Genomic DNA, 144,179 nt, shown 5'->3' on the forward strand with positions numbered 1-144,179 from the left:
GATTGATCTACTCCTAAAATTAAGAACTTATTGATGGTAGATTGCCAATTGTCATTTTAATACACTCTATCATAATCTCTCTAATAACTGATATGTATACATAATAAAATAAGATAAATTTAAACTAGGTGACACTAATAAGGAATTCAATTTTATTAGATTAGACAAAAGATTTGTATATGAACTCCATATTTAGAGCGTGTGATCTCCATTTACAAATGATAGAAGTTAGTATAAAACATGAACGTGAATAACTTAAAAAAGATAGAGCATAGAATTTAGCTACGATGCAATCCTACGTGGCGTCCTCCCAAGCATTCAGCCGCCGGGAGCCGGTCAAAGTCAAACCCACAAGCTTTGACCAAGCCCCCAATTTCCACAGTCAAACCTCTCAGCTCCTTCCCAGAAGAAACCATCTCCTTGCACTTTTCTTCCCTATTTATATATATTTTCTCTCCTTCCAAATTTATTCAAACCAACAACACAAACTTCCTTATCCATCAATTGAATTGATTCAATTCTCTGTATCTCATGGCATCCTTAAACACAGCTTATAACTACAGTCCAACATCCCAATACATGAATTCTTCTTTCACCGACATGCTCACATCAAACAAAGACTATTCATTCCCACCTGCTCTGTCTCCTCCCCCTCTCTCCCCTTCCTTTTTCCTCGACTCTCCTGCCCTTTTCGGATCATCTAATGTAAGTTGTTTATCTATGTAATATCATTTATATATATATGTCGCCCCTCTTAATTTAATTTAATTTAATTTACTTGGATTTAATTGATTTCTGTAGGCTCTCCCATCTCCGACCACCGGAGCCTTCGCCGCCTTATTCGCCAAGGACGAGGCAACCCCGTTTTCCGATTTCTCCTTCCAATCTCATACCCAAGCGCCACTTTCCGATTCCTCCTCAGTCATCCCTTCAAGGGTAAACACAATTATTTACCTACTATTCAATTGCGATTTAATGCTTAATTGACATTACTTTTTTTTCATCATTAATAATTAATTCACCTTTTTACTTTAATTATTTTTGTTACGTCCTCATATTTCACTAACTTTTCAAATCTCATATTTCACTAACTTTTCAAACTCAAGTTTTACTAATAGACTATATATATTATTCATTAATTTTTTCAATTCACTTTTTACTATATTTCTTAAAATACAAACATAGTCAAGTAAATTCAATCAATTATAAATTGAAGATTATTTTTTTGGGACGTATGAAGTAATAGTATTAATTAGAAATTTGAATGTTGAGCAGGATTCATTGAAAAGGCAGAGAGAAGATGAAATTGCAAAAGTTGAAGAAGTTCCAAGGATAGAGCAGGGGAAATCCGATGACGGATACAACTGGAGAAAATACGGACAGAAACAAGTTAAGGGAAGCGAGAATCCTCGTAGCTATTACAAGTGCACATTCGCAAACTGCCCCACCAAGAAGAAAGTGGAGAGGAATTTGGATGGATACATCACTGAGATTGTTTACAAGGGGAGCCACAACCACTCCAAGCCCCAATCAACCAGAAGGTCATCATCTTCCACCCACAACTACAACTACAACTACAACAACGTCGCCACAGAGAGCACCACCACCGACAACGACAACTCTTCCATCTCTGACGACATCGAGCAAGCCTCGTCCATCAATGACGCCAAGAGATGGTCAGCATATACTATTTCATTTATTAGACTTATATACTGATTTCAGTTTTCTCTTACAATTTTTGTTTCATTTACTAACAAAAATGTTTTTTTTTTGTTCAGGAAAGCAGACGATGAGAATGACAGTGGTTGTGGGAATAAAGCCGTTCGAGAGCCCCGAGTAGTAGTGCAGACAACTAGTGAAATCGACATTCTTGATGACGGCTACAGGTGGAGGAAATATGGGCAGAAAGTGGTGAAGGGCAACCCCAATCCTAGGTATGAAAACTAAACAAACATATATATCTATCTATCTATCTAGTTTAAAATTCAAAACTGAAAAAATCTTAAATAAAGCCCTATAATTATATTATTGCAGGAGTTACTACAAGTGCACCTCCAACGGGTGTCCGGTGAGGAAACACGTGGAGCGTGCATTCCACGACAAGAGGGCCGTGATCACCACATACGAAGGGAAGCACAACCACGAGGTCCCTGCAGCACGTGGAAGCAACTGCTATGCAACTAGCAGGCCTCAACCACAAGTAATGAGGCCCCCCGCACCCACAACTTACAACAATCCCATGTCCCTAACTAAAGACGAGCCCTCCTTTTTCGACTTGTTTCTAGATTGAACAAATCACACGCCATTTGCGTTGTAAATGTAACGTGTAAGCCTAGCCCTGTAATAGCTTTAGCTCATATTTTTTCATTTATTTCAACTACTACTTGATCCTTTTTTTTATACTCCAGTTTTCACCAAATAATCCAAATACAACAACAATTCATTCTTAGTCATATTTGGATTGAAAAAGGAAAAGAGAAGAGAGAAATGCAGTATGAAGATATTCATATGTTTGATGAATGCTGACAGAGGTTGTATCCAGAAATGAGAGAGGAAACGACGAAACAGAGAAAGGCGAAAAAGGCCATGCTTATTGCAGCCGCGGAGGCATCGGTGAAAACGTTGTCTGAACCTTGCCTCATTCTGTTAGTCAAAGGTATTGCAGCAGAAGCTGCAGATATCAACAAGTATGCACCAATCTGCAGCAATAACCCTCCTCTAGTTTAAGCTCTCTAAAATAACAAAAAAAGAAAAATAAATTAAGGCGAAACAAACCTGATCGCAGCCATAATCAATGGCAGCTGAATTCGGCCATGGAAATAGAATTTTATTTGTTCCAAGTTTGTGGATTTGGCGCCACGACTGGAGAGATGCATACGAGGTCGACAGAATGGCTACTACCAGCACATACCTGCAGATATATTTTTAGGATAGAGTTTAGAATGGAATGATACAATAGTATAAGGATGATGACCTGTATTCTTCGTAATGGTAAAAATCTTTCCAGTCGCCATGAATGTTGGTGGCCATGATGATGAGGGTCAAGAAAGAGAAGATGAAGCCAAACACACGCGAGGCTAACGAGCATTGTTGGAGAAGATCTTGTGTCTTCCACCTCTCCACGATCACATTCACGGACACTCCGCCACTCTCCAAATCAGTGGCCGGCTGTTTAGTGACATTCTCTAGTGTGGGCTCGTTTCCCATCTTTGATTGTTGTTGTTATTCATTACAACACTCAGTCTAATCATTTTATATTCTTCTCTCTCTCAATCCGATAATTGCTTCGGACAAAATGGGAGTTTGTGGCCATGCGAGATTCATGTTTTAGATCAACGCTTCTTCAGATCTTTTTCATTTATGTTCTGCTTTTTTCTTCTTCGCTTTGCCAAAAATTGGTATTCACTTTTTTTTTTTTTGTAAGGAACTATTTGATCACGATTCACATCCCATATGTACCTAGGGTACTGATAAAATGCAAACTTATATATTATACAAACTTAAAACTCCTCAACAATACTTTAACAATGTTTCAATACAATATCAACACAATGTAAAATTTCAAGATTTTAATGTCAACACAATATCAACACATCATCAATCATTGACTACAGTTGAAATTCTGTTGACATTATCCTGTTGATGATTTTATGTGATCTGTTGACATTTTTCCAATGGTCTAGATCATAGTTTTGAGTTTGTAGAATACTTAAAATTTTCATTAGATCACATTCCTATGTACATATATCTCTATCTACGGATGTTATCAATTATTAAGTATCTTAAATTACTAACTACAATTAATTAAGGGCTAACTACTTTTAAAATCATGAACTTTTTAAGAATTCCGGTTTTTCCCATGAACTTTAAAAAGTTCGTGTAATGTCACGAACTTTATAATCGGTTGTCGTTTTCCCATGTCGGGTTTTCCGGCAGTGTAGGTCACCACGTGGACTATTTTTATGATGTGGCAATGACATGGAAAATTATTATTATTTTTATTTTACTTCCCCAATCTAACTTAACCTAATTTCTAACTTAAATTCATGAGATTACACCTTAAATTCAATTTTGATCCCAAATTGCAAGCCATAGGGTTTAGATTTTAATCCCAATTCCGATTGAATCTTTTATTTTTCCAAGATTGCTTCGAATTTAGTCAATTTTTGGCAATTGCAATTCCCAAATGTTTACATTTTTGTTTCGATTTCAATTTTGATTTGGTGGTAGAGGTGATTCAACTGTGCACGAGCAAAATGATTCGAAGAGGAAGGCGGAGCTGGAGCTTCCTCTCATTTGCTCTGCTGAGCTAAAGATCAGATCCTTCGTTTTTGTTGTTTCCGACCTAACCGACGATTCATCTTCTCCTGTGAAATCTTCCGTAAGCGGCCTCGTTTTCTGCCTGGAAACTGAATCCGTTCAATCTGCTGTGGCCAAGGGTGTGGTCGCCGGTGCTGTTTCCGAAGACGAAGTGATCGAGTGTGAAGGCACTTGCTGCGGCGGGGTCATGTGCAAGGTGAAGGACCCATATTGCAACCTCCGGCTAATCTGCTCACCTGCAAATAAATGCGGCGACATGGCAGCTTAGCCATCTCTTCCAGAACGTGTCAAGCTGGCTCTTAAACTTGTTTACCTTTCTCTATCTGAATTCCCAGTTGACTCGGTTTCACTCGCTTTTGTAATGAGGTTTGAGAGTTTTGTAGAGCAGTGATATCCGACACGATTTGGGAGAAGGAAAGTTGCAATTGAAGAAAAGGAAACTGACGCCGGCGACGACGTGGATGGCAAATTACCGTTGCTGCAGCATTTTAACGTTTTAAAACGACGTCGTTTTACATATTTTCGACAGTTGCCACATAAGATTTCAGGCGTGCCCTGTCAGCAATATATCTGCCGGAAAAACCCCGGGTCAGGTCGAATGGGAAAATCGCAACGCCCAGTAAAGTTCGTGACATTACACGAACTTTTTAAAGTTCATGGGAAAAACCGGAATTCTTGAAAAGATCGTGATTTTAAAAGCAGTTACCCCATTACTTAAAGATCATTGGGTTTTTAATGATATAGTGGTGTATAATTTGCCATGTGTAAATTCATTTTATTAATATTATTTAAATTTAAAAAGATAAGAATATGTACCAAATTTAAGGTTTTTGATCAAAAGGTCAATGATAAGTCGTATTCTAAGATTTGGTTACTGGTCAGTATGTCGTGAAATGCATGTATTATCTGCAAAACAGTTGCTCAAGTGTGCAGGATTAAAGGATCCAAGATTCAGGTGACGCAAGTGAAAAGGGCGCTGGAAGGGTGCAATACTGACCAGGATGCATGCCAGAGAAAAGACTCGAGATGGAGAAGAAGGATAGCTGGGATGATCATTACCAAGGGCAGAAAAGTCAAAATATGAAGGAAGTCTACCCTAAAAGCAAGGGTAAGCCTCCCTATAAAAGAAGCCACTTGGAGAGAGAGAAGGAGTTCGCCTTTAGAGTCCAGCCACCACACTTAGTTAGAATTCTCTCTAGAAGATCAGTTCCTTCAGCATTATCCAATCTCTCGTTCCTCGCCACAGCCATGGTCACTTGACGTCCAAGAGTCTGCCGGAGAAGTCATCTGTCCGCCGTTCCAGCCAGTTATCGTAGTAGTGTAGCAGCATCATCGCCCGGAGTGGCAAAACAATCGTTACTTTGCTTTCTAGTTTAATCTTTACTTGCTTTCATCGTTGGTTTGTTGCAAACACTCATCGTTGTTGCCTTTTGAAGTACTTTGTTATTTTCCAACATTTACGTTATGAAGTTTCTATTTCGCATGTCGCTTTAGTTCGAGTTTGCTTCATTCTGCCTAGGGAAGTTAGATCTAGTTATTGCTTTTAATTTCTGAGCGCTTTCTTATCTGGAGTTGTTGATTTGAAGTTGCAGTTATATTTAGTCAAATTTCTGTGCATGAGTTTCTTTTCTACGCCGTGATTACCACCTTGCATGTCAGTCAGTAGAAGTAAAGTTGCAGTTTCACCGTTTAATTTAAGTTTAAGCATTTTAATCGATGGATCTTGAGTTTGAATTTATGAATCTGAAGTTTAGTTATGGTGTTTGTGTTCATATGATTTTTGTCAATACTTGGTGAAGAAGAAAACGTCAAAATCAACTTTAGTTGGACCACTTTTACTTTTAAGTTACTTTTGCTTTTGTTCCCTACTTTTCAGTTGTACTATCCAGACCTGTCAGAGAGCCCCCAGCCACCAGATATACCCTTGTTGTCTAATTTTCCTCTTTTAGTAACTGTCTACTTTCCATATGTCTCTGAGACACCTTGTCCCTACTTTCACGAACACCACCACATGCCTGTTATTTTCACGCCTACTAGTCAGTAGAGTGCCATCTTTATTTCTTGTCTAGGTAAAATCTCAACCCAAGCGTGGTAGCTAACCAAAAACACCCAGGAAAGTCACCACAGTTATCAAAACGTGTCCATCCTCGTGGGATTCGACCCTTACCTCCATTATACTAATCAGTAGAAGTGGGTTGAGGAAACTTGTTTGAAGCTAGGTCCCGGTTGTCGTACCAACGACTCAGCTGGGTCGGGAATCTCTTCCTGATCAGTTGGATACACTCCAAATTACATACGTAAAACTAGGGAAAGAACCTGGAAACCCTTCAGTCAATATAATGTATTCAAAATATCAATACGATGCCTTGAATATGTCAATCCAATTTCGAATTGACATTTTATATGTATTATGTTGACATATTATAATAGATATATTGACAATTAGTTTTCATGAAAAATACGAAAAATTCAAGATTTTTTTTTCAAATTTTGTTATCGAAACATATGCAAGTGAGACCTCATTAGAATCCTTATAAAATTATTTTTTAATTTGATATATATTGTGTGAAAAAATAATTTAAATTAAGAAAGTTATATGAATTTAAAATTGTTAAATATTTTTAAAAAATTAGTTATAACTAATTTATTGTTAATTGACATATAATATACTCTAATTGACATTTTTTTCACTATATTATACTCGAAATTGAAATTTCGAATGATCATGACTGTTGATTTAAAAATCTAATGTTTATCATTTAGTTGTAATTTTGGTGAGAATCGGCTGAAATCGAGTGCGGGTACTAATTTTGACATCCCTAAGAGGGAATATAACTTAAGGAAGTAGTCCCTTCGTCCCAACTAAATTGAATCGTATTTCTTTTTGCGATGTTCCCAACTAAGTTGAGTCATTTCCTCTTTTGACAAAAAACAAAACATCCAATCACTCTTATTTTATTCTTTTATCTGTCCTATTTTATTCCTTTCTTTCACTTTTCAACACAATTTCTTAATCTTCGTGGTCCAAAGTTGTGACGCAACTTAATTGGGACGGGGGGAATAATAAATTTATAGTGGGCTTATTTACCGACTCGAATATGCAAATTCTTAAAAAGTTAATGATAGTACTTTTATTGTCCATATGAATATTCTTATTTTTATAAAAAAAATTCTTTTAAATTAAGTCGACACTCTATTGTTTATTACCATCGATAGAAGAGAGATTTCATTATTTTAACATAAAATCTTAAATTTTGTGTATATTGAAAAATAGGAAAAGAAAGAGATATACTCCCTCCGTCCCAAGATAAGTGACCACAAACTTTTCGACACGCGATTTAAGGAAATGGAGTTTTGTTAGTAAAGTGCAAAGTGAATAAAGTAAGAGAGTTAATAAAGTAGAGAGAAAAAGTAAGAGAGTAGAATACCAAAAAAGGAAATGAGTCACTTATCTTGGGACATCCCAAAAAGGAATATGAGTCACTTATCTTGGAACGGAGGGAATATAAATGAACCACCCTAATGAAAACGGAAGAATATCACATGAGAAGAAATCATGTGAGGAAGAAGACCATGTTAGTGTTAGGATTGGTATACTGAAAAGCATATTTCGAGCATGTTGCACGGATAGAATTGCTTGTATACAATAATTTTTACAATCCACTTTTAACCCAAAGCGAGAAGAAGTAATTTTATCGCATGATGTTTGCTTGTGCATTTATAAGATGTTTCTCAAACATTTAAATGTATAAGAAGCAAACAAGTCTAATTTTTCTACATAGTAGACTGGTCGTGAACGACGTTCACAGAAGGTGACACAGTCGGTTCTTTGTAGAAGAGAAATAGAATTTCACAACCTAGATAGGCTTTGGCTACCTATCGTGAAAGGTTGCAGTGTCAGTCCACATGTTTCCTTACCTTAGGAAATAAACGACACTGGTGTGGTATAGCACTGGAGGATCTAACAGTTGAGATAAGTCTTTCTTGCTATTTACTGAAAAACGAGGTCTCGGTATTGTTATTTCTTAATCATTGTTGATATAACATTGAGCATACGATATTGATTATGCATTACTTTGATTTATCAAATGGTGCGGGATTTTCGCAATCCAAGTATCCTGATATCTTGGGTAGTGGTGATCAATGTCTCGAGGTGCTAGTATTGTTATTGCAATGAATCGTGTGCTGGGTGAGTCCAGTTTGATAATATCCTCAAGAGGTGTTCGGAAAAGGTTTTATTATTCAGAAACCCGACCGGTTGGAATTTATTCCAGAATAATAAATAAAGATTTTGAACTAGACAACTCTTGGAAAAAGATATTAATTAATTAAAGTCAAATAGCAGACTTAAATTGATTAACGGATATTTATATCTTTAACACAGGAAATAATAAATTAAAGAGGTAAAAGCCCGGATTACTCGTAATTTGGGATTGGACGGACAGTTAATATTAATATACTATAGTGGATGATAATAATATTCTGTTTGGACTTGTATTAAATTGGGGCTCAATTTAATTAGTAAAAGTCCAACAGGTTTGGCCCAAGTCCAACCTCCATGGATCCCTAATCTGCCCCATCATAACTCAATATAAAAGGAGATTAGAAAGGAGAATTAAATTTTTTTTACACATAAATTTTCGTGCTCCCCTCTGGGAGTGGACGAAAAGTCAGTTTTCTCAAAAACTGATATTATGTCTTCTTTCTATTCAAGCCCTTTTCGATTCTGACAAGCTTTGCCCACCCAAAGGTCATTATCTGAGTTCGGGATACAAATTAGAAGATTCGTGGTCGAGTACGAAGATTTTCATGTGGAGAAGGAGCAAACAATCGTCGATTCTTTGGAGAATCAGATCGGTAACCCTAATTTGTAGAATATCATGAATTAGGGTTTTGATTCCTTATTTGTGAATTATATGTGTTCTAGCATGCAATTGATTGTTTAACATGTGGTTAATTGATCCCATAATCTGTCAAATAGATCCATATGTATGATTTATTTGTGAATGCATGACTTCCGCTGTGCAAGGGGGCACCAATCCCCAGCAGTTAGTGAGAAAGAAGAGAATACGAGCGACAAGAGGTGAATATGAGTTCATCCGAATTTTCTTTATAAAACCATTAGGGCCATGTTTGGTTGACGGGAAAGTAAAGTTGGAAAGGAAAATGATTCCCGGAAAAATGAATCCCGGGAATATGATTCCTAATAACTTTACTTTCCAGTGTTTGGAAAATATCAAGATTTAAAATTTTATATTTGATTTAAACACCAAACTAAAAGTAGGGTACTTATTATTTTTTATATTATTTTTTATTTATAAAAAAAATAATAATACAATTTGTTTTGACAAATTATTAATTACAAATGATAATAATTATATTATTATATTTATTATTATGATGATAGTTTAAATATGGATCATCCATCATAATATATAATAATATAATTGTCTTTATAGTTACATGGAGTATTATAATTATAAATTAGGGTTTTGATTCCTTATTTGTGAATTATATGTGTTCTAGCATGCAATTGATTGTTTAACATGTGATTAATTGATCCCATAATCTGTCAAATAGATCCATATGTATGATTTATTTTGTGAATGCATGACTTCAGCAATTGGTATCAGAGCCAAAAAATTGGCTCTGATTATGTGGATTAATTTCATGTTATTGGAATTGCTTGAATGCATGATTTTATTCGCTTTGCGTTGTTGTTGTTTATTTTAAATTGAATGAACATCGAACGACGAAGATCGGCGAATGTATGCGCTGCGAAATTTGGTGAGAATATGCTTTGTTTTCTCTTTCCATTTATTTCCCCAGTTATTAATCATTATTGGGGAATTCGCACCGCATGATGATATTCAATTTGTCGTGTTTGTACGTGAGAATGGAATTGGCATTGGTTGAATCTATTTGCGACGTGGGAGTTGCAATGGTGATTCGCGGTGGTGAGGAGATGCAGCGGCAGTCCGTTGCGGCAGCAGCGGCGACCGGTGAGAAGGCTGCCCAAGCTGGGTTGTCTCGACGGCGCAGCAGTAGCAACGGTGATGACGCTATAGCAGCGCAGACAGCTGCAGAGACAACGACGTCGCAACAGTAACGTCGACGCAGCAGCGACGAAGGCGATCAGACAGCAACACAACAGCTGCGACTGCAGACGTGAACAGCATTGCGGACTGCAACGGGAGCCTCTCGTTGGCTGATCTCACGACTTGGGCTGCGCAAACTGACCCAGGCGGATGAGAAGGTCCGATCAGCTTCCTTCAGCGGAGAATTTCGAGTGGGAGCCCGTTGGTGGCGTTTCCCAGGCTCGTGCAGCGACGCAGCATTCAAAAATTAGTTAGGGTTTCCCAAGCCCTAGGAATTAATTTTGAATATTTTTCAAGATATAATTTAGAATAAGATTTGACATATCTTAAATCTTGGATTAGTTGGAATTCATCCTTATTTTATGGATTTGGATGGATTAAATTCTATCTAGACAAATCCTAGATAAATTCGGATGATAATAATTAATTTTTTTTTATTTTGTCTTATGGATTTATATAGATTAATTCTACGTAAATAAATCCTAGATAGACTAGATAAATAATTAGTTAAGTTTGGATTTTATCCTTATTTTATGGATTTAGATATATTAAATTATATCTAGACAAATCCTAGATAAATTTGTATAATAATTAATTTTATTGTCTTATGGATTTATATAGATTTAATTCTATGTGAATAAATCCTAGATAGACTAAGATAAATATTAATTATGTTTATCCATATCTTATAGATATGGATAGATTTATATCTATCTAGAATATATCTTAGTAGATTTGGATAGTTAAAATCCATATTTATCTTTTTTCTTGTGGATATTTATAGAATTAATTCTATTTAGAAAATATCCTAGTTGAATTAGATAATTAAGTTTATCTCTATCTTATAGATATTGATAGATTTACATCTATCCAGAATATATCTTAGAAGATTTAGATAATTATTAATCAATATCTTATAGTTATCTTTTGGATTTAAGATAGATTTATTTCTATCTAGATAAATCCTAGTTGAATTAATTAATATTAATTCTATATTATCCTATTTTTATGGATATAAATAGATTTATTTCTATTTAGTAAATATCCCAGATAAATATGGATAAATATAATACAAGATAATCCATATCTAATTGGATTTTGATAAAATTAATTTTATCTAGATAAATCCTAATAGATTTGATATATTCTAGGTTCTTATTCTAAATAATTTAAGATTTCTTTAAATCTTGGAAAGATTGGTTTTATCTTCATCTTATGGATTTGGAGAAATTTGTTTTCATCCTGAAATATCCTGGTATGATTTAGATAATGATAATCCAAATTCAGTTTTATCTTGAAATTTAGGATTTGATTTATTCCTATAAAATCTAGAATAATCCTAAGAGGATTTAGATAGATTCTAATCTATCCAGATAAATCCTAATTAATTTGGATAACCATTATCCAAGATCTTATCAAATCTGAAATTCCTATTTTGGATAAGATAAGGGATTACTTATTTAAGTATATCTCCCTAGATTTATTAAATAATTTCAATAATTATCCAGTGTGATAATTACCATGAAGTAAATGGATTTATCTATTTATTTGGTGATTATCTATTATAAGTGGATTAATCTGTCTTATCTGCTTATGTGATAATTATGCAAAAACCATGTTCAAAATAACTAAGCGATAATTACAATAGTGCGTTGTATATGGTCTCCATAAATTGGTCTATATATGAAGCAGTTTCTAATATTATCGCGACCCACCTTAGTGGGAGCAATAATCCTTCGAAATAGCAAGTTCATAAGATTAAACTTCTTAATAGTAAATTGTTTAAACTAGAAGCATGTTTCTAATATTATCGCGACCCACCCTAGTGGGAGCCATAATCCTGTGAAATTGCAAGTTCATATGTTTAAACATATTTATGAGATAGCTATGGAATTTTGTTAGTGGCGTACGACCTTCCCTAGAAGGAGTATCAAAACAGAAATGAAATTCCTAGATGCAAATATTTATGGTAAAAGCTTAGGCAATATTTGGCGGCCATGCCACCTTAGTGGTCTCTGGACTATTCGTCGGTATTGTGACCAAGAAATTGTTGGAATCCGAATTTGTATGACCTCCCTAGAGGCGTACTTATTTTGGTTTTGGCAGTTGCGAGATACATAAATTGTTTTGTGGTTGTTTGCAATTATGTATCAAGCATAGTATGTGATAAATAGTTTTATTTCTTCACAGCCAAATTCTTAATAATGTCTGCGAACCTTAAAGAAATCTAACCCGAAGGCCAATATTATGTAGACTTGGAAATGTAAATGGATAAGATTCTCATTGCTGAAAACTTAAAGTTTGTATTCACCAATTCATGTCCTCCATTTCCTTGACAAAATTCTATAAAGAAAGTTCAAGAATGCATTTTATGCATGTACTTGACAAGTTCTTTGAGATAGAAGGTCAAACTACTTTCTTTTAAGTAGTAAGACACGTCTTGGTTTATATTGATGAAAGAGGAATATCCAATAAGGACGATGTCCAGATTCTATTGGAACATCCACGAGAGATAGAATATTTTGAGGAATCTTCTGATTCAGTTACTCAAATAGTTTCTACACTCAGTTCTTCGTCAAATGTAATAGGAAGTGATAGTATGAAGGTTGTTACTTCAAAGTTGGAAGCCTTCTACATGATATTCACTTTATTACTAATAGAGGAAGATAACATGATAGATGACAAATTCGTTAAAGCTACATTTTTCCTATGTCTTAGTTCAATCGAACAGAAGACTAGCAATGGAAAGAGGGAAGAACTGAATTGTCATCAATGCCTGCTGAAAGCAAGAAAGGCAAGATAAATTAGGTGAAAAGGCAAATTGAAGATGCATTGTAAGTCGGATTGACCTCTTCTAAAGAAGGACAATGACTTAGATAACAATGCAACTTCTAAAGGAAAGATCTTAATCCAGTTGGGCAGTTGTTGTAGTGGGAGCTATTTATTTATACTCACTTAATTGTTTGTTTTGATGTTAGAGTTTTGTTTTATTGGTACAGTTTAGTTTAGAAAGAATTCAGTTTCAGTTTCTAAACTTGTTTATGATTAAGCGATGTTCGATGTCATTTTATAATGCGTGCATTATTAAGAAATGTGATTCGAATATCTATCATAGTACCATAGAAAAACAAATTATACATCATAGTATCTAAACAATATAAATGCAACAAGATTGAGTTTCGAACAACAGTTCAACTTCTTATACAATGAATGATAAAGTATTTATGGCACTTAGACATAAGGCCAAGAAAGTACTTAGTAATTGTTCAAACTGATTTTGTCTAACCCAAGTGACTATCGAGATTTTAACAACTTGCTTGTTAAATAGCTCGAAAGTCAAGTAAGTCTGGTTGATGCACTATAAGTAAGGATCCTTTGGTGGTTCAAGAGACTCGGAATACTTATAGAGATGCAACATAGAAAGAGTAGCAAGTCTCAATGGTCTACACCATGGGAGACGAGCAATGAGTTAAGATCAGTAGTGAGAGTTAAATCCTAGTTGACTACTCCAAGCATTCTTCTAAAGAATGGGATAGTCATATAAGAAGATATCGAAGTCTCTCTAAGACAAGTTCGATATGGGAACAGTTTCACTCAATAACACCTTATCATTGATGGGATATACGTTGGAAACAACGAGTTATATCTTAAAGAAACTACCATAACATCAGTACCTTCTACAACACACGAGTTGTGGACTAGAGGTAAGTCTAGTCCAACACATCTCAAGGTGTGGAGTTATTCCAACACATGTTTTGGAAAAGGTATCCAAGAAATTGGAGTTGTGTACTGAGGTATGTTTTAAGATTGTCCAAACTGATAGAAAAGGTACAGGTTCTATAATCTTCACGGAAAGATAGGTGTTTGTTTACACGAATACTAGATTCTTTGATGAAGATTATGAGAAGAACTACAAGCCTAACAAGCATGATAATTCTCAAGATAATGAGAATATCTATTTTCCATCTTAACCAAGAAGTCATACCATTAGATACTTATGCACTTAGAAAATCAACATTTGTACCTAAGATTATAAGAGTCATGTCGTAGTGGGAGCGTTCCTTGCGAACATAACAAGTTCATGGGTCTAACAGAGTCTTTAGACTCAGTTTTTGATCGACTTGAATCTAATCTCTGTAACTACAAGGACGCATTGACTCATTCATATAATCATTCTTGATAAGTTGATAGATTCTGAATAATAATCTAAGATAGACAAGAATGTTTGCAAGACTTGCGATACTACCCATAGACTTTTTTAGCTAGTGGGAGCTAGTGGATCTGCAAGTGTAAACATGGATCTTAAAAGGCTAGAATAATGGCTAAAGGGTTACACCTAGAGAGAATCATATTCTCGTCTGTCATTCTGCTTAAGTCGATATATATCATATTATCTATTGTAGCTTACATAAATTAGGATGTATGTATTATGATTGTCAAGACAGTTTTCTTTAAGTAGAAGTCTTGAGGAGATCATCTACATGGAACCTCTTAATGGTTATGTGCTACAAGTACAAGAAAGTTGAAAGTGCACTATATTTGGTATTCTTGGTACATGATGACATCTATAAAAGTTGATAAACAACTAAGAGGGTTATCTAGCGTAGGAAATTGGTTGTCTACCCAGTTTAATGATGATGGATTTAAGATAAACTAGTTACATTCTAAGCATCTAAGTGTTAGAGTTTGTATACTAGAAATCACGTTTCGAGTGATTGAATACTGTAAAACTCTTATTTTATTTTCCAATGAATAAAACAGATTATTTTTGTCATAATGTTGTTATGTAATAATGGATGTTAATGCATGTTTAAATGTATAAGTTAACTTAACAAAGTCTAAGTCTTTGTTTTAGTAGACCGGTTGTAGGCGTCGTCCACTTTAAGGTAACACGGTCAGTTCTAAACAAAGAAAAAGAAAAAGATAAATTTCACAACCAAGTTGGAATTTGACTATCCATCGAGAAAGGTTGCAATGTCAGTCCGCATATTTCTAAGCCTTACTGAAATAAGATGACATTGGTCTGGTATACCACTGAACGGATCTAACAGCAACACTTGCCCTTATGCTATCTACTGAAAGGCGAGGTCTTGATAAATATTTGTTTCTTAATCAATGTAGGTTAGCATTGAGCATACGGTATTGATTATGCATTACTTTGACTTATCAAATGGTGCGGGTTTTTCGTAACCCAATGATCCTGATATATTGGGTAGTGGTGATCAATATCTAGCGGTGCTAGGATTGCTATTATATTGAATCGTGCGCGAGCTGAGTCTCATTTGATAATGTCCTCAAGAGGAGCGCGAAACAAGGTTTTATTATTCGGAACCTAGCTAGTTGGAGTTTGATTACTCTATGAATAATAAATAAGCGTTTTATGCTAAGTCCACTCTTGGAATTAATAAGAAGTTAATTAATTAAGTCTATAGCAGATATTAATTAATTAATGGACATTTTATCTTAAGCGCGGGAAATGAAAGATAAACGGAAACCCGGATTACTTGTAATTTCGGATTCGGATGGGGAGAGTTCAATATTACTTCTGTAGTGGCTGCTCGTAATATTCCAATTATAACTTATATTAAATTGTGGGTTCAATTTAATTAGTAAAAAGTAAATTGGATGAGCCCATATCCAAAACCTTCCATAGATCCATGTCTGGGCCCAAAAGGAACTTAATATAAATAGGAGAATAAAGGAGACAGAAAGAACACAATTTTATTTCTCAAAATTTTCAAAAATTTCGAAACTCCCCAGCTGAAGGAGATTTCGAATTCTACTCCTTTTCTCAAAAGGATTTCTTCTGTCTTCTTTATTTAAGTCCTAGTATTCTAGTGAGATCAGCCCACACTGATATTGGAGTACAGTTCGGGAACCAGAGAGAAGATTTGTGGTCTAGTATTCAAAGCATCACGTGGAGAAGAAGCTAACCATCTTCAATTCTTTGGAGAATTAATTAGGTGTTTTTCTGCTCCGTAGAAAAGCATGTTTTAGGTTTCAATATTCTTAAAGCATGATTAATTCAAGTTATGAGCATGATGCATGTGAGAATTACGCGAATAGATTTTGTCTAAATAATCTTCTAAATAGATCCGATTATTATGTGATTTATTGGTGTGATTGATAATTGTTAATTATGATAATCCATGCAAAAACACCCGCTTCCGCTTTCGATTCCATCAATTGGTATCAGAGCCAGTCTTTGGCTCTGATTATTTGGATTTAAATTTCGCGAAATTCATGTATGCATGTCTTATTTGATTTCAAAGCATGTTCTTGTGTGATTATTATTTATCTTATGCATGATGAACTCAAGAACATTTGAATCATGGAACTTGAATTATTCGAACGCACGAGATGTGCGATTCGTCGGCGCTTGCGCCGGGACGAATCACACTACATGCCATCGGAGTAGGGTTGTCGAATTGAGTGGGAGCCGAGGGTGACGGGCATGGGGCGACGCGCCGGCGAGCAAGGACTCGCGCGCGCCGCCTACCAAACCCGACAAAACCCTAGCCGGCGCCCGAATCAAATTCGACCATTGCCGACGTCGAAGTGGGAGCCGAGGGGCGACGATCACGCGGCGTCGCGCTGGCGAGCATGGGCTCGTGCTCGCCGCCGGTCGAGACCGTGACCCCTAGCCGGAATCCGCTGCGTCGCGCGAAGAAGGGCGCGGTGGCTCGTCCGAGAGCTGCCGAGGCGCCGGAAACCCTAACCCTAACCCTAGAACCCTAATCACCCAGCCCTAGCGGCGCATGACCGAGAGCAACCGCCGCTGCTGGTTGGTGCGAGGCCGCCGGAGCAGTGGGAGCTCGACGGAGCTGTGCGGCCTTCGCTGCGTGGCTGGTTGACGCGACGGAGGGAGTCGCGGCGTCTACTCACCGCGGAGGGAGGAGGAAGCAAGGCACCGATCGGCGCGATCTGCCGATGGCGGTCGGGCGGCGAACACGCCGCTCCGGCGAACGTCTCCGGGGATGTCTTCAAATCTTCGTCGTGTTGATTCGGGCAAACCTCGAATCACAAGATATTGACGAAAGATTAGTTTAATGATTATATAATTGATAAATTAAAAGATATCATTAAAAATAATATTATTTAATAAAATAAAATATTTTGGGAAGATTTCCCTAGATTTTAGGAATATTTTGATTATTTTCTATATCTATGAATATTTTATATCCTAGATGATATAGATAAGAATAATTTAATAGTTTCCTAATTATAATATATAGCTAGAATCTATATAAAAGGATAGATATATATAACATTACATTAAATAATATAAAATTATTTTCTTCCTAATCTTGAACTTGGAAATTATATGAATTTAATTTTTCATGTCTAATTAAGATTATAAATAATGTACTTTATTTTAGATATATCTTATAGTATGACATGAATAAGAATTAAATTCTAGATTAATAATTCCTAAACTAAGATACTAAAGTTAATAAAAGATTTAATTATCCAGTCAATTAAATACCAACAGAATTTAATTAGTCTTAATCTGCCTTAAGGCTAGAGGATAATTAATGAAAAACCATAACACAAATATCTAAGCGATAATTATGAACTAAAAGTTTATATATGGTTTCCATCGGTTGGACTGCCAAAATTTTGTGAAGCTGATTTTCTAATATTATCGTCACCTACAGAGTAGGGACAATAATCCTATGAAAACAGTAAGTTCATAAGGGCGAACTTCTCACATAATAAATAGAATGATCTAGAAAGTGGTTCCCAAGGAACTACGAGTTTCAGGGTTCAATCATAATTTATGAGATAGCTTGGTTTTGTTATCAACACATGAACATTGTTATGGGTGTATTGTAGAAACAAAAATTATGTTATGCTAAATCTGATGGTCGTGCTTAGGCAGCATTAGGCGTGTCAACCTCCAGAGGAGGAAGCTATTGATACATCGATGTTGTGACCAGTAAAATTGTCAAAATTTTAATGCGTATTAACCTCCAGAGGAGGATACAATTTTTTAAGCTGTTGTAAGATTTTGAAAAGTTTTGTGGTTAATCTACTCAATTTCCTTACATAAGTTTATGACAAATAGTAAATTCTTCTGTTTGCAGTGCAATAAAATTCGTAAAGATGTCTTTTAATCCTCTTTCGGCCATTCTCAAAGAAAACAAACTCGAAGGCCAAAATTACATAGAATGGAAACAAAACTTGGATATCGTTCTCACAGCCGAAGAGTACAAGTTTGTGCTCACTACTCCACGCCCAGCTTTGCCGGCAGCTAATGCCGCGCAAGCATTGCGAGATGCGCGTAGACGGTGGCATAAGGCGAATGAGATGGCTAAGTGCTATATGTTGGCTTCTATGTCATCAGTACTCAAGCATCAGCATTCTGCCATGGAGACTGCCGCCGAGATTATGACGAATCTCGCAAATCTTTTTGGTACTCAGAATTGAACGGCCAAGTCTCAAGCCTTTCGGAGTATCATGACGAAGTCTATGAAGGAAGGCTCGTCTGTGAGGCAACACGTCCTCGAGATGATGAGCCACCTCAACCAGATTGAGGTTTTGGGAGGGACGATCGATCCCGAGTCCCAGGTTACTATAATCCTTCAAAGTCTTTCCCCTAGCTTCCAACAGTTCAAGCTCAATTTCGAGATGAACAAGCGGAATTACACTTTGGCAGAGCTGCTGACTGAACTTCAGTCGGCGGAGGACCTTATGGTTCAAGCTAAGGTAGCTATGCTGAGTTTGGCGCCTAATTCCTCTGGCTCTAAGCCTAGAAAAGGAAAGAAAAAGGCACCGAACCCAGTGGCAGCTAAGAATGCTAAGGGAAAGAAGAAACAGCGGGGTGACAAGAAGCCTACTGGAAAGTGCTTCAGATGTGGAGAGAAGGGTCATTGAAAGCCAGATTGTCCTAAGAAGGGCAAGGCTACATGTATGCACCATGCTCTAGTAGTCGAGTCATGTTTGGCTTCGACATCTACTCATACTTGGGTTATTGATACTGGAGCAACTGATCATATATGTTTTGATCCTGACTTAATGCAGGTGACAAGACGTTTACATGATCGTGAGATCGAAGTCCAGCTGGGCGACGCTACGAAAGTGGCGGCCGTTGCAGTGGGAGACGTTTATTTGCGTTTTTCTAGTGATAGATTTTTTATTTTGAAGAATGTTTTGTTGATACCTTCCTTTAGAAGAAATTTAATTTCAGTTTCTAAATTGTCTTTTGATGGTTATTCGATTTCTTTTAATGACAATTGCGTTATTAAGAAAGATGGTTCTTATATCTGTCGTGGTATCATGGACAACAATCTGTACACGATCACTTCTACACAATTTAATCAACGTAAATCAGAACTCAATACTACATCGAAAATTTCTAAGAAAAGAATAGAACCTTCAAGTTCAATGAATGAAACGTACTTATGGCACCTTAGACTTGGTCATGCCAACGAAAGAAGAATTCATGCGATGGTTGATCAAGATCTTATCAAAGGTCTTGAGAAGGAACCATTTTCGAAGTGTGAATCCTGTCTCGAAGGCAAGATGACTAAGAGACCATTTAGGTCAAAGGGGAATAGGGCCAAGGAAGTACTTGAGCTCATTCATACTGATGTGTGTGGACCAATGTCAACCGAGGCAAGGGGCGGTTTTCGATATTTCGTCACCTTTATAGATGACTACTCGAAAATCGGATACATCTATTTGATGCGCTACAAGTCTGAAACTTTTGACAAGTTCAAGGAGTTTAAGGCTAAAGTAGAGACGCATCATGGTAAGAGTATCAAATGCCTGCGATCTGATCGCGGAGGCGAATACCTAAGTGCCGAGTTTTTAGACTACTTATCAGTGGCGGGAATTCAATCCCAAACGATTGCGCCGGGCACACCCCAGCAGAATGGCGTAGCTAAAAGAAGGAACAGGACCTTATTAAATATGGTCCGCTCGATGATGAGTTATGCATGGTTACCTATTTCGTTTTGGGGGCATGTTTTGCTTTCAGCAAACTATCTCTTAGACAACTTACCTTCTAAATCAGTTCCTACTACCCCATATGAGTTGTGGAATGGGCGAAAGCCCAATCTAGAACATCTCAGAGTGTGGGGGTGTCCGGCCCATGTATTGGAAAAGGATCCAACTAAGCTGGAATCTAGGACAGAGGTTTGTGTGTTTATAGGATACCCTAGAGGAACGAAAGCTTATGAATTCTATAGTCTCCGAGATCAGAAAGTAATTGTGAGCACTCAAGCCACATTCTTAGAGGAAGACTTTGTAATGAATCATAAGTCCAGCAGTGAGATAGCTCTAGAAGAGCTGACTCAAGTCACAACTTCCATTAACCAAGAACAATTACCTAGTGTAACAACAATTCCAGAAATTTCAACTAATACTCCAGATGTTGTAGTGCCGCGTCGCAGTGGGAGGGTCTCTCACGAGCCCGAAAGATACATTGGTTTGGGAGAGTGTATGGATCACTCCTCGGACAACAATGTACTTGATCCCTGGAATCTTGCAGAGGCGCAGACAGATGTCGATCATTGCGAATGGGTGAAAGCAATGGATTCGGAACTACAATCAATGGTAGACAAAGACGTCTACGATTTGTCTGTCCTACCCGAAGGCTGTACTGCCATTGGGAGCAAGTGGATATACAAACGTAAACGTGGACCCGATGGACGAGTTAAAGTCTTCAAGGCAAGATTAGTGGCTAAGGGGTATACCCAAAAGGAAGGCATCGATTACGATGAGACCTTCTCCCCAGTGGCCATGCTCAAATCAATCCGTATACTTTTGTCTATAGCAGCTTACATGGATTGGGAAGTATGGCAGATGGACGTTAAGACTGCGTTTTTAAACGGGAGTCTTGAGGAGACCATCTACATGGAACAACCCGAAGGCTATGTGGTAAAGGGCAAGGAACACATGGTTTAGAAGCTTAAGAAGGCCATTTATGGCCTCAAGCAAGCATCTAGATCATGGAACCAGTGTTTCGATGAAACCGTTCAAAAGTTTGGATTCGAAAAATGCCCTAATGAAAGCTGCGTGTATAAGAAAGTTGAAAAGGGAAATGTTGTGTTCTTAGTTCTATATGTAGATGACATTCTTCTAATTGGAAACAATAAAAAGATGTTGTCATCAGTGCGAACTTAGTTGTCCAGCCAGTTCGAGATGAAAGATATGGGTGATGCGGGACACATTCTCGGTATCAAGGTTCTAAGGAACCGTGCAAAGAGAATGTTGTGCTTATCCCAAGAATCTTACATCGACACAGTACTTAGACGCTTTAGCATGCAAGATCCCAAGAAAAGTTTCCTACCTTTTAGACATGACATCCATTTATCTCAAGAGATGTGTCCTAAGACAACATCTGAGATAGCAGAGATGAGAAGAATACCATATGCCTCAGCAGTTGGTAGTCTCATGTATGCTATGCTTTGTACTAGACCTGATATTTGCTTTGTTGTTGGCATGGTAGCAAGATATCAATCAAATCCCGGCCAAGGACATTGGACTGCCGTAAAGAACATACTCAAGTACCTTAATCGGACTAAGCACTATGTTCTAGTTTACAATGCAGCCGAGCTCTGTCCTTTAGGATATACAGATTCAGATTTTCAAGCTGATGTAGATTCGAGAAAATCAACTTCCGGATATGCGTTTACCTTAGGAGGTGGAGCTGTAATTTGGAAGAGTGTAAAGTAGAAATGCATTGCAGACTCTACCATGGAAGCCGAGTATGTGACCGCTTCGGAGGCTGCAAAAGAGGTTGTATGGCTTAAGAACTTCCTTCTGGACTTAGGTGTGGTTGCGAATATGCCCAAGAGCATCACCATTTATTGTGATAATTCTGGTGCTGTGGCAAATTCGAGAGAACCACGTGCTCATAAGGCGAGCAAGCACATAGAAAGGAAGTATCATATCATTCGAGATATAGTGCAGAGTGGAGACATAAAAGTGGTCAAGATTGAGTCAGAAAACAACCTGCCAGATCCTTTCATGAAGGCATTAGCGGTAAAGCCGTATGAAAGTCATGTTGAAGGAATGGGAGTTCGACTAATTCAAGACCTCAATCCGCTTTCAGTATAAGTGGGAGAATTATTAGACGTTAGCACATTTTGTATACTCGAAAGTGTTTTGAGTATCAGTGGGAGATTGTTAGAGTTTGTATACTAGAAATCACGTTTCGAGTGATTGAATACTGTAAAACTCTTATTTTATTTTCCAATGAATAAAACAGATTTTACATTTAATGGATGTTAATGCATGTTTAAATGTATAAGTTAACTTAACAAAGTCTAAGTCTTTGTTTTAGTAGACCGGTTGTGGGCGTCGTCCACTTTAAGGTAACACGGTTAGTTCTAAACAAAGAAAAAGCTAAATTTCACAACCAAGTTGGAATTTGACTATCCATCGAGAAAGGTTGCAATGTCAGTCCGTATATTTCTAAGCCTTACTGAAATAAGATGACATTGGTCTGGTATACCACTGAACGGATCTAACAGCAACACTTGCCCTTATGCTATCTACTGAAAGGCGAGGTCTTGATAAATATTTGTTTCTTAATCAATGTAGGTTAGCATTGAGCATACGGTATTGATTATGCATTACTTTGACTTATCAAATGGTGCGGATTTTTCGTAACCCAATGATCCTGATATATTGGGTAGTGGTGATCAATATCTAGCGGTGCTAGGATTGCTATTATATTGAATCGTGCGCGAGCTGAGTCTCGTTTGATAATGTCCTCAAGAGGAGCGCGAAACAAGGTTTTATTATTCGGAACCTATCTAGTTGGAGTTTGATTACTCTATGAATAATAAATAAGCGTTTCATGCTAAGTCCACTCTTGGAATTAATAAGAAGTTAATTAATTAAGTCTATAGCAGATATTAATTAATTAATGGACATTTTATCTTAAGCGCGGGAAATGAAAGATAAACGGAAACCCGGATTACTTGTAATTTCGGATTCGGATGGGGAGAGTTCAATATTACTTCTGTAGTGGCTGCTCGTAATATTCCAATTATAACTTATATTAAATTGTGGGTTCAATTTAATTAGTAAAAAGTAAATTGGATGAGCCCATATCCAAAACCTTCCATAGATCCATGTCTGGGCCCAAAAGGAACTTAATATAAATAGGAGAATAAATGAGACAGAAAGAACACAATTTTATTTCTCAAAATTTTCGAAAATTTCGAAACTCCCCAGCTGAAGGAGATTTCGAATTCTACTCCTTTTCTCAAAAGGATTTCTTCTGTCTTCTTTATTTAAGTCCTAGTATTCTAGTGAGATCAGCCCACACTGATATTGGAGTACAGTTCGGGAACCAGAGAGAACATTTGTGGTCTAGTATTCAAAGCATCACGTGGAGAAGAAGCTAACCATCTTCAATTCTTTGGAGAATTAATTAGGTGTTTTTCTGCTCCGTAGAAAAGCATGTTTTAGGTTTCAATATTCTTAAAGCATGATTAATTCAAGTTATGAGCATGATGAATGTGAGAATTACGCGAATAGATTTTGTGTAAATAATCTTCTAAATAGATCCGATTATTATGTGATTTATTGGTGTGATTGATAATTGTTAATTATGATAATCCATGCAAAAACACCCGCTTCCGCTGCCGGTTCCATCACTAAGTCATTAGATTGCTAGAAAAAGAATGTTAAGTTTTCTTAAAGAATCCTACATCTATATCATACTTAGACACTTTAGCATTGAAAATTCCAAGAAAAAGTTTTACTTCTCTAGACGGAATTATCTTGTCTCTAGCCAAGTGTTTTTCAACACTAAATGAGATCAAGAAGAATGAGACAAGTTCCGTAATTGGAAGTCTCATGTATGCTATGATGTGTATTAAGTTAGATATTAGCTTTGTCGTTGGCAAAGAAGCTTGATATCATATTATCCATGGCAAAGGACATTGGATTAGTAAAGAGTATACTATAGTACTTGAAGAAGACTAAACGGTATGCTCTAGTTTACCAGACATCCATGTTATGTCCTTTAGGTTACATCGACTCGATTTTATTATTGATCGGTGATCGAGTTATCCTCTGACTATGTGTTCACGTTAGGAGTTGAAAACTGAGTCTTGAAGGAGTGTGATTACATCACAAGCTCTATCATGATAATTACAAGTGTGGTTTCATTGGAAACTACTAAGGTAGTTATTTATCTCAGTTACTTCCTAATAGCTTTGACCGTGATTCCGAGTATGCATATGAGTATTATATTTTATTATGGTTACTCTAGGCATGTGTCTAACTCGAGGGAAACACGATCTGATAAAGATAAGCAATCATATAAAGAGGAAGCATGAAATTAATTAAGGAAAAAGTGCGCAGCGAGACATTATGGCTACCAAGATATCATCAGAGAACATCCTGACAGAATTATTCACAAAATGCTTATATGGCAACATGTTTAACACATGAGGTGAAAAGTATGGTAGTTCGATGTATCATGGTCCGCCTGCTTAGAGTATAAGTGGGAGAGTTTTGGCAGTGGGTATACTCGAAAGCATGATTTTGAGTATAAGTGGGAGATTGTTAGGATTGGTATACTGAAAAGCATACTTCGAGCATGTTGCACGGATAGAATTGCTTGTATACAATAAATTTTACAATCCACTTTTAACCCAAAGCGAGAAGAAGTAATTTTATCGCATTGATGTTTGCTTGTGCATTTATAAGATGTTTCTCAAACATTTAAATGTATAAGAAGCAAACAAGTCTAATATTTCTACATAGTAGACTGGTCATGAACGACGTTCACAGAAGGTGACACAGTCGGTTCTTTGTAGAAGAGAAATAGAATTTCACAATCTAGACAGGCTTTGGCTACCTATCGTGAAAGGTTGCAGTGTCAGTCCGCATGTTTCCTTACCTTAGGAAATAAACGACACTGGTGTGGTATAGTACTGGAGGATCTAACAGTTGAGATAAGTCTTTCTTGCTATTTACTGAAAGACGAGGTCTCGGTGATTGTTATTTCTTAATCATTGTTGATATAACATTGAGCATACGATATTGATTATACACTACTTTGATTTATCAAATGGTGCGGGATTTTCGCAATCCAAGTATCCTGATATCTTGGATAGTGGTGATCAATGTCTAGAGGTGCTAGTATTGTTATTGCAATGAATCGTGTGCTGGGTGAGTCCAATTTGATAATATCCTCAAGAGGTGTTCGGAAAAGGTTTTATTATTCAGAAACCCGGCCGGTTGGAATTTATTCCAGAATAATAAATAAAGATTTTGAACTAGACAACTCTTGGAAAAAGATATTAATTAATTAAAGTCAAATAACAGACTTAAATTGATTAACGGATATTTATATCTTTAACACGGGAAATAATAAATTAAAGAGGTAAAAGCCCGGATTACTCGTAATTTGGGATTGGACGGGCAATCAATATTATTATACTATAGTGGATGATAATAATATTCTGTTTGGACTTGTATTAAATTGGGGCTCAATTTAATTAGTAAAAGTCCAACAGGTTTGGCCCAAGTCCAACCTCCATGGATCCCTAATCTGGCCATCATAACTCAATATAAAAGGAGATTAGAAAGGAGATTTAAATTTTTTTTACACATAAATTTTCGTGCTCCCCTCTGGGAGTGGACGAAAAGTCAGTTTTCTCAAAAACTGATATTCTGTCTTCTTTCTGTTCAAGCCCTTTTCGATTCTGACAAGCTTTGCCTACCCAAAGGTCATTATCTGAGTTCAGGATACAGATTAGAAGATTCGTGGTCGAGTACGAAGATTTTCATGTGGAGAAGGAGCAAGCAATCGTCGATTCTTTAGAGAATCAGATCGGTAACCTTAATCCGTAGAATATCATGAATTAGGGTTTTGATTCCTTATTTGTGAATTATATGTGTTCTAGCATGCAATTGATTGTTTAACATGTGGTTAATTGATCTCATAATCTGTCAAATAGATCCATATGTATGATTTATTTGTGAATGCATGACTTTCGCTGTGCAAGGGGGCACCAATCCCCAGCAGTTAGTGAGAAAGAAGAGAATACGAGCGACAAGAGGTGAATATGAGTTCATCCGAATTTTCTTTATAAAACCACTAGGGCCATGTTTGGTTGGCGGGAAAGTAAAGTTGGAAAGAAAAATGATTCCCGGGAATATGATTCCTAATAACTTTACTTTCCAGTGTTTGGAAAATATCAAGATTTAAAATTTTATATTTGATTTAAACACCAAACTAAAAATAGGGTACTTATTATTTTTTATTTATAAAAAAAATAATAATACAATTTTTTTTGACAAATTATTAGTTACAAATGATAATAATTACATTATTATATTTATTATTATGATGATAGTTTAAATATGGATCATCCATCATAATATATAATAATATAATTGTCTTTATAGTTACATGGAATATTATAATTATAATGATTATCATAATAAATATTATTATTATTATTATTATTATAATTAAATAAATTTTATAATTTAAATTTTACTATGATTTTATTGATTAATTATTAATTTATAAGACAATGATAATAATTATTTATTTTTATTTTTATTATTATATCATTTATATTATAATTATTTAATAAATTATTAATTACTATTATGATAATAATATTGTAATATTATAAATATTATAATTATACAGTTATAATTACGATAAATTTAATTATAAATATTTATTATACTGAAATTAAAAATATGATTTATAATTTTAAATTATTTTTAAAATGTTCTATTTAATAATAATAATAATAATAAAATATTGCATTAAATATGTAAGAATCCTAAAACTCGGAAAGAGAATACCTAAGAAAAGCTAGGATTCTAAATCCTGGAATGTTGTACTAACTTTCCTTGTTCTGGGATTTTGATTACTTTCCCAGTCTGATTAAAAACCGAAACAAACACGGGAATTTAAAATATAAGGAACCAGATTACTTTCCCAGACAGAATCCTAGCAACCAAACATGCCCTAAAGTGTATTGTGCTATTTTCCAAACACAACATAATTTATAAATAAAAAAAAATCGTAAATTTGCTCCTAATTTTTTACTAACAAATCATGAGTTAATTTTTTCAAATTAATACATTAGAATATACAGTAATTTATATTTCTAATAATTTATTCTTATTAAAATTTTAAAATATCTAGATTTACATATTTTAGTTTAATTTTTCGTTTATGACTATAGTCAATGTAATGTGTTGGATGACTTGTCAGTTTTTATTAAATAAGTACTATGTTACTACCTCCGTCCTATTACACGTGAAATGTTTCTTTTAAGATATATTCTTAGGAGTGAAGAAAAATAGAGAAAAAAAATAGGAGAAATAAAGTAGGAGAGAGAAAATTTAAAAAGGAATGAAAGAAGAGAAAATATAATATTGCTTTTTTTGCTATCAAATAAAATATCTCACTTACTAAAAAAGCACTATATGCCTTAGAGCATCTCCAATGGCTTTAGGCCAGCCATAGGCTAGCCACTCTCTCTCCCTGCCACGTTATCAGCACTAAAATTCCACCTGCCACATCATCATTTTAAGCAAATAGGCTAGCCTCAGGCTAGCCGCAATAAAAATAATTAAAAAACAACTAAATTTACGGAATTAAATTTACGATAAATTACGGAATTAAATTTACGAGACATATTAATTTCATTTAAAAAAAAGTATATTCATTAAAAAAAATTACATAATAAAGAAAAAAACTATCGCCGTGCAGTTTTCCGTGCCCACAACTCTTCAATTATATCCTTTCGGAGTTGAATATGAGCATTCACTTGGCGCATGTCTGCATGTGCCTGGAGGTGGCCGGCTTCATCGTGAGGTACCCCACGTCGTACGTTAGGGGTGGCCATTCCGTGGCTTGGACCGGCTTCATCGTCATTGGCCCAATTAGTCAGTTGTACGCCTTCGTCTTCGACGATCATGTTGTGCAAGATAATGCAGGCGTACATTATATCAGCAATATAGCCGACATCCCACAAACGCGTTGGACCCTTGTTTGCTGCCCATCGAGACTGGAGCACACCAAATGCGCGCTCCACGTCCTTGCGCACCGACTCCTGCCGTTCCGCAAAGTAGGTCTTCCTGTCATCATTTGCGTGCCTGATCGTCTTCACAAAGACGGGCCACCTAGGGTATATCACATCCGCCAAGTAGTAGCCCATATCATGCCAGTTGTCGTTGGTCACAAATGAGACGGCCGGATCGATGCCATGACACTGCTCGTTGAAGAGGGGCGACGAGTTGAGGACGTAGAGGTTGTTATTCGACCCGGCTACCCAAAATACGCATGTCAGATCCACAGCCGGTAATCAGCTACGACCTCGAGGATCATCGTGGGATTCTTTCCCTTGTAGCCGGTCGTGTAGGCCCCCTTCTAGGCAGTCGGACAGTTCTTCCACTCCCAATGCATACAATCTATGCTGCCTAACATCCCGGGGAACCCATGCTCCTCCCCGTGCATCTGCATTAGATCCTGACAATCTTGGGGGGTAGGGCTTCGAAGGTACTGATCACGGAATATTTCAATCACGTCCTGACAGAAATACATCAGACATTCCAGGGGTGTCGACTCACCGATGTGGAGGTACTCATCCCACATGTCTGCCGCGCCTCCGTAGGCCAACTGCGTGATTGCCGCCGTGCACTTTTGAATAGGGGTGTGGCCGGGTCTGCCAGCCGCATCGTGCCTGAAACGGAAATACAGATATCGACGGTCCAAAGCGTCAACGATACGCATAAACAACTCCATGCGCATTCTAAAACGCCACCTGAACATGTTTGCGGGAAACCGCGGGTCCGGAGCGAAGTAGTCGTCATATAGCCGCTGATGTGCAGCTACGTGATCCCGATCAATCACTGCTCGGCGGTGGACAACGGGTGGAGGGCGAGGTACCGCCTGCTGTTCGACCCTTCGCATATACCGCTCTATCTCGCGGTTCGTGTAGGCCTCCATAGCCTCGTTCATCCGCCGTTCGTACTCCTCAGCATCCCCACCACTACTACCACCCGCGTTACTCATCGCTCGATGTTGCTCTTGTACAGAAATTTAGAGAGAGAAAAAACTCGTTAAAACAAGTGGTGCAAATGAAAATGAAACTAAAATCGCGTATATATAGTTTTTAAAAAAATTTAATTTTTTTTTTTTAAAATAGCGTTGGCCGATTGCTCGCCGATCGACACGCCACAATGGCGGCCAGCGCTTGCAAATCGGCGTGCGCTCGCCTATTCTCTCGCTGAAATTACGCTGGCCGATTCTAATGGTTCAGCTAGCCGATTGGCTAGCGATGCGAATTGGCTAGCCAGTGGGCTACCCGCTATTGGAGATGCTCTTACTTATAATGGATGGAGGAATGGAGGGAGTACTATGTTGTTGCATATTAAATTGTTACTATTATAAACTCCTTCAATATGCAATAGAAGTGAGTATGTATTAGCCCAACTCTGTAATTTCGCATCAGGCCCAACTATATTGAAGGATTTCTTTCAATGCGTTAAACCCTAATTGCAAAACCCTTCTGCATTCTCCTCTGAATCCTCCAAATTCAAAAATGGTTCGGAGCTTGAAGAATCCCAAAAAGGCGAAACGCAAACAAAAGGTAAAAAAAAAAACAAATTTATCCATTTCTGATTAAATACTTTAATTGTCAATTCATTAAGTTATCGTAAAAGGGGTCGAAGAAAGATGAAGGATCATCATCAAATTCGGGGCCACTGGTTCCGGCGAAAGTGTGGCAACCGGGCGTAGACGCTTTGGAGGAAGGGGAGGAGCTTCAGTGCGACCTGTCTGCTTACAATTCTTATCACGGTTTTCACATTGGATGGCCTTGTTTGAGGTAATATATTCATTTACCCCTTTCTTATTCACCTTCATTCCTTCTCTTTTCAGTGGATCTCTCTGTTGTGTATGAGAGAGGTGGGGATTAGGAATTTATCTATTTTTTCTGTTATTCACAGTTACAAATTTGCAATTTTGATAGAGGGATGATGAGCACTTATGATTAGGGGATGCAGTTGATCGAGTGACTGATTGAAATTTGTACATTCATCTATTAGAAAAGCATACTGGGTGATGAATTGAATACTTTATCTACTAGAGTTGTTAAAACGTGAATTATTGAGCCATAATAGCATGCCCTGATGAGGTCTCAGCATCCTTTTTCATTGTTGTTTCCTTTTCATAATCAAGAGCTGATCGTTTTTTTGGTGTGATTTGGGCCAGTTTTGATATTCTGCGCGATTCTTTGGGCCTGGTGCGCACTGAGTTTCCACACACCATCTATTCTATCGCTGGAACACAGGTGATTCTCGAGTCTCTGCCTGTTTATGATGATTCCATACTTAATTAAGGATATGAAATAGAATCTCTCTGGATCTGGATTTTGATATACATAGATGCTGATCATGCAATATATACAATATGCCAAAAAACGTTAATGATGCAGGCTTAATACTTTGTCAATATTTTCTTGATGACTGTTGATGGGAAAATATTGGACGTTTGAAAGTTACAGAGATTCTTCTTTTTTTGTATACAAGGTCTTTGGTTTTTCCGATTGATTTATTACATTAATCAGGTCTACGTTTCCCATTATGGTAGGCAGAGAAGTCCTCCTGGAACTACATTGGGATATTTAAGATTTTAAACATTTCTGGGAAGAGGCGTGACTTAGTGCCTACTAAATCAAATAATGAAGATACGGACATGGAGAGTGATAGTAGTGATAGTGATGAGGATGATGAAGAGGAAGGTGGTGGAACCAAGACCCCAGTTTTGCAGGTATAATTATGTAATTCTGTAATTAATGGTAGTTTTTAGTTCGACGTGTATTCACCCTTCTGAGTCATTTTGTGTCTCTACAGGTGAGTAAGGTTAGTCATGAAGGGGGTGTAAACCGGATTCGTGCTATGGCACAACATCCTCATATATGTGCTTCATGGGCAGACACTGGCCTCGTTCAGGTATACTTTTAGTATTACTTGAAATTGTCTAATAATATCTACAATTAGTTTAAGGACATCGGGCCTTGGCTCTCGTGTGTACAACATAACTTGATGGATGCCTTGCAGGTGTGGGACTTCAGCTCTCATTTACATGCTCTGGGAGAAGCCGACACTGCAACTAATAATGGAGGATCGAATGTGTTCAATCAAGTTCCTCTAGTTAAGTTTGCTGGACACAAGGATGAAGGATATGCCATTGACTGGAGTCCTGTTGTTCCCGGAAGGCTTGTGTCAGGTATTATGAGATGACTTTTGGATATGGCTAGACTCCGCACAGTTTGTTTTACAACTTCCCTGCTGTCTCCACTCCCACAGGGGACTGCAAGAACAATATTCATCTTTGGGAACCAGCATCAGAGTCAACATGGAATGTCGACTCTACTCCCTTTGTCGGTCACACTGCCAGTGTCGAAGATTTACAGGTTTACATCACATTTCTGATTTTTCATCACCCTAGAAATGATTTAAAACTTGCATTCATCGGTAGTGAGGGTTTATTTCTCTGTATGCAGTGGAGTCCCACAGAACCATATGTCTTTGCCTCATGCTCGGTCGATGGAACTGTTGCAATTTGGGACACTCGTGCTGGAAAGTCTCCTGCAATTTCTATCAAAGCACACAAAGCTGATGTGAATGTTATCACGTGGAACAGGTGATTATTACTTTGTTTGTCAAGTTGCATTGGTCTAATATGGTTCTCTGTGTATTTCATTTTTCGTTGCTTCTTTCTTGACTAGCCTGGCGAGCTGTATGCTAGCATCAGGTAGTGATGATGGGACGTTTTCCATCCGAGATCTTAGATTACTCAAGGTATTGAATAGTATTAACCTCTCTCATGTGCTGATGTGCGTGTGTATGTGTTTTGTAACTTCCTTTTTCCGCTGCACAGGAAGGGGACTCTGTAGTTGCACATTTTGAGTACCATAAGCATCCTATTACATCCATTGAATGGAGTCCGCACGAGGCCTCCACCTTGGCTGTGTCTTCAGCAGACAATCAGTTAACGTAAGAAACCTCTAGCTACAGTTCAATTCCCATAAAACTTGAATTTCATGAATTGTCGTATCTATTCTCAGAATATGGGACCTTTCCCTCGAGAGAGATGAAGAAGAGGAGGCTGAGTTCAGAGCCAAGACGAAAGAACAAGTAAATGCCCCTAATGACTTGCCACCACAGCTTCTATTTGTTCACCAGGTGATCAATGCCACTCCTTTATCGATAAAAATATATTCACGGATATGTAACAACATGGCCTCATAGTGTTTGTTTACCTAAACCTGCAGGGTCAGAAGGACTTGAAAGAACTTCATTGGCATCCCCAGATACCAGGAATGCTCATATCCACCGCAGCAGATGGCTTCAACATCTTGATGCCTTCGAACATCGAAACCCCACTTCCTGCTGATAACGCTTGAGATCTCTCAGCAGAGCGTGATTTTGCCAAACATCCGGTAATGGAGTTCCATGTAAAGAATGAATTTTTCAATTTATTGCCTTGTTGTAGTCAATTGGATTTCTCTGTTGTGTTGATTTCTGTATTGAATGTGCAATTATGGGATGGAGGTTGAGATTTGTGTTGAATTTTGTAGGAGTATGAGTTTGTAGTTGAATTAAACTGGAAAATAAATTATGTGGCGAAAAAGTTGGAAAATCATCTTTTAGCAATTTGCGAGTTTGACCCTATTTGAACAATACCTATATTTCTGGTCGGAATTGGAAGGATGTTGTGATTTTTTTTTATTTGCACGTGGACTTAATTTATGATTTCTTCTACCAAGAACAAATGATCTTGTCACATCAATTTTCAGTATTTCTGAAAGAAACTAAGTGTTAAATTTGCTGGAATAGGATCCTCTGTTGTGTTAAAGAGCACATCTGGAAATGCTGTGGTTAAAACGCACAAAATTGTGCTTGAAATGCAGCAGCAGTCAAAGTATGTTTTCATTTAGTTTTTCTCCGTCTTTTCTGTACGTTTTTAAATTTCTGTTATGTTCTGTTCCTATAAAGGTAGCTACTGATTATCATTCTAAAATATTATTTCTGAAATACAATTTGATAAAGTTAGCTCATAAAATTAGTTAAATCAAATGGAAAGAAACAACAATAAAAGGAGAAAAGAAAAGGGAAAGAGAAAAAGAAAATGGAAGAAATGAAAACATGCAGCTGCCTGTGTTTCAAGCACAATTTTTAATTTATTAAAGGAATTTCACATTTGTTTGTGGCCTTAGAGTGTCCACTATAGTTGGCCGGGCCACCAATGCCCATGTTTCCCACTATAGTGGACATGACCAAGCCACCAAAAAATTTATTTTTTCCATTTTGTTTATATTTTAATTATATTATAATAAAAATTGTTAGACTACAATAATTAAATGAAATGCATAATTTAATGAAAACTAAATCGAAAACCAAATCTTCGTTGTATTATAGAACGGGGTAAAATTATACAACGAAAATTGTTTTAGAACACGCAAACAAAAACATAATAAAACACCGCCATCGCCTACTACTCGGTCTCATCATCAGAATCCGCCACTTCATCTTCACCCGTTGCATCGTCACCGCCAACGCCATCACTGTCACCACCACCGCCACCGCTCTGAGGTCCCGTCGCTGCCGCCGCCATGTCCTCCCACCCCAACAACGACCTCAGCCTCACTATAAGGTCGTAGTACATCATCTTGGTAGTCGGGTCGGTCGACTTCTCATACAAGGCCAGAGTGTCCTGGAGTTCCTTTATCATCTGCACCGCTAGGGTGTTTTGCAACGCCGCTCGGGCCGATCCGGGGGCGGGTGCAAACGGGCCCGCAGCAGAGTGTTGGGAGGCAGCGGCGGAGGTGGATCTAGCGGCTCGGATTGCGGACTGTTGACCCAGGGGCCGTGGACGCCGGGATAGTGACGGGGGGGGGGGCTCCTCCATGACCTCGTCGTTGAGGTCGAAGGTCCTTGAACCGCCGCTACTACTGCTGCAGTTGCCGCCCCTGCCCCGTCTTGTACGGCTTGGCCCAGAATCAGACGCGTTCTCGCAGATGGCTCTAAATTTTGGGGAGTCCCGCAGAACGAGGAATTCTGCCCAGTAGGTAAACTTCTTGCCTACTTGCACATTGAACAACTGCATCGACAGAGATTTTATGTCGGCTTCGCTGCGGCCACTCTGAGCAGTTCGCATTTGGTTCTCGTAGATACCAATGAACTTCCAAAGAGCTGTAGTGATCCTGCCGAACTTCTTCCGAATCTGATCGGGTGTACGGTCGACGCTCCCCGGCGGTTTGAATTCATTGTACACCACCAAGACTTTCCGCTAGAAGCATAAGTCGGCCTGATCCGTGCCAACTATGGCATCTGTCGTCACCGCGTCCCATGCCCTAGCAATAGCAATGGACTCGGCGTCTGTGTACAGAAACCCTCGTCGACCACAACCGCCATCGCCATCTCCGTGACCACCGCCGCCATCGCCTTGTCCGCGACCACCGCGGCCGCCTTGCTGCCCGCCGTCGCCGTTGCCGCCACCTCGCGCGGATCCTCCGCCTCGCCCGCCACCGCCGCTTCTTCTACCGCCTCCTCTCCCCGTCTCTACACGACCGGGCATCGTCGTAGGGGTATCAAGCGACCCCATCAATTGTTCCCATGTGAATCTATCAGATTCGTCAAAAGGAGATTGACTGCTCTGGAATGGGGAGGATTGGAATTGGGACGAGAAGTTTATCGCGTCTATGTTGGGTCCGTAGTCGCCCGTCCTCGGTTGGGTACGACCCGCGTATCTCTGCTGATAAGCCGGGGACTGACCCCGGTTTTGGGGTGTTTTTTGCCACACCGCCGGCGATGGCGGACTCCACATCTGGGATGGAGGAGGGGTGGGACTCGATCTCCAGCGTTGGGGGGTGGAAAGCTCCCTTGTCCCGAATCTCCATAACCGGGATCGTCTCCGCCTTGCATTTCACAAAAATTCAAATTGAAGGGAATAGGGTAAATTGTGTGTGAGAGTAGAGTAAAAATAAGATATGAATTTTAGGTATATATAAAAAAAAATTCGAAAATTTAAAAAAAAATCGGAAATAGGGGGAGCCGCGGCTCGTGGCCAATGCGGGCCGCGGCTCGCGCCCAAGCGCAGCGGCCAGGCCACGATCGTGGCGCTCCCGTGTCCACTCCCCCCCCCCTCCCACCGCGGCTGCCCACCCCAGTCACTCGCGGCTCTCCCGTGGCCCGGCCGCGGCTCCCCTATAGTGGATGCTCTAAATCATTCCATTAACGACTTATCAAACTGTCCATCTATTCCATTTATGGCGTCATTCATCCATCTTATCAAGACTTCCACCGTGTTCTTCACAAAATTCGTGTTATTCATCAATCAACCGACGATGATCATATCATCTGGTTTGAACTTGTGGTTTGTATATTTAGAAGCTTCTCTCCAGAAAGTGTCGAGCTTGTGACTAATCATTGTGAACTCATGGTTTGAATATTGTATATTGTGATCGAAAACTACTATGATACCATCTTTGAATGATTGAATACATGTTTAGGGAAAAGAAATCATATAATGTTCTGTATAATTGATCATTCTATATATAATTACAAGATTATATAGAATTACAAATGAGCTAGATATATATATATATGAGATAAATACTCCCTCCATCCATAAAAAATATAACAATTTGTGCATGACATGAGTTTTAATATAGAATTGGTAAAGTAAGAGAGAAGGGTAAAAAGTAAGAGAGAATGTGAAAAAGTAAGTGAAAAGTAGTGTTAGTTGAATGATATGTAAGGTTATTATTTATTGAAAACTTTCCATAAATGAATGTGCTCTACTTTTTGTGGACGACCGAAAATGGTAATTGTGTTCTATTTTTTTTTTGGATGGAAGTACAATTTAAAAGCTAATTAATCAGATTATTCCCAAAAAGCTATCACATTATTCTTAGAGCATCCGCAGCGGTATAAAATCCGCCGTCCGTCCGTCCGTGCCAGGGGCAAGGACGAGCTCGTCCGCCGCAGCGAGCTGTCCATCCGTGCCAGCGGCACGGCGCTGCTCTTAGCTAAGAGCACGTGCGTGCCGCTGAGCAGCCCTACGTGGCACGATTTGATTGGCCAACGGCTTAGCCGTTGGAAAAATTAAATTTTCTTTTTTCTTTTTTAAATTCCGAAATAATTCAAAATAATACCAAAAATTAAAAAAAATATATTTTTGGATTCCCAAAAAATAGAGCCGTTTATGGAACTTTTTTTTGGATTTTTGTGATTTTTTTTTATTCCAAAATCATCTATAAATACACACATTTATCATCCACTTTTCACATCAAATTATCTCCCATTCATACTTTTTCATACTAAATTATCTACATCTTCCTCTCTCACTCAAACCCTCTCTAAAAAATTCAAAAATGGATTTCACCGATCTCATTGCGGAAGCGGAGCGCAAAGAACAAGAATATTATGAACAATATCGTGCCGCATATGAAGCCTATGTCGCCGCCAATACCCCCGCCCCTCCTCCTCAACCAACTAGATCAAAACGTCGCTACATCAATCGTGTGATCGGGAGGGAGCCCAAGAAAGGCTCGTAGCCGACTATTTTTCCGACCAGCCGCGGTATCCAGAAGATTACTTTCGGCCCCGTTTTCGCATGTCAAAATGGTTGTTTATGCGTATTGTCAACACATTGTCCACCCGTGTTGAATACTTCCAATCAGGTGCAGACGCAACCGGTCGGCAAAGTCTCTCGGCGTTGCAAAAGTGTACTTGTGCCATCCGACCTCTTCGACGAGTATTTGCATGTCGGTGAGTCAACTCGAATCCTATGCCTCAAGAATTTTTGCGACAGCGTTCGTTCTGTTTTCGGCGAGGAATTCCTCCGGGCACCCACCACCGACGATTGTCAATGGTTGCTTCATCTTCACGAAACAGTCCACGATTTTCCCGGTATGCTAGGCAGCATTGACTGCATGCATTGGAAGTGGATGAATTGCCCGACTGCTTGGAGGGGGCAATACTTAAGCGGCCAGAAAGGCGGTGGCCCAACGCTTATCCTTGAAGCGGTCGCCGACTACCGCCTATGGATTTGACATGCATATTTCGGTGTTGCCGGATCCAACAACGAATTGAACGTGCTCTATTTTTCACCACTCTTCGATGATGTTTTGAATGGTGTAGCACCGGCGATCGACTTCACCGTCAACGGAAATGCATACCACATGTGTTACTATCTCGCCGATGGTATCTACCCAAGGTGGTCGACTTTCGTGAAGTCGTTCAGCAATCCACAAGAGCCGAGACAGATTCTTTTTGCGCAGCGTCAAGAGTCTGCTCGGAAAGACGTCAAAAGAGCTTTTGGGGTCCTTCAAGGCCAATTCAACATTGTGAAGTCCCCTTCTCGGCTTTGGTACGTTAAGAATATCGCCGACATCATGTACACGTGTATTATCTTGCACAACATGATTATAGCTGACGAAGGACCGATGTCGGCTAACTTTTATGACGAGGATGAAGCCGGGAGATCAACCGCGGGTCTCCCCCACGCCGAGGTGTGCATACGACGGTGAACGAGAGGATCGAAAGAAGACACACAATGCGCGATACAAGAGCCCACACTGAGCTACAAAAAGATCTAATCAATCACATTTTGGCGAAATTCGGCAACGAGTAGTGGGTCTTTTTAATTTTTTGGATTTGAATTATGTAATTTTTAATTTTTAGGATTTGAATTATGTAATTTTTAATTTTTAGGATTTTAATTATGTAATTTTTAATTATTTTGTAATTTGTAATAGTATTCCGGGTATTTTAATGCATTTTAATATTGTGAAAATGTTTTTATTTAAATTGAATAATAGAATGGTGGGACCCTTGAGCTTGTCCTTAGATAAGAGCACGAATGTTGGTGTTGTGCTCTTAACTAAGGACAAGGAGTAAAAGTGGATCCGTGCCCACTTCCGTGCTCTTAGCTAAGAGCACGGATGAGGATGCTCTTATCTTTTAAACAATCCATTGCGGACTTATCACATTGTTACCCCGTTAAGAGCAAGCCAAGGTTTGATATGTATTAAGAATTCTATCCATAAACGATTATGCAAAGTTGATTAGTAGTACTACTCTCTCTGTCCCGCTTAAGATGACACGTTTTTCTTTTTAGTTTGTCCCAACTAAGATGATACATTTCCTTTTTTGGTAACTTTTTCTCTCCAATTAATACACTCAACCACTTTTTTTCTCACTCCTATTAAAATATACATCTTTCTTTGTCTCTCTACTTTAATACTTACACCCACCTTCTCTCTCTCAAATTAAACACTTTAACCAATAACTCCTAAATCCCCGTGCCGGCTAAGCAATGTGTCATCTTAGCCGGGACTGAGGGAGTAGTATTTAAGAGCATCCTCATCCGTGCTCTTAAATAAGAGTACAAAAGTGGGCCCGGACCCACTTTTACTTCTTGTCCTTAAGTAAGAGCACAACACCCATATTCATGCTCTCCGTAATGACAAGCTCAAGGATCTCACCATTCTATTATTCAATTTAAATACTTCAATTACTAAAAACATTTTTACAATGTAAAAATACATTAAAATATAAAAATTATATAATTAAATCCTAAAAAATAAAAATTACATAATTAAAATCCTAAAATAAAAAAATACATAATTAAAATCCTACAAATTAAAAATTACATAATTAAAATCCTACAAATTAAAAATTACATAATTAAAGACTAAAAAATACCCCTGTAGAAGACTTGTCCTCTATCCCCAATGTTCTTCGGAGACCCCGTATCATTGGGAAATTGAAAAATAGATTAAAAGTGTGTAGAAAACGGATACTCCCTCCGTCCGCCATTAGGAGTCTCATTCCTTGGCGGCACGGGTTTTAAGAAATGTTAAAAAAAGTGGGTGGAAAAAAATTAGTGGAATAAGGTTCTCACTTGTATATATTAGTTTTAAATGAAATGTGAGTGGAATGAGTTAGGTGGAGGTGGGTCCTATTACCGTTTATGGTAAAAGTGAACTGGGACTCCTATTCACGGACGAATTAAAATGGAAAAGGGGACTGCTATTCGCGGACGGAGGGAGTATAATTTATTGAGAAGTGGAAAAATATTTTTTTATTCAAAAATGAGTTTTTTAATTAATTTTGATTTTTTTTTTAAAAAAAAGAAAAAAATAAAATCTATGACGTTGACCAATTGCAGTCTGCCACATAAGCCTGCTCAGCGGCACGTACATGCTCTTATTTAAGAGCACCGCCCTACCGCTGGCAAGAACGAACAACGTACATTAGTGAGCAACAACGTCTTTGCCAGCGACAAAAACGACGTCTGTTACCGCTGCGGATGCTCTAAGTATACTTCCCAAAACTCGATTTACATATCGACTCAATCATTCATTCATATTTAAAATAAATCTCACCACAATTACAACAAATGACATCATAGCTAGCTTAATAAATTCATGAAATACAGGTAAGTCCACATTTAATGAAATACAAATTCTCTTAAATGTATTACGAGGCTAAATGATTATTAGCACTTTATAATTTATATAGTATTATCTTCGTTCCATTTAAAATATTATTTTTCAATTTTAAAAATAACCTCCTCTTTTCTCATTAAAATATTTAGCTATTTTTTTTTTTTTATTTTATTTTACTTAACAATAATTTCAAAAATTCTGTGCCACTTAAGAGTATGATCGTCTTCACTTAAGAATGTATTACGAGGCTAAATGATTATAGTTTATATAGTATTATCTCCGTTCCATTTAAAATGACCATTTTCCAATTTTAAAAATAACTTCTCTCCTCATTAAAATAATTAGCTATTTTTATTTTATTTTATTTTACTTAACAATAATTCCAAAAATTCTGTGCCACTTAAGAATATGATCGTCTTCACTAAGCGAAAAGTATGATTTTTGTTTATCATAAATTGGGAATATTTTTTATCTTTATTTTTATTTTTGTTTTTATATTATCTTTATTTTAAGATTTTGTCATATTCCCTCCATTCGCATTAAGAGCATCTCCAATGATAGGCTAGCGACCGGCTAGCCGATTGACGTGGCTAGCCGAACCATTGGAGCAGGCTAGCCGAATTCCGGCGAAAAAACCGGCCAAGGCTAGCCGATTGCGTGTGGCTGGCCGATGCGCTGGCCGCCATTGTGGCGGCCCGATCGGCCAACGCCGATTTTTAATTTTTTTTTTAAAACCTATATAAACGCGATTTTAGTTTCATTTTCATTTGCACTGCTTGTTTTAACGAGTTTTCTCTCTCTCTAACTTTCTGTACAAGAGCATCATCGAGCGATGAGTAACGCTGGTGGTAGTAGTGGTGGGGATGCTGAGGAGTACGAACGACGGATGAACGAGGCTGTGGAGGCCTACACGAACCGGTCCAAGCCACAGAACGACCACCCCTAGCGTACGACGTGGGGTACCTCTCGATGAAGCCGACCGCCTCAAGGAATTTGCCGACATGCGCCAAGTGGATGCTCATATTCAACTCCAAAAGGATATAATTGAAGAGTTGTGGGCACGGAGGACTGCACGGCGATAGTTTTTTTTCTTTATTATGTACCTTTTTAAATGTAATTTTTTTTTATCTATGTACCTTTTTAAATGCAATTAATGAATTTTTCCGTATATGTCTCGTAAATTTAATTCCGTAATTTAATCATAATTTTAATTCTGTAAATGTAGTATATTTTAAATTATTTTTTTATGACTGGCCTGTGGCTGACCTAAATCTGATGTGGCAGGTGAATTTTTAGTGCTACTGACGTGGATAGTGGCTGGCCTAATAGCATATGAGATCTGGCCTAATAGCATATGAGATGTTTTAATTGATATCAACATCATCCAATTGCGAGCGACCCGTTCACACGCATAGTCAAGCGGTTCATCCAGTCACCCACCACCCTCGTCTTCTTCTTCTTCTTTTAACTTCCTTTTCTTCTCTCGCACAAAACACGCACCAAATATTCCATTTTCACACAGCAAAACAATCTCTTCGATAATCCCTGCATTCGCAGTAGAATTATACTACTACTATGCGAATAACTTCAATCACTTCGTCCAACTAAATTTCGCCGCACCATGATTTCCCATTTCGCCCCTCCTCCTTCCAAACTATCATTTCCCTACCCTAGTCTTCGCTTCCTCGTTGGTGCTAACCACACTTCCGCTGGCTTCTGCTGCCGCTAGTTGCACAATTCCATTGATTGATTGATTTTCTGTAAAAATTAATGGAGCCGAATTTGGGGAAGCCGAGCTTCCTAAGGAATATTCTAGTGCGGCTGTTTCTATTCTGCGTGTTTGTGATTGCTCTCCGATCTGCATACGTGGTAACAATCCGCGGCGAATTATGCGACGTCGCCGATTTCTGCTTCTTCGCCTTGCCGTCTAATAATATCGACGTCGGCGAGGTGGTGATCAAATCAGGAGCTATTTCGAAGCAGAAGAAGAAAATTCCCGATCTATGGGCGACGGGCGCTTTCCAGAAATCGGTGCAGTTTTACTCGTCGGTGTTTCAGGATCTGATGTCCGAGGCTGTTCTGAGCCCTAATTTCAAAACACTATGCGTCGACACGCCGACCGGAGCCGATGTGTTCGCACTGAGGGAATTGGGGGTCGAGGATTCAATTGGCATTTCGAAGAAGGGGTTCAAGCCGCTGGTGGTTCCAGGTCAAGGTTTGAAGCAGCCGTTCAGTGGTTCCACTTTTGATTTTGTGTTTTGTGGCGGAGGCGCGGTGGAGAAATCGACGAAGCTGGCCGATTTCGCGGCTGAGAGTCAGCGGACGATGAAGCCCGAAGGGTTTCTGGTCGTCCACACGTTGGCAAATGATACTTACAGCTTTGAATCATTACTCGGTTTGTTTAATTCTTGTAAATTGGTTAGGAGTAGGGACATTGATGGATTGAATTACAAAATGCCATTTATTCGAGAAGTTGTTCTGCAAAAATTTGGTGGACAAGAAGAGTTTATGGAGGAAAAATCTAGCGGTGTTTCGGCTAAGAAATGCAGTGTGCCAAGTTGTAAGAAGGATTTCATCAAGAAAGCGGAGGCATTGATTGAGGAAGAACCATTAAAGCCTTGGATCACTCTCAAGAGGAATGCACAGAAGATCAAGTATTTGGCATCAATGGTTGATATCAGTTTCAAGCCACGATATGTTTATGTTGATGTTGGAGCTCGAAGCTACGGTTCGAGCATTGTGAGCTGGTTCAAGAAGCAATACCCTAAGCAGAACAAGACATTCGAGATATACGCCATTGAAGCAGACAAGACTTTCCATGGCGGTTACAAGCTCAAGAAAGGGGTCACGTTGCTGCCTTATGCAGGTTGGGTGAGGAACGAGTCCTTGTTCTTTGAGATCAACGAGGACCCGGGCAACAAAGAGGTTGAGAAAGGTAGAGGGATGGGCAGGATTCAGCCGGTTCAGACCTCAGGTGGTTCTACATCATCTGGCAATGTTGATCAGATTCAGGGGTTCGATTTTGCTGACTGGTTGAAGCATAGTGTGACGGAGAGTGACTATGTGGTGATGAAGATGGATGTTGAAGGGACTGAATTTGAATTGATTCCTAGGTTGTTTAAAACGGGAGCGATTTGCTTGATTGATGAACTGTTTCTTGAATGCCATTATAACCGGTGGCAAAAATGCTGCCCTGGGGAAAGGTCTGCGAAGTATGAGAGGACGTATCGACAGTGCTTGGATTTGTTCACATCTCTAAGGAAAAGTGGAGTTCTAGTGCATCAATGGTGGTGACTGGTAATCGGTATATCTCCCACTCCCCATTTTGCAAAATTTATGTATCTGCGAATGAATGAGGTTTCTATGGTGTTATTTGGTTCTTTTTTCGTTTCTTTTCTCTCTAGGTTTTAGTTGCATTTCATATCCATATGTGTATTTACTACCACCCTTTCAAAGAAAAATTCCAATAGTTCAAATATCAATAGTTGTGCTTTTTTGTGAACTTGTTTTGAGCTCCTGAGTTTAAGTTGGTTTGCACAATTGGGATTCATCAGATAGAGTTGTATCACTGAGCACGAGAAAAATGAACTTGTACATGATCATGGTTGATTTCCAATTTCCATTACTTTAGTTACATTAAGTTCTTGCTTTGGACCAAATGCATGATGCGAAGTTTGAATCAAGTTGTCTGTTTTCCAAGTAAATATTGATGGCTAGAGGTAATTTGTGCTTGTTGCGTTGCTCTGTTTAGTGGAAAAGATGGAGTAGAAATGGCGTTATTGGTGGTAGAGATTGTAACTTTACCATGTGAATTGTGTGATAAATGCCATCTTTGCTTTCTTTATTGTTCAGTGAAGAAGCTTCCTTAGTTTGGGAGAGGGAAATGGTAGTAGTAGTTGAGTCATTGATTTTGTTCAAGCTGTAAAGACTTGAACAGATCATGCACCATTGATGAAATGCCTTGCATATTCTTGCATGGATTGTCTCACATGTTTCCTTTCAGCATGCAATTTAAAAATAATTATTTTAAGTAAGTTAAGTAGAGAGGGAAAAAAATAAAAAGAGAATAAGATAAGATTATGTTAGAATTTGACTCAGCTACGTAACAGGATTGATGAACTCCCTTTGTTTTGTTTTTATTTGTTTTGCATGTGCACGGATTTAGGTTAGAGAATTCAAAGGGTAATTAGTACTCCCTCCGTTCTCTAGTAATAGAGGTGTTTCTTCTCGGCACGGAGATTAAGAAAAATTGTGTTAGGTGAATTAAGTAAAGGGAGAATAAAGTGGAAAATGATAAAGGTAGAGAGATGAAGAGAGAAAAAGTAAGAGAGAGTAAAGTAAATATGGAAAAATGTGTTGACTTTTACTAAAAAATGAAATGATTCTATTACTATGAAACGTACGAAAATGTTAAAATGACTCTATTACTATGGAACAAAGGGAAAAGGGAGTACTGCATACTGTAGATAGGAATCAATGTCTCGACTCTCGAGTAAAAATATATTCACTGCGTCTTATGGATGATGGTTTAAAACTTTTTAACTTGTTTTCATTCCTGTTTAAAAGGACCAGTTTGGGTTAACTTTTTAACATTTTCATTTTAAAGTTAACTCAATCAAATAATTGCGATTGTCCTGTTAAGTTGCACCCCAAAACTGAAATTCACGACTAAAATTAAGAATTGAATAAATATTTTAAAATGCAATCAAACTACTTTCTGATCGTTAAAATTTCGTTGATACATTCTTGGTCAGCTATTATTATATTCGATTTTATGGACGTACCCTAATTTATATAGTCTATCATTTTGCATGAGAAAGATTATAACTTCTGTTAAATACTCGTTTTTATTAACTTTTAGGAGAGAGCATGGCACAACGTATATATATGCTGGACAAAGATATTAATTGTTTTGTTATTGCATGCCAAGAATTAAGATTATAAAATTCATCGTCATGCGATTCATGCCTCATTTATTAGACCGGAAGGAAAGATTTTTATAGATGTTGCAAAATGTTTTAATAATGAAAATAGTAAATTCATGAAGCCAAAATTTAGATATATATCCAACTTTGAAACACAAAATTGATTGATAGAATTTTGAAAATATATTGTTGAAGTTGTTCTTTAGTACTCCTTCCGATCCCCACTAAATATCTAATAATTTCTTATTTGGACGGTCCCTAATAAATGTCCCTATATTCCACTAACTCATTCTCACACACATTTTATTATAAACTTAATATATAAAAATAGAATCTACATTCCACTAACTTTTTCTACCCACTTTTATTAACAAATTTAAACTATTTTTTAAAACTTGCATCGGTCAAATATGAGACATTTAATAGAAACAGGAGGGAGTATATCAATTTTAGGCTAAATGGAGTATTTAAAATTACATCTTAGATGTTGGAGAAGCTCCAACTCCACCTCCCCAGTTCTCCTTTCGAATTGAAATTATTTCTTCCATTATTAGTACAAAATAACTGTACACCATTTGTTAACTAATTTTCATTTATTGGACCATTTCATTTATTGGGAACTCTATCTCTATACATTTAAAAGTCAGGTACTACGAATTAACTAAATCCACAAATCTATACATATATAAAAGCCCAGTTTTGGGCACATTTTGAAATATTTACAAGTCATGTGATGAATTTGAATGTTTATAAAATATGTCATTATTAATATAAAAAATGAAACGGTTCATATTTATGTTTACGGACATTAATATTGCCATTGATTGGTGGAATAATTATACCTCTTGAGGGTTGTACACGATTTCTATCAAATGCATAAAACTTTCAAATACAAACTTAATTCATAGGTCGTGCATCTCACTAAATAGCGACTACTAACGTGAAACGGCATATTCATGTTTACGCATTAAATCATAAATTAATATTTGTAACCTCCATGTCTTAATTTTATAATTTATAATATTTTAATTCTATGATCACTAATGTTCTACTATTGTGCCTATAAAAGACATTGTATTGTGGATGAATTACACACCAATAAAAACATTCTCTATTCTCTTTTAAGTTCTCAATATTTTATTATACATTTTAGGAACATTGTATTGCTCAATTTTTGGAGCCCCCTCAAATTCATCGTGTCTAGTGGATTTGAGATGCAATATACGTTAGGAAAAAGTCGTTTCATCTTTGGAAATGATATGTCAATCCGAGAGCACTAACCATGATGTAATTTGTTTTGCGGGAAGATGATTTTTCTCGACTAAACTTAATAGTTATGTTTATTTTATAATTTTCACTTTCCATTACATTTATTGTTTTATTTTTTCTTTGATTGCAATAGTTAGAGTACCACATGTATATATGGTTTAAGAATTCTATCACAATATTTCTTACTACAATTCTTGGAGAGGGAGGATTTGTAATATCCTTAAATTGAAACATATATTAATATCTATCTTCATCTTTTCACAATTTATTATTTTTGTATATTTACATTGTCACTGGCGCTATTTTATTAAGTGGTGTCACAAAAAATAATATTTGATCACTTATGATGAATTAATAAATTCATGTATATATACGTATATATGTATATTTGCAATGAGATAATTAAGCCTAGCAAAATCGAGTCGATCAAACTTTTAGTTGTTCAAATAAAATAAAATAGTCTACTACCAAATTTTGATTTACTAATACTTTGAAATTAGGATTATCACTTAATTGTCATGGGATACAACTGATTTTATATGGAGAATCTAATTATCTTATCTATAGGTGAACATGCTCAGTAATTAAATATATTTTTACAAAAAAAAAAGTTGCAGTATTTTGAGAATTGTAAAGTAGCGTAAAATATAGTATAGATGTTTCATGTTTCAACAAGTCACGTTTAATAAAGACAAATGTCCAACATTTAAAAAGTCATAATGTAATAATGTCAATTCAACCCATTAAGGTAATGTTATTTTTGTGTAGTTTATCATTCAGATTTTTTTTATGGTCATAATTTTGACGGTTTGAATATTATGGTTATCGATTCATTATTTTGTTAAAAGTGTGATTTACATTTTTTTAGTAGAAAGATATGAAGGATTGTTTTAAACATATTTTTCAAAAGTGTCAATACTTGATATACTCTCTTCACCGTTGTCCAAATAATTGTGTTTGTCTTGATTCCATTTTGAATATGTTTAATTTTATGTTTTTAGGTGTAAAAATGAATGGAGGAGTATAAAATTATTGATTTGTTATTATATAGTATATTTTTATATTTTTAAATCTTATATAGTTATATTGTTTCTTATTTTAATTAATCAATTAACAATTTAAAATTGTATGATGAAAAAATATTCCTTCGTGCATCGCACGTGGGTTAACACTAGTGGAATCACAGTTTTGACATTTTGAATATTATGAGTTATCGATTTATTATTTTGTTAAAAGTGTGATATACATTATTTTTAGTTGAGAAATATGAAGGATTGTTTTAAACATATTTTTTAAATGTGTCTAACACTTGATATAGTCTCTTCATCGTTGTCCAAATAATTGTGTCTACCTTGATTCCATTTCAAATATGTTTAATTTTATGTTTTAAGTGTAAAATGCATCGAGGAGCATATATTTATTGAATTTTTATTATATGTATATTTTTCTATTTTTAAATTTTATATAGTTATATTTTCATATTTTAATTAATCAATTAATAATTTAAAAATATGTGAAAAAAAATATTTTGTCGTGCATCGCACGTGGGTTAAATGATTTTACTCTTTGTTCGGCATCCTCTTTGAATTATACTTTTTCAATCACATTAACCCCACATGGCCACATCGCTTATCATTATTTCATATAATGTAAATACCAGAACAAAATTCTTATTATTATAGTACTTATTGAATATATAATTTATTCAATAAATTGCACAGTTGCAAATTAATATACATTAAACATATTATTTGGCTTGTGATTTTAGAATTTATGTATTATGCATTTTTTATTATTAATATTATAATAAAAATAACAACAACAATAATAATAATTAATATTTTGTTAAATTTCATATTGTATCATGCAATTTATTTAAGTTGATAATCCCACTTTAATACATTCTGAAAAAAATAATTTCGCATAATATATTTTTATTATACATCCAATATTTCAATAATCTTGACAACGGAATGATCTAAATCTTACAATTGGGACGTAAATTTACCCCATTAACATCAATATTATTCAAAGTGGTAATTAATAGATATCATATGTGATTGTAGATTAGACTTTCTAAGCTAAATCCAATCACCATTTAATAATTTCGTTAATTAAAAATTAGTTAACAATAAAGTATTAATTCAACTCTATTAATCAAGAAATAGTAGATTAGAAAGCAAATGAAAAATTCAATAAATTCAATAAAGTTAAAATATGTTTTCCACCACCATTTCTCTTTTGCTCTAATATATTTCCATCTTACCTTCTCCCTCAATTATTTACATCCATTTCCATCTATTTCCAGCAACCTTCATATTCTCTGATAATCATCTCATCACTTTTTTCATCTCGCATTAGAGTCATCTTCCTCATCAAGCCAGTTATGGAATTTCAAACAAAAATCAATCACATATCCTATATTGTAATTTGTTTGGGGACCATAAGAGTTTATGATATAAAATTGTGCAAGAAGGTCAATATTGAAAAATCACAATACACAAAGTTCATGACTATAAAATTCCAAAAAAATGCTTTCGACGTTGCTCCCTTGGGTCTGGTTTCTGGTGAATAGATTTGTTCTATAGGCGGGCGGCTGAGCCATTACCTTGATCTGTTATGTGTTCTTCTTGATCTATGGTTCACTTGTGTAACCGTTTTTGATCCGAGAGGATCTTGTTTAGTGTTACTAATAAGTGTGTTAAGTGTGCGGGCTATGGAAATAACAGACAACATTAGTTCCATAAAAAAAAAGTCGTTACAACCACCACCAACATCATCATCTTCCAAAATCTACTATTCTAAAATTAGGCACATAATAAAACAGTAATAATATGCATCCTAAAAAAGGCAAAGAAAAAATCAAGAGGGCGAAAGAGAAAGAAGGAGAGGATGGCTGTGTGGGAAGATGTGCCATTGCGACATCAATGCTATCTATTCGTAAATGGCCATTTTTGTCCACCTAAAATCCCCTAATCTTCCCTGAAAAAATATACAAAAATTAGATATTTTGATCGGAATTCAATCCGACCTGGTAATAAACAAAAAATAAAAATAAAAAAGTAGTGTGTTGAATTAATCCGCAGTTCATTTTTCGCCTATTTAGGGAGGCGAAAAATGGGCGCGTGTTGCTCGTGTCATAGGGGCGCCCCCATTGGGCGGTTTGACGTGGAGGAGGAGGAGAGGAGGTTCGAGGAGGGAAGCGTTGTGTTGAGAGGTGACGCCGGGGCCCGGGTCCGGCTTGAGGGATCATCCAAATATATGTCCATGTATACACAACAGGGGAGGAAAGGAGTCAATCAAGATGCCATGACAGTTTGGGAGGTAATGATAGAAATCCATTGGTTCCATCCTAAAACCAATTGATGATAATTGATGATAAGACGAGACTTATATATTGATTTCAGTTCTTTATGATTCTCTATGATAGAGAACTGATGTGGGATAGTTATATTTTTATATTTAGTTTTAATTGCCAACAACGTAAGGTTGATTTGGTGAAAATATTTGTTTCCCGCAGAGGTTTTCAGGTGACAGAGACATGTTCTTTTGCGGCGTGTTTGACGGGCATGGCCCTTCCGGCCACAGGGTGTCTCATTACGTCCGCGATTTCCTTCCTGCTAAGATCTCTCAGCTCTACAGAGATCCCACCGCCGCTGATGATGACCAGGATGAGGATGAGGATGATGATGAAAATCACAATCCGCTCTTCCTGTCGTGGAAGGCTCGGCTCACCAAGTGCTTCCACGACATGGACGATCAGCTCGAAAAGGAAAGCTCAGTCGAGTGCTATTGCAGTGGCACTACTTCAGTTTGTGTCCTCAAAAAGGTAGCATCTCTCTTTCTCTTGAATAACTAACAACTTCAATATCATATGCATTAGCCACTTTGTGTGTTGTTTCGTAGGGAGAACACTTGATCATATCGAATCTAGGAGATTCTCGAGCTGTTCTTTGCAAGAGGAATGATTGTAATGAGGCTGTTGCAGAGCAATTAACTGTTGATCTCAAGCCAAATGTCCCAAGTTGGTTTCTTTGTTTCTTCTTTTTATGTCGATATATATATGTTGGCAGGGATGTAATCAAATACAAACTTCAAACTATGATCAGCACCATTAGAAAATGTCAACGCAGTGTTGGCATCAAAATCTTAAAATTTTACAATGTGTTGACACTGTGTTGAGGAGTTTGGAGTTTGGAGTTTGTACAATATATAGAGTTTGTGTTTTATCACTACTCTATGTTGCAATCATTATATGTGATGAATTAATTGGTTTTAGGTGAAGCGAAACGGATCATAAGCCGACGAGGACGAGTGCAAGCCATGGAGGAAGAACAGAACGTGTACAGGATTTGGATGCCGGATGAGGACTGCCCCGGCCTAGCCATGGCTAGGGCCTTCGGAGATTTCTGCTTGAAAGACTATGGCCTTATCTCCACTCCGGTAGTGTCCTACCGGAAGCTCACTGAGAGAGACGACTTTGTAGTCCTAGCGACAGATGGGGTAAGAAGATAAGACATGGTAATTGTAGCTAATAGGCAGATCTCACCTATATTCGAGTTATATGATTTAAAAATGACCTAAAATGTTTGTTCTGTTGTTATTATATTTTGTTTATTTATCTTCGCTTCGTCTGGCCTCCATGTTTGTTAGGTATGGGATGCGTTGTCGAACGAGGAGGTGGTAGAGATAGTGGCCTCAGTAGGAGAGCGGTCTATGGCGGCACAGACGTTGGTAGAGAAGGCGGTGCAGGCGTGGAGGTACAGGTACCCTCGGTCGAAGACAGACGACTGCGCCGTGGTTTGCCTATTTTTCAAGAGGGCTACGCAAATGGTGCAGTACAAATCAAGGTATTCGGATTTGGACTCACAAAGCTGCGTTGGCAGTGTTACCAGTGTGAATGCCCCTGAGACTGTTTTGAATGTCAACCTTGATGACCAAACTGTGAGACGTCCAAGGAAAAGAAGATTGGGGAAGAGACTTGAGAGTGTCCAAGAGTGAATTCAATAAATTGTAAATATTTTTAACTACTTTTTTCATTTCAGGCAAAGAATGTATATTCATGATTTGTTTTTCGTTGTCATGACGTTTTAATGTATATTCATGATTTAGTATTTTGTTGTCATCAGACTATTTTACCAAGAAATTTAAACTTTTCTTAGCAGTAAGATAAGGAAATGAGGTATGTATATTACTGACTACCCTTTGTCTGAAATCTCTATTTCATGATTTTTTTAGTTAAGATTTAGAGTATGCAATGAAATTGACATAGTGATAGTCAACTAGTAGGAGGAAAGTACTAAAACAAACTATCTATACATAGTCATTTTTGTAATTTTAGAATTATTAGAATTATATAATACTATAGTTGAATGCAAATGTCTATTATCATTTTAATCTATTTTTTTACTACTATTATACATTATATTTATTTTTGCTTTAGTAATTTTTTAGTCAAGATGTAGAATACACAATTAAATCGACTAATGACCATCAATTAGTGGAATGAGAATACAAAAAAAATAGAGTATATATTGTATATATATATAGGGATGTATTTATATCCTTCTTTTATATAATGTTCTATTCTCCTTTCTAATCTTGGCCATCCATTTCTTAGATCTAATAGCCGAAAATAGGGCCTGATTTATAATTGTTTATTAATTAAAAAATCTGAAAAGGGCTTTTATGGTAAACACATTGGATACGGTTATGGTAAGTGCATGATTATCTCAATTCAAGATTGCAACGGTTTTTTCTTTGATTCTACAAAATATTTCTTCTCTTCTACCTCTATTCTTCCATCATTCTGACATTGGAGACGAAAATTATTGTTTGAATATTAGTGTTGATTTTTTCAATTTCTTATACTTCTCGTCGTCGCCATATTGTAGCAACCCCGCATCGTGCCATATTATTGTTTTAGTGTTCTTCAACAATGGACGAAGATATGCTCTTATTAAATTGTTTATGTAACTTGAAAAATTCCAGTAGGCTTTAGCGGTAATTGGTGGATGTGGTTTATTATTTTCCTTAGGCAACAAGTCTCATGTATTAGGGTTTAGTGTTTATGTTGTATTCTCGGCTGCTGTTTTGTAATTCTGGACGAATTTATGTTGTGGTGTAGGCGCTAGCAGTAATTGAAGAAGGTAATCTGATTATGTAACTTGAAACAAGCCAGTAGGCGTTAGCAGTAATTGGTGGATGTGGTGTAGTATTTTGCTGCTTAGATGACAAGTCTCATGTATTAGGGTTTAGTGTTTATTTTGTGTTCTGTGATGCTGTGTTGTAATTCTGGATTTATATAATGTACGAATAGTAGTGTGTAATGCATTCTTTCTTATATTTAATGTATGGTTGATATCATATAATGAAAATAAATTCTTATATGTTTTTTTCTTTGGTTTTCTGTATAGTGTTTGTTATACCTGAATGTTCTCCACAATTGAAGCCTGCGATTGGTCAGAAGTTCCAATCCCTAGATTTTGCTTTTGCGTTTTATGATGTGTACGCCCGCGCTGTCGGTTTTGATACACGCAAACAAGGAATGAGGAAGGCGGCGGACGGTGTTACTACTTGGTATTCTGTCGTATGCAACAGGGAGGGCAGCAAGAGGTCGAACAAGGAAGACGAAGTAAATGCAAATGGGTTTTACTATTAAACGCAGGCGGCTGTCCAACCGATGTGGTTGTAAAGCAAGTATATACTTCAAGTTCTTTTCCGAAGCAGGAATACTGGGATATATTATTCAGCAGTTCAACGAGGTTCACAACCATTGTATGGTGGAGTCAGAGCATCAGCAGTTCATGACACTTAACCGGAAGTTAGAGGACGTACATCACAAATTCATTCTGGACTGTTCCAAGGCTAATATAGGTCCCACACTTACCTTTAAGGTATTGAAGGAAATTCTCGGTAGGTTTGAACGTGTCCGTTGCAATGTCCGGGATATCAGGAACACTTCGCGAGACATCAAAGCATACGCAAACGGTTGTGACGTGCAGATGGTGTTGGACGACATGGCGAAGAAGAAGGAGCTGTCCGATGCGTTCACATATCACTACGAAGTTAATGCTGCTAACCAGTTGGTTGCTCTTTTTTGGTGTGATGGTTTGATGAAGAGGAACTACCATATGTTTGGTGATATAGTGGCGTTTGACTCCACTTACAACACAAACAGGTATACATTACAATTATATTTATTGTACATTATATGCAATATTTTGTGCATTACTAAGTGCATTTTACAGATATACATTTGCATTATTCGTATTTTGTTATGCATTATTAAGAATTTATGATGCTACTGATGCATACCCTTTGTGTAACGCATGTATTGCATGATCTTCACACCTTTCACGGGAAAGGACAATCATGGGAAACCTGTAACATTCGCTGCCGGATTGGTGTGCAACGAGAAAACAGGCGCCTTTGGCTGGTTGTTCAAACATTTCGTCGAATGCATGGGTGTAGCCCCCAAAATGATTGTAACAGATCAAGACTTGGGCATGAAATCAGCTATTCAAGAGGTTCTTGTAGGCACTCGACACCGATGGTGTATGTGGCATATAATGCACAAGTTGGCTTCCAAGGTTCCAGACAGGTTGCTTAGGGACGGAGATTTCAAGAAGGAATTCAATGCATGCGTTTGGTCGGACTTGCTTGAACCCGACAAATTTGAAGAGCAGTGGAATGGAGTGATTGAGCGTTATGAGCTGGAAGACGTTGATTGGTTGAACTCATTGTACGAGTATAGACAGATGTGGATACCTGCCTACTTCAGAGATTTCCCACTCGGTTCGATGATTAGGACTACGTCCATATCTGAATCTGAAAATAGCTTCTACAAAAATTTTATGAAGCCCCGAGCGAACCTTACCGAATTATACTTGTATTTCAACAATGCTCTTGACTTCCAGCGGAACGCTAGAACAAAGCTGGACTACAACAATGCTACTGCCGTGCCCATACTGGCCACTAAGTTGGCATTCGAGAAACATGCTGCGACGATTTACACAGACAGTATGTTCAGGAAAATACAAGAAGAAATTGTTGATGGTAATGGCAGATGCCGTGTACTTGGTTTTTCATCAACAAACATGGTTGACTCCTACAAGCTTGGGGATAGCCGACGGAATTCGTATTCTGTGACACACGACAAGACTGACGATTCATACTCTTGCGACTGCAAATTGTTCGGTAGGCATGGATATTTGTGCTGCCACATTTTTTTTCTGTTTAGGAACAATGAAGTGGAAAAAATTCCAGACAAATACTGCAACAGGCGATGGATGAAGACTCCCTTAGCCAAGGCTGTACATGGACTATTTGATGTCGCCGTAGATACAAGGTCCACCATTGACAATAGGCAGACTGTATCAAATCAAGGCATATCGCTTTTCTACGGTTTTATTCGTCGGTTCGAGACGGACATTGACGTGCTTCGTGCATTCGTAGGTGGTTTGGAAGAACTTGGTAATTCTCTTCAAGCTGGAACTCCTCCAACGTCGGCCTTTGAAAAGAGGCGCATGATTGAAGAGTTTTATGGAATGCCAAGGCGTGAGGTAGTAGAGGTCCATCCTCCGGATGTTGTACAGACCAAGGGTCATGCTAGCAGCTCCGCGAGCCGACTAATTTCAAAGAGAGAAAAGGCTATAAAGGAGGCTACTAGACCTCTTAGACGTTGTAAGGCGTGCGATGAGTTGGGCCATCAAGACTCTAGAAACTGTCCCATGCTAAAAGAGATGGCCAAGGAGAAAGAGCTTAGTAAAGGCAAGAGGAAATTTTGATGTGTTTTGTACCTAATTAATTAGTTTTCGTCTTGTCTTCATTCTTATTATTTCTACCTTTGTGAAAATTTTGTGCATAATTAATAGCCTTGCATTTTTTAGGGTATTGTGTGCATTACTCCCTTTATTTATTCCATTAGTCCATTAATTTGTTAATGTCCATTATCGATTTATAGACTTGCATTAATTATGCTATGTTGTGCATCACGCCCTTTATTTATTCCATTAGTGTTTTATATTGTTAATGTGCATTATCGATTTATACACTTGCATTAATAATGATTTTATGTGCATCATGATGGAGCTGGCAGCGGAAGCGGGTGCATAAAACAAATCACATAATTATCAGATCTATTTAGCAGATTATTTAGACAAAAGCTATTCGCGCAAATTTCACATGTATCATGCTCATAACTTGAATCAATCATGTTTTAGAATATAAAAACCTAAAACATGCTTTTCTACGGAGCAGGAAAAATACCTTGTTTAATTCTCCAAAGAATTGAAGATGGCTAGCGACTTCTCCACGTGATGCTTTGAGTACTAGACCACAAATCTTCTCTCTGGTTCCCGAACTGTACTCTAATATCAGTGTGGGCTGATCTTACTAGAATACTAGGACTTAAATAAAGAAGACAGAAGAAATCCTTTTTGAAACAGGAGAGGAATTCGAAAATTCCTACAGCTTGTGAGAGCTGAAATTTTCGAAAATTTTAGCAAATAAAATTGTGTTATTTCTGTCTCCTTTATTCTCCTATTTATATTAAGTTCCTTTTGGGCCCAGACAGGGATCTATGGAAGGCTTTGGATATGGGCTCATCCAATTTACTTTTACTAATTAAATTGAACCCACAATTTAATATAAGTTATAATTGGAATATTACGAGCAGCCACTACAGAAGTAATATTGAACTCTCCCCATCCAAATCCGAAATTACAAGTAATCCGGGTTTCCGTTTATCTTTCATTTCCCGCGCTTAAGATTAAAATGTCCATTAATTAATTAATGTCTGCTATTGACTTAATTAATTAACTTCTTATTAATTCCAAGAGTGGACTCAGCATGAAACACTTATTTATTATTCATAGAGTAATCAAACTCCAACTAGCTAGGTTCCGAATAATAAAACCTTGTTTCGCGCTCCTCTTGAGGACATTATCAAACGAGACTCAGCTCGTGCACGATTCAATATAATAGCAATCCTAGCACCGCTAGATATCGATCACCACTGCCCAATATATCAGGATAATTGGGTTACGAAAAACCCGCACCATTTGATAAGTCAAAGCAATGCATAATCAATACCGTATGCTCAATGCTAACCTACATTGATTAAGAAACAAATATTTATCAAGACCTCGCCTTTCAGTAGATAGCCCAAGGCAAGTCTTGCTGTTAGATCCGTTCAGTGCTATACCACACCAATGTCATCTTATTTCAGTAAGGCTTAGAAATATACGGACTGACATTGCAACCTTTCTCGATGGGTAGTCTAATTCCATCTAGGTTGTGAAATTCATATTTTTCTTTGTTTAGAACTGACCGTATTACCTTAAAGTGGACGACGCCCACAACCGGTCTACTAAAACAAAGACTTAGACTTTGTTAAGTTAACTTATACATTTAAACATGCATTAACATCCATTAAATGTAAAACATAACAACATTATGACAAAAATAATCTGTTTTATTCATTGGAAAATAAAATAAGAGTTTTACAGTATTCAATCACTCGAAACGTGATTTCTAGTATACAAACTCTAACAATCTCCCACTTATACTCAAAACACTTTCGAGTATACAAAATGTGCTAACGTCTAAATCTCCCACTTATACTGAAAGCGGATTGAGGTCTTGAATTAGTCGAACTCCCATTCCTTCAACATGGCTTTCATACGGCTTTACCGCTAACGCCTTCGTGAAAGGATCTGCCAGGTTGTTTTCTGACTCAATCTTGACCACTTGTATGTCTCCTCTCTGCACTATATCTCGAATGATATGATACTTCCTCTCTATGTGCTTGCTCGCCTTATGAGCCCGTGGTTCTCTCGAATTTGCCACAGCACCGGAATTGTCACAATAAACGGTGATGCTCTTGGGCATATTCGAAACCACACCTAAGTCCAGAAGGAAATTCTTAAGCCAAACAGCCTCTTTTGCAGCCTCCGAAGCGGCCACATATTCGGCTTCCATGGTAGAGTCTGCAATGCATTTCTGCTTTACACTCTTCCAAATTACGGCTCCACCTCCTAAGGTAAACACATATCCGGAAGTTGATTTTCTCGAATCTAGATCAGCCTGAAAGTCTGAATCTGTATATCCTAAAGGACAGAGCTCGGCTGCATTGTAAACTAGAACATAGTCCTTAGTCCGATTAAGGTACTTGAGTATGTTCTTTACGGCAGTCCAATGTCCTTGGCCGGGATTTGATTGATATCTTGCTACCATGCCAACAGCAAAGCAGATATCGGGTCTAGTACAAAGCATAGCATACATGAGACTACCAACTGCCGAGGCATATGGTATTCTTCTCATCTCTGCTATCTCAGATGCTGTCTTAGGACACATCTCTTGAGACAACTGGATGCCATGTCTAAAAGGTAGGAAACCTTTCTTGGCATCTTGCATGCTAAAGCGTCTAAGTACCGTTTCGATGTAAGATTCTTGGGATAAGCACAACATTTTCTTACCTCGGTTCCTAAGAACCTTGATACCGAGAATGTGTCCCGCATCACCCATATCTTTCATCTCGAACTGGCTGGACAACCAAGTTCGCACTGATGACAACATCTTTTTATTGTTTCCAATTAGAAGAATGTCATCTACATACAAAACTAAGAACACAACATTTCCTTTTTCAACCTTCTTATACACGCAGCTTTCATTAGGGCATTTTTCGAATCCAAACTTTTGAACAGTTTGATCGAAACACTGGTTCCATGATCTAGATGCTTGCTTGAGACCATAAATGGCCTTCTTAAGCTTCCAAACCATGTGTTCCTTGCCCTTCACTACATAGCCTTCGGGTTGTTCCATGTAGATGGTCTCCTCAAGACTCCCGTTTAGAAACGCAGTCTTAACGTCCATCTGCCATACTTCCCAATCCATGTAAGCTGCTATAGACAAAAGTATACGGATCGATTTGAGCATGGCCACTGGGGAGAAGGTCTCATCGTAATCGATACCTTCCTTTTGGGTATACCCCTTAGCCACTAGTCTTGCCTTGAAGACTTTAACTCGTCCATCGGGTCCACGTTTACGTTTGTATATCCACTTGCTCCCAATGGCAGTACAGCCTTCGGGTAGGACAGACAAATCGTAGACGTCTTTGTCTAACATAGATTGTAGTTCCGAATCCATTGCTTTCACCCATTCGCAATGATCGACATCAGCCTGCGCCTCTGCAAAATTCCAGGGATCCAGTACATTGCTGTCCGAGGAGTGATCCATACACTCACCCAAACCAATGTATCTATCGGGCTCATGAGAGACCCTCCCACTGCGGCGCGGCACTACAATATCTGGAGTATTAGTTGAAGTTTCTGGAATTGTTGTTACACTTGGTAATTGTTCTTGGTTAATGGAAGTTGAAACTTGAGTTAGCTCTTCTAGAGCAATCTCACTGCTGGACTTATGATTCATTACATAGTCTTCCTCTAAGAATGTGGCATGAGTGCTCACAATCACTTTCTGATCTCTGAGACTATAGAATTCATAAGCTTTCGTTCCTCTAGGGTATCCTATAAACACGCAAACCTCAGTCCTTGATTCCAGCTTAGTTGGATCCTTTTCCAATACATGAGCCGGACACCCCCATACTCTGAGATGTTCTAGATTGGGCTTACGCCCATTCCACAACTCATATGGGGTAGTAGGAACAGATTTAGAAGGTAAGACGTCTAAGAGATAGTTTGCAGAAAGCAAAGCATGACCCCAAAACGAAACAGGTAACCGTGCATAACTCATCATCGATCTGACCATATTTAATAAGGTCCTATTCCTTCTTTCAGCCACGCCATTCTGCTGGGGTGTGCCCGGCGCAGTCGTTTGGGATTCAATCCCAGCTACCGATAAATAGTCCAAAAACTCGGCACTTAGGTATTCGCCTCCGCGATCAGATCGCAGGCATTTGATACTCTTACCATGTTGCGTCTCTACTTTAGCCTTAAACTCCTTGAACTTGTCAAAAGTTTCAGACTTGTAGCGCATCAAATAGATGTATCCGATTTTCGAGTAGTCATCTGTAAAGGTGACGAAATATCGAAAACCGCCCTTTGCCTCGGTTGACATTGGTCCACACACATCAGTATGAATGAGCTCAAGTACTTCTTTGGCCCTATTCCCCTTTGATCTAAAAGATCTCTTAGTCATCTTGCCTTCGAGACAGGACTCACACTTCGAAAACGGTTCCTTCTCAAGACCTTTAATAAGATCTTGATCAACCATCGCATGAATCCTTCTTTCGTTGGCATGACCAAGTCTAAGGTGCCATAAGTACGTTTCATTCATTGAAGTTGAAGGTTCTTTTCTTTTCTTAGAAATTTTCGATGTAGCATTGAGTTCTGATTTACGTTGATTAAATTGTGTAGAAGTGATCGTGTACAGATTGTTTTCCATGATACCGCGACAGATATAAGAACCATCTTTCTTAATAACGCAATTGTCATTAAAAGAAATCGAATATCCATCATAAGACAATTTAGAAACTGAAATTAAATTTCTTCTAAAAGAGGGTATCAACAAAACATTCTTCAAAATCAAAAATCTATCACTAGAAAAACGTAAATAAACGTCTCCCACTGCAACGGCCGCCACTTTCGTAGCGTCGCCCAGCTGGACCTCTATCTCACGATCATGTAGCCGTCTTGTCACCTGCATCAAGTCAGGATCAAAACATATATGATCAGTTGCTCCAGTATCAATAACCCAAGTATGAGTAGATGTCAAAGCCAAACATGACTCGACTACTAGAGCATGGTGCATACCTGTAGCCTTGCCCTTTTTAGGACAATCTGGCTTCCAATGACCTTTCTCTCCACACTTGAAGCATTTTCCAGTTTGCTTCTTGTCACCCCGCTGTTTCTTCTTTCCCTTAGCATTGTTGACTGCTACTTGGTTCGGTGCCTTTTTCTTTCCTCTTCTAGCCTTAGAGCCAGAGGAATTAGGCGCGATACTCATCATAGCTACTTTAGCTTGAACCATAAGGTCCTCCGCCGACTGAAGTTCAGTCAGCAACTCTGCTAAAGTATAATTCCGTTTGTTCATCTCAAAGTTGAGCTTGAACTGCTGGAAGCTAGGGGGAAGACTCTGAAGGATTATAGTAACCTGGGACTCGGGATCGATCGTCCCTCCCAATACCTCAATCTGGTTGAGGTGACTCATCATCTCGAGGACGTGTTGCCTCACAGACGAGCCTTCCTTCATAGACTTCGTCATGATACTCCGAAAGGCTTGAGACTTAGCCGTTCGATTCTGAGTACCAAAAAGATTTGCGAGATTTGTCATGATCTCGGCGGCAGTTTCCATGGCAGAATGCTGATGCTTGAGTACTGATGACATAGAAGCCAACATGTAGCACTTAGCCATTTCATTCGCCTTATGCCACCGTCTATGCGCATCTCGCAATGCTTGGCTGGCACTAGCAGCCGGGACAGCTGGGCGTGGAGTAGTGAGTACGAACTTGTACTCTTCTGCTGTGAGAACGATATCCAAGTTTTGTTTCCATTCGATGTAATTTTGGCCTTCGAGTTTGTTTTCTTTGAGAATGGCAGAAAGAGGATTAAAAGACATCTTGACGAATTTTATTGCACTGCAAACAGAAGATTTTACTATTTGTCATAAACTTATGTAAGGAAATTGAGTAGATTAACCATAAAACTTTTCAAAATCTTACAACAGCCAAATTAATAAATTGTACCCTCCTCTGGAGGTAAATACGCATTAAAATTTTGACAATTTTACTGGTCACAGCACCGACGCATCAATATCTTCCTCCTCTGGAGGTCAACACGCCTAATGTTGCCTAAGCATGACCATCAGATTTAGCATTACAGAATTTTATTTCTACAACACACTCCCATAACAATGTTTATGTGCTGATAATAAAACCAAGCTATCTCATAAATTCTGATTGAACCCTGAAACTTGTAATTCCTTAGGATTATTGTCCCTACTCTGTAGGTGGCGATAATATTAGGAATCACTTTCTAGTTCATTCTATTTATTATTTGAGAAGTCCGCCCTTATGAACTTACTGTTTTCGTAGGATTATTGTCCCTACTCTGTAGGTGGCGATAATATTAGAAAATCAGCTTCACAAAATTTGGCAGTCCAACCGATGGAGACCATATATAAACATTTAGTTCATAATTATCGCTTAGATATTTTAGTTATGGTTTTTCATTAATTATCCTTTAGCCTTAAGGCAGATTAAGACTAATTAAATTCTGTTGGCATTTAATTGACTGGATAATTAAATCTTTCATTATCTTTAGTATCTTAGTTTAGGAATTATTATTCTAGAATTTAATTCTTATTCATGTCATACTATAAGATATATCTAAAATAAAGTACATTATTTATAATCTTAATTAGACATGAAAAATTAAATTCATATAATTTCCAAGTTCAAGATTAGGAAGATGATTAATTATATTATTTAATGTAATCTTACATATATCTTATCTTATTATAGATTCAAGATATATTATATATTTAGGAAACTATTAAATTATTCTTATCTATATCATCTAGGATATAAAATATTCATAGATATAGAAAATAATCCAAATATTCCTAAAATCTAGGGAAATCTTCCCAAAATATTTTATTTCATTAAATAATATTATTTTTAATGATATCTATTAATTAATAAATTAAATAATCATTAAAATAATCTTTCGTCGATATCTAGTGATTCGAGGTTCGCACGAATCAACACGACGAAGATTTGAAGACTCCCACCGGAGACGCTCGCCGGAGCGGCAAGTTCGCCGCCCGACCGCCGCCGGCAGGCCGCGCCCGAAGGCGCGCGCTTCCTCCTTCCCTCGCGGCGAGCGTATGCCGCGACTCCCTCCGTCTTGCCGAGCATCCCGCGGCCACTGACCGCCATGCTCCGGCGAGCTCCCACTCAACCGACGGCCTCGCGCGAACCAGCAGCTGCGGCGCTAGGCGCAGCTGCTCTCGGTCGTGCATCGCCGGTGACGGGCGACTAGGGTTAGGGATTCTAGGGTTAGGGTTTATCCGGTAGAGCTTCGGCACCTCGGTGGTTCTCGGACGAGCCACCGTGCCTCATCTCCTCTCCAGCGACGAAGTCGATTCCGGCCTGGGCATGCGGTCGAGACCGGCGGCGCGCACGAGCCCTTGCTCGTCAGCGCGTCGCCGCTTGATCGTATCCCTTCGGCTCCTTTTTCTGTCGCGTCGAGTTCAATCGGGGCCGGCTAGGGTTTGCACGGGTTTCGCCGGCGGCGCGCGCGAGCCCTTGCTCGCCGGCGCGTCGCCCGATGCCCGACTCCCTCGGCTCCCACTCAATTCGACAACCCTACTTCGATTGCACGTAGTGCGATTCGTCCCGGCGCAAGCGCCGACGAATCGCACATCTCGTACGTTCGAATAATTCAAGTTCTATGATTCGAATGTTCTTGAGTTCAACATGCATAAACATAAATAATAAAACAAGAACACGCTTCGTAATCAAATAAGACATGCATACATGAATTTCGCGAAATTTAAATCCAAATAATCAGAGCCAAAGACTGGCTCTGATACCAATTGATGGAGCTGGCAGCGGAAGCGGGTGCATAAAACAAATCACATAATTATCAGATCTATTTAGCAGATTATTTAGACAAAAGCTATTCGCGCAAATTTCACATGTATCATGCTCATAACTTGAATCAATCATGTTTTAGAATATAAAAACCTAAAACATGCTTTTCTACGGAGCAGGAAAAATACCTTGTTTAATTCTCCAAAGAATTGAAGATGGCTAGCGACTTCTCCACGTGATGCTTTGAGTACTAGACCACAAATCTTCTCTCTGGTTCCCGAACTGTACTCTAATATCAGTGTGGGCTGATCTTACTAGAATACTAGGACTTAAATAAAGAAGACAGAAGAAATCCTTTTTGAAACAGGAGAGGAATTCGAAAATTCCTACAGCTTGTGAGAGCTGAAATTTTCGAAAATTTTAGCAAATAAAATTGTGTTATTTCTGTCTCCTTTATTCTCCTATTTATATTAAGTTCCTTTTGGGCCCAGACAGGGATCTATGGAAGGCTTTGGATATGGGCTCATCCAATTTACTTTTACTAATTAAATTGAACCCACAATTTAATATAAGTTATAATTGGAATATTACGAGCAGCCACTACAGAAGTAATATTGAACTCTCCCCATCCAAATCCGAAATTACAAGTAATCCGGGTTTCCGTTTATCTTTCATTTCCCGCGCTTAAGATTAAAATGTCCATTAATTAATTAATGTCTGCTATTGACTTAATTAATTAACTTCTTATTAATTCCAAGAGTGGACTCAGCATGAAACACTTATTTATTATTCATAGAGTAATCAAACTCCAACTAGCTAGGTTCCGAATAATAAAACCTTGTTTCGCGCTCCTCTTGAGGACATTATCAAACGAGACTCAGCTCGTGCACGATTCAATATAATAGCAATCCTAGCACCGCTAGATATCGATCACCACTGCCCAATATATCAGGATAATTGGGTTACGAAAAACCCGCACCATTTGATAAGTCAAAGCAATGCATAATCAATACCGTATGCTCAATGCTAACCTACATTGATTAAGAAACAAATATTTATCAAGACCTCGCCTTTCAGTAGATAGCCCAAGGCAAGTCTTGCTGTTAGATCCGTTCAGTGCTATACCACACCAATGTCATCTTATTTCAGTAAGGCTTAGAAATATACGGACTGACATTGCAACCTTTCTCGATGGGTAGTCTAATTCCATCTAGGTTGTGAAATTCATATTTTTCTTTGTTTAGAACTGACCGTATTACCTTAAAGTGGACGACGCCCACAACCGGTCTACTAAAACAAAGACTTAGACTTTGTTAAGTTAACTTATACATTTAAACATGCATTAACATCCATTAAATGTAAAACATAACAACATTATGACAAAAATAATCTGTTTTATTCATTGGAAAATAAAATAAGAGTTTTACAGTATTCAATCACTCGAAACGTGATTTCTAGTATACAAACTCTAACACATCACTCCCTTTATTTATTCCATTAATGCTTTATTGTATTAATGTGCATTACTGATTTATAGTCTTGCATTAAAAATGATTTTATGTGCATCACTCCCTTTATTTATTCCATTAATGCTTTATTGTATTAATGTGCATTACCGATTTATAGTCTTGCATTAAAAATGATATTATGTGCATTACTCCCTTTATGTATTCCATGGCTGGCCAAACAACAATTCATCCATACTTTGTTCATACATTATTCCATAACTTGCGAAACAAAAGTTGCTCAAAAACCAGTTAATATTTTATCCTTTAGCCCTTCACTACATCACGCAATAGTAGCAAAATATGCTTCAGTTATCACGTGATACGTGTGGTTCAAAACTAAGTCGTCTTTTGACCAAATCAAAATAAGTTATCCAAAACAAACTGTCTTAAACTTAACGTCAATAGCGTCTCTAATCATTACTCTTGCCATCAATCCAGCCCGTACTCTTTGACCCACTTCTCGAAGTTAAACCTAGGCGGCCTCTCTTTCCAAAACTTGGCGGCATTAGAGACGTTGGTGTCACGTACGGAGTTGTGTTGATAACTCAGCAGCGCGTTTGCAACCTTTATTCTGTAGATTTCCAGATTTTTTGTCCCATTTGCGCCGAATCCGCACTGCCAATCTTGGTCCCTTCCGCCGAAATAAGTCTCCATATGCCGCATGATGTACACCCCCGTCTCCACAGAGGGGTCATTTTTCCTCCAAGGCATTGACACCACATGTGTCTTACATTTTCGGACCTCGGGTGCCTTTTTTTGAGCCTTCAACTTCACGAGCGCTTCAGCGAAAAACTTTTTTTACAACAAATACCCAAAAAAGATGTGTGAGAAATCTGAATAATGCACAGGTAACTGAATGTAATGCATATTAACGGAATAGCCTCAAACACGCAACATAAGGGAGGGTGTTTTCCCATACTTTGCGTTGAACGATTTGTGGGACTCAGCCAAAGTGTGGTCGATGATGTTCATGTTGCCATCCGGCAGATCAAAACACGCCACGTACTGATGGGTAGAACCCCAAACCGGGAAGAAGAACTGTACAATTGAAAGTACATTATGTTACACATTCATGTGTATGTTGCTCATGTAAATCAGATAGGTTAAGCTTAATAAAACCATGTCATATGTATCCCATTTAAAGATTCCCGTTCCAAGTACATCATCGAGCATCCGAGTCCAGAACGTTTCCCTCAACTGTTCCTCTGACCATTCAGCAGGGCTCTCGATCACGGTGTGTCTCTATATTGTATTGTGGTAAACTAGTTAATACTTTGTAATTGCAATACTGAATAACAACCAAGGACATAAGGTATTTCACTAATGCAGGGTTTTGTCGAGAAGAAGACCCTAGCAACTGCCTCCGGAACCTTGAGCTTCTCCATGTTATTCAAGTAAGCGCTCCAAGTGTCTACAATGGTTGGGTTCATGGACTTGAACGGTGCTAGCGACGCGAATTCAAGCTGCACAGTTTTGATACAGTCGTCTTCGTAGACAACTGTATCCCTGCACAATAATAAACAATACATCAGAAGTAACCTTTTTCCAACCACATAGTCGAGCAACACTACTACAAAACTTACTTATATGTTTCCGTTGTGCTTAGTACCCAATAGTATAGCGACTTGTCCGGATAGTTTGGCTTTGCTGTTAGTCTAAGCGCCCGGTCGTTGAATGGAGAACGGGCCGCCAGACTTGCTTTCTTGAAATGAGATGATGCTAGTTTCCCAGCATCCTGCACGAATAGAAGATACGATTAAAACAAGTCAGCTACAACCATACATGTTAAATATGACCGACCACATTTCCAGCCACTTCTTGTTCGATATTTTTGCCTCTGCCCTGCCCTTCAAAATCATCATCTGGCATGTCCAAGCATGATCCCCTCACAGCCTTTCCACCTACACCTTCAGATTCGTTTTGTGTTTTCTCAACACCAATCTCAATACCCTTCTTAGTAGATGGGGCAGTTTTCTGCTTGGACAAAAGTAACGTCCCAACAGATAAGTGGAATGCATAATAAGTAATAAATAATTCAAAAAAACAAAAAATTATGCGTATTACCAACTCGACCTAATGCATACAACCGACAAGATTGTAATGCTTAATAATTACTATATAATGCAAGCAACTAAGCAAACACTGAACAAGATAACAACTGGTTTTATGATTAACACCATAATAGTTGTAATGAATAATATTTACTCTAAAATGCACAAAACTGGACAAATAATGAACAAATAAAAGAATTACTTTTGTAAGGGCAGCCCGTTTTCCCTTCCCCTCCTTAGGAGCGATGAAGCGTCTTAGAAGTGCAGTGCGTGCGGTGTGTTGTATGTGTCACTCGATCTAACAGGTCCAGAGGATTCGACTAGTCTTCAGAGGCTAAAAGATCATGAAACTATCAGAAAGGGGTCGTTGGATGCACTCTATTCCTTCAAAAACCTCAAGCCACTATACTACAACTTAGCACAGGGAAGTAAAGGATCGATCCCACGAGGACGAAGGTGTTACGAAACTGCATTTGAGGATGTTTTGGGAAAAGGGTGTTGGCTGCTGCCACGCAATTTTGTGGGTCGAGAACTTAAAACTACTAGGTCTGAGCGATAAGAAAAACTTTAATCTACCTACTGGGCCTGAGAACTGAAAACGTACGGAACATACATGACTTAGAGAAACTGAGATATTTTAAAGTTCTAAGACAACTGGAGTAAACTTAACTAGACGGACTTTCCTAATTTGGACAGACAAGCATAAAGCGAAAAGCAGAGACAAATTTCCTTAAACTACCAGGGTCTGGAAAAGCATGCAGAAAAGTAAAAAGACAAAGTAGATTGTACTGACAGGGTCTAGGGGATATGCAAAAAAAGCAAAGTACATGCTGAAAAGTACTGACATAAAGCAGATTTGGTTCTAACTACCAACAACTTCATCTTCTTCGGGAATCAAACGAGAATAGCAGATAAAACAGAGTATTAAACACCATGAAAACAGAGCAAACTTTAGATCTAGACTTAAAACGAGAAATTAAAGCCTAAACTAACAGATCTACGCTACTGGACCTAAAGGATGCAGAAACCGAAAGTAAACAGCCATGATCATGCACAACGTAAACAGCAAACACCAAATACGCGAAACTCCAACTCAAAAACACCACGATTCAACAAATCCAAACATCTCAATACGCAAATCCCCAGCCTCCATCAACAAACCAACATATTTCAGCTCCAAACATCCAATAATAAACAAGAACGAAAGCTAAAAAGCAAGAAATAAACGTCAACTCGGAGATCCAACAAAAGCAAACATAAACTTCCATAATAACTAGAAATAGGTCTGAATCCTGTAGAACTAGAGTTGCGAACTTAAAACCAACAAGTTCTAAACGAAAGCAAGTAATGATTGTTTCTTCGCCTTCACAAGGCGGTGTTACACAGCAAAATAACAACGATAACTATGAGAACCACGATGGCCAGAATCCTCCATCTCCAAGTGCGCAGCAGACGAAAAGGGAAATTTGAAGTGTGGAACTAAAGCATGGAACGAAAGCTAGAGCTAAGAAAGTGTAGAAGTGGCTGTCTTGTTCTTCAAGGTTGAGCTCCTTATATATGTGAGGCTCTGATCCCTAGGGTATCCCTTTGGTGATTTGACGCTCTTGCCCTTGAGTAAGACTCTTTAAAATAATCTGCTCTCGCTCCATTCTGCTCCTGTACCAACTTTTGATTCTCCCAGGTCCGAACGACGACTTCTGATTTTTGCTTCAATTTCATCTCTTTTGCAGCTGCTAGGTCAGGTAACAGCAACTTCCTAGGTCCAGCAGATTTACTACGCACCTGAACTCATTAACGCACATTAGCGTCCCAAATGCACAGAATTTTAACCCTAAACCGATGCTTGAAACGAGCCTTATCAAACTGCTCACACTTAAACCATACTTGTCCTCAAGTATAAAGACAAGAAAAATGAATAAGGCAAGTTTCATGCATGGTTTCCCCTTAACCGACTCTACTAAAAAGAAAAAGACTCAAGCTACTAGAAGACCTAGACGCTAAAGGACTTAGATAAAGAAAACAGATAAAGACACATAATAAAACACATTGACACATAAATGCATAAACTGGTTTATTTTCTAGCAGCCATCCTCACAAGATTAAGGTCAATCCAAGAACCTACAGTCTCCGAATCTTCCCCTTCCCTTCTTCTATCTAATCGGCTTGTCAGTTTGTCAAGATAGCCTCTAACTTCACTAACTGTTGGATTCGCTCGATCACTCATTCCTCACCAGGGATGTTAGGATCGTTCACTCTTATATTGTCATACCACTGATGCTTCGGGTCAGAGAGTTCCCCTGTCTTTGCTCTTATTATAATTTTTTCTCCTTTTCTCTCTGGACTTCGTTCAGCTTATTCCTCCCTGGACTTTGTCCAGCTTATAACTCCATTTTTTTTTATCTGGACCTTGTCCAGTTTATTCCTCCTTTTTAGACTTCGTCCAGCTTATACCTCCAGTACCCTTTCCCTAGGCTCGAGAGGTTACTTCTATCACCAAAATTTTTCTCCTTCTAAATTCTCTCCCTAAGCATCAAGTGGCAACCCTCTCATTTTGTATTAGTATGAAGTATTTAAGGCTTATAACTCACTTTTATGGAGGGCTTCACAACTAGATCAGTCGAGGCATATTCTATCGTCCTTACTTCATCCAAACCGATTTTGATTTATTAAGGAAAAAGGGCATCAAAGTTGACATGCATTTCTCTTTTCAATTACTCTCACTAAGGGGCTTTTGCTTTCTATTTACCAGTTATGCATAAACACAGAATTTCCTACTAACCGACTACTACTAACTCCTAGACCTAGTAAACAGACACACATGCTTGACACTAACTTGCACTAACTCCCCCCCTCCTCCCACTTCACCATACTTGTCCCCAAGCATTTTTGGTGAAGTGGAAAACGGGCTAAGTTAGTGCGACACTTAACAGACTCACAAAACACATATTATATAAAAACAAACTTCTCATACTTAGACCGAGCATCGGGCTAAGTGGGAGAAGATACACAATTTAACAGACACCAAACTAAAGTTGATTTTGACGTTTTCTTCTTCACCAAGTATTAACAAAAATCATATGAACACAAACACCATAACTAAACTCAGATTCATAACTTCAAACTCAAGATCCATTGATTAAAATGCTCAAACTTAAAATGAACGGTGAAACTGCAGTTTTACTTCTACTGACTAACATGCAAGGTGGTGATCACAACGCAGAACAGAAAACTCATGGACGAAAATTAGAATGGAAACATGACTACAACTTCAGATCGACAATTCCAGACAAGAAAACAGTTAGAAATTAAAAGCAACGACTAGATCTAACTTTCCTAGGCAAAATGAAGCAAACTCAAACCAAAGGGACATTCGGAATAGAAATTTCATGGCTAAAACGTTTGGATCTTCACCAAGTACTTCAAAAGGCAACAAAGATAAATGTTTGCGACAAATCCAACGATGAAAACAGGTAAAGATTAAACTAGAAAGCAAGATAACGATTGTTTTGCCACTCCGGGCGATGATACTGCTATACTATTACGGAAAACTGGCTGGAACGGTGGATTGATGACTTCTCCGGCAGACTCTTGGACGTCAAGTGACCATAGCTGTGGCGAGGAACGAGAGATTGGACAATGCTGAAGGACTGATCTTCTAGAGAGAATTCTACTAAGTGTGTTTGAGAACCGAGAACTTAGAACTCCTAACCGAACTCTAAGGAACCAACCCCTTTCTCTCTCTCCAAGTAGCTTCTTTTATAGGGAGGCGGTAGACTTCCTTCACGTTTTGACTTTTCTGCCCTTGTTAATGATCATCCCAGCTATCCTTCTTCTCCATCTCGAGCCTTTTCTCTGGCATGCATCCTGGTCAGTATTGCACCCTTCGGGCGCCCTTTTCACTTGCGTCACCTGAATCGTCTCCTACTGACTTGGATCCTTTAATCCTGCACACTTGAGCAACTGTTTTGCAGATAATACATGCATTTCACGACATACTGACCAGTAACCAAGGCTTAGAATACGACTTATCACGCGGCCATCATCTCACTCTGAGTTACCGCCTCCTGGTGCAGCTTCAGCAAGATCCCCTGTTGCTGCACCGTATTTGCTCCCAGCTTCAACATTGTTTCCTCCATCCTTGTCTTCCATCCTGTATTTGTCACTCGCTCATCACCTTCTTCTTCTGCCTTCTCTGTCTTTATCTTCACTCCATCAGCTTTCCCTACTTCGTAAAATCTCAGCACGCCATCCTTCATTATCGTCAGTCCCTTGTTGAAGAAGAACGGGAGATTGAAGTATCCTGGGTCGCTACATATTGGCAGGTTAGCGACCGAGTCGGCTATCTTCATTGATACATTCCTCTGGAGGTATGCTCCCAGCAAGTTGCACGTGTAGAGATGGCGGTCGGAGTGAGTTCTGACTCTCTAGCATGCATAGGCAGTCCAGTACCCGAGGTGGACCTTCACGTTGTTCAGCATACACCACATGAAATACAGCTCTGGAGTAGTGAGAGTTGCACCCACTTGACCCAAGAGATTGTACCCGATATATACTTGTGCCAATCGGAGTACAGGGTCAGTGATGTGTACCCCCTTCGATGTGCTTGTCTTGAATTTGGCCACCTTCTTGTGGGCAACCATCCTCCAGGCCTCCTCAGCATCGAAGCCTGCTGTATACTTGGGTGCGCCGATCTCTCTCTCATTTCACGTTCCTTCTTCCTCCTCCTCGGGTGTGAGTAGCCTCATTCTCAATGACCACTCCTTTATACTCATCTCCATCTCCTCATTGAACAGCCTGAAAGAGATTGTGTTTGCATCGAGATCTGTAGATTGCTTGAATTTGAAGGACGTGAAGAACTCCTTCGCCAGAGCCACCGGTACCTCCGCGTTGTTGTGGTTGAGAAGCCACTCAAATCCAATGCTTTTGAAGTAGGAGATGAACTTCTTCTCTACTCCCAGATCCCTCAGGTCCGAGAGGCATACCCTTTTTCCGGATTTCGCCGACTTCCCATTCGTGGCGCGGCCATCACATGCCTTCTGCAACTTTGGGTCCTCAAACTGGACCATCGCTTCCAACAACCTCTTGGTCACAAGGACCTCCATTGTTTCGAAAGGGCTCTCCTCCACAGCTGGTATCTCAGCCTCCTCTTCTTCAATTGGATGGGCAAACGGCACATGGATCGCCTCCGGCTCGCTAATCACCACAGTGGTGTTCGCGGGGCGAGATTTCTTCTGTTGGGGCTTAGCAGTATGCTTCCCCTTCCTTTTCCTTTCCGCCTCATATCTCGTCTCCATAGCCTCCGGAGAGATTTCCTTCTCGGCTGCCACAGTTTCTTGGACCAGGGGGATATCATCCCCTGTCTCCTCTGTGTCCTCCAGCCTCAGGCGCTTGGGCCTGCCTGCGTCTGCCTCATCCACTTGCTTCCTATTAAGACGGGAGTGCCTCCTCGTCAGCCTCTCATCCGTTGGGGTCCCTTGGTCATCAGTAGTTATATCGTCTACCACGACGATGTCAGTCTCTATCTCTTCACACTCTTTCTCGGCATCTTGTCCACTGCCGTTTCTTTCCTCTTCATTCTCAACATTCTCCTCATAAACTTCCTCTCCTTCCTCTATCTCCTTCTCAGCAACTTTCTCGTCAACTTCCCCACTATCTTTTTCAGCCTTCTCATCCACAATTTCCTCACCTTCTTCACCCTCTCTACCTTCACTACCTTTCTCACCCTCTATAGTTTCCTCTACACCCTGGTCCTCCTTCTCTTCCACTTCCCAAGTTTCTTCTTGCTCCACTTCCCCTGCTTTATCACCCTCCCCTTCATCCCCTGACCCAGTGGCCTCTACATCCAGTGTTTCTTCTTGCTCAACTAGACTACCCCCTCCCTCTTCTCTTTCTGATTCCTCTGTATCCATCCTATCACCCTCCTCCTCTCCAGTTTCTTCTTCATTTACAGAGGGTTCGGCATGAGGCTCAGTTTCTGTTTGAGGAATAGTGTGTGGGGGGTTCGTCTCTTGGGTTAGGGTTTCAGGTAAAATTTGGGGGTTTTCTGGGTGTGTGGGTAAAAGGCTTGTGCAGTGGGTGTTTCGATTAAGGTTTGGGGCCTTGGTGGGATTGTAAGTGGGGTTAGGGCAGGAATTACCTCTTCTTGTTTCCGGCATGCCTCCGACATCTGGGCAAAGAATTTGCTCGCCTTCGGCCCCTTTCCGTACTTCCTCATGAATTCTTGTATGATTTCCTCGGGGTCCGGTTCTACTTCGTCGGATTTCGCCTCGGCGGTGTTGTCTTGGCCGATGTCCGGTTGTGGTTGCACTTCGGTTGGTATGGGCTGTTGTGGAACTTCGGGTAGTATGGGTGCCGGATCTTTTTCTGGCGGCGGTGATGGTGGTTTCTCGGCCGCGGGGGTCGAACTCGTCGTCTCCGTTGCCGCCTTTTTGGTCCTTTGTTTCAGTGGGTTTTTCCCGCGGGCTGTGCGCGTCGACGGATTTCCCTGCATCTTTGTCTACGGCGGTGGTTTTGATGGTTCTCGGATCTGCAGAGAGAGAATAGCAAGTTTGTGAATTAGGAGTTGTGAGAGAATAATTTTAGGTGAGGGAAGTTAATTAGTTTTTTTAGGGAAGTTATTATAGGAAAAAGAAAATAAAAGGAAAATAAAAGAAATAAAAGGAAAAGAAAATAAAATAAAATAAAAATAGAAAAGGAATATCATGATTGGCTGCAGGAGAACGGTCGCGTCCCTAACGCAAGCAACCGTACGCCTCTCCAGCTTTTTGAATTTCAAAATTCAAACTTCCCCCTGATTTTTCTCACTTCCCTCTGACCGGGTAATCTTAAACACTTAGTAAAAAGAACGAAATTTGCTGAACGTCTGGGTCAAAGAGATGAGCCTTTCACACTTGTGCATTTCCACAGACGAACAGAATTTTCAAAAATCTTTTTGGGTTTTAGAAGTATATGTATATTTTTTTTTTGTATTTTCATAAAAAAAAAACTTATTCATGTTATTTACACCTAAATGTTTAAATATTCTTGGGAATTAACTGGTCCAGTCAGCTGAACGAGAATTTTACCCTATCTACCTGACCTAGTAATTCCCAAAGAATATTTAAACATGTCTTACTAGGCAATAGTGGAAGGTGTGTGGAGTGGAATTTCTTCCACTTCACACAACTCCGAGCTATCCCTAAACACTTTCACTCTATGACCATTAACAAGGAAATGAACAAAGTTAGCATTGACTCCCTGAATTTCCACTGCTCCATGCGCTCGAATGCCAACGATTGTGTAAGGCCCTATCCACTTGGACTTCAATAATGGACAGAACCCAATACACAATTGGAAACCAGTCATTCACTACAAACTTCAATAATGGACAGAACCCTATAAAAAATGAACACGATTTTACGATTTACAGTGGGTATTACGAAAAAATAGGCGATTAACAGTGGGTATTACGAAAAAATGAACCCTATCAATAATCGACGATTAGGTTGTGTGTCGGCGGTGAAAATAGGCGATTAACAATGGGTATTACGAAAAATTGAATCATTAAATGTGTCGACCAAATGTGTGAAAAAATCGTCACTGTTTTAATGACGAAAATTGACGATTAGAAGTGTCTCTTACCAAAAATCGAAACTTTTGAAACCCGCCTTGTTGTCGACTGTAAATCTATCATCGCGCGGCGAAGGAATCACATTAGAACTATGAATCGTCGATCGGCGGTGCTTTCACGGCGAAAAATCGGCGGGAGTGGTGGTGTCTCTTCAATTTGAGTAGCGGCTAGGGTTTTTCCTAGTTTGAAATGGGGAAGACGATTTGAGAATCGTGGGCTGATGGGAAGAGACGTTTGGAGTGAGAGAGAGTGTGAGCATATGGAAGGATTGCTTAAATCTCGCTCCTGCCGTTTTAATTCATGGCTGTTTTACAATTTTACCCATATAATGCACAGAATGAACCTAATAATGCAACACGGGATGATTTTGTGAGGCTTCATCTAGTCCATCCATCGTACTAATCTAATGGATGTGATTAAGAAGGAAATAGTATCTAAAGGGGTAAAAGGAGTTTAATGCTACCCTATATATATATATATATATATATAGATATATATATATATATATATATATATATATATAAATGTTGAATAATAAAATAGTTGGATGTGAATAATATATAATAATAATAATTTTAATTTATTTTTATTACTTATGTATCAAATTTATTTTTGTTTTGTGTTGAGTCCAGATATGGAATAAAAAAAAAACAAATTGATTTAATGATCATTGGTTAGTTTGATGATAGTATTATAAAATTAAGTGTATATATGTGGTTGTTTTATAATTTAAAATTTTAAAATTTACTAATAAGAGTATTAAAATTGTTGGATATAAATGACTGTTATTTGTTAATATTCATTTTTATTACTATTTTATATTCATTTCATAATTTTCAAGTAAAAGATATACAATACTAAAAAAATCGATGGAATGATATTTGATTAGCTGGATGATAATACTAATTAATTAAGTATATTAAAATTTTACTATTCAAGTTATAAAAGGGTATATATGTAATGTATTAACTATTGTGAAGGTAAAATATTGATGCAAGTTATTTTTATAATTTATGTAATTTTCACTACGCAGTGAAATAGTTTGTTTTGAATAACTATTATTATTTTAGTCTATTTTTTTATTACTGATTAATCGTAATAATAATTTTCAAATAGTTGGATTGTAATACTAAATATAAAATAATAATATTTAATTAATTGGATAACAATATTAAAAATTTAAATACATTATGTGACTTTTTTCTAATGACTACTAACATTTTATATGTCAATTTATTCATTAGATTTTATTGCATAAGGTATATAAGGTATACGTATCTGAGTGTTGAGAAAATAGAAGAAATTTAATATTCTTCAAATACTTGCCCAATATTTATAAAAATGCATGGTGAAGAACGTGGTAAGTTTATCTTTTTATTTTTAATTTAGCTATAATTATGTGGCTTTATAATAGATTGAATTATATTTCGTAAATGTGCAGTTATTTAACTTAGAAACTCAACCTACCATAAATAGTTATAAAAGGGTATATATGTAATGTATTAACTATTGTGAAGCGGTAAAATATTTAAAATGTCCAATTTTGTAGATACAATTTTTGTTAATTTATCAAAACCCATAGTTATAAATGGGTAAATAGGGGTGCATTACCCTCCTTATCACCCCCTAGTATAAAACATAAAACTAATATAAGCCCTTGGATCTATTAATCTAATGGCTTTGATTTAAAGAATCGCCGTACATTATTATACCAGTTTCGTACATTTTACTGTTACATCATTTATATAGATTAGTACATTAACGTAATGTGTACATTAATGTGTTAATAATGTACATTAATGTGTTTTAATGTATATGCCCCTTCTACGTAATGTAGATTATAATTTTTTTACTAATTGACGAAAGTTATATCCATTCCCCAGGGGTTTAGTAATCCATGAGGTTAGGGTGTAGTACTGACTCAGTAACACAACGTTCATTAAGGTAATCTTGTAGATACTATACCCTAGCCCTATGGATGAGTTAACCCTAGGGGACTGGATCTAATTCCATCGGTTAGTGAACTTATGTTAATATGATGGTACTACACCCTATCCCCATGAACTACTAAACCCTTGGTGAATGATGTTAACTTTGGGTCTGATGTGTAATGCGATGCTACATTATCATGGGTGTATCGTACATTATCATAGGTATATCGTGCATTATCACGGGTATTTCGTACATCACTCTCCGACGGGGTATGGATTTGTGAATTTGTGGATGCTATATAGTATAGCTTCCATCCGCGAATTCATACCCCGGTACATTATCATGAGTGTATCGTACATTATCATCGGTATATCGTGCATTATCACGGGTATTTCGTACATCACTCTCCGACGGGGTATGGATTTGTGAATTTGTGGATGCTATATAGTATAGCTTCCATCCGCGAATTCATACCCCAGTACATTATCATGAGTATATCGTACATTATCATCGGTATATCGTGCATTATCATGGGTATTTCGTACATCACTCTCCGACGGGGTATGGATTTGTGAATTTGTGGATGCTATATATAGTATAGCTTCCATCCGCGAATTCATACCCCGGTACATTATCATGAGTATATCGTACATTATCATCGGTATAACGTGCATTATCACGGGTATTTCGTACATCACTCTCCGACGGGATATGGATTTGTGAATTTGTGGATGCTTTATAGTATAGCTTCCATCCGCGAATTCATACCCCGGTACATTATCATGTTTATATCGTACATTATCATGGTTATATCGTGCATTATCACTGGTATTCCGTACATCACTCTCCGATGGGGTATGGATTTGTGAATTTGTGGATGCTATATAGTATAGTTTCCATCCGCGAATTCATACCCCGGTACATTATCATGGGTATGTTGTACATTAAAGCTTGAGAATTGTACATTAGAATACAATTTTCATACATCAACATAATGTACTAATAGAACATAATGTACAAATATAACATCATCATGTACCGAAATCATGTACAATTGTGCTTTACCATTTTTACCCTTTTTGATTATTTTATTAATTTTTAAATTCCACGTGGCTTCCATATCAACCATCAGATCACACCTAATCAATGGATGAGATTAGTTTTCCTTTTTAACAGATTTTTAAACATTAATCTGAATACACCCTTCCATATCAACCATCAGATCACACCTAATCAATGGATGAGATTAGTTTTCCTTTTTAACATATTTTTAAACATTAATCTGAATACACCCCTTGGTAAATATGTGATAGTATATAAATTAATTAATCATCGTCAATGTCTATAAATGTAATCCAAAATAGCAAAGGGCATCATTTATTCAAGAAAGGAGGAGTACATTTTATTGTAGGCATGCATTACATATTCAATCCTCGTGGTCCCATACATCGGCAATGCTCCTAAGGGGCCCTTCGGTCTTGTTGACGAAGAGGTCTTCACCATCCAACACTCGTTTCTATAAAACAAAATAGGAGTTGATATACAAATTAAGTTATATCACACACCAAAACACGAACACGACACGAACCTGGTGATGAATAGTAGAAAGGGCATGGAAGTCTTCGGATGGTATCTCCCATTGAAACACATGGAGATTCTCATGAATTGTATCGGATTTTGGAATAATAGTGCTAGTCCCTCTTTGAATAGCCCATTTAGCAAGCACCTGTCCCGGACTCTTGTTTAGCTTCTTCGCTAGTCTATCCACCACCGGATCGTGCTCAGCCTCCATAGGCGAGTAGGTCTACACCATACACACACCCCCGCCTTTTAAGTCTATTCGTTAGAAACACATCAAACAAGCATTATTATTACCGTGACATGGATGCCGTTTTTCTTACAAGCCTCCAGCATCTTGTCGTTGCGCCAACCCGGATGCATCTCCATCTGCACTCACCACCATTTCAGCACTAATCTTCTAAAACATCATTATTTTTTCACTCTCCCAAATCTCACCTCACAAACTGAAGGCTTGATCTTAGCAAAACTCAATAGCTTATCCAATTTCTTAAGGGTGAAATTGCAAACTCCAATATCCCTCACAAAACCCTCCACCACCAATTTCTCCATTTCCCGCCAAACTCCTTCCATGTCCAACTCCAATACATCGTCCCCTCGGGGCGGTTTGCTCGCCCCCTCTCTCAACCTAAACGGCCAATGAATCTTGAAAACCAACAAAAAATTCTATCAATTTCAGTATTACATCTCGATTATAGAAAATGGAAAAAATAAGACTACTATTATCAAATTACAAGATAGAGATCAAGGTATTCAAGCTGCAATTCTTCAAGTGTTCGCAAAAATGCGGGCCCCACTCTTTCGGCTACTAAATCAGTACACCTACCATACCAATTAATCACACAGTTTTAGTATCAAGATTAGTTATCAATTAAAGTTGAACTTGAAGATATGTATATATACCATATCTTGGATGTGATAAACAAATGCTTTCTCTCTACTCCAGCATGTATGGCTGCCTTAACTCCTTCACCCACCTATTTATGAATAAGATTTTTGCATGTCAAGATTAAAATAAATATAAATATAAATCATCAAGTTAGCTACCCACCTCTATTTGAACTAAAATTAATACTAATATAAATCATTAAGATAGCTACCCACCTCTATTTGAACTCCATATTGGGCTGCGGTTTCAACATGCCTGCAACCAGCCTGCAACCCCATATATAGAATAATATCATGTCACTTCCATTTTCAATTAAAATTCTAATTTCCTAGGAACATTTACTCAAAGTGTATACATATAATGAAAAATTTTATCCAAAACAAACTATGTATCATTACTTAGATAAACAAATAGAGTAAATGTACTAAAATTTTAAATTATCGTATTTCAGAACAAATCGTGCGGTTTAGATCATTATCAAGTCAACTGATATTGACCAACCCAAAATCATTAGGTTCTTGTTGGGTGGGTCGATAAGACAAGGACCAAACCCAATAAGGCTTAATCCAAACTTATTAACTTCATGCATGTTTGTACCGTCTCGAAAATTTTCGATCTTAACGTTAAGGGTACAATTATACTCGATTGATGCGACACGATATAATACGATTAAAAGAAAAATAAAATATGGATAAAGTAAGTAAGAAAAATAAAACATACTCCTTCCGTCCCACAAGAATATGCACTATTTTCTTTTTAGTCCGTCCCATAAGTATATGGACTATTTCTTTTTTAGTCCGTCCTATAAGAATAGACACTTTCTAATTTTAAAAATTCATAAAGTAAGACTCATTCTTCACTTAAGAATATTTTAATTATTTTTTCTCTTTACCTCTCTTCCTTTATCAGTTTTACGTTAAAATCTGTGTGCATATTCTTTAAGACAGAGGGAGTAAGTAATAAATTGGGAGTAACTTCCCATTTTTTAATAGGTGAGTAATGTTAGTGGACAAACAAAAATAAAAATCAAAACCATTTTCTAGTGGATGAAAAAGCAATATTCTGAAAATAATATTAAATCTTAATGAGTCATTCAAATCTAAACCGATTCAATCCAAAATCATCAGATTTTTATCGGATCAATCTGATAAAGATCCAAGCCTCTCAATCCAAAACCATTGAACATAATTTCACGTGTGTTCATATCAAATATTCATATCGTGTCCTAAGTGAAACTAAAAACTTCAAAGATGGGAAAATGTGACCTGAAGAAGAGCAGTTTGAACAGAAAGTCGAGGAGATTGAGATTTCCAAGTGCCGAGTCCGACGGCAGGGATGAGATGCCCACTCACCAACCTAAATGTTTCCATCTTTTCACCGTCTCCGCTAAACGTAGCTTGCGCCATTATATATTTATATTCATGTTTCACTCTTCTAACTTTCTCAACTTATATACCTTCCATTTTCTTTCAATATGCGTTGACACGTTGAACCACACCTCTGCTAATTCTGGGACACGTTTCTCTATCAACAACAACTCATCGTCTACTTTTCTTTATAATTAACTTACAAAATATATATTAGTCGGTGGAACTGAAATTCTTCTATATTCCATTGCTCTATATATATTTCCAATGCACAAATTCTAGTAAAGTAATTAAAATAGAAATTACGAGTTACAAAAATGATATATGAATGAGACGTAAAATGTACACCATAGAAGCTTAGAGCAAAACTAACACTAATCCATTTGGGGATTACCAAATCGTGCAACCTTTATTTTAAAAAATAGGTTTAAAATTCAAATCCAAATTTTCCCTTTTCAATGAAATAAAAAAACAAACAACTCTAACTACACATTCTTGTATTTTAAACTTTAGACGGAGAAATAATACTCATTGATTTTTATTGGGATAAAAGTTGAATAATAATAAATATTTGATTGTAGTAGTAATAAATTTAAAAAGCAATTATTTGAACATTAAAGTACGATTTTTCTAACTTAGGGCATTAACAATAGGGGTAAAGTTCTGGGAGACCATATGGGGCAGGACTTGTTGCGAGGGTCACGAAGGCAAGGGATGGAGGGGGGTTTCCCTCCACACGTCCCTAGTAGGCCAATCTTATGTCGCGTCATGCCCACTGCCCCCTACAATTGGAAAAAATATACTCCCTCCGTCCAAAAAAAATAAAGCAATTTGTATATGGTACGGATTTTACCGTTTTAATGTAAAATTAGTAAAGTAAGAGAAAAGGAAAAAAAGTAAGAGAAAATGAGAAAAAGTAAGTGAGAAGTAGTGTTTGTGGAATGATGTGTATGGTTATTATTTGTTGAAAACTTTCCATAAATGATTGTGCTCTATTTTTTGTGGACGGCCAAAAATGGTGATTGTGCTCTATTTTTTATGGACGGAGGGAGTATTACCCCTTTTTTTTAAATAAAAAAATATTACTTTAGTTCAAATTTAACCTCTATTAAAAAAAATATCGGTTATTAGATATAATTCTATCCATTTTTTCATTTTTTTATCCTTTAATACCATCTAAATGTTAGGATTGGTGTACATTAAAACATATTTCGTGCATTTTGAATGAATAGAATTGTTTGTATACAATAAACTTTACAATTCCATTTTAACCCAAGACGAGAAAGGTAATTTTATCGCATTGATATTTGTTTATAAATTTATAAGATGTTTCTCAAACATTTAAATTTAATTTCTGAGCATTGTTCGAATTCTTTCATTGAATGACTTTGTTGTCGTTATAGTAATTGGTAGTTTGAATAGGAGTTTGATGGAGATAATTTAATTGTGTTTTAATCATGGTGAATTTGTGAGTTGGATTCATTGAACTTTCATTAATTGTTGGGTGTGTTTGAATATGCTTAATTCTTGTGGATGAAATTTGAATACCAATTTGACTTAATTGTTGATACACATATTTCATGTTTATAGCATTGTGGGCTATTTTATCTTGCATGACTTGTGTATATCTAAGACTTAAATTGTTTTGCATGATCTTGGTCTTTTGTTGGAAATTCTTGAAATTAATTGGGGGACAGAGATCATGACGATGGATGATTTTTGAATCAAGGTAGATTAGTTGGTCTTGCATGTTTAATTCATTTGTAAGCCTTGGTTTGATTTAAGTTTGGGGGATTGTCAAATATTATATGTTGTATCCTACTACAAGTTTTCCGGTAAGGATCAGCTAATACCTTTGATAAAACATCTCCTAATACACCAATAAAATATTGACATGTGAAACTATTTAAAAAATTAAAAAAATATAATCACTCAAAATCCAACCCACACCAAACACCCCCTTCTTTCTCTACCTCTAATCTCCCTCATTTTAGTTATTTTAACCGGAAAACCAAAATCCGGCGTCTTCAAGTTCGGCGGCGACGATCTCCCTTGACGTGAAATAATGAGTCGACAATCTCCATTTTATTCTTTCATATGTGTTCTTATTTGTGCATTTTATAACCATGAATTAAATCCTCCACATTAGTAGTACAAACCATCAATGCAGTTCATGTTGTTGCAATTCTTCAAAATCATCAGGCAAGAGAGAGATTAATGGTGGCTGGGAATTTATGAGGAAAGGGAAAGAGAGAGATTCAATGGTGGAACACATCATATTGTTGCAATTCTTCAAAATCATGAGGCAAGAGAGAGATTTAATAGTGGCTGGAAATTTATGAGGAAAAGGAAAGAGATAGATTCAATGGTGGAACATAATCGTGAGCCGCCGTGAGGGTTCGAATTCTTTTTTCAAGTTTTGGGGGAAGAAGAGGTAGAGAGGCGTGTTTGAGTTGGATTGTATTGGAGTGATTGTATTTTTAAAAAAAATTTAAATAGTGTCCACACGTCAATATTTTGTTGGTGTATTAGGAGATGTTTAATCAAAAAGGTAGTAGCTGATCCTTACCACAAATTTTTCTTCATTCTGTGCTCATATTGCGAAATTGTAGGTACAAAGGCATCTCAAAATAATTCCCAAAATGGACTCCAAAGAACGTCAAGCTATAGACGTAAACCAAGCTCTTGTTGAAAGGCAACCCAACATTGGTATCATTTTTTTTTCATTTTTAGTTTTGTTTTAATTAAATTTTTATTTTATTTCCATTTTTGAGAATTCACAAACATACTGACTGAAGTTAGCAGCTCGATGAAGAGTTTTTGTTCATCTAATGCACACACAACGGTCCACTGAGTTCATCGTAGCGACCCGCTGGATCTGCCAGTTAATCCTTTTCGTGCCCAACGATTCTTGAGGTATGTTTTACTGGCTTTCTAGTTTACTCATGTCCCTACCAACTTATCAAACTTATTCTTCACGTAGTTTTGAATAAGTTTGAGGGGATGAAGTGGTGGACCGTTAGTTTAGTTGTTTTTGTGCTTAATTTTGTTAGTTTTAGTTTTGTTTGTTTTTGTTTTCAATAAAATCCGATGTGAATCTGTCATGAGCATTACTTGGAGAATTTTAGAAACACGCATGTTTATAGACATATTAGATTGAATTTGTCAATGATAAAAACATCTTTTACCTTTGTTTGAGCTTAACTTGATGCTTTGATTTGATGGCTTGATGAAAATGTGCATAATTAGTGCATTGTTGAATCATGCTTACTTTACTTTTACCTCAATTGAACTATTTATGTTTATTTTTCTAAAACGAGTGTAGGAAATGAAACGCATCTATTAGGATGGAACAAAGGGAGTAGTATATTACCTATGTTCTTTAAAATAGAAACTACTCCCTCCGTCCACCATTTATAGTCTCATTTTGACTTGGCTCGAGTTTTAAGAAATTGTTTTTGACTTTTGGGAAGAAAAGTGGAAAAATAAGTTAGTGGAATGTGGACTCCACTCTAATATATTGATTTTATAATAGAATATGAGTGTAATGTGTTAGATGAATGTTGTGTCCATTTACTTGAATGCAAAAGGTAAATGAGACTTTGAATCGCTGACACCCCTAAATAGCAAAATGAGACCTTATTTCACGGACGAATGGAATATTTCTATCTTTGTCTATTCCTTAAAATCAGAAAATTTATTTTGATAAACTTTAGTTTTCTCTTTAAAAATCATTTTTACTTTCTATCATTCTCTCTCTTTATTTAATAACCAAAATTCCATTTTCTTAAAAACATATGCTTGAGAATACACACATATATCTTTTAATTGGGGATGAAGGCAGTATAATATAATACAAAATCAAAATAAAAATTGAATTATGAATAATTAAGAATGGAATATGAAAGGGTAGCCACATAAATTTATTGATAGAAAAAAAGATAGCTATAAAAAGGAAATATTGTTACAAGCACAACGGCCACGACCCAAAGAAAGTGGAAAAGTCAAAGCATCCAATAGATGATCATGATCATATCGAAACAAACGTTGTTTATAATTCATTTTTATTAATCTGAAACAAAATGGCAGCAATTCCTTCTGCCGTCGATCAACAATCCTCCTCCTCCTCCACCACCTCGGCCTTGGGCGCTCTATTTTCCCGCATCTCCCAGACGATCAACTCCGGCCTCTCGGAGCGCCGTCATTGGTCGGAGCTCGCTGATCGGACGGGCTTCGCGAAGCCAGAATCGTTCAGCGAGGCAAACCAACGCCTCCGCAAAAACTACGGCTATTTCCGCACCAACTACCTCATGATCGTGACCACCGTGCTGGCGGTATCTCTCCTGACGAATCCTCTGTCTCTCCTCCTCCTCTCTGCCCTCCTCGCCGCCTGGCTCTTCCTCTACATCTTCCGCCAACCGTCGGATCCTCCCATCGCCCTTTTCGGCCGCCAATTCTCCGATCGCGCGGTGCTCTTCTCGCTCATATTGTGCACCGTTGTTGTTCTCTTCTTAACCAGCGTCGGATACGTGCTCGTCTCGGCGCTCATGGTCGGTCTCAGCGTTGTTCTCCTGCATGGTGCTTTCCGTGTTCCGGAGGATCTGTTCCTCGACGAAGCGGAGCCCATCGTCAGGGTGCCCAGCCTACTCTCCTTCCTCGCCGGTGGCGCCGCTCCCGCTCCTCAGCCACCCATCGCCTCTAGGGCTTGACAATTAAATGCTTTATTTTCTTCTCATCATCGTCAAAGCAAATTTATTTGTTTTTTAATTTACTTTCTAGATCGATCCACATATGTTATGAATTAAATTTGGATCATTTGCATGGGATTTAATATATATCCAAGATGTTTGTTGGCCGAGTGATTGTTGTGCACATGATTCTAGAAACTCTCCTAATGAGCTTTGTACATTGATTCGTCATATAATGGGATTTGGTGAGATGATGACTCTAGAATTCTTCTAAATACATGTTTTTATGATCGTTTTTTATGTTCTGTACTACTTCCAATTTCATATAGCAGTGAAGTCATTTTTGTCACTTTAGTACATTCTCAGTTAGTGGAATCATTTTCCGTTTTAGTAAAAATCAATAATTTCTTCTCACTTATTTTACTCTCTTACTTTATCTTCATCTTTCTACCTTTTTTATTTCCTACTATTATTCATTTACCCAACTCACTTAACGCAATTTTTCTTAAATTGAGTGCCGAAAAGAAACATCTCCTCTACTGCAAAACAGAGGGAATACAAATTCCTTGGGAGTAATGATCACCTCTCTTTGTGATCATCATCGTACAGATACGTGGCTCAAATACTTATCGATAAGGAATATGTTTCATTCATTTGTCTTTATGAGAATATAGTTACTAACAACATTACTTTCCCATGTTTAGAAAAAATTATCAAAATTTTGAATTTTATGTTTAATTTAAACACTAAACTAAAAATATCATAATTGAATTTTTCATTAATATTAATAAATAAAAATTATATAAACAATAACTTCAAAATTATAATAATAATTTTTAATAAATTAATGATTAAAAATATTGTTTTTAATAATAATTATCATTATTTTGTTAATATTATAATTCAATATAATACATAATTTCAAAATTTCAATAAGACTATCTTGATTAGTGATTAATTTATAAAAATGTTTACAGTAATATTTTATATTATAGTATGATTCAAAATTTTAAGTAATTATATTATACTGTTTATTTAGTAAATTAGCAGTTATTAGTATTATAATAATGATAATAACAACTATATAATGTAATTATAATTATAATTATATTTAGTTATAGTTATAGTGATGTACTTATGATTCATGGGAGATGATCAATTGCTAATTATCCATCCAAAATCATAACCAATTCTCACTATTAGATTAGGATAATGCCAAATGATTTATATTTTAAATTTAAATAATTATTAATTAAAACTAAAGGGTATTAATGTCAATTCTCTCTTATTAAAATTATCCTAAAACTTTAAATTTACGTATCTCTCTCAATAAATCTGTATTGATATTTTCATGTCATTGTGTTGATATTTGTTAATTTAAAAATATACGAAAATTATGATATGGTAACAAAATGACGATCTTACCCCTTTATTGATATTTTATTTACGATTTATTGAAATTCGTAAGATTTAATTTCATCCACTCATTTTAAAATCTAAAGGTGTAGATTTGGTCTTAATTTTGGATTATAATGTTATAAGCATTTGAAGATGACCAGATTCACAACTTTAAATTTTAGTAAAATAAATTTAAATATTAATTTATAACATAATAATAGTAATAGTTATATAAAATAAACAAAATTAACAAAATTTAAAAGAAATATTTAACAAAAATTAGAAATTCAAATCGTGGAAAATTATACTACCCTCCTTATTTTCAGAATTCTTATTACTTTTCAAGTTAATTAAAAAGTGAAACAGAGACTGAATTTTAAAAATTAAGGTATCAAATTATAAAATCCTGACGAACAAATATGGTTTTGAATTTTTTATTATCAAAATTGCTTTCAGTTATTTTTGTCCTATGCAAGTTATTATTTGTGCTGAAGCAGTAAAGCAGTAAAGCTTGTAATCAAAATAAGAAAAGAAATGTATTTTATTATTTAAGCTGCTTCCATTTATAAAGTAATTATCAATCTTCAACTTTTATACTTTACACTCAAATTCATTTTGAGTATACATTATTAAAAAGCAATTTTACTCCGACGACCAAATTTAAAATTTAATATGTCTAGTAAATTCTTTTCAGCAATTCTTTGAGCCCTAAATCTTCAGTAATTTTGTTTGAGCAACCAAAAATGGACGATTTTCCGATCGACAAGATCCAAATTTCCGGCGCCTGTCTAGCCTCCCTTCTCCACCGCGCCTCCTCCGCCGTCGGCGACTCCCACGGGTATCTCTTCGGCCACGCCGCCGTCTCCACCTCAAATCCCCTTTCCGACCACCCCACCTCCACCGCTCCCACCTCACTTCTCATCACCACCATCACCTCCTTCCTCTCTCTCCCCTCCCATCTCCCTCTCCCGCCACCGCCGCCCTCCTCCTCCACCTGCCTTCTCGGCTGGTTCTCCGCCCGTCGCAAAACCCCTCTCCGCCCCTCCCTGAACGACTCCACCGCCTCCCTCTCTCTCTCCTCCTCCCCCCTCCTCGCAATTACCCCCCAAAATTCAACCCTCTCCCTTTCCCCTTCTCTCTTCCTCCTAATCACCACGCCATTTCACGATCAGCTGATCCACACACACGAATACAAGGCGTTTCAATTCAGAGGCGGCTCCTTCGATCCTAAAAGCTTGTCGATTGTCAACATCGGGCCCTCGTTTAGGTCGCAGTATGATTCGTTCAGCCCTAATTTGCAGCTTCCGATGATGAATAGCGATTTGAAGGGTCCGAATGCGATGGTGGAGGATGAAATTGATGAGAGTTTGGCTGGGAAGCGTGATCAATTGAGGAATCAGAAACAGCTGGATTTGTGCGCGGAAGGGTTTGAAATTGGGCGGGTGAGTAAATTGATGAGCTCTGAGGCGGCATACACGGCGGAGATGGAGGATTTGTATGATAAAATGCTGGCCAAGATTGATACCTTGTCGAAATTGGTGGAGCACTCGAATGCTAAAGTTCTTGATCAGGTTACAATACAGATGATAATTTAGTTTTTGCATTCAATTTTGATGTCAAGCTACTGAAATGTGAGCCGAGTAAACATTTTTGATGGCTTGGGAATGGTGTTTGATATAATTTAGGGGTTTTATGTTGTGCAGGAGAATCGTAATATGAGATTGAGGAGCAGAGTTGCTGGTTTGGAATGAGACCTGTTTTCATAGTTGAGGTAATTGTAGTGAGTTTAACTTATGATTTCAGCTTCTTTCTTTGTGTATGTTTTTGCTCTTTATCAGAGTTATTGCTTTCACATAATAGTAGTACTAAACTAGTAGGGTGGTATTCTAATGGAAATGTTTTTTTCTATTTTGTTGCGTTGTGACTTGTGGATACTTAGGATAATACTACTACCTCCGTCCTCGAAAAATAGAAATTTTGAAATAGCAAGAGTTTTAATGCACAATTGGTAAAGTAAGAGAGAGGAAGAGAAAAGGTAGTGGAAGTAGTGTTAGTGGATTGCGGGGTTCGCGTCCTAAAATAGAAAGATTCAAACGTTTCAATTTTTAAAGGATGGCCCAAAATGGAAATAGTTTCTATTTTTAAGGGACGGAAGAAGTAGTACTCCATATAAGTAAACATTCAGTATGTTTTCCGCAGAAATTATGGTAATGAAAATATATTGGGATGAATCACTCGCATTATCTTAGATTTAATCTTGATTTTAGTTTCATACAATCATAATGTGTTTCCAACAGCTTCTGTGGGTGCATCTAATTAAGGAGCACACCTTAACTTTGAGACGGTTGGAAGCCCGTCTTCAGAACAGTAATTATTTGGTTGTTGAGTCGAAGGATATTAAGTTGCTCTATCCACTTGGAAGTTTGCTGATCAAGCATTAGCTTCATGTGAAATAGTTTACCTCTTTGCATGAATTGCTTCTATCTTTACCTAAGAGATTATATGTGCTTGGAAACATGTCAAAATCAAACTTGTAGTTCGTACATCCACATCCAAAAATCTCTTATTACATCTCTTTCGTGTTAATTTGTCTTCCCAAAGAAGGCTGAAATCTAACCGCAATGAATTATTATACGGTTGTCTGAAGTTTTGATTCTCGCGCCAATCTTGTTTGTACTACAAATGTTATGTTTTTTTTTTAAATCTAGATTGTCCTCACGTATGTTTAACTGATCTTTCTTTGGTGGGTTTTGAAGATTGCCTGGGAAACTCAAGGAGGATGAACCTTCTGTTGAAGTGTGTCTATTGTTGCTGCTTGCTTTTGGACCACCCTGGATGAAACTCTTACCTGTCTCTGCTCCCCTTTAAATGTATGTTAATCATGGTGTTTCTGTAATGTACTTGAATTCTGTGATTTAAATCAGAAAATCAAAATATTAGTGCGTATTTGATGTACTGCTGGATGTGCATTCACTGGTAATTTAGGCATTTTTGTGTAAATTGTGAATGGTAGATGGTCTATATTTCATCTGACATAGCATATCTAAGTGGAGACAATTTTCATATTGTCTCATCATTTGCATGTGAAATGAAATCTGTGAGCGGCTATTTTCTGTTCGTATTATTTATCTTCATGCTTAAATGGTAGTCCCTCCGTCCCCAAAAAAAAAAAAAAAAGAAGAAAAAAAGAGTGAACTTCAAAAATGGTCTCTGAACTATGGGTTAATATCAAAAATGGTCTTTTTGTACTGTTTCGAGACGAAAATGCCCTTTTGAGGAATTTTGGGGGGTTTGGGCAATTTGGTCTTTTTACACTTTTAACATTTTAAATCTGATATTATTGCAGTTATAGACTAAATCTGATATTATTTCAAAATTATCATTCTTCTTCCCTTTTGTCATCCTTCACTTTGTTTCTTCATTTCAATATTAGATTTAATTTATAAAATTAAATTTTAAATTTTGATATTTAAATATCAATAAATTTTTTAATTAAAACTATTAATTCATGGACACTATAAATATTGATTAAAACTATTAATTTTTGTTATTTAATATAATATTCAGCTAAATTGAAAAAGTACAGAAAAATAATACTCATGATGGAAAAATAGGAGCTATTCTATTTAGCCTTCGTTCGGTTGTTATAATTGTTTGTAATTGAATATTATGAAATTGACTAAAAATTCTATATAGGAGTATTTTTGTTGAAATTTTTAGTCATTTTGATTGTTTTCAAATTAATAAACGAAAATTATATTAGCCTTACATTAGATGCATATTTATTTCAGAATAAATCGTGTTATATGATCTATTTATGATTAAAGCTATTAAATATTGATTAAAACTAAGGCGTTGTCATATCTTATTGATTAAATATTAGACACTATCAAATACTCCCTCCGTCTCACATTAGGAGTCCGGTTGAGTTCGGCACGAGTTTTAAGAAATATATAGAAAAGTTGGTGAAAAAAGATAGTGGAATGTGGATTCTACTTTTATATATTAGTTTTATAATACAATATGAGTGGAAAAAAGTGAGTGGAATGTGGGGCCTATTACCAACTATGGAATATTCTAACCAGGACTCCTAAAGTGGGACACCCAAAAGTAGTAAACCGGGACTCCTAAAGTGGGATAGAGGGAGTATTGATTATGACTATTAATCTTGTTATTTAAAAATCTATTGATGTATAAATATTGAAATTTAAAATTTAATTTTGTAAGATTTAAATCTAATATTGAAATAAAGAAACAAAGTGAAGGATGAAAAAAGGGAAGGAAAATGACAATTTTGAAATAATATCAGATTTAGTACATAACTGAAATAATATCATATTTAAAATGTTAAAAGTATAAAAAGAACAAATCGCCCAAACTCCCCAAAATCCCTCAAAAGGGCATTTTCGTCTCGAAACAGTGCAAAAGGACCGTTTTTTATATTAACCCTTAGTCCAAGGACTACTGGTGATATTTTTAAAGTCCAGGGACCATTTTCGAGATAAACCCATAGTCCAGGGACCATTTTTAAAGTTCACTAAAAAAAATGCTCCTTTCTTCGGCAGACACAGGAATGTATGCAACTTTATTTTGTGTCTTAAGTTGAAAGAGTAAAGTAAGAGAGAGAACAAAGTAAAGATAAATGCATTTCCAGTTTTAGCAATGGAAAAACTAAAAAGGAAAGTATGTCATATTTAATGGGATTTGGGGAGTAGTTAAAACTATCCACTTTTATTCAACTCAAAATCTTCTTAAAACTTTAAACTTACGCAACTCTCTTGATTTAAATTATTTTTTCGTAAAAATATATCACATTAAGATAATTTTATACAGATTCTAATGAGATTTCAATTGCGTATGAAATTTTTGTAATTTTTATTTTAGTTTTCGAATATACTGGAAAGCAGATTTCATATCAATAAATGAATCAAAATATTTAAATATAATGCATGTAGAATACAATAAAATTATGTTGACATTTTCGTGTACGTGTGGAAATATCTATATCATTATATTGATATTTTTAATACAATATATTAATATCAGAAAAATCACAAAAATTATTATATTATATAACATATTGACAATTTTATCCTTATATTGATATTTTATCTACTAATTTATTGAAATTTGTGAATATTATTCGCTCGTTTTAACATCCAATGATGTAGAATTGGTCATAGTAATGTATTAAAGTACGATATGCATTTTAACATAACCCGTTTGACTTTGACATAATTGTATATTCAGAAAATGATAAATGAACTTCATTAGTTTGAATCAAGTATGAAGAATAAAGCTGTATAATCGTCACACTATCTAAGTTGCATAACGACTTGAATGATAAAAGAAATATCACTTCACCGATCAAACCTTGTAATAAAAGTGATTCAACTGCAATGTGCAATCACTTCTCCGAACTGTGCCAAGTCTCGGAACTCACAGCCTTCGATGATCGCCCAGCCCAAATGGATGGTGCGCCCCAGATGCAACTCCGTTTCATCACATTGTGAGAAGTCGACTAGGGAGTGTAGGTTTTCATACTTTTATCTATAGTATGATCATATGTCGACCCTGGCTTAAGAACTTACTGTAGGGGAGCCAGAGCCACCCTGAAGAGGGAACTCGGGGTTTGGCTATGCATTCTTATGTTCATTCGGTCTCAAATTGGGATTGTCTGGATACACGAAGACTTGGAGATGATTATGGTAGTTTAAGCACCATCCTTCTCGGTATCAGACATCAGCAGTCGCCATGGTCCAGTTCTGGTGCTTATCCTGAAATTAACAAGGAACTCAAAATCCTTAGAAAAAAGCCATAGATTCGACTAATGGAATAGAAGATGATATATAGTTTACCTGGTGAACCCAGCTGCTACTCGCAAAGCCATGAATACAAACAGTCCACCCCACACACCTGCAATGCCATACGAAGGAGCGGCAACCAGTATGAAGGCTGCAGAGATCAATGCAATAACCATCTGGTAAAAAAGGAACAAGGGTCCAATTAGTCTCTTTGAAGTATAAGTGGTGACCAATCCATCAAGTGATTTGCAGCATTACCATGGAATATGCAGCAAATCCAAAGTCTGAAACCCCATAGTATAGCCCGTCAAAAACAAAAGCTATAGCATTGAATGGTTGACTTGCAGCAACGAACTGTATCATCAAGAGGGAGGGGGAGTAACTGATTCAGCTCATGTTCATTTCGGTTAAGTTTAACCCGAGCTCATATTTGTGACATCATCAACAAAAGATACCACGTCGTAATAATACACTAATGAATATAGAGTATCAGCATACAATATGTTTAGAAAAGCTTTAGCAAAATATGATCAATCAGTTGTGATAATTATTCCAGTAAGAAAGCCATTGCACCTAAAAGTCAGTAGATCTATAAGTCCTCTGCTTTGTGCAGTAAATCACTTGTTACTACTAAGCCCTAAAGATATGCGTGTCTATCTATTTCATGATGTTACCAAGCCAAAACAAAGCCTGCAGAAGTGCTTGGAGTATCTCTAATCTGCATGCTAGAAGGCCATATTCCATTCTCCCCAAGAAAGGTGTAATGCATAAACAATCAATGTATTTACAATTATGCCAGTCGTGCAGATTCTCACCAAGGTTCCAGATCTGGCAATCTCCAAAACTTCTGAGTCGGTGCTAAACAGACTGGAGAGTGCACCAAATCCAAGATACAAAATTACAGCCAAACCGACTCCCATTACTAAACCAATCTGTTTTAAGTCATTGAAAATCAGTGAGGTACTAATAACTGAATGATCAGTAGAGATATTGGCTGCAATACACACACACACATTATGCAAAACTGAGAACAAGGTTCCGGACCCCGGACCTGTAGGACTTTATTGGTCACCTGGCGTGCCAGACTATAGTTCCCTTGGGAGTAGTCACTAGCAAGGAGAGCCTGCAAGCATTGCCAATAAAGGAGAAGATATTAAGAAAAATAACAGAAAAAAGACAGCTATGATATTATATCAAAGAAATTCAATTAAATCATGAGACATTTCCCATTTCTGTAACTAACCCTATAATTAATAATTCTCACTAGTTACCTGACCAGCTAGCGCTAAAGCATCATTTAACAAAGATAAAGCCAACCAGACTTCAAAACATATCTGAAAGCCAGCCATCTGTATGGGTCCCTCTCGTGCTGCCATAGATGTGGCTAGGGTTGTGATTGAAAGGACAGCTATAGTTCTGGCAGTCAGAAGTGCACCTGTGCATTGAAATTAAGAGCTCATCCCCAGACATGTTTACTGATGTTAATTGTAACAAAATTATATATTTTCATCTGATTTTGTCTTTAGATACTTGTAATAGATTATTGGAATTGATATGCTTCCATTAATAGACATGAAGCAACATATGTAGTATAAGCACAACCATAGTTCTGCCCATTCTTAAAGGAATTACCAGATTTAAGATACTTAGCCACCCTCTGCCCACTAATACTTGGAGTAACAAGCAACAATTTGTCACTCAGCTTCCACAGAAGTATTAGAGCTGTCAAATACCTGTTAAAGATACATTGAATTCATGTGAGCTAGGAAAAACCTATTATCTCATGCATGTGATGTTTGATGCAAATATAGTGATAGTTTTACCAAATCCGACATACTCAGAAGTCACGGTAGCAATGGCAGCACCACTAATGCCACAACCAAAGTAAAATATTAATATGAGGTCCAGCAGTGCATTGAGTAAATTGCCAGCTCCTGAAAAGGTAGAACATAAATTAAGGTTAGCAAGTGATAAGGATAGTAGTTTCGGAGTAAAATTAGAGACAAATTAAAATTATAGAAGTCGCTGAATCATAGTAAAGCATTCATTCCAGCCTATGTGGAATTAAAGAAGTAGTTAAAGCATGTACAAAGTATATAGATGTAATACTTGCCAACAGCATAAAGAGGTGTCTTTGTATCCTTGAACCCACGAAAAGATCCTTGAGCAGCTAGAGCAACAACAATTGGTGGAGCACCAAACGCCCTTAGTGCGAGAAACTGTTCAGCTGGCGCACGCATTGGTGAGTCCTGTAGTACGCCAAATATGGTGGAGGGTTACAGTCTGATATTGATAGATAAATCTGAAATAATCAAGCAGAATGTATGCAAGAAGTAAAACATCCATGGTTTTATCATTTAGGAAATCAAAATTAACCAATGAACAAGTTAAGGAGATTAATTTTATGTTCTTAGTTTCAATAAACAAGAATACATATAATCAAATATTCCGCCAGGATAATCATCATTGTGTGCCTGACTAAGTTGATTTTGTTAACAGAGTCCTACAAAAGCATATTTGACATACTCTTAGTTCTATTAAAAACTTCTTGTGAGAAAAAAAAAAAAAAATCAAATCTGCAATGCTTTTAAGTTACATGTAAAAAGTATAAAAAGTTATTAGCTGAATGAAAATAAAGAGAGATATAGGGACCCAAAATAGATGTCCATAGTAGAGTTTTCAATTAGCTAAAGAAGACATACAACAGGTATACCCATGGTATCCATTAAAAAGCTTGATCCTGTGAAGAGAGCCACAGCTTCTATGATGCCAAGGCCAGCGGCAAGCATTATAGCATTTGATACTGAAGGAAGAAATATCTTGTTTTCTTGCTCTGCAGGCAATAAAACGAAAAGAACCGAAGCAAAAGGGAAAATGATCTGCTCAGATTAAAATACATCATAATTATAATACAATCATTGTACATGCAAAATATGCACTGATAAAAATAGTACGTTTAGCAGTTTGACTGCAGCCATCGGCATCCTTTAAAGCAGATGCCTGCTCTTCAGCAACAAAGGACGTAGTGACATTTAGCAACGGGACATTAAATAGTTTAGAAACAAGGTTGAAAACAGCACCCGATACACCAACTGCAGCCAGTTCTGCAGATCCTGAGTAACATGACAGATAAAGTTAGTCTTAAGCAAACCTAAGCAAAATACTACTTACTAATGGCATAATACGAACCAATCCGACAAAAATAGTTTTATTGCCAAAATGCTCACTAACGGCATATTAATGGAAGGGGAGAGATGCAACTCACAAATTCCTACTACTATCTCTCAATCTAATAGAGTAATATTCAAATAGAGTCACAGCTAGCATATACTTAGGAGGGGCAAATGCCCCCTTCAAATTTCCCCATGCATATATATAACTAATTATAAAATTTATTTGTTTTAGTTTATTCACTAAATGACCCTCCTCAAATTATCAAAATTTCTCCGTACATATTTTTACCCCTTAAAGTCCATGCAACAAAATGCAGCCTATAGGTGAAAAAGCAAATAACAATGAAGGCCTCAATACTAAAACTCAGGCTACATGAAGTCAGTATAAGCAACGAAACACAAAATATCAAATCAAACAAAGAAAGTACCTATATGACCAACAAAACCAGTATCAACAAGTGAAGTAATCGGGTCAGCTGCAAGAGCCAGAGCTGCAGGAAGTGCAATCGAGAGAATTTCCATACCAAGTCCATCTAGTCTAATTCCCTCCCTACAAAATCACAGTGCACAAATAAATAAGCAAAATGCAGAAACTTCGAAGAAGAGATTATAATATTGTAGTATCAATAATGAAATAACTTTTACACACAGTTGTGCCAACAGCAAAAACATATAATGTATCGAAAAGAGAGTAACAAATTCCTGAGAGATATCTTCGCTAAATTCAAATTCCAGTGACTAAACATAAAAATTGATTAAAATCAGCATTAAAAAATTTAACTACCCAATACGATGCATTACGGAGGAGAACGAATTTCGACCAGCGTCCAAATCATCGACCCGATCTCCTTCAATTGGTGGCTTCGGCTTTTCCTTTTCCGGTAAGGTTCTCGGAGTTTTGTTTGCCGATGATTTAGTGATCGTTCGAAATCGAATGGAACTATAGCCGTTGGCGCATTTGGTCGAACACTTGTGAGTAGAGATTCCGTGAATCGGCGAGTGGTTGTTAGAGAAGTACTCGTAATTTGCATGAATGGAGAAGAGATGGTGCTGCGCAGTAACACCAAACGCCATCGGTAGATCCACAGCGAAGAATTGAGCAGTTTTGTGTGGAAGGATCGATGAATATCGGGAATCAGATAGCGGTATATCTATCGAGATTGAGCAGAGTGTTGAGGTTGGTGGTGGAATCTAGTGGATGTGGAAAGAGCTCAGTGGAGAAGTACTCCTATCTCCCAAATTTATTTCCAAATTTTATTTCGATAACTTGTTTCAATATTTCGTACCAACGCAATTATTATTAGTATTATTTTTTTTTTAATATTTCGTAACTATACTCTCGGGTCCACAAAAATCAAGCATACTCTAACACAAATTTTAATGCGTATTAAAGTATTTCCTTGGTCCAAAGGTAGTTAAACCTTACTCGCTCCGTTTCACCATAATAGAGATATTTCATTTTCTACACTTATTTCAAAAAAAATAAAGAGTATTAAATAGTTAAAGTGGAGATAGAGTAAAGTAAGAGAGAGAATAATACAAAGAAGAGTCTTATCGACAATATTCTCTCTCTTACTTTATTTTTTCTCCACTTTAACTATTTATAATTATTTTTTCAAAATGAGTGTGCAAAATGAAATGCCTCTATTACTATGGAACGAAGAGAGTACTTATTTCTTTTTGAACTGTCCAAGGTAATTGACTCATTTTATTTTTTAGCAAAAACTTTATCATTTCTCATACTTTAGATCATCCACAATGGGGCGGAGGATAGCCCGCCTGATTCATCCTCCGCCCTATCCATCCTCCGCGAACAATCAGCCGATTTTTGCATTCTCCGGCCCATCCCCCGCCCCATTGCGAGGGTCCGGACGATAGGTCTAGACGATGCAACGCATTTTCCTTTTTTTATATATATATTTCCTTCTATATATTCACTAATTTTTTTACTTCATTTCACACCTTTCACTCCACTCTCTTCCCCCATCTCAATTTCTCTCTAAATTCAAGAATGAATTCCTACGATTTTTCATATTTGCAAACATAAAATATAAAAAATACTCCATCCGTCCCACAATAGTAGTCACATTTGGTGTAGGCACGAGTTTTAAAAAATATAAAGAATAGTGGATTGGAAAAGTTGGTGTAATATGAGGTCCACTTTTTTATATTGGTTTTATAATAGAATGTGAGTGAAGTGAGTTAGTGTTAGGTTTGGTATACTGAAAAGCATGTTTCGAGCAAGTTCCGCGCGAATAGAATCTTGCTTGTATACGTAAAACTCTACAATCCACTTTTAACTCGATTCAGTATCGTTCGAGCAGTCTCGCACGAATAGAATCACTATTATTATTACATTGTGTTTGGTTGTGCATTTATAAGATGTTTTACAAACATTTAAATGCATAAGAAGTAAACAAAGTCTAAGTCTTTTGCTTAGTAGACCGGTTGTGTGCGTCGTCCACTTTAAGGTAACACGGCCAGATCTATGCCATGCTTTGCAAAAGAAAAAGAAGAATTTCACAACCTAGATAGGCTTTGGCTACCTATCGTGAAAGGTTGCAATGTCAGTCTGCATATTTCTAAGCCGTACTGAAATAAGATGACATTGGTGTGGTGTAACACTGAACGGATCTAACAGCAAGACGTGTCTTTATGCTATCGACTGAAAGACTAGGTCTTGATAAAATACTATTCTTAATCTGCATATGTTAGCATTGAGCATACGGTATTGATTATGCACTACTTTGACTTATCAAATGATGCGGGTTTTTCGCAACCTAATAATCCTGATATATTGGGTAGTGGTGATTAATATCTAGCGGTGCTAGGATTGCTATTATGTTAAATCGTGCGCGAGGTGAGTCTCGTTTGATAATGTCCTCAAGAGGAGCTCGAACAAGGTTTTATTATTCAGAAAACTGGTCAGTTGGAGTTTTATCGCTCTAAGAATAATAAATAAATGTTTCTTGCTAAGTCCACTCTTAGAATTAATAAGATGTTAATTAATCAAGTCCATAGCAGACATTAATTAATTAATGGACATTTATATCTTAAGCGCGAGAAATAAATAATAAACAAAGTGGAAACCCGGATTACTTGTAATTTCGGATTTGGATGTGGAGAGTTCAATATTACTTCTGTAGTGGCTGCTCGTAATATTCCAATATAAGCTTGTATTAAATTGTGGGTTCAATTTAATTAGTAAAAAGCTAATTGGGGGAGCCCATATCCAAAACCTTCCATAGATCCCTGTCTGGGCCCAAAAGGAACTTAATATAAATAGGAGAATAAAGGAGACAGAAAAATTAATTATTTCATTCACATGAAATTTTCGTCCCTTCTCTCTAAGAAGGAGAACGAAATTTTCAGCTCCTCCTCCGTGAGGAATTTTCTGTCTTCTTTATTCGAGTCCTAGTATTTGATGAGATCAGCCCACTCTGATATCGAGATACAGTTCGGGAACCAGAGAGAAGATCCGTAGTCTAGTATTGAAGATCATCACGTGGAGAAAGCGCGAGCAATCGTCGATTCTTTGGAGAATCAAAATCGGTAACCCTAAACCATAGAATTCATGTTTTAGGATTTACTTTCTTTGAGCATGAATTATTTGCGTTCTAACATGCAATTATATGTTTAACATGTGAATTGATTAATCGCATAATCGGTCAAATAGATCCTTATCTGATTTATTTGTTTTGTACAAGTCTTCCGCTGTGCAAGGGGCACCAAACTCCAACAGTTAGTGGAATGTAGGACCTACTTAACATTTATGATACGTAAAAGTGAAATGTGACTCTTATTGTGACAAACCGAAATGACAAAATGTGACTCTTATTATGGGACGGAGGGAGAAAAAAAAAACAATGACAATAGGATTTGCCTTTAATTTGTGGTATTTTTATATTTATTTTGCTAATCGATATATTTGCAAATATAAAAAATAAAAAATAAATACAAAATTTTATTTTCTTCATTCCACAGTAGTGGAGGCATTTCTTTTCGGCACGGAGATTAAGAGAAATTATGTTAAATGAGTTAAGTAAAAGAAGAATAAAGTAGGAAAAGAAAAAGGTAGAAAGATGAAGAGAGAGAAAGAGAGTAAAGTAAGTGAGAAGAATGTGTTGACTTTTACTAAAAATAGAAATGACTCCACTAGTATGGAACGTATCACAATGACAAAATGACTCCACTACTATGGAATGGAGGGAGTAGTAGTTAAAATTATAGGGCCGACTATAGGGCGTCCCACTGCAAGTGGATGTGTAGAGGATAAAATGCTGATGTGGCGGAGGATAGGGCGGGCTATAGAGTGCTCCATTGTTGATGCTCTTACTCTCTCTTCATATCTCTTACTCCACTCTCTCCATTTTAACTTTTAAAACATTTATTTTTTAAATTTCGTGCTCAAAAAAATGTCTCAACTATCTTAGAACTGAGGAAGAAGTGTGGAGAAAAATAGTACTAGTACTAAAAAAATGATACTCCCTCTGTCTCTTTGTAGTAACAAGGAGATGTTTTTCTTGCACGAAATTTAAGAAAAAATATTTTAGTGAGTTAAGTAAAGAGAAAATTAAATAGAAAAGAAAAAGATAAAAAGAATAAATTAAAAGAGAGAAAAATAAAAAATATATATATATTTTTTGTTGTTATAAAAAAAATAATTCAGCTATAATTGAACAATTCAAAAAGAAATACGACTCATTTATACAACGAATCACATTATAGTTTGAAATTTATGGCAGCTTCATGTGATTTATAAGCATCAAAATTTTCATGTGATTTATAAGCATCAAAATTAAAATAAAAATAAAAATGCTAAAGTTTCATAAAAAAAATTATTTCTCATGGTCTAAACTCTGATTTTTTTTCTGCAGCGACATGGTACAGTGATCACGTGTCTCTATATATGAATGGATAATCCCCTTATGAGGCATTTTCTTGTGGTGGTGGTCAACTTCTACATGGTCTTATAGTGCAAATTTGTTGCACATGATCGCTCCATCTCATTATAATCTATTTTCCTCTTGTCTTCTCTTGCTTTCTTCTTATAGTTAGGGTTTATTTCATCAATTTTACTGTCGGAACAATATTTGTATCCAGATTCAATATCACATTATAACAAATGGGTTTGTGCGGAAGATTTTGCTATTCAAACAAATTAAAAAATGTGATATATTTAAGTGATTATATATAGACTAACCGTTTGTGCGGAAGATTTTGCTATTCAAACAAATTAAAAAATGTGATATATTTAAGTGATTATATATAGACTAAATATGTTCATGCAAAATTACTTGTTGCATGTGTAACAATCGAAACTTTGAAAGTATTTTACTAGATTAAAGAAAAGTATGTTGGGACTGATGTTGTGATATTTAAAATTTGAACCTAAAATTTTAAAGAATCTTATATTGAGTTTAAGAAATCTAGATGAGACATCCAATAATTATTGTTTACATTTATCAATTATTTTTAATATCAAAAGAATAAATTCGAAATAAAAGTTGTGATGTTCGATACATAGGCCTCAGAAGTCCAATAAATCAAAACAATCGAATCCTAATGTACTATAATTAGGGAGAGACATGCAAGTCTCGGACATCCCATTCTATGGTTGTAGTCTTTACAAAGGAAGCCCAATTTGTCAACGGGAATCACTTCTGTTCATTACATGGAGTTTTTTTTTCCTACATAAGAAAAAGTTAGAAGTAAGAAATCTTTTAACATATTTGGAAAAATCAAATGAAATCCAAATGCGTATTTGAGTAGGATACTCAGGATTGATAGAGGGAGGAGATTTATCTCCAAGTCCAATCAAATCTCTTAGAAGATTCTAACCAAGGGGAGATTAAATGCACATATAGTGCAAAACACATGTTTTGATTGTAGGACTAACAAAAAGAATGAGTGCTTGCTAGCCAAATTTAATAAAAGATATCGTTTCCTCTAAAGAGATCCAAAATTGAATCTTTGAGATCATGTAAAGATTTAAAAAGATATTGGTCTTAATCACCTTAGCCGGTCACTTTCCAAAATGAGAGGCCTATATGTATACCTCATCCTTTCATTTTCAACACCCATAGCTTTCAAGAAAAATCTCACACACACCAACACCAACACGTAGGAAACCCAAGGGCAGGGAGTACGAAGGGAAGGAATGCAGATTTTACAATACCAAGGCCCACAACTAACACTCTTTATATCCTCATCCAGGTAAACTCCAAGACCCCCTTCTCTTTTTACACAACAATCATGCATACATCTTAAACATGGAATCTGCCTTAGTGACACCAACAATACCCCAAGCGAGCAGGGAGTAGGACATGATCTAGACATGATCCATGATAGCAATTTCAGTAAATAGAAACAAAGTAAAATCCTATCACCTTAATAACACTACATAGAATGGGAAAAAACTTATCTCAAGAGTATGAATCTGCCGGAATTTTGGCGAATGAGCTTCGGCACGCACAGCAGCAGCAGCAGGTGACGTGAAGCCGAGAGTGAGAGATGCGATAGAGATTAGAGAGAAATAGAGGGGAAAGAGCAGAGAGTGGGAGAAGGAAGAGGTGTTGTTCCTTTCTCATTTAGGGTAAGGGTAAAAAAGGGGGAGAATATTTTTAATTAAAGGGATATTGACATCTAATATCATGAAACTTTAAAAAAGTTGGGTTTTTCCTACGAACTTTAAAATCGGCAAATAATATCACGAACTTTACCCCGTGTTTGTTTTTTCCCATGAATGAAAAAAATCCCACAAATAATATTATGATACCGATTTTTTTTCGTAATTTCTCGACAACAATTTTGAAAGTTCCAAGTTTTTCAATCTTTGAAGATAGTTTTTCTTGAAGCACACCCTCTAAAATTGTTCTTCAATCTATTAAAATAACATGAATTTTTTTATTCGTGGGAAAAAACAAATCTGAGATAAAGTTTGTGGGAAAAATTTAACTTTTTAAAAGTTTCGTGATATTAGAGGTTAATATCCCTTAATTAAATTTGACCAAGTTTGATTTATATTTACTCAGGCCAACGCAGGGGTATCTCTTGAGCCCATTTCCGAGAATTTAACCTTTTGGGATAGGTTTCATATAATAATTTATTTGATTCAGTTAGTTCTTAAATTATTATTTGATCCATGTTTAATTTTGGCTAGTTTAAATTATAATGTCGAGACAAAATAATTTAGAGTAAAGGACAAATGCAGTCCTAAACATATAACTTTTTACAATTTTGGTCTTGTATTTTTGAATTATTGCATCTCACACATTTAAACTCGGGCCGGACTCACTCCAAAATGGATAGAGCTGTCAAAAACATACGGTCAACATCTTTTAATCTGATTTTGACTCATTTAAGCATTTTAATTTTTTTTTAATTATTTCAAAAATTAAAATTATTACTCACGAGAACAGCGCTCGAGTAATGCGTTCACGCCTCTAACCCCAAAGCTTCAGGATCCGCACAGAACTCCCGTAGATTCCGGCAGTTCTCTAGGCAGGTCAAGAGCTTCACTCTAGTGACGCTCCAGCAGTTGAGCGAGATCGAAATCATAGCCTCGTGGCTGTCGCATTTCATGGTCAATTTAGTGACGGCGTTGAATCGAGAAAATAGCCGAGAAGAGCGGTTCCGATCGCAGCGGCGGAGAGTGAGTGAAAATTAAGGCCAAACACTCATAATTGTGGAGCCAATGGAGTGTTTTTCTTGGTGAAAGTAGCATAGGATTGCCCTCATTTTCTTGTGGGAGGTTGATGCACTTTTTATTTGCACTATAAATACCTGCAAGTATACAGAGTAGGTATAGTATAGCAAAAGGTTAGTACCGGGTATCGAACACGGGGAAGATGTACACAAAGTGTCTATCTTCTACTAGAACTCAATTACTATCTGGAGAAGCAAGAATTATTGGAAACTTTTTGAAAACAGTAAATATTAAAAACAGTAAACAACTAAAAACAAGCAAATCACGGAGAGAAAAGTATAGAGATAAGGAGAATTCCAGGGATGTGCTTTATGGTTATACAAATTCCAAACTACAATACCCTAGCACAGTTAATACTTTGAAAGGACGAGTCACATAGCTTATGCTCGTGCGATACAAACGTTGATTACTAACATTAGGCTTGTCAATCCTAACACGTAACTCCAAAAAGCTCCTAAGACCCTTGAAAAGTCTTCACTCTCAATTAACAGTGCCGTATTAAAGGAAGCTAACTGTAGTGTCTACTAAGTGGATCTAACTCGCTAGAACTCTGTCACAGTTATGAAGCAAGTTGTATTGAATCATACATAATTGTGTCACTCAATTATGAAGCATCATGATTAACTTAGGGAAGAAACAAAGTAAAAACAAAACGGATATTAAATAGAAAACGGAATTGTATAACCAAAGTTGCTACTAACACATCCCTAGAATCCTATGAGTTTAGTTACACATGACTGAATAAACTAAAAACATAGATTGAAGGGAAAGCAATTTGAACATAAAACTAAAGCAAATAAAACCCGTAGGTTGAATCCTTGTCGTTCTTGATGTTCTTGAAATCCTTCTTCAACTCCTTGCACAATTGAAGTACTCTAGCTTTTGATCTCTATGAATGTGTTCTTGTTGTGTGTCGGAAAAAAAACTCTCTTCTTGATGAAGCTTGAGGTCCTATTTATAGGGGAAGATTATTCCTCATCATAGAAGGAAAAGATCTTCAAAATTTGGTAAATCTTGGAGCAAATCTAGGGCTGGTCGGATTCGCCGCCTTTCTCCGGCGGGCCGCCGCACCTTGGCCGGCGGTCGCCGCGTTGGAGTCCAGAGACTCTGACCCTTCGGTGGCGGACCGCCACATGTCCTCCGGCGGTCGCCGGGCGAGACTCTTCTCCTAGCGTAAATTTCCGAGGCGGGCCGCCACATAGCTCTGACCGCCGGGCGCCGGCGGTCGCCGTACAACTTCGCGGCGGTCGCCGGTCGCCGTCTGACTCCAGATTTCCAGACTATGCGTTTTTACTCCCCTTTTCGGCTCAAATATGCACATTTCTCACAAAACACGTCAAAATACCAAAATGTATAGAATATGCAAATAATGGACATGTAGAGTGATTTTGATAACAAAAACGGACCAAATAATGGCCTTAAAACAGTGCAAAATCCGGGCGTATCAACTCCCCCAAACTTACATTTTTGTTTGTCCTCGAACAAAACACTAAAGACACAAGAATAGATGCACGGAATGCACAAAGACTAGACGTCATAATTGCCTCAAAAGATGAAAGAATAGATTAAGCATGTATTAACACAATCAAATCAAGCAAGGCTTAATAGTGCACTTTCATTACTAACTCGTGGAACACCTTGAATTCAAGCACTCACATGTGGCAAACTTCCAAAGATGGGAAGTGTTCTTTCTCTCACTCTCAAAGTGTATAAAGGTAAAGTGTAAATCACTCAAATCATGCATCATGCAAAGTTTACCATAGGCTTGCTCAAAGTCTAATCCCTCCTCTACTCAATGTGATTAAGCATCAAAAGTCCGAAAGGTCTTTCTTTTCGGTTGTAACGTAGGCTCTTTGGTAGGTGAGGAATATTTGGCTAAAAAGTGACTCAAATATAAAAATATCCCAAGTAGAGTTAGGATGACTCCACTTTTCTAAAACTTAAGGCACTTCTAACACTTTATTTTTCTCCTTCAACTTACTTTCAATCCTTCGTTTTTTTTTTTTTTTTTCACAACCTTTCACACATATTTTTTTTTTTTCCTTTCTCTTTCTTTTTTCTTTCTTACACATCCTTTCTCTTTTGTTTCTAAGATCAAGCACATATTTGGATTTTTTCTCAATTTCGCAACTTGTACTTTCTTAATATTAAGCACACTACTTTTTATACTTTCCTCCTTATCTCTCCAATTCCTTTACAAAAGAAGATAACAAAAACTATACTAACCCAAGGAATTGTCCCCCCATTTATTTTGGCTTCCAAAGAAAAGGCTTAAAGGCTCAAAATTGGCTCCAAAGGAAAAATTTGAGAGGGTCGAAAATTTTGGATATAAAAGTAGCTAAGAAAAGACGGCCTAACATCCTCCTAAATCAACTTAAACACTATGTAAACTTAGGCAGACTAGGAGCAAGTTCTAGAAACATATACATGCATACAGATAAATCACACTAGAAAGAATTTAAGGCTCAAATCTCACAAGGTAGAAGCACGATTCAAGGCGAACAAGCAATTCACTAATTATGCACCTTTTCACCCAACCATCATATCAAAACGTTAAGCCACACTTAAACATAGATGGAATATAATATCATTGGCAACTCGGTCTAATGTGTCCCTAAGCATGCGTGTTTCTAAGTTCTTCATGTTATGTTCATGACATGGATTCAAGAAAACATTTTTTAGAACACAAAAATCTCCTACGGGTTTTTGGAAAATTAAAGCAAAAACAAACAAAAAAACAAAACAAAAAACCCTAAACTCACGGTCCACCACTTCATCCCCCCAAACTTATTTACAACAAAGTGTAAAATAAGTTTGTAGAGTCGGTAGGGGCGTGAGTATACTACTGAAAACAAAAACGTACCCTGAAAAATTTCGCGTAGAGGTTAAGCGGGGCGAAATTTCGAAGAATTTTGAAAAATCGCGCTGGAAAAATGTGCCCAGGTGGCGGTCCGCCGCAGCTGTTCGGCGGTCGCTGCATGTCAAAGATGATTTCCAGCGTTCAGGTGGCGGACCGCCGCAGAGCTTGCGGCGGTCGCCACGGAGAGGTCAGAACCTGCGAAAATTTTTGCAAAGCACAAAATTAAACCAAAACCAAAAATACTTAAAAATAAAGCAAAAATTGTTAAATCAAGGAAATAAAACGTCTCAAAAACATCCAAAAACATGGTTCAAATGCTCATTTAAAGTCATCGAGCTTGACTTCTTCAATCTTGAGGAGGTGGAGGGAAACGGGCGCTAAGATCCTCGAAAGCTCCAACGAGGTACGTGATATCACTCCTCATTGTCTCTCGTTCCTCTCTAGCTTCGGCGGCCATCATTCGGAGCTCTTCATATTGTTGACGCCGATGAGCGTCTTCCAAACGTTGTTGCTCCCAAAATTCTTGTTCCGCCGTGCGCCAATCGCCTTGAGCCGTCCACCCTTGGCGGTTGTAGGCATTCTCCGCTTGTTGCTCCGCCCATCGATTGTCCCAAACGTTGGACATGTTTTGCATATAGGAGAAAATTTCTCCTAATTGGGCGGAGGTGTTGACTTGAAACTCCTCTTCCGGATTTGGCCTCCCGCGGCGGCGGTTCGCTCTTGTCCGGCGGCGATGTCCTTCCACTTCCTCTTCTTCTTCTTCCTCTTCTCGTCGTGGTTGGGATTGCGGTGGTGGCGGTGCTTCATTCCCTTGAGCTTGTGAATGCTCCGCGCCCTCTTCATAGTTATCAATGGCATCAAACGCGGAATCCTCATCGGGCTCAAATTGAGGAATACGAGAGGGAATGTTCCTCTTTCTAAATTCCCCATTGACGGGGTTAACCTCGATAGCTCTCCGGTGGGCGGGTGTGTCGAGCTTCCAATTTGCTTGGTTTGCCCAAACATCGACCTTGGTCAATTGCGGGAGTGGAACGGGAAAGTGATCCCCCGCTACTTGCATAAAATACCCTTGACCCCAACCATCGGTCTTCAAAAGCCCCACCGAAAATAGCACCTCATAGGTGATGAACTTTTCTCCACCATCCTCCGTCATACCGGCAAAAGATACCCCCAAATGTTCGCCAATTGCCGTAATCAATCCCCCACAACAAATGACGCCCCCGTCTTTCTTCGTGATCCTATCCACATAGTAAGTAAAGAGGGTCCCGTAATCGATTCCCTTCTTGTTGAGTAGGCACCACATCACGTTGAGCTCCGTTTGGGAGACACTTCCCCCATCGATACGAGCAAACATAAGCTGAGTCATAGCACGATGGAGGTACCTCAAGACGGGGTTGCGAATTGATGAAGACTTGGCATAGCCCGCTGCATGCTCTTGCTCATTTGTCATCGCCCCCCAAACCTCTGAAAATTCATATTCATTATCCTCTTCGGGGTTGGGGTCGAAGCAATGGAAGATCCCGCTAAGCTCTTCCATGGTGAGCGAGTGCCAACGGTTCCCTAAGCGGAAATCGATGCTAAGTGGAAAATTTTGCGGCGATCCTTAGTAACCTTTAGCGAGCTTAGGAACTCGAGAGTATACTTTCGAAACGATGGCCACTTCCTTTGGATCATGTAGACGAGGCCATTCCCATCACCCACGTCGCACAACTTCCAAAAATCCTCCATGATCCCCAAAGTTTGGAGAGGGAAATCGTGGGGATATCTAGAAGGTGCCGTTTCTCGGGCCGCACTTTCTTCCACATAGCCTTTTGCTCTTCCGTGGCAAGGCTAATGCCATAGTTCTTCGCATTCTCCGGTTTCCCTTTTGATCCCATTATCCTGCAAAAGAATTTACACTCTTAAAAGAGCATCAACAAGTGGGAGATCAAAAGTTCCCCCAAACTTGCATTCAACCAAGTAAAAATGAAGAGATAAGAACTTATATGCAAGCTTGGGTACAACAGCATCCTAATTTTTAGCATAATAACATGTTAAGCAAAATCAACAAAATTAGGACACAACAAAACATCCCCCAACGTGAATTCATCCCCCATGCAGAGACGTATCAACCAAATATCCAAAAAAAAAACCAACGATCTCTACAACATCACAAATATTGCAATTCATGGAAGTAATAATAGCCTCACAATGCTATGAACATGATTGCAACTTTTAAACACTATAAACCAAGAGAGAATCATCATTCACAACTTAATAATCACCAATCAAGTAAGTTTTAAACCATAGAACTCAAAAATTCATACACATAATCATCCCCCATCATGAATTAAGAGATTCTACCGAACAATTCACCCAAAATAAAGCACAATCCATGGAAGAAGTAAAGAAAAACCCAGAGATTAAGTTAGGATTCATACCTTTTTGTGGAGAGAATTTGTAGAAGAAGAACTCTAGACTTTGAGAGAATTGAGAATTGAGAGAATGATAGTGTGGGTGTGTGAATTTGGTGATTTATATAGGTGGGGGTTGTGTGCAAGGAAGGAATTTGAGAAGGAATGTGAAAAGGAATGGAAAACATACCTTTTATGGTGGAAATCCCGTCTCTGGACTGCGTGTGGCGACCGCCGCGTCTCTCGTGGCGGGCCGCCACACGGGCCTTCGTAAACAGCAATCCTGGCGGGCCGCCGCGGCCCGTGCAGCGGTTACTCTGGCCCGCCCTAAGCCCGATCCTTCCTGCACATGTTAACACACGTGTGGCGACCGCCGTGCTTTAAGTGCGGCGACCGCCACCCGTAAATTTTTTTTTTTTTTTTTTTTTTTTTTTTTTTTTAAACATAACATAAAAAAAACGAGAAGATAAAAAAAAATAAAAGAAAATTGGGTTGCCTCCCAATAAGCGCTTTTGTTAAAGTCGTTAGCTCGACTTGAAGTGGCCCACTAGTTGGACGGATCAATAACTCGAGTGTTGAAAATTGGCATAGGGAGCAACTTGGTCCCTAGCTTCTTCCACCACTTGTACTTCCCCTCTTTGGTTTTGATGACGTATATCTCGGGGTCCTCTTTGGGTGTTTTCTTTCTCTTCTGTTTCTTCTTCTGTGGGGCAGATGTAGAAGAATTAGCATCACCCTTTTTAGAAGAGTGTCTTACCTCTTTGACAATGTAGATAGTGGAGATAGAAGGATCCTCCGCTTCAAAGGGATCTTTGGGCTTGGTCAAGTCGGTAGCCATGACTGCTCTGCACTGTTGTTCCATTTTTGCCCGCTTTGCCTCCTCAAATTTTAGCATCTCGCGCTCGATCTTATAGGTGGATTGACTATGATTATCTCTGATTGTAATCTCGCCACGACCTACATCAATCAAAGCTTTGCAAGTGGCAAGAAAATCTCGCCCTAAGATTAGAGGGTCGTTCTTGTCTACTTTCATGTCAAGCACAATAAAGTCGGCGGGAAAAATAAAATCATCAACCTTAACTAGGACATCCTCAATCATACCTACAGTCTTGATAGACGAGTTATCTGCCAACCTGAGTGTTACGTCTGAAGATTTGAGTGGCCCAATGTTGAGCCTTTCGTAATACTTCAGTGGCATGAGATTGATGGACGATCCTAAATCGCACAGTGCTTTGTCAACTTTCCCTTCTCCAATTCGGCACCTAATGATGAACTGGCCCGGATCTCTTTGCTTCACTGCCCTTTCCTTTTGGATGATCTCGCTGCAATGATGCGGTAGCTTAAGGTCGGCTTTAGTCGGCTTTTTCTTCCTCATTACCGCCTCCCTTAGTAGCTTTGCATACTTTGGTATCTCCTGCAACGATTCAACAAGAGGAATATTAGTATGGACCTTGCAAAACATGTTAAGGAAATGCTTGAACTGCTCTTCAAGCTTGAACTTCCTCTTTGGCTGAAAAGGGAGTACAATCCCGTTGTGCCGCACAAGCTCCTGCTTAGTGGACGATTCTGCCTTGTCAGTGGCGGGCCGCTGCGGGGTGTGCGGCGGTCCGCTGGCGACTGGGCAGTCCTGCCTGGTTGGTGTCTCTGCCGTCTCAGTGGCGGGCCGCTGCGTGGTCTGCGGCGGTCCGCCGGCATCTGGGCAGTCCCCAGATTTCTGCTTTGCCACCCATTTCTTGTTAATATCATCCACTCTTGCTGCTGCCTTTGCTCTATCCTCATCTAACTTCTTCTGAATTTGCTCCATTTGAGTGGTAATATTGGTTACAGCTGCCGAGATTGTGTTCATTCCTTGCTCGAGGTTGTTTATCCTTGCTTCGACCACTCCGATCTTGGTGTCATTAATCTTCCTATCTTGCGTAATTACTTCCAAGATCTTCGTGATTCCTTGTTCATACTTGTCTTCCTTCTTCATCGGCTCAACCACTCCTCCTTTGCTAACATTAAATCCTGCAGGGGGTTGCAAGTAATTATTGTTAGAATAAGAAAGATTTGGGTGCGGACGGTTCCCATTATAATTATTGAAATTGCCGCCCCCCTGATTAGGGCGATAATTGTTATTGTAGTTTCTGGGACCGCCTCCTTGCACGTAGTTTATTTCTTCCACAGTTGATATGGCAGTTTCGGGTGCATTGACTGCCACTATGGAAGTTGCCGGAATTGGATCTTCCTTCCTCGAGATGTCCATTTGATCAATCCTGACTCTAAGTTCTGCTAACTCCTTAGCAAAAGAACTTTCCTCGGCCTCTTCTATGGCTGCTACTCTTCTCGTGGCATGCCTTTCCTTAGACCACTCCCGACTGTTGGTGGCGAACTCCTCGATCACCGCCATGGCATCCTCTCCTGTCTTTCTTAGAAATCCTCCATTTGCCCCTGAATCAAGCATAGCACATATCTTCTCGTTAAATCCATTATAGAGGATTCCTACCTGATGGTCTATGGAAAAACCATGGTTTGGGCACTTTCGAAGAAAAGCTTTGAAACGAGCAAATGCCTCATAGAGGGGCTCGTCATGGCCTTGTGTGAACTGAAAGATCTCACTTTTGAGCTTCAAAATAGTGCCTGGCGGGTAGTATTTGTCGAGGAAGGTAGCTACGATGTCCTACCATGTGGAGACCTTTTCTGGTGGCATACACTCAAACCACTCTTTAGCAGAATCAATCAATGAGAATGGAAAAAGTCTTACCCGTATGGCATCGTCGTCGACACCATTTAATTTCAGAGTGTTTGCGATTTCCACGAATTTGGAGAGATGGCGGTTAGCATCTTCAGTCGCCCTACCTGCAAAAGGAGTTTGCTCGACCCTTTGGATAAGGGCATGCGTAACTCCAAATTGTTAGCATCAATACGAGGGCCGTTAGGAAAAGTGATCATATTCCCATGATTGAACATGTTCATCACAGGTAATGTTTCTCTATTCTTCTTTTCCATGGCTTCTCGGGCTGCTCTCTCCGCATCTCTCTCATCCATCAGCAACTTCACCATCTCCTGCAGCTTCTCAATATCTGTTCGGTCACCCATTGTTCCTGATCCTTTTTCACTTCTTATTATTCTACGAGTTCTTTCAAGCTCTAAATCAAGCGGCTCTAAGATGTACCTCCCAGAACGTGTTCGCATACAAAACCTGCAAGACTCGAAAACAAAAACAAATTAAACTAAAAAAATTAAAACAGAAAGCAATAAAAATAAAATGAAAGCGATTAAAATCCAAAGTAGTAAAATTATCCGTTTGAAGATATCACTCCAAAGTGAATTGTCTTCCCCGGCAACGGCGCCAAAAACTTGATGCACTTTTTATTTGCACTATAAATACCTGCAAGTATACAGAGTAGGTATAGTATAGCAAAAGGTTAGTATCGGGTATCGAACACGGGGAAGATGTACACAAAGTGTCTATCTTCTACTAGAACTCAATTACTATCTGGAGAAGCAAGAATTATTGGAAACTTTTTGAAAACAGTAAATATTAAAAACAGTAAACAACTAAAAACAAGCAAATCACGGAGAGAAAAGTATAGAGATAAGGAGAATTCCAGGGATGTGCTTTCGCTTTATGGTTATACAAATTCCAAACTACAATACCCTAGCACAGTTAATACTTTGAAAGAACGAGTCACCTAGCTTGTGCTCATGCGATACAAACGTTGATTACTAACATTAGGCTTGTCAATCCTAACACGTAACTCCAAAAAGCTCCTAAGACCCTTGAAAAGTCCTCACTCTCAATTAACAGTGCCGTATTAAAGGAAGCTAACTGTAGTGTCTACTAAGTGGATCTAACTCGCTAGAACTCTATCACAGTTATGAAGCAAGTTGTATTGAATCATACATAATTGTGTCACTCAATTATGAAGCATCATGATTAACTTAGGGAAGAAACAAAGTAAAAACAAAACGGATATTAAATAGAAAACGGAATTGTATAACCAAAGTTGCTACTAACACATCCCTAGAATCCTATGAGTTTAGTTACACATGACTGAATAAACTAAAAACATAGATTGAAGGGAAAGCAATTTGAACATAAAACTAAAGCAAATAAAACCCGTAGGTTGAATCCTTGTCGTTCTTGATGTTCTTGAAATCCTTCTTCAAATCCTTGCACAATTGAAGTACTCTAGCTTTTGATCTCTATGAATGTGTTCTTGTTGTGTGTCGGAAAAAAAACTCTCTTCTTGATGAAGCTTGAGGTCCTATTTATAGGGGAAGATTATTCCTCATCATAGAAGGAAAAGATCTTCAAAATTTGGTAAATCTTGGAGCAAATCTAGGGCTGGTCGGATTCGCCGCCTTTCTCCGGCGGGCCGCCGCACCTTGGCCGGCGGTCGCCGCGTTGGAGTCCAGAGACTCTGACCCTTCGGTGGCGGACCGCCACATGTCCTCCGGCGGTCGCCGGGCGAGACTCTTCTCCTAGCGTAAATTTCCGAGGCGGGCCGCCACATAGCTCTGACCGCCGGGCGCCGGCGGTCGCCGTACAACTTCGCGGCGGTCGCCGGTCGCCGTCTGACTCCAGATTTCCAGACTATGCGTTTTTACTCCCCTTTTCGGCTCAAATATGCACATTTCTCACAAAACACGTCAAAATACCAAAATGTATAGAATATGCAAATAATGGACATGTAGAGTGATTTTGATAACAAAAACGGACCAAATAATGGCCTTAAAACAGTGCAAAATCCTGGCGTATCAGAGGTCTTAGGTCTCAAGGAGGATTCCTCCTTCTTTACACCTTCTTTTCATTTCTATTCTCTCCACCCAAATTCCTTTTTTGAGTCTAGTTTTTGAGGCTAGGCTCACCTAGAGGTGCCCACAGTTTCGGAACCGGCGGTTACGGTTTTGAAAATTGCCGAACCAAAACCTAACCGCGATGGTGTTTTGTGGTTATGATTCCGGTTCCAAAACTGCCAGTTTCGGTTTTGGTTTCGAACCGACAGTTTTTTACGGTTTCGAACAGCCGATTTCTTGCAGTTCCGACACGGTTTCGGTTAATTTTTTTTTTAACCTGAACCGAACACGGATCAAAAATCGACGGTTTTGTATCGTATAAATTCTCACGGTTTCGGTTTGAAACCGTAACCGGCAGTTACAGTTTCGGTTTTAACTGTCGGTTCGGTAAACCTTGGGCAGGTCTAGGCTCACCCTATCTTTCATATCTTTATAAAAAAATTGAGGGTTAAACAGTATTTGTAGTCTTGGTCTTCTCTTGAATCCACACCTCAAACGCCTTGGATCTTGATGAACAGTGGAAGGAACTTCAAATATTATGCTCTGGAAAATAATTGGCAAAAGGTTCCTTTGATGAAGTTTGAAGGGGTATTTATAGCCTCAGGGTCGGATTCCTCTTGATTTGGTAAATCCTTCTTCTAGAATGATAAGTCTTAAAGAGAAAAAAGGGCAAATCTATGCACCGCGTTTTCCCAGCGGTCGCTGCAATTCATCTCGTAGCTTTTGTCTCTTGATTTGCGGTCATTGTACTTTTGTTTCAGCAGTCACTAGCAATCTTTCTGTAGCTACTGGATCTAACTGGTTGCTGGGCATGTTCTTCTTTTTAGCTCTAATTTTTCGAAGCGAACCGCTACAGAGACAACGGTCAATGGCGGCCAACGGTTGCTGGCGGAGGTGCAGCGGACCGCTGGCTGGCTCGAATACTCCAGATTTTCATTATCGACTTTTTGCTATCTTTTTAGGCTCTATTTTGTACATTTCTCACAAAACACGTAAAAATACCAAAATAGATAAAAATATGCCAATAATGAACATGTAATGTAACTTTTACACTCAAAACGGACCAAATACTGGTCTTAAAACAGTGCAAAATCCGAGCCTATCAATGAGAGCAAACTGGCCTGGTGGAGAAGACGGTGTTGACGCAGGACGGTGAAAGTGTTGGAGATGATGAGCGGAGAAGATGAATGCTATTGGAGATGGATGGAGGCCGATGGACGGTAGGAGTTGCATGAGCATTAATGATTTTAGATTCTATTTTTTATTGATTTCTTCATGTCTTGCTTGCATTTTAATTTTTTTTAATAATGAAGTTGATTAATTTTCTATTGTTAATCGATTTCTATTAATGAAATTATTGAATGTTATATGATTAGTAATTAAAACACTATAGTTAATTCAAACCTATGTGTAAGATTAATATTTCAACATTATTAAAAAATCCATAAGACATCATGGAAAGCTATTTTAATTTATCAACATTACCATAAATTATCAGTAACATAATCAAGATTGCTTTGTAATTGAAGTTGTAATATTAGTGATTTAAAAACTTTATATAATTTTACTTTTTATCATAATTTATTTAATTTACATTTTTAATTTTGTACGAAGAAAATTCAATAAGTCGTACAATGCACGTGGTTGATAGTAGTTATACAATAAAACCTGCGTTCCATGTCAAATCAAATGTTTATACTTTTCAGGGACGGTAAAAGTATTTCCATTGTCCCAAATTAGTTGATCAGTCGTTCCATTTTGGTTTGTCATAGTCATTTCTTTTATTGGCACTCTATATTTTCTTTTATGTTTCATATTTTATTCTCTCTCCTCTTAACCCTTAAACAACAATTTCTTAAATTTTGTTTAAAAGAAGTGTTTCAACTAATTTGGGACAAATGAAGTATAAAATTAAAGCCATTGCTACGATATTTACATGTATAAATGAATGTTTATTTTTAAAATATATAAAATTGAAAAAATAGAGAATGAGAGATTTCTTTTGTAGCTAACTTTTTAAATAAAAATGTACTATCGTCGTTCCTTAAAAACAGAAACTATTTTCATTTTGGTATGACCCTTAAAAAATAAACTACGGAGTATTTTTATTTTGGTCTGTCTCTCAAAAATAGAAACTTTTAAACTTTCTATTTAGAAAATGGACCCCACAATCCAATAACACTACTTTCACTATTTTTTTCTCTCTTTCTTACTTACTCATTTTTCTCTTCCTATTTTTTTTTAATTTAATTACTCCCTCCGTCCCACTCTAAGTGACACATTTTCCTTTTTGGGTGTCACACTCTAAAAGACACATTTCTAAATATAGAAACACCACTCTCTCTACTTTTTCCCTCTATTTTATTTTATTCCTGTTAGGATCTAGCTACCGATTGAAACCACGCACACAAGCAAGAACTTAAATCACACAGAAGCAATTATGTGGTTCGGCAATGTGCCTACGTCCACGGAGAAGATGACCGGAATTTTATTGATGATGAACTCTCAAGAACAAGAATCATACACTCACAATACAACCACTCAAGACTAATCACAAGCACAAGTAGAAATTTCCTAATCATGTGTGTAACTGTGTGAACTGGTCACTCTGCTCTCTGCAACTGAAATTACCGAGCTATATATGTGATGGAGAAGAAGAAAACTAACTAAACACTTCACAAAGAGTCAGTTATAACCACTGATGCCAACGGCTAGTTTCAGCTCAACAAACTGAGTCTTTTCTTGATCTCTCCCTCGAGCTCCAACGACTCTATCCCTCGGCCAAAATCATTGTGTTGCAAGGACACAAACTCACAAATCTCCACCTTGTCCTTGTAATACATCCACTAATATCTAAATTCCCTTCTCAATTTTTGTTACTTATTTCAGCAAACCACAACTTCACCAAATCTAAACAGTGCTTGAACTTGAAAACTGGCAAAGGCTTTGTCAACATATGAGACACATTTTCCTCGGTTGGAACCTTCTCACATCAATGCGCTTAGATCGCTCATGGAACATCTGATGTTTTGCTAAGCATATGGCCGAGTTACTGTCACACTTGATTTTCACTCCAATATGCTTGACACCAAAATCAGAAAGAATACCCTGCAGCCATTTTCCCTCTTTTGTTGCTTCAGTCAGCGAGATATACTCAGCCTCCGTTGTAGATAATGCAACCACAGATTGCAAGTTCGACTTCCAACTTATAGCCGTGCCAAACAATGTGAAAACTTATCCACTTTGAGACTTCATGTTGTCCATATTAGCTGCATAATCAGAGTCACAAAAACCTTCCAACACACCATCATTTTCAGACCAAGCTCCACCTCCAAAGTGAAAACCAATATTCATAGAACCCTTTAGATACTTCAAGATCCACTTCAATGCAATCCAATGTTCTTTACCCGGGCCTGACATATATCTGCTGGCTACACTGATTGCATGAGCCACATCTGCCTTGTGCAAATAATTAAGTACTCCCTCCGTCCCAAGGAAGATGACATCTTTCTTGGGCGGCACGCGATTTTATGTAGTTATATTTTATGTGTTAAGAGGAGAGAGTAAAGTAAGAGAGAGGGAATAAAGTAGAGATAAAGGTGTTTCCATTTTAGGTAATGAGTCATCTTAGTTGGGACAAACCAAAAAGGAAAGTGGGTCATCTTTAATGGGACGGAGGGAGTACATTATACTGCCAACAATATTTGCATATGGAATGCTGCTTATTTCTCTCTTGTCTTAATCTGTCTTCGGCATCTACTCTTTACTAAGTTTAAAATGGCTATCTAGAGGAACAGACACTGACCTTGCATCCTCCATCGGATATTTCTTGATCACTTTAATAATGTAATCTGTCTGGACTAGCCTCAATTCCCTCATATGTCTATTTCTGAGTATGTCCATGCCAAGGATTCTCTTGGCCTCACCAAGGTACTTCATATCGAACTTCATTTTTAGATCCTCTTTGATAACTTGAATCTCCTTCTTGCAAGATCCAGCCACTAGAATGTCATATACATACAGCAGCAAATAGACCACTATTCTTTCTCCAACCTTCTTCACATAAACACAACTGTCAAAATTGGATCTTTCAAACTTCATTCTCACCAAATGCTCATGGAACTTTAAATTCCATTGTTTGCTACTCTGCTTAAGCCCATAAAGGCTTTTCTTCAATAGGCATACATTCTGCTCTTCCCCTGGTCTCTCAAAACCTTTTGGTTGCATCATGTAAATTGTTTCTTCAAGATCTCCATGTAGAAACATGGTTTTTACATCAAGCTGATGTAATTCCCAGTCAAAATGAGCAGTGAGTGCAAGCAAAATCCTTATAGAAGTGTGCTTCACTACCGGATAAAAAACCTTAGTGTAGTCTATCCCCTCAACTTGTGTGAAGCCACATGCTACCAACCTAGCTTTGAATCTGATTGACTCAACCTCTCCCACTTCAACTTTCTTCTTGAAAATCCATTTACAGCTGGTCACTTTCTGAGTTTCTAGATTTCATACTAAAATCCACGTACCATTCTTAAGTAGAGAGACTATTTCTTCCCTCATTGCCTGAATCCACTTCTGCTCTCTTTGCACCTTATAGCTTCTTCATATGTAGCTGGTTCTGCATATTAAATTACCTCAGCCACACATAATGCAAAGAAATTCATGTCATAATCAGAAAACCAACTTGGAGGTCTAGTATTTCTCCTAGGTCTCTGATTCAGATTTTGTGGTTGCTGATCATTTTCACTTTGAGATGGCTCTGATTGGTCTAACTGTACTCCACCTTCTTCTCTGATTTCTGTGGCTTCCAATTCCTCCTCAGTTTCAGCTCCATTCGAGCTCTCACCAATCTCAAAATTTTGTAAGTCTTACTGTCTATCAGCTTCAGTGATCTGATTCTTCTTAAATGGCATTTCCATTTCATTAAAAGTTACACCATTGCTCACAATAATCCCTGGACCCTCTTGTTCCAAACACCAAAGTCTGTATGCTTTACACCTTCCTGATATCCCAGCATCACACACCTTTTGGCTCTAAGTTCTAACTTGTTTTGTTTTACTGCAGCATAGGCAGCACAACCAAAACTTTTCACCTCAGAATAGTCACCAAGTTTCCCATATCACCTCTGATATGGGATTTCATTTGATATAGATGATGAGGGACATTTGTTGATGAGCACCACAACAGTAGAAAGTGCCTCTGTCCAGAACTTTTTAGGCAAACCAGAAGCGAATAGCATGCACCTAACCCTTTCGAGTAGAGTTCTATTCATGCGCTCTACCACTCCATTTTGTTGAGGATTCATCGGGGCTGTTTAATGCCTTTTTATCCCCTTGGATTTACAGTATTCTTCAAACTCAGAAGATACTAATTCCATACCATTGTCAATTCTCAAGCATTTCAACGCATATCCTTTTTCATTTTCATATCTAGTATGCCATTCCTTAAACTTTGTAAAAGCTTGGGACTTATCTTTCAAAATGTAAATCCAGACTTTCCTAGAGTAATCATCTATGATAGAGACGAAATATTTACCTCCACTCATAGATGCAATATGAGCAGGACCCCATAGATCAGAGTGTGTATACATGAAAGGAGCTGTAGAGTTGTGCTTCCCGGTTGCAAAAGGCAACTTCTTAGCCTTTCCAAGAATACATGGCTCACACCTTCCCAAGCCCTCTGATATACTCAACTTGATAACCCCTTGCTTGACCAGCTCTCTGATCCCTTTTTCTCCAACATGTCTCAATCTGGAATGCCATGAATCCAGACTTTCCAGCTGAGTTACATACAAGGACTTAGTGATTGTTTCAGCCATCAAGTAGTACAAACTATTTCTTCTCTTAGCCTCCATAATGATTCTTGAGTCCTTAGTCACCCTCAAAATCCCAGATTCAGAGCTGAATTTATACTTTTTTATTATATTAATCCAAGAGAAATTAGGAATGTACCTGACTCTTGTCAAGATTTTGATGCTTCAATCCTCACCCTGAGCTTTATATCTCTAATCCCTTTGACTTCACAGGTTTGATCATTCCCCAATATCACAGGCCCTTGACTTATTTCCAAGTTCTGAAACCAAGATTTGTGTGAGCAGATGTGTTAAGTGCAGCCTGAATCCATGATCCATGACTCCTCTACAGTGGCTTCACCTTGCACATTCAAAGCTTTAGGAGCATCTACTTCTTGAGTCACATCTGCAGTATCTGCTACACCATTCTTTTCTTGCTCTTGCTTTCTTTTCCATGCAAAATAAGCCTTCTTTAGATGGTCGGACTTCTTGCAATAGTGACAGCTTCTTGTCTCCTTTTCACCATCTGTTTTCCCCTTTTCTTGCTTTTTTGAAACTTTTTCTTCTTGTTTTTCTTGTCTCCATTTTTCATGTAGAGACTTTCAGCTGCTGGTCCAGCTTGTTTGACAGTGGACCTCCGAGTATCCTTAAGCTTCAAGGCTAAATACACTTTCTCATAGCTGATTTTTGAATCCCTTCCAAGAAGCATTGCATCTTTGAAATGTTCATAGCTTTTCGGCAGGGAGTTTAGCAACATGAGGGCCTTATCCTCATCTTTGATTTTCTCATCAATATTCTCTAAATCATCAAGGCACTTCCTAAACTCCTCCAGTTGTTCCAGCAAGCCTTTACCATCCACAATCTTGAAGGTAAGTAGTTTTTGCTTCAAATGCAGTCGGTTGGCAAGGGATTTAGTCATGTATAACCCTTCCAACTTGGACCACACACTTGCAGCTGTATCCTCCTTTGCTACTTCCCTAAGCACTCTATTACTCAGATTCAGAATCAGAGTGCTATAGGCCTTGTTCTGCATCTCCTTCGATCTGCTTTTCTCCTTCTCATCCTCCTCCGGTTTCTTCTCTTCGTCGCCACCCTCGCTCAAGATTTCCCAAAGGCCTTATTGCATCAAGATCGCCTTCATCTTGAGCCTCCACAACCCGAAGTCTTTGCGGCCGGTGAACTTTTCTTCCTCAAACTTTGTTGTAGACATTTCAACGAACAGTTGGTGTACTACCAGCCAAGATCAGCTTCAAAAACAATGGTGACTTCAATCGTCCAAGATCAACGTAAATCGCATTCCCACAGGCGGCGCCACTTGTTAGGATCTAGCTACCGATTGAAACCACACATACAAGCAAGAACTTAAATCACACAGAAGCAATTACGTGGTTCGGCAATGTGCCTACGTCCACGGAGAAGATGACCGGAATTTTATTGATGATGAACTCTCAAGAACAAGAATCATACACTCACAATACAACCACTCAAGACTAATCACAAGCTCAAGTAGAAATCTCCTAATCATGTGTGTAATTGTGTGAATTGGTCACTCTGCTCTCTACAACTGAAATTACCGAGCTATATATGTGACGGAGAAGAAGAAAACTAACTAAACACTTCACAAAGATTCAGTTATAACCGCTGATGCCAGCATCTGATTCCAGCTCAACAAACTGAGCCTTTTCTTGATCTCTCCCTCGAGCTCCAACGACTCTATCTCTCTGCCAAAATCATTGTGTTGCAAGAACACAAAACAATACTACATAATATTTCGTTCCGAATTAGAAATGCTCCATTTAGAATGAAACGGATGGAATAATTATTTTTTCTTACTTTGCGCATCAAAATTCGCACCGTTTTAAAAAAAATATTTTTTTAAATACGAAGATAGTTGAGATTTTTCTAAAAAAAAAAGGTCAAAGAGTGTCAGAAGGGCGACGAGAACTTTTTTTTTTTAAATTTAAAATATTTGAATGTTAAAAGAATATAACTGCTTCACCAAATGCATACAGTGTATGTTTGTTTACAAAATAGATAAAAATGAGAAACAAATTTTCAGATCCACCGGCGGTGGCTCCAACCAACTGTCCATTCCGCCGGAGCTTTGCTCCTGCAACAACCGTATTTTTTTTTATTAGATATCAATACCACCATCCTTTAGTTGAAGTAAGTAATACTACATCGCACTAAAAATATAAAATATAAACGAATTTCTTTCAATTGAATTAGAGAGTCTGGAATTGTATTATTGTTTGTGATCGCACTGTTACTCAAAATGAAAATTGTTGTAAGTAATTTTGTGACTAATTTTTTCTACACAAAACTCATTTTTTCTGTGCATAGGTAGAATACATTCAAGGATAATTATGACTTATAAACAATATAAATTGAGTTGAAACTTAGCAATTAAATATTAAAAATATTAAATATTAATAAAAAATGATCAATTGAAAAGGTGGAAATGTGGTTCACATTTTCTAACTAGATTATTGTGTTATGACTAAAATTTTAAATTTAGAATGATAACTAAAGAAAGGTGGGACTCAAAATTTAAAATTGAGTTACGAATTATTTACCAATGTAATATACTAGTAGCATTTTTTTTATTTGACCAAGAATATCCATACGGATCCAGCTTTACTCAAAAGTAGGGGATTGATCCCGTGATCATTTAATTAAGAAAGAAAGGATCTCATGTCACTTTACTACCCCCATTGAATTAATATAGCTTATTTTAATATATATTATTCCCTTAGGCCCTTAATAATTTTTCAATTTAATTTTGGCACGAGTTTTAAGAAATATATTAATGTATATTATTCCCTTAGGTCCTTAATAATTTTTTAATTTAATTTTAGCACGAATTTTAAGAAATGTAAAAAAAAAGTGAATTAAAAAAATTAATGAAATATAAGTCTCACTTTTATATATTAATTTTATAATAAAATATAAGTTAAATAAGTTTGTGAAATATAGGGACATACTTACTATTTATGATAAAATAAAAAGTGAAAATAGACGATTAATGGGAGAGGAACGAAAATGATAAAAATGGACAATTAATGAGAATGGAAAGAGTATTATTGCACTCCACATGGATCACTCCACTTGTATGGACTAAAACGGTCACAAACTAAACAAAAAAAATGTATATTGCCGTGTATATAAAATTTACTATAATTTCTCAAATCCATTGTAATTTTTAAACTGAAAAAAGAAAAATACTCCCTCCATCTCACTAAATATGCAACATTTGCTTTTTAGGACGAGATTTTATGTAGTGTTGTTTTGTGAGTTAATAAAAGAGAATAAAGTAAAAGAGAAGAAAAAGTAGAGAGAATATTATTTTTATTTTTAGAAATGTTTTATTTTTATAAGATAAACTAAAAAAGAAAACGTATTATTTCTAATGGGACATAGTGGGACTTGAATATTCAGAAATGGGGTTCGAAAAATTGATCGAACATTAAAAGGGAAAAAAGTACAACTCTTTACTCACTCCAAGTACCACCTGCCAGCAGCAGTTTCTGCAAATGATATTATTCAACAATCCACTACGTATAATAAAGTAAATAAAAAAATAATTGAACGAGTCAAAATTCGTTAACTAATCAGCTCGAGGCGATTAATTAGGACCTAAGTAGTAGGGTTTATTTTTTCCGTGTAAGAAATGATCAAAAACATTTCCCCATAGTCCTGACTTATTAGCTAGGCAGGAATAAACCCACTTAATTTTACAATAAATCTATGTGACCAAATTTTGTACAACCAAATTCTTATTTATTTGACAAAAAAATAAGTTTATTTATGAATTTAATTAAAATAGTAGATATAAAAATGAGGTTAAAGGCTAATAAGTCTTTTTAACTTATCCACTTACTATATTTATAATTTTAATATATAATTAATACATCAAATTATTAATATAACTTTATTTTGGTTGTACAAAATTTGGTTGTTTATCATTACTCTTAATTTTGTTGGCCATAACTAATCAATCAGTCAGCATTCACATATGTCCATTTGGAATATTGAAAGAGAATGTCTTACCAAAAATATTATTAATAATATAATTAATTAACTATTAATTATAAAATAGATGTATAGAACTATAGATGATAGAGTACGGAAAAAAAACCTATGAAACTCAGGATGGATAGCGCCAATTAAGATCTACGTTTATCGGCTGCAGGGACAAAGATCACCGGCGCTATCCCTCCTGAGCTTCACGGGCTCTCCATACTATCCGGCGCCATACTAAAAATTAATATTAAAATGTAAGAGCTCAAGCAAACATACACAATAAAGAAAGAGAAGGTGATGTGGTGGTGAGGGAGAAAATAATGAAAATGGTGGCTGTATTTATAGGAGCAATGTAACGTGGGGATTTGCAGAGAGATAGAGGGGTCTGAGAAATCTTTGACTAAATTTTGTATGATGTGTAAATGGACCATGTAATTTTTTATTAGTCTTTTCAAGATTTCTTTAATTTGAAGTATAATTATGTAGTTTTATATTATTAAAATCCCCCTGCCGACTACGTTACTTTACTTCCTCTCTTGAAAATCCAAGTTTAAGTACGTTGACGATTTCCCACTCTATTCCTCGGAATATGTTTATTTGATTTTCTAATTAATATAGTCATGCACACTGTGAGTTTATTTTATTGTTTGTATCTTATTTTTCACACTTCTGTACTAGTATTTACTCCATATTAGAGATGGATCATATACCTTAAAAGATCTTATAAAGAGTAGAATTATCCAGGCATATATAAATGAATTAGGATCATCACTAAGTTAACATGGGACAAGATTTAAAAATTTTAAAGTTGATTGTTTGTATCTTACTTTTCACAATTCTATACTACTCATACTATACTATAAATGAGTCACTCACCTCTTAAAAAACCTTATAAAGGGAAGGATTAACCATAATTATATAAATGAACCCAGGATCATCACTAAGTCGATATGGGACAAGATTTAAGAGTTTTAACACGCCCCCCTCACGTGTAGGCTGAAATTGTTGGAATCGTAGTCCGGTCAACGCAAGTTGACGCATCGTACTAGTGACGGAATATTTAATTTTGAAAAAATTAAATAATTTTTAATCGGTCTACGCTTCGAGTAGATGGTGGTGGTATATTCACTCTCTCTATACCGATTCCAAGTGAGTGAGAAATAATACATGTAATTAATTAATCTCATTTTGGATACGTAGACAAAACAATGTGGCAAATGAGCATACGGAGAAAACTTCGTAGAATGTATACACATTGATCGGGTCGTCCAGATACATTTCTGGAATGAACAACTACGTGAGAGATGTCTAGGTTCATCCGTCCAATTGACGTTTATAACATTTGGAACGTTTGTAACCGCCGACTATTACAAATTAGCCTTAATGGCAAATTTGACTTCATATCCTCCACATGGTCTATAAATAGTGATGCATACTCTTGCATTCTCTACACCAATTCACAAGCATACAAAGCATAAGCTCCCTCTCTTGCATTGTCTTTCTGTCGAAGCTATGCCCTCACCTCCATTCAGTTCGTCAAAGCTTTGTTGATTGCGGTGCTGCTTCAACAGATACGAAAGCCGTTTTATCTTAAGGGACGACACGCCTATCCAAGATTCCTTTCGGTGTGGATCTTGTCTTGAGGAAAGAGGTCTCCTTGACTCGGCTTACACTATTTACGGTTTAATGTTTCGAACTCTTCATTGTAACTTCATTTCAGTTTACTTTTCTTTATTCCTTCTTTTGGGTTGTATTACGTCTGGCTAGTGTTTATTTTGTAATCTAGGAACCAACATAAATGACACATCGGACTTCCATTACGTGGGTAGGCAAGAGAAGAGATAAAAAGATAATATCCATCATCGACTTGGGCCCGCTCTAATAACATATTAGAAATGGGTCACTCACCCCTTAAAATGTCTTATAAAGGGGAGGGTTATTCATACTTATATAGATGAGCTTGTATCAACACAAGTCGATGTGGGACAAGATTTAAGAGTTTTAACGTACTAGTTGATGCATTTTATACTACGAAATTTAAGAAAATTATTTCCTCAGTCCGTGAAATGTTATCCACTTTTGTCATTTTGGTCCATCCGTTAAATGTTGTCCACTTTGTTTTTTTTCGTTTTTGTTAAATGGACTCTACTTTCCACTAACTCATTATACTCATTACACTCATATTCTATTATAAAACTAATATATAAATGTAGGACTCACATTTCACTAATTTTTTGTGACATCCCTAACTCGAAACATATATTATTCTTACATATATTTTATTGCCATTATATTTTATATTGTCATTTGTGGTATGGAAAATAAATGAGTGATGTCAAAATAATATTTTAATTTATTACGTAAAATTAGAGTAGTTGTATGCGCATAAAAGTATACAAAAGTATGTGTATGTGAATTTAGATTAATAAGTACTATATTAGAGTAGTGATTTTATTTATTATTATTTTTAATATAATGTAATAATACTTTCCTTTCTATTATATTACTATATTATATTAGGTGTGCATATGTGGTACGCCGTTTATGAGATCAAACTTTAAACTACATGGTACTATATATTAATAAATATTTGTGTACATTGAATTATGATAGTACACGTGGGACGAGGAGAAGTAAATGTATATCTTTTAGTTTAGGTGGATTATTTAGGATTGATGACTAAGTCTAAGCCGACAATCCATATATGAAAGAGAGTATAGTTGATAAAATAGGGAATTTAACAAAAGAAAAGGAAACCCAACGGACAGAAGGGAATATCAAATTCGAGAAATAAATTCATAGTTGGAGCTTGGACAGATGGTTGTGAATCAAAAGACGGAATTAGGAGTTCAGTTAGACTCTTGTCATAAATCACACTTTTAATTTTACATATCTTATGTGATTGATTGTTATGCGTTAAATTGGAGTGAATATTTGAATTATTTGATGTGAGTCTTAAATGGTTGTGTGTTATTTGATATTGTTGGTGTAAATGAGATGGATATGTGATTTGTGCAATGAATATGTTTATCTATAATATTGGAGTTATTGGTGGAATATATGGATATGTGATTGGTGCAATAGATATGTTTGATGTATCATATTGGAATCATGGGATTAAAGAGGATACGTGACAGTCTTGTTCTGGATCTGATATACAATGGCAAAAGACCTACGGGTCATATACAATGATAATAGACCTATGGGTCAATACAAAGAGCAAAGAGGGACCTTCGTAGAAAGATCAAATCAAAGAGGGGCCTTCGTGGAAAGGTCAAAATATGCAAAGAGGGGCCTTCATGAAAAGGTCAAATCAAAGAGGGACGTTCGTGGAAAGGTCAAATAAATATAAGGGGCCTACGGGTCGTATACAATGAAAATCCCGGGCAGATACCAGGCTTGATGTGTCACAGAATAATAAAAAGAACGAAGAGGCATATGCATATGAATATTAAATTGTTTATGATATTTATTACTTCCGGTGATATATTTTGATGAAAGAATGTGTTTGATATTTGTATGTGAAATTAAAGGTAAGGTTTATATGCACTGAGTTGTGGCTCATATAAACCACTAATATTTTTCAGGAATAAGATATCAATGATGCGTGGGTTGATGTGAGTTACAGTTATTATAAGGGTCGGCGGCTGACGTGTTTTTGGCAACCTTCTCCTCCTCATTATTTTTGCATGTAGATAAATGTGTAGTATATAGAGTGGTGAGATGGTCCCACTACGGTTTAAAATGTTTTGAAATATGTACTTGATAATTGTTGGTATTCGAAATTGTATAATGTGTGTTTTATTTACTTGAAGTGTGGATTATTTAAATTAAATTTTGAATTTATTTATAGTAAATGTATAAGTCATAAGGGTTGAGGTGTGACATTTTTTCACTCACTTTTTCTTCACATTTTTTAAAATACGTAGTGAGTCAAATATGGACATAATAATTAAGGATTATGTGGAGAGAAGATATAAAGTATAGAAAGAAAGAGTAAAATAATATAAAATAATTTTTTTTTTCAAAAAAGAAAATAATGCAAGTAGATTTGAACTGTGAGAAAAGAATATGTAGCAAGTAGCTAGCTTAAAACATCTCCAGCCATTTATATTAAATTAAAATTTATTTTAGTATAAATATTGTCACATCAAATGGAGTAGTAATTTTACTCAAATTTTTTACACTAAACTTAAACTTAAAAGAATATACCTCTTATCCATCACCTATTTTATTAACAAAATTTGAAAATGTGATTTAGATTTATTTTAGTGTAAATCAAAAATTCGGTATATTTTACTCAAAAATAAATAAAAAAATAAGATTGATTTTGGAGTTATATTTCATTTTATATGAATGTAATCAAATGCAAATTCTAATTTGTATAAACTCCAAACTATGGGCCGTTAGAAAATATTAACAGATGATCAAATAACAGCAACAAAAAATGTCAACACAATATGAACGGTTGATGTTGTGTTGACATTATATTAACATATTTGATTGCTATTAACATTTTCTAACCTTCCTATTCATATTTTAGAGTTTATACATATACATTTTATCGCTATCCTAAATTTTCATTTAAAAGGAGCATTAATTTTCTCAAACATTTCACTAAATTCGTTTCTCACTCGAACTGATGAAGTACTGATTTAATACACATTAAACCTGTGTATTTGTATTTAGACGACTTTTAAGGTCAAATAAAAAATTTATCTTCTTAGTTTCATCATTACTTTCCCCCTTTTCGACTAATCTTTGAGTTAATGATGAGCTTAAGATTTGAAGTTTGCTGTTCAATTTCACATCTAAGGTCTAATCTATATTAATTTCACATTAATTCTTCACTTTTGTTGAAAACGCATCACTACATAACTGAAATAATTCACCACTCCACCTAAAAATACTTTAATTTCATGGGAGATTTCAAGATCTTTTATAGAAGTTGTATTTGTGTCAGAATATTAAGATTGTTGAGAATAAGAAGTCGGCAAAAAAGAATATTATCCTCTTTTAATAATACCAACTCAATTTAATTAGTTTCTATTCCTTTTAATAATTTTTAATTTTTAATGTAATTTTACTAGCGAATTACAACTGCTATCTCCATATGAAAAATAGAAATCATACATCAGTATTTGTAAATAATTATTGAAGTCTTTCATAAAATTGGCAAGTTTAGAAATCCTAAATTGTTTATGGTGCATGTGGATACATGATTGATAAATATGGAGTATTTCAGTAACATTAAATTGCAATATACAAATATGAGATTTGACTAGACAGAAATGAGACAGGAAGCTGCGCGCAGCTTACTTATATATTTGGAGAAAGTTGAAAAAAAGACATAAGCCAAATATCTAGTTTTAGCCTAATACCCCCTACGTTTCCATAATAACAGAGGCATTTCTTTTCGGCACAAAGATTAAAAAAAAATGTATTAGGTGAGTTAAGTAAAGGAAGAATAAAATAGAAAAAGAAAAAAAAGTAGAGAGATGAAGGGAGAAAAATGTAAGAGAGAGTAAAGTAGGTGTGAAAAAATATGTTGACTTTTACTAAAATGGAAATGACTCTATTACTATGGAACGTATCAAAATAGCAAAATGACTCTATTAATTACTATGAAACGGAGGGAGCATACTATGGAACGGAGGGAGCAGTAATTTTGAATTTTTGATGACCACATTAACCTCTCGTTTCATCATATCAAAGTCCAAGTTTGATAAAAAATAGCTATCCGACTCCATACCAGCATACTCGAATATAGGTCGTCGAATATCTATAATTAAAAATAAAAAATTATCATTTGATCAATTATTATAGTAGTTGTATAAGTATGTTCCAGAAAAAAAATATTGCCTTTCATCAATTATTATCATAAAAACTATACAAATATGTATATTGACACCAAAAAAGCAAATACAACTCCGTCGAACTGTTGTATGAGTTGGCTAAGCGGTAGAAAGATAAAGATTAGATTCGAGTGCGATCTTTAAATTTAAACTGATTTGCCCATAAAAGAAAAAATCATCCATCTAATCTCAAATTTTAAATAGCAGTAGTATTATTTTGTGAATTATTTGATACTAGGAAAATTCCGCCATTCATATTTACAGTGATCCTGATCAGCTTCAATGCAGGCATTATATTGTTGTATGACAGATTTGCTCATGTTCCTACATGCAGTTTAGGTACTCGTGATTAGAAGAATAATTAGAGATATATAGAACCAGATTTTCAAAAACAAATGTTAGTAATTTATTTTTTTTGGGACAAATTAAAAAGGCAAGTGACATTTACAGAAAAAATATAAAGTACTCTCTCATCTCTAATTTTTCATCGTTTGACTTGACACGAGTTTTTAAAAAATGTATAAATTGAAAAAGTTAGTAGATTGTGAGTCCTACTTTTATATATTAGTTTTATAATAACATGTAAGTGAAAATGAATTAGTGGAATGTGTGGTCTACTACTAAAAATAGTAAAAATAAGGGCATTTGCAATGGTGCGGACGATGCGACGGATCGTCCGTCGCATCGTCCGCCACTGCAGCATCGCGGATGATGGGTTAACCATTGTCCGCGCCCGATACATTGTCCGCGGACGATGCGCGGAGGATACCCCATCGTCCATGTCATCACCCGCCACTGTGGACGACGCAGACGAAGGGTCGTACGATGCTCACGCGTTTTGTTTTTTTTTTTTTTTTTGATTTTTTTCCAAAATTTTTTCTTATTTAAACACTACAATTCTCTACCATTTCACACACTCCAATTTCACATCTCTTCAATTTCTCTTCAATTTTACTCTCTCTTCGTCTCAAAAATGAATCCCGACGACTACGATTGAGTACATCGGATGGCTGCAGACGGGCCTTGACTCGAGCCTTGTTCAATGCCGTTAATGAAGCCAAGGCGGAATGCTTGGCACAAATGCAGCGGGAGCAGGCGGCGGCGGTGGCGCGAGTCCCTCGCCCGATACGACGTCGGATGTATGTCCCCCGCGAGCACGACGTAGCGCACGAACGTCTGTTCGCAGATTACTTTACCGAGAATCCAAGGTGGGGCCCGAATGTTTTTCACCGACGTTTTAGAATGAGCCGAGATCTTTTTCTCCGCATTGTGCACACGTTTGAGGGACGTGATGAGTACTTCCAGTTTCGGGAAGACGGGATCGGCAGACCCGGACTTACGCCGTTGCAGAAGTGCACGGTTGCGATCCGCCAGTTGGCCTATGGCACAACAACGGATATGTTCGACGAGTACCTTCACGTCAGGGATACAACTGGCTGTGAATGTCTCGAGAAATTTTGTAAGTTAGTTGTGGAGGCTTCTGGCGACACATATTTGCGACGCCCGACTGCTGATGATTGCCAGAGCCTGATGCAGATGCACGAGAACGGTGCACGGCTTCCCTGGGATGCTAGGGAGCATCGACTGTATGCACTGGCAGTGGAAGAACTATCCGACGATGATCCTAGAAGCCGTCGCTGACCACCGCCTCTGGATCTAGCATGCCTTCTTTGGTGTAGCCGGGTCGAACAACGACATCAACGTCCTCAACTCGTCCACCCTATTCACAAATCAGTGCAGGGGTCGGGATCCGGCCATCCAGTTCACTGCCAACGGCCGCACACATCATATGGGGTACTACTTGGCCGATGACATATACTCAAGGTGGCCTGTATTTTTGAAGACGATCAGCTGCCCAATTGGTGAGAGGAGAGTCTTGTTTGCGGCAAAGCAGGAGTCCGCGCAGAAGGATGTGGAGCGGGCTTTTGGGGTGCTCCAATCGCGGTAGGCAATCGTGAAAGGTCCGGCGCGTTTCTGGTACAAGGAAGTCATCGCCGACGTCATGTATGCGTGCATCATCATGCATAACATGTAGTCGAACAAGAACATGGACATGTCACCGATTGGGTGGATGATGAGGCCGAATCTAGCTCCAGCACGACGACCTCGCCTGTCACTCGAGGATTACCGATGGGCTTCGGTGCGGTTCTACAGCGACAGGCCTCAATGCGCAACCAACAAGACCATACTCAGCTCATGACCGACATGATTGAAGAAGTTTGGAACCGCAACCGCCGCCGTTGAGAAATTGTAGTTTTTTAATTTCGTATTGTAATGTTTTAATTTTAATGAAATGAAGTTTTTTTTCCAAATTTTGAAGTATTTAAATATTCAAATAATAGATAAAATGCTTAGGGCGTCGCTTAGGGCGGGCTATAGTCCGCCCCATTGCGGTAGAATGGGAGGAGGATAAAATGCTGATGTGGCGGTGCATAGGGCGTCGCTTAGGGCGTCCCACTGTGGATGCCCTAAAAGGTGATAAAATTTTGAGAATAGACAAAAATTAAAGTAAGTAATAAATTTTCGGGGATAAATGGATTATTATGCAAATATCTCTCATAATACCGTAGATTTTTCATCTTAAATTAAAACAAAATAAAATACCCAATAAATAAATATACTAATTTTAAATTAAATACTAAAGGTACTCCCTCCGTCCCAAGGTATTAGACCAACTTTCCTTTTTGGGATGTCTCAACATATCAGACTCATTTCCCTTGTTAGCAAAAAGCATCTATCTTATTTTATTCTCCACCTACTTTTTTCTCTCTTCTCTCCCCTACTTTTTCCTTCTCTCATACTTTACTCTCTCCATTTTAACTATTTAAATATCAATTCCTTAAATCATTTGCCCAAAAGAAGTGAGTCTAATACTCCGGGACGGCGGGAGTAGTAATTTTGAGAAATAAGAGGGGTGAAAAATTGATAAACAGAAGATTTAAGAGAAATCCCACGTACTAGAATCCAGAGTAGAAGTAGCACTGACTACATTGGAAAGTGTAACAGAGGCCTGAGTCTAATAAATAATTAAATATTCTGCAGCATTATTATTGTGTAGTTGGAGAAAGAAAGCTCCAGAAAAGGACCAGAATTCCAGACGCAATTCACATGTTTCGAGGGTCTACGGAGCTATATGAAGATCATAAACATAAAGAGAATTGAAAAATTACTCGCTGCATCCACTTGTGTGTCTCTCATATTTAGGGCTGAATAAAAGTACCGAAAAAATGATATATCGCTCGTATCATATTGAAAAATATCGAAAAATTAGTGAATTTTTGGTATATCGTAATTTTCGATACGATACGGTATCGTATCGTAAGTTTCCGATACGATAACGATATGAATTTTCTTATATCGCGATATATCGTTTTATATCGAATATATCGAAACATATTGAAATTCAATACATATTGAAGTTTAAAATTATAAATATATATCAATCCATTTAATTCATTCATATATTTAGAAAATATATATATGAAACCCTAATAAGAACACTATTTATTTTATTGTGTTGAAGTTTTATTAATTTTTGTGTTATTTTTCAGTTTTGAAATTATATTTTTCGATATATCGTATCGATCTTACAATATATCGAAATATCGATACGATAACGATATTGATATTATCCATATCGAAAGTTCGATATATCGAAAGTCGATATATCGAAACTTTCGATACGATAACGATATGAAATTCTTTCATATCGATATTTTCGATACGAAACACGATACAACGTTTTCGATACGATATATCGTATCGACCCACCCCTACTCATATTCCATCTTCGTCCATGGACGCCTCCACTTGTATACTCCGACCTATTAAATATTTAACGTTTATTTTTTAATATGAAATTTTATATAGTATTTGTGAATTAATAAAGATAGAGTAAAATAATTTGATAAAAAAAAAATAGAGAAATTATTATTTTTATTTTTATCATTTTTAGAAATGTTTCATTTTTAATGTGACAAGCCAAAAAAGAAAACATTTCATTTCTAATGAGACATAGAAAGTATAATATACTCACTTCATCATGTTCAAGATGTTCACTTTTTCTTTTTTATTTGTTATATTTAGAATGTCAATTTTTAATATCTAAAAATAAATTCATCTCTCCTTATTAAAATATTCAATCATTTTTTTATTCTACTTTATCATACTTAACTACTCCACCTAAAATTTCGTACCATTAAAGAATGAGGATATCTTGAATGGAACGGATGGAGTACTCCATATGTCTCATTTAAAATGTCCATAATATTTAATGCACGAGATTTTAGACAGAATATTACTCCCTTCGTCCCACTTTAGGAGTCCCGGTTGAGTTCGGCACGTGTATTAAGAAATGTAAAGGAAAATTGATGAAAAAAGATAATGGAATATGGGTTCTACTATTTTATATTAGTTTTATAATAAAATGTGAGTGGAAAAAGGTTAGTGGAATGTGGAGCCTAATACCATTTATGGAATATTCCAACCGAGATTCTAAAGTGAGACATCTAAAAATGGTAAACCGAGACTCCTAAAGTGGGACGGGGGGAGTATATAGTTTAAATAGAGAGAAATATATAGTTGAATATTTTAATAAAGATAGAGGAAAGATAATTTATTTTCAAATATAGAAAGTAGATATTTTGAGTGAAACAAACTAAAAGGTATAGGTGAACAATTTGAATGGGACGAAGGGACCAGAAGTTTTGACTCGAATGTTTTAAGAAATGTTGTCAAAAGTTGGTTGAAAATGTTAATGGAATGTTGATTATGAGAGCATCTTTAACAATGAAAGGTAAATGAAAGAGGTATATCATCTATTTACCTTCTTAAAAAGTGAAATATACCCTTCCGAAAAATAACACATTCTAAAGGAAAAAGTTATATAGAATCATTTAAAAAAAAAATAAAGTAATAGAACAAAATTCATTAAAAAAATATAAAGTGTAATAACTTCTCAAATACATTCCCCTTGAAGAATGGTTTTTCATGAAAAGAAGGCAAATATGGTAGTTATAAGATTTCACCTCTCCAATAATGTAGAGGTAAAAATACCTATTTAAAATTAGAAAATATATAATACCTTCTCAAATACCTCTCCCATAGGAGAATGATTTTTAATGAAAAAGAGGAAAATACAGTAATTATATGATTTTACCTCTCTAATTACCTCTCCCATTGGAGATGCTCTAAGAATGTCCACAATAGGTGAGCCGCGGCAGTCTACTGTTGGACAAGGGCGAGCCAAGGCGGGGAGGGCGCAGCCGCATTTGCGGCATGGACGGGGCGGTGGCGGCGGAGGTGGTGGCGGAGCCGCAGTGCCTATTGCACGCCGGAGAAAGCCGCAGTGGTGTCCGCCGGATATTTTTTATTTTATTTTTTTATTATTTTTAAATTTTTATCTATAAAATATCTATTTCCAATTCATTTTTTCATTCCATTCCATTCTATTTATTTTTTTCCAATTAATTTTATTCTAGTCCAATTAAAATATACCAACAATTGATAAAGTAATGTGATTTGTGACTGTGACGTGGCTGTTATAGACGTTAGGACAATTTTTTTTGTCTGTGGACAAGTTTTTGTGCCTGTGTCTTGGCTGTGGCGTGGCTGTTTTACTCTATTGTGGACACTCTAAGTACTTTTATATACTCTCTCTGTCCTAACAAAGTCGAGTCGTATTACTTTTTGGGATTTTTCAACTAAATTGAGTCATTTTTTTTAACAAAAAACGTACATCCATCACTCTTACTTTATTTCATCATTGACTTTTCTCTATTTTTATCTCTCTTACTTTATCCCTTTCTTATACTGTTTAGCACAATTTCTTAATCATCGTGCCTAAAAGTTTTGACTCAACTTAGTTGGTACGGAGGTTAGTTAGTTTTATAATAAAATGTGAGTGAGATAAAATTAGTGGAATGTGAAGTCCATTACCAAAAGTAGTACTCCCTCTGTCCCAACTAAGATGACACACTTTCCTTTTTAGGTTATCTCAACTAAGATGACACATTTCTATTTTCGATAACTTTCTCTCTCCAATTAATACATCCAACAATTTTTTCTCTTTTCATTTAAATATTCAACTCTGCGTCTATTTAATACTTACACCCATTCTTTCTAACTCAAATTAACCACATTAACCAACAACTACTAATATCACGTGCCGACTAAGAAATGTGTCATCTTAGCCGGGACAAAGAGAGTACTTAAAAAGCAAATGAGAAGTTTATCGGCGGATGGAGGGAGTAATTTTTACCCGTGTGCACAAAGATTAAAAGATTATACTCCTTCCTTCCTACTTTAGACTCTCGGTTTTTCATTTTGATTCATCCCACATTAGGAGTCCTATTTAGAAAATTCTATAAATGGTAATAGGTCACACATTTCACTGATCTTATTTTACTCACATTTTATTCCCTACATCCCAACTAAGTTGAGTCACAATTTTTGTAGAAAATATTCAGTAGTCATGACATACCAAGGTGGAAATACTGTCCTACCAATACATTATTGACAAGTGAAAATAAATAGAGTTGCGCTGCCAAGTAGATATATTAATAATAGAAACATAATTACTTTTTCTTAAAAGAGGCATTATAGTTAAATACGGAAACAATACCAAAATATTGGTATATATGCATGCACGTGAATAATAGCTAAAGTGATCATATTATGTTACACATTTCAAATTTAATACGGTTGCTTTTTTTTTGCTTAATATACTACTCCCAAGTGATCATATTATGTTACACATTTCAAATTTAATACGGTTGCTTTTTTTTTTCTTAATATACTACTCCCTCCGTATCGCTTTAGCAGTCCCATTAATTTTCTATCCTCTTTTTGTAAAAATGATAATAAATCCTTAAAGATGAGAAATGGTAAATTAAGAGAGAAAATAATATAAAGAAGAGTCTTATCTACATTATTGTCTCTATTACTTTACCATTTCTCCACTTTAACTATTTTTTATCATTTTTACAAAAAGATGGCAGAAAAGTCAACGGGACTGCTAAAGCGGGACGGAGAGAGTATATAATATAATCTACATGAACAAAAAAAATATGATCATAACTTATTTTGTTTAAATTTAAATTAAATTTACTTGTATATGAATAATTATATAGTGTAATTCTTATTTTATTTTATAATTGCACATTCATCTTATGTATGATTATATATTATGTTATGTTAATGGTGTATATATATACAAGTGAATAATAAAAAAATGATCATACTGTGTTACAAATTTCAAATTTGATGGTTTTTTTTTTCTTATTATATAATCTACATGAACAAAAATATGATTATAACTTGGATTTTGTTAAATTTAAATTAAATTTTCTACGTGAATGATTATATAACGCAATTCTGATTTTATTTTATAGTTGCCCATTAATCATATATTCCCTCTGTCCCCGATTAAGAGTTACACTTGCATTTCTGCACTCGTTTTGTAAAATTGATAATAAATAGTTAAAGTGGAAAAATGGTAAATTAAGAGAGAGAATAATGTAAAGAAGACCCTTATCTACCTTATTCTTTCTCTTACTTTACTATTTTTTCACTTTAACCATTTTTTATCATTTTTATAAAACGAGTGCAGAAATGCAAGTGTGACTCTTAATCGGGGACGGAGGGAGTATATGATTGACAGTCCAGGTTTTCCCACTCTTTCGAGTGTTGTGATGGTTTTCGTATGTAATTTGGAGTGTATCCAACTGATCAGGAAGAGATTCCCGACCCAGCTGAGTCGTTGGTACGATAACCGGGACCTGGCTTCAAACAAGTTTCCTCAACCCACTTCTACTGATTAGTATAATGGAGGTAAGGGTCGATTCCCACGAGGATGGACACGTTTTGATAACTGCGGTGACTTTCCTGGGTGTTTTGGTTAGCTACCACGCTTGGGTTGAGATTTTACCTAGACATGAAATAAAGGTGGTACTCTACTGACTAGTAGGCGTGAAAATAACAGACATGTGGGAGAGTTCGTGAAAATAGGGGACAATGTGTCTCAGAGGCATATGAAAAGTAGACAGTTACTAAAAGGGGAAATTTAGACTACAAGGCATAATTGGTGGCTGGGTGGTTCTCTGACAGGTGTGGGCAGTACATCTGAAAAGTAGGGAACAAAAGCAAAAGTAACTTAAAAGTAAAGTGGTTCAAACTAAAGTTGATTTTGACGTTTTCTTCTTCACCAAGTATTAACAGAATTCATGATAAACACAAACACCATTACTGAACTTCAGATTCACAAATTCAAACTCAAGATCCATCGATTTAAATGCTCAAACTTAAATTAAACGGTCAAACTGCAACTTTACTTCTACTGACTGACATGCAAGGTGGTAATCACGGCGCAGAAAAGAAACTCATGCACGAAAACTTGACTAAACATAGCTACAACTTTGAATCAACAACTCCCGATAAGAAAACACTTAGAAATTGAAAGCAATAACTAAATCTAACTTTCCTAGGCAGAATGAAGCAAACTCGAACCAAAGTGACATGCGAAATAGAAACTTCATAATGTAAATGTTGGAAAATAACAAAGTACTTCAAAAGAGCAACAGCGATGAGTGTTTGCAAATAACTAACGATGAAAACAAGTAAACTTTAAACTAAGAAAGCGATTAAGATTGTTTGTGCCACTCCGGGCGATGATACTACTACACTGCTACGATAACTGGCTGGAACGGCGGATTGATGACTTCTCCGGCAAACTCTTGGACGTCAAGTGACCATGGCTGTGGCGAGGAACGAGAGGTAGGATAATGCTGAAGGACTGATCTTCTAGAGAGAATTCTACTAAGTGTGTTGAGAACCGAGAACTTCGAACCGAACTCTAAGGAACCAACTCTAAGTGCGATCATCGAACTCTTCTCTCTCTCCAAGTGGCTTCTTTTATAGGGAGGCTTGCCCTTGCTTTTAGGGTAGACTTCTCCCGCGTTTTGACCTTTTTTTCCTTGTCAATGATCATCCCAGCTATCCTCCTTCTCCATCTCGAGCCTTTTCTCTGGCATGCATCCTGGTCAGTATCGCACCCTTCTGGCGCCCTTTTCACTTGCGTCACCTGAATCGTCTCCTACTGACTTGGATCCTTTAATCCTGCAGACTTAAGCAACTGTTTTGCAGATAATACATGCATTTCACGACATACTGACCAGTAACCAAGGCTTAGAATACGACTTATCAAACTGCTCACACTTACCACATGTTTGTCCTCAAGCGTGAAGACAAACAAAAAGAAATAAGTCGAATTCGAGCCTGATTACTCCCCCTGACCGACTCTACCTAACTAGACTCAAGACTCTGACGCAAAAGAAAAGAAAACAAAATAACGACACAAACACATAACACATATAGTTAACTTAAACACATAGAACATGCTATATTTTCAACCACCCTTCCCCTCGAGATCAGGTGCAATCCGGCCTTAGGCAGCCTTGAACTTCTGCCGCCCCCCTTTTCTTCCCCAGTCAGTATATCTACTTGTCAGGATCACCCAATCCTAGGCCAAACACTGGGTTCACTCAGTCACTCATTCCTCACAGGGGATGTTAGGACTGTTTTCTCTCAATGCTAAACCACAGATGTTTCGGACTCAGATCTCACATGCAGCTCCTGAAGGTCTTTAAGGCTTGTAATGGGGCTAGTGGTTTGTAGTGTTTGGGGTAGTTGTCCCTAAGGCTCTAGGGTTCAAAAACTAACTACTTATTTGATGAGGGAGAACTGTGTGCATTCGGGCTTCTGGCTAGGGCTTTTTCTTCGGCTGGACAATTTCTGACATTGGCTTCCAACTGGTCAGTAGCTTCTTTGTGGCTTCGCCACCCTTATTCCTTCTTCCTCCTTTCTCTTTTTGTGGTCAAGTATCTACGACCATTTTCTTCAATTTTCCTTTCTGTGGCTTTGCCACCCTTATTCCTTCTTCTATTTTTTTTTTGGATCTGGAAACTTCAGATCGATTTTCTCCTTTTTTTTTTTTTTCTTTTCTTCAGCTGGTTCCTTTTGTATGTCCTCCTGGGCAGTTGCTTCCTTGCCTCATGCCTTGCACGCACACAGTTCCAGTGGCGGATGGGTTATTTCGGGGTATAAGTTAGGCTAGAAAATGGGGTTCTAAGGGTAGGTTTTTATTTTCTTTTTTATCTCTTTTTTTCAAGAGGGTTTCCTACTGCCTTCAGGGTTTGCTACACGCGGTCACCTTGCCCTAGACATCATGTGGTAGCCTCTCTTCTTTTTTTCAGTATTTAGTGGAAAGTAGTTCCACTTTGGGGTTTCTAACTCACCTTTTAAGAGGGCTTTCGTGTCTGACCTAAGGGATGGGTTTTTCCTTCATACTTGCATCATCTATACTGACTAGGGGTTACTGGAGGGGGTGGTTTCCGTTTTTCGGCATGCCTTATCTCCCTCAATTCCCTTCACCGTCAGTTCGAGGCAGTTGAGTTTTAAGCCCATTCATAAAACATAACACATAATTCCTAGACCTAAACAAACCTAAAAAAAAACTAACATGCACTGACTCAAATAACACATATATATACATGTCATACTGGCCATTTGCTCCCCCCTCTCACTTCACAAGTGTCTGCCCTAGATACGGGCTGTGAAATGAAAATTGGGAATGGCTAGTATGACAGACACACACTTATAACAAACACATATTATATCTAAAAACTTCTCACACTTAGACTATGCAATAGGCTAAGTGGAAAAGTTTCAGATATATACCTAGATTTATAAACAAAGCAGAACAAAATATTTACAAAAATGAAATATAAACATATAAACTCCTCACACTTAGACTACGTGATAAGGCTAATTTCATGCATCGGTAATGTGCGAAAAATGTTATAATTTGCTGGGTCTAACACGTTTCCTAAGCCAGGTGTGTGAAGAAAATCGCTAGATCAAGGAAGTAATGAATGAGATGGTCTAGCGAGAGAAAGGAACGAAATGAGCAGGATTTACAAGGAAAATTGGCGTGAAAGAGGAGTCTACAGCTGAGGGCAACAAAGTCATTATCTATACCTCGCTGGGCCCACCCAAACGCCTATATATAGAGAAGAGCATGCAACGCAAAATATATAGAACTTTTTTCATTCTTCTTAGCTCACACACTTTACACACACACTTGGGAATGGATCTGGGGTAATCGTGATCGGGAGGGTACTTTCTAGAAGACTTCGTGTTTGGCAACACCGTCCTAGTGAGGGCGAAGATACAATTACCTTTAATTTCAGTTGTTTTGCTTGTTTTCACCGTCGAACTTCACTTTTGGGAGTCGACCTTGATGTTGATGATGTTTAATTGTTTTATCGTTCGTGGATCTGCGTTTAGCTGTTTAATTTCAAGTCATTTTGCATAGATCTCTCTGCTGTTAGCTTATTTCTTCAATTGTTATGTCGATATCTGTTTATTTTGATGTTGAGGTGTTTGTTGTGGAAGTTGGTGACAGATCTGTGGTTGTTTGAGTATTCGGAGTTTTTTTTTTAAAAAAATCTGACGTGATGGAGAGTTTCTGCTGTTTGGAGTTCATGTCGGACGCTTGGATCCGGAGTGGATTTAGCGTGTGGAAAGACAGTAGTTCGATAGATTTGTTTTATTTCTTCTTGGTTTCTATTTTACTTCGTCTAGGGTATGCAGATCTGTTAAGTTCTTCGTTTATTATGCATAAATCTGATTTCAAGTCAGTAGCTCTGTTTTTTTAGTTTTGCTCATGCTGTTTTTCTTAAGAAGTTTTACGCAAATTTGGTTGTAGAAGACGATGTCACTGTCAGTTAGTACGAGAGTTAGTTATTCTGCCAACTTTTCAGTCGTACCTTGCTTTTTTAGACATGGTCTCCACAGTAGGTTTATTTCCTAGATCTAGCTGTTAGTTTAAGAATTTTTTTTAAAGTTCCCAAGTCAAGTTAATTTTGATTTTCCTCAACCCAAGAAAATGCGTGGCAGCAGCCAACACCAAAAACACTCCCAAATCCTTGAACATGAGTATTACGCATCCTTCCCTGTGGGATCGATCCCTACTTCCCTATACTAGGTTTAGTAAAGTGGTTGAGGGTTTTTGAAAGAAAAAGTGCTCTGTGTGTTCGACGACCGGGATTCCTCGCGACCCACGAGTTCCTAGACCGAGTGATCTGGTGGACTTGCTGGATCTAGGGAACCTGCTATTTCCTATTTCAACACGCACAAGCAAAACAAACCTTTCAAGTGGCGCCGTTGCCGGGATGGATGGCGTTTGTTGTTATTTCATTTAAGGATTTGTGGTAAATATTTTAATTTCTGTTATTTCCTTTTCCCTTGACAGTTTATGAGAACAGGCTTCCAATTTGGAAGTTGGGCAAGCTCATCTGGATCAGGGAGTGGCCAGTACGAGTGGCGAATCAAGGAATCTACATCTACCATCACCACTAGATTAGGATTGAGAACGGAAGATCCATTCCCATTCGAGTCAGAGAGTGAAAAGGAGTGGAATTCATCGACAGAGGAGAACCCAGGGACATCAACCGAACCAGAGCATTTCGAGACCGAGGAGGAGAAGGACCCAGATATGGCTCATCTACTAGACCCCGATCCGGAAATAGGGTCGCTCACCGCACATCTTGATGGTGAACCTGCTCATGCTATAGTCTCGAACCCACGACGGAGGTCGATCGACATCAAGACGAATGTACTTGGAGTTCTACCTACTTTCTCTGGGCGTAGGAACGAATGCCCCTATGAATTTTTGAACGAGTTCAGTAAACTATGCAGCATTCAGAAGCGACCCAACGAGGCAACAGAAGAGGACTACCGTCTTCGAGCAATTCCGTTTGCTCTCAAAGGGGAGGCGAACACTTGGCTGCTGAGGCTTCCACCGGACTCGATCAACACGTGGAAAGATTTTAAACTGGAATTTTTGGATTACTTTTTTCCATCCAACAAGACGAATGCCTTGAAGAAGGAGATTCAGGAGTGCAAACAAGAATACGATGAGTCTCTAAGTTCTTATTGGTCCCGCTTCAAGGGGCTGCTGGATGCTTGTCCAAACCACAGGATGATAGAAGCGGAGACTTACTATTTGTTCTATGAATGTGCAAACCCTGAATCAAAGGACTTGATGAACTCCTCGAGCGGGGGGAATTTTACTAAGAACAAAGCAAGTGAAGCCAGGGAAACGCTGGGGAGATTAATTGAGGCAAAGAAGGCTTATGATAACCCGAGAAGCATATTGAGGAGAGGATTGCTAATGCAGTGATGGATCAAGAAGACAAGAAGGTGGAAGATAGGATCGATAAACTGGAAAAGGCCTTGCTGAATGCAATCGAGAAATACAATCCGCATGCTCCAGTGGAAATTGAGAAATCCCCTGGTCAAGAGGAAAGACAACTGCAACCATACTACAGTCAGCCCTGCGAAGGGGAGTGTCAAGCTCAAGCAAATTCGATGGGAAGTTGGAATCCCGATGGAAGTTGGAGTCAAGGAAGACAGAGGGACGCTCCATGGAGGACTCACCCAAACTTTAGATGGACTGACCATGATCAAAGCCAGCCAACTCCTTTTCAGCTCACGAATTTTGCACACCCTCCGGAGAGGCAGTCCAACTGGCCAGGGAAAGGTCAAGAAGGACAATTACAGCTGGGGTATAGGAATCAGGACCAAGCTAATTGGGGAAACAAAAATCAGAACAACCCAGGAAGCTCCTATGTGCCACCTCATCAAAGAAACAATCAAGGAAACTACCAGAACTCCCAACCGAATCATCAAGGGAATCAAGGGTCGGGGGGCCAGTACAATAACCATCAGGGAAATCAAGGGTCGAATAACCAATACAACAATCATCAAGGCAACTATCGACAGAACCAAGGTCAAGGACAAAATTCTGGTCAATTCCACTTCAGACCACAACGAAGTTTGGATGACATGGTCCATGATCTGGTAAATTCACAGCAGTTCATACAAGGTAACCTACACTCCAACAATGACATGGTGCACAAGTTGCAAGATGCTCAGTCTGAACAAAAAGCCGTCATGGACATGATGGAAAAACAACTTTCCCAGATCGCAGTTTCCTTGAATGAGATGCGAGGGAATGAAGGCAAACTTCCTGCTACCGTCAAACCGCCAGACCGAGCAAACATTAGTCAAATCACCTTGAGATCTGGGCGGGGTTATGAAGGGCCGACGTTGGAAACTGATGAGAAAGTGCCTATGCAAGCTAAAGAAGGGAAACGGAGTCAGGAACAGCAAGAGGAAGGCGCTGAACCCAGGGAGATCATTGTTCAGAGAGACCTCCAGAAGGAAGATTTAGGGGGATCTCTACCTCGATCAAGGGACCCGTTCTTCCTAGACCCCGAACCTGAGGAAGTAAGTAGGGAAGGAAACAAAGCAGTTGATGAAACCCAGGCTGGGACTTCCACAAATGCAGTAAAGCGAGCAAAAACATTTCCATATCGAGGGGAGGCGAAGAAGAAAAAGGATGATACAGAGGATCTCATGGAGATTTTCAGCAAGTTGGAAATCAACTTGCCATTCTTGCAAGCCTTGAAAATGCCCACCTTCAGTAAGTTCATCAAGGAGTTTATTGCAGGGAAAACCAAGCTAGATGGGAAGATTGTGATTGGAGAAACTGTGTCTGCTGTGATACAGAAAAGAAGGATGCCCTCGAAATGCACCGACCCAGGTATGTTCACATTACCCATCTCTTTAGGGGATATCAAAGTTGAGCATGCCTTGTGTGATTTAGGGGTGTCAATAAATGTTTTACCACTTTCGATCTATAAGAAGTTAACTGGGGTAAGAATGGTTGCTACCAAGGTAGTGATCCAGCTAGCAGATAGAACTTGCATTTGCCTTGAAGGAGTGTTGGAAAATATTATAGTCAAAGTGCATGAATTTCTATATCCTGCTGATTTTTACGTGATCAAGATGAATGATAATGAGTCTGCTGAGTCTAGTGGGGTACTTTTGGGTAGGCCATTTTTGCGTACGGCTAAGACCATTATCGATGTGTTTGATGGAACAATTTGCTTGGACTATAATGGGGAAAAATATACCTTTGCATAGATGAGGGGATGAAAAGACCTTTAGATGTTGAGAATCTCTACGCTCTTGATGTTATTAACCCTTTAGTCCAAGAATATCTTGAGACAGAATTGATACAGGAACAAATCGACAACTTGGAGTTGAGCCATTCGATTGACAAAGAAGTTGTGGGATGGTGTGCAGTAGTGAGCACAGAAGAATTGACAGATGAAGAGCTCACAGAGGCCATTATGGAATTCTGCAGAAGCCCGGAATCAGCTAGGTCCAAGGGATCAGCTTATGTGGCCAGCTTGGAAAAATCTCCTGGGTCGGGGAAAGAGACTTTACCGGAAATTTCAGAAAAAAATCCCTTGCCCCAGGAGACGAATGGAACGAAAAAAGAGCTGAAAACACTTCCACCAGGCCTTAAGTACGCTTACTTGGAGGAGGACGAGACCTTTCCAGTAATAGTCAACAGCAACTTGACCAAGGAACAAGAGAAGGAGTTGTTGGAGGTCATCAAAAGGAACAAAAAGGCAATAGGATGGACTCTCTCAGATTTGGTGGGAATAAGTCCGGATCTTTGCATGCACCACATCCGTCTAGAAGAAAGTGCAAAGGCTCATCGAGATGCACAACGGAAGCTGAACCCGAACATGCGAGAGGAGGTCCTAAAGGAGGTATTGAAGTTGCTTGCTTTAGGAATCATTTACTCCATTCCTGACAGTGAGTGGGTCAGCCCTGTCCATATGGTGCCAAAGAAGTCTGGGATACAAGTTGTCAAAAATGAGAAGAATGAATTGGTACCCACCAGATTAGTGACAGGATGGAGGATGTGCATCGACTACAGGAAGTTGAACGAAGCCACAAAGAAGGATCATTTTCCTTTACCTTTCATTGATCAGATGCTGGAGAGATTGGCAGGCAAACAGTATTTTTGTTTCCTTGACGGATAAGCGGCTATTTCCAAATCTACGTTAATCCAGAGGATCAAGAGAAGACCACATTCACGTGCCCTTTTGGTACATATGCATACCGAAGAATGCCATTTGGATTGTGTAATGCACCGGGGACTTTTCTACGATGTATGATGAGCATTTTTTCGGATCTGTTGGAAGTGTGCATTGAG

The 144,179-nt window shown here is 37.4% G+C and overlaps 12 protein-coding genes and 1 non-coding gene across 14 annotated transcripts; 10 read left to right on the forward strand and 3 right to left on the reverse strand.

The window, feature by feature from the left end:
- Positions 1 to 454: 454 nt before the first annotated feature.
- Positions 455 to 2,400, forward strand: LOC148927292 (putative WRKY transcription factor 26). The gene is made up of 5 exons (XM_089057398.1): positions 455 to 705; positions 802 to 936; positions 1,276 to 1,676; positions 1,779 to 1,934; positions 2,035 to 2,400. Exons 1-5 carry the CDS (start codon positions 532 to 534, stop codon positions 2,288 to 2,290), a joined length of 1,122 nt encoding a protein of 373 aa, XP_088913524.1. The 5' UTR covers positions 455 to 531; the 3' UTR covers positions 2,291 to 2,400.
- On the reverse strand, positions 1,236 to 3,207 carry LOC148927293 (CASP-like protein 4B4). The gene is made up of 3 exons (XM_089057399.1): positions 2,975 to 3,207; positions 2,776 to 2,911; positions 1,236 to 2,699 (listed from the first exon to the last, which is right to left on the reverse strand). The coding sequence occupies exons 1-3, from the start codon at positions 3,205 to 3,207 to the stop codon at positions 2,505 to 2,507; spliced, it is 564 nt and encodes a 187-aa protein (XP_088913525.1). The 3' UTR covers positions 1,236 to 2,504.
- A 710-nt stretch (positions 3,208 to 3,917) lies between these two features.
- Positions 3,918 to 4,588, forward strand: LOC148927294 (uncharacterized protein At5g48480-like). Its single transcript, XM_089056548.1, has 2 exons — positions 3,918 to 3,937; positions 4,231 to 4,588. The coding sequence occupies exons 1-2, from the start codon at positions 3,918 to 3,920 to the stop codon at positions 4,586 to 4,588; spliced, it is 378 nt and encodes a 125-aa protein (XP_088912674.1).
- A 25,262-nt stretch (positions 4,589 to 29,850) lies between these two features.
- Positions 29,851 to 33,158, forward strand: LOC125192333 (protein HEAT STRESS TOLERANT DWD 1-like). Of its 2 annotated transcripts, XM_048089875.2 has the most exons (12): positions 29,854 to 30,013; positions 30,087 to 30,250; positions 30,637 to 30,715; positions 31,015 to 31,194; positions 31,278 to 31,376; positions 31,485 to 31,653; positions 31,734 to 31,840; positions 31,931 to 32,070; positions 32,156 to 32,228; positions 32,308 to 32,423; positions 32,495 to 32,612; positions 32,702 to 33,158. In XM_048089875.2, exons 1-12 carry the CDS (start codon positions 29,966 to 29,968, stop codon positions 32,831 to 32,833), a joined length of 1,425 nt encoding a protein of 474 aa, XP_047945832.1. In that variant the 5' UTR covers positions 29,854 to 29,965; the 3' UTR covers positions 32,834 to 33,158. The 2 variants fall into 2 exon arrangements, with proteins under 2 accessions (XP_088926059.1, XP_047945832.1); XM_089069933.1 differs by having other exon boundaries at positions 29,851 to 30,013; positions 31,734 to 32,070.
- Positions 33,159 to 41,277: 8,119 nt separating this feature from the next.
- Positions 41,278 to 43,388, forward strand: LOC148927295 (uncharacterized). The gene has a single exon (XM_089069835.1). The coding sequence runs from the start codon at positions 41,657 to 41,659 to the stop codon at positions 43,178 to 43,180; it is 1,524 nt and encodes a 507-aa protein (XP_088925961.1). The 5' UTR covers positions 41,278 to 41,656; the 3' UTR covers positions 43,181 to 43,388.
- Positions 43,389 to 49,048: 5,660 nt separating this feature from the next.
- On the forward strand, positions 49,049 to 51,194 carry LOC125197557 (putative protein phosphatase 2C 65). The gene is made up of 5 exons (XM_048096324.2): positions 49,049 to 49,404; positions 49,601 to 49,909; positions 49,987 to 50,104; positions 50,360 to 50,583; positions 50,734 to 51,194. The coding sequence occupies exons 1-5, from the start codon at positions 49,198 to 49,200 to the stop codon at positions 51,079 to 51,081; spliced, it is 1,206 nt and encodes a 401-aa protein (XP_047952281.1). The 5' UTR covers positions 49,049 to 49,197; the 3' UTR covers positions 51,082 to 51,194.
- Positions 51,195 to 52,724: 1,530 nt separating this feature from the next.
- Positions 52,725 to 53,424, forward strand: LOC148927296 (protein FAR1-RELATED SEQUENCE 5-like). Its single transcript, XM_089056549.1, has 2 exons — positions 52,725 to 53,260; positions 53,373 to 53,424. Exons 1-2 carry the CDS (start codon positions 52,725 to 52,727, stop codon positions 53,422 to 53,424), a joined length of 588 nt encoding a protein of 195 aa, XP_088912675.1.
- Positions 53,421 to 54,869, forward strand: LOC148927297 (protein FAR1-RELATED SEQUENCE 5-like). The gene has a single exon (XM_089056550.1). It carries the CDS (start codon positions 53,421 to 53,423, stop codon positions 54,867 to 54,869), a length of 1,449 nt encoding a protein of 482 aa, XP_088912676.1.
- A 22,230-nt stretch (positions 54,870 to 77,099) lies between these two features.
- On the reverse strand, positions 77,100 to 79,633 carry LOC125193148 (NAD(P)-linked oxidoreductase superfamily protein). The gene is made up of 8 exons (XM_048090892.2): positions 79,471 to 79,633; positions 78,421 to 78,471; positions 78,220 to 78,293; positions 78,051 to 78,138; positions 77,755 to 77,961; positions 77,614 to 77,685; positions 77,327 to 77,542; positions 77,100 to 77,254 (listed from the first exon to the last, which is right to left on the reverse strand). Exons 1-8 carry the CDS (start codon positions 79,609 to 79,611, stop codon positions 77,165 to 77,167), a joined length of 939 nt encoding a protein of 312 aa, XP_047946849.1. The 5' UTR covers positions 79,612 to 79,633; the 3' UTR covers positions 77,100 to 77,164.
- Positions 79,634 to 83,592: 3,959 nt separating this feature from the next.
- Positions 83,593 to 84,615, forward strand: LOC125197506 (PRA1 family protein B4). Its single transcript, XM_048096262.2, has one exon. The coding sequence runs from the start codon at positions 83,655 to 83,657 to the stop codon at positions 84,279 to 84,281; it is 627 nt and encodes a 208-aa protein (XP_047952219.1). The 5' UTR covers positions 83,593 to 83,654; the 3' UTR covers positions 84,282 to 84,615.
- Positions 84,616 to 86,287: 1,672 nt separating this feature from the next.
- LOC125192213 (BRISC complex subunit Abro1-like protein) lies at positions 86,288 to 88,613 on the forward strand. The gene is made up of 3 exons (XM_048089731.2): positions 86,288 to 87,229; positions 87,362 to 87,429; positions 88,415 to 88,613. The coding sequence occupies exons 1-2, from the start codon at positions 86,402 to 86,404 to the stop codon at positions 87,407 to 87,409; spliced, it is 876 nt and encodes a 291-aa protein (XP_047945688.1). The 5' UTR covers positions 86,288 to 86,401; the 3' UTR covers positions 87,410 to 87,429; positions 88,415 to 88,613.
- A 2,299-nt stretch (positions 88,614 to 90,912) lies between these two features.
- LOC125197302 (MATE efflux family protein) lies at positions 90,913 to 95,879 on the reverse strand. The gene is made up of 13 exons (XM_048096029.2): positions 95,420 to 95,879; positions 95,064 to 95,185; positions 94,417 to 94,575; positions 94,165 to 94,295; positions 93,576 to 93,711; positions 93,300 to 93,396; positions 93,095 to 93,195; positions 92,734 to 92,897; positions 92,514 to 92,585; positions 92,278 to 92,394; positions 91,721 to 91,816; positions 91,517 to 91,638; positions 90,913 to 91,435 (listed from the first exon to the last, which is right to left on the reverse strand). The coding sequence occupies exons 1-13, from the start codon at positions 95,707 to 95,709 to the stop codon at positions 91,372 to 91,374; spliced, it is 1,671 nt and encodes a 556-aa protein (XP_047951986.1). The 5' UTR covers positions 95,710 to 95,879; the 3' UTR covers positions 90,913 to 91,371.
- A 14,218-nt stretch (positions 95,880 to 110,097) lies between these two features.
- LOC125197583 (small nucleolar RNA R71) lies at positions 110,098 to 110,204 on the forward strand. Its single transcript, XR_007172119.2, has one exon. It is a non-coding gene; the product is annotated as a small nucleolar RNA R71 (small nucleolar RNA).
- Positions 110,205 to 144,179: the final 33,975 nt, after the last annotated feature.

This window comes from Salvia hispanica, chromosome 4 (assembly GCF_029641045.1).
Source record: "Salvia hispanica isolate PSC_SH4W2 chromosome 4, Shi_PSC_v1, whole genome shotgun sequence".
Lineage (NCBI taxonomy): Eukaryota > Viridiplantae > Streptophyta > Magnoliopsida > Lamiales > Lamiaceae > Salvia > Salvia hispanica.

What these genes read in the sequence shown, in the direction of transcription:
- LOC148927292 (XM_089057398.1), top strand. Translation starts at nt 532, where the DNA reads ATGGCATCCTTAAACACAGCTTATAACTACAGTCCAACATCCCAATAC. An exon ending in CCTCAGTCATCCCTTCAAGG is followed by an intron (nt 937 to 1,275) that starts GTAAACACAATT and finishes AATGTTGAGCAG; the next exon opens with GATTCATTGAAAAGGCAGAG. An exon ending in ATCAATGACGCCAAGAGATG is followed by an intron (nt 1,677 to 1,778) that starts GTCAGCATATAC and finishes TTTTTTGTTCAG; the next exon opens with GAAAGCAGACGATGAGAATG.
- LOC148927293 (XM_089057399.1), bottom strand. Translation starts at nt 3,207, where the DNA reads ATGGGAAACGAGCCCACACTAGAGAATGTCACTAAACAGCCGGCCACT. An exon ending in TACCATTACGAAGAATACAG is followed by an intron (nt 2,912 to 2,974) that starts GTCATCATCCTT and finishes ATATATCTGCAG; the next exon opens with GTATGTGCTGGTAGTAGCCA. An exon ending in TTGATTATGGCTGCGATCAG is followed by an intron (nt 2,700 to 2,775) that starts GTTTGTTTCGCC and finishes TTATTGCTGCAG; the next exon opens with ATTGGTGCATACTTGTTGAT.
- LOC148927294 (XM_089056548.1), top strand. Translation starts at nt 3,918, where the DNA reads ATGTCGGGTTTTCCGGCAGT. An exon ending in ATGTCGGGTTTTCCGGCAGT is followed by an intron (nt 3,938 to 4,230) that starts GTAGGTCACCAC and finishes ATTTGGTGGTAG; the next exon opens with AGGTGATTCAACTGTGCACG.
- LOC125192333 (XM_089069933.1), top strand. Translation starts at nt 29,966, where the DNA reads ATGGTTCGGAGCTTGAAGAATCCCAAAAAGGCGAAACGCAAACAAAAG. An exon ending in AGGCGAAACGCAAACAAAAG is followed by an intron (nt 30,014 to 30,086) that starts GTAAAAAAAAAA and finishes TTATCGTAAAAG; the next exon opens with GGGTCGAAGAAAGATGAAGG. An exon ending in AATGTTATCACGTGGAACAG is followed by an intron (nt 32,071 to 32,155) that starts GTGATTATTACT and finishes TTTCTTGACTAG; the next exon opens with CCTGGCGAGCTGTATGCTAG.
- LOC148927295 (XM_089069835.1), top strand. Translation starts at nt 41,657, where the DNA reads ATGGAGCCGAATTTGGGGAAGCCGAGCTTCCTAAGGAATATTCTAGTG.
- LOC125197557 (XM_048096324.2), top strand. Translation starts at nt 49,198, where the DNA reads ATGGGCGCGTGTTGCTCGTGTCATAGGGGCGCCCCCATTGGGCGGTTT. An exon ending in ATGCCATGACAGTTTGGGAG is followed by an intron (nt 49,405 to 49,600) that starts GTAATGATAGAA and finishes TGTTTCCCGCAG; the next exon opens with AGGTTTTCAGGTGACAGAGA. An exon ending in TCTCAAGCCAAATGTCCCAA is followed by an intron (nt 50,105 to 50,359) that starts GTTGGTTTCTTT and finishes AATTGGTTTTAG; the next exon opens with GTGAAGCGAAACGGATCATA.
- LOC148927296 (XM_089056549.1), top strand. Translation starts at nt 52,725, where the DNA reads ATGGGTTTTACTATTAAACGCAGGCGGCTGTCCAACCGATGTGGTTGT. An exon ending in TCCACTTACAACACAAACAG is followed by an intron (nt 53,261 to 53,372) that starts GTATACATTACA and finishes TGCATTATTAAG; the next exon opens with AATTTATGATGCTACTGATG.
- LOC148927297 (XM_089056550.1), top strand. Translation starts at nt 53,421, where the DNA reads ATGATCTTCACACCTTTCACGGGAAAGGACAATCATGGGAAACCTGTA.
- LOC125193148 (XM_048090892.2), bottom strand. Translation starts at nt 79,611, where the DNA reads ATGGCGCAAGCTACGTTTAGCGGAGACGGTGAAAAGATGGAAACATTT. An exon ending in AATATGGAGTTCAAATAGAG is followed by an intron (nt 78,294 to 78,420) that starts GTGGGTAGCTAT and finishes ATTCATAAATAG; the next exon opens with GTGGGTGAAGGAGTTAAGGC. An exon ending in TTTCTACTATTCATCACCAG is followed by an intron (nt 77,255 to 77,326) that starts GTTCGTGTCGTG and finishes TTTGTTTTATAG; the next exon opens with AAACGAGTGTTGGATGGTGA.
- LOC125197506 (XM_048096262.2), top strand. Translation starts at nt 83,655, where the DNA reads ATGGCAGCAATTCCTTCTGCCGTCGATCAACAATCCTCCTCCTCCTCC.
- LOC125192213 (XM_048089731.2), top strand. Translation starts at nt 86,402, where the DNA reads ATGGACGATTTTCCGATCGACAAGATCCAAATTTCCGGCGCCTGTCTA. An exon ending in ATGCTAAAGTTCTTGATCAG is followed by an intron (nt 87,230 to 87,361) that starts GTTACAATACAG and finishes TATGTTGTGCAG; the next exon opens with GAGAATCGTAATATGAGATT.
- LOC125197302 (XM_048096029.2), bottom strand. Translation starts at nt 95,709, where the DNA reads ATGGCGTTTGGTGTTACTGCGCAGCACCATCTCTTCTCCATTCATGCA. An exon ending in GACACCTCTTTATGCTGTTG is followed by an intron (nt 93,397 to 93,575) that starts GCAAGTATTACA and finishes CTACCTTTTCAG; the next exon opens with GAGCTGGCAATTTACTCAAT. An exon ending in GGCTAAGTATCTTAAATCTG is followed by an intron (nt 92,898 to 93,094) that starts GTAATTCCTTTA and finishes TTCAATGCACAG; the next exon opens with GTGCACTTCTGACTGCCAGA.